Genomic DNA, 144,179 nt, shown 5'->3' with positions numbered 1-144,179 from the left:
CAACTGTCATGTGAAAATGTAGGGCCACGGTGGGAGGAGTGAGAAGAGGACCTACCCAAGTTTAATGTGTGAATGTATCTACACATGTGGTTAGATGTACACACATTTATTTCACACACACACACACACACACACCATTGAGATTTTAGAGCAGTTTCTCCATGGCAGGCAATCTGTTAAATGGCTTCGTCTGACAGAGGGAAACGGAGCATAATAACATGTCACAGAAGGAACCACAGCAAAGGGGGGGGGGGGCTGACTTCTGTGACAGACAAGAAGACCCGGGCCAATTCACATTTAATAAGTGTCCCGGAATATCCAATTATGTTTGCTTTTGAAAATTGATTCATGTGTCTTTAGCGGCAATTTTCATATTAGCCTCTTTCAAATAAACATCTATTAGGTTTATGTATCCCATTGGCGTGTGGCGACAGCATGCAGCCAGAGCTAAAATAAGTCTGTGTCAGTTAGTCAATAAATGGGAGCGCGAAGACGACGGACAGATTAGAGTGCTTATCTCTTTTCATCAACTCTGAATGCCGGTTGAATTGAAGGTCAATATCTGAGGATTCTCCAATCCGAGCAGGTGTCTGGAGAGTATGGATTGGCTAGTGCTTGCAGCCTCTGTCCGTCTTTGTAGGCAGGCCAGGGCCAATTTCAAATGTGTCACAGCCGCATTCGAGCCAACCGTTACCTGGACAAAACCACTATACATTATACTGCATTCCTCTTTAACACTCGCTCCCCTCCCCCCACCGCTCTTGTCTTCGCTCTTCTTTTCTTCCCTCGCCGTCCCTGAGTCCTCTCCGTTGGTCTAGATATGTCACTGCGTGGGGCTTTGTCTCGCCCCGGTGACACATGGTGCGAGTTATCTGTGGAGACTTGGGAAATGTCCCCTGAGAGACAAGCAAAGGTGGGTTATTATTAACGATAACACGAAAGACAATTGTGTGCCGGTATTGACTGGAAGGTTTGCAATCTTTTCTCAGGAGCAGATGCATCCAGGGGGCTCGGTGATGGACAAAACGTCTTTTTGGATTGTAAATTTGAAAACACAAATATATGGCAAAAGTACAAAAGGTGAAAGCCTGCCTCTTTTCAATAGGCCATCTGTTTACAGCCATTTTCAAGGTTGGTCATTATTGATTACATCTTTATTTCCCCTCCCGGAGATTCAGTCCCAAAAAAACCCAGTAGATAACAAACTATTTAAAACTTACTCAGGCAGTCTACAACTCTATCTTGCCTCCTCTCTCTCCCCTGGTTTGCAGTGAAAGCAGAGGTTTTCTTGTTGGGAATGGACAGTGAAAGCCCGACAGGCCGTGAACGGGGCAGATGGCGCTCTGCTCTCGCCTCCGGCTCCCAATGTTTGCGTTTGAGCTTAGCACTCTGTTCAAACTCCAAAATCACACAAAAAGCAGGAGATAAAACAACATCAGCACTCGTGTGGAGCCACACATGAGCGTATGCAGAATGTGTGTGCGTGTGTGTGTGTGTGTGTGTGTGTGTGTGTGTGGTGGAGGTTGGTTACGAGGCTGTGGAGGTAGCGCTTGTATATTGAAGGGTCTTGTCCAGTGTGTCAGAGGGCCCTTTCGGCTACTCTCTTCTCAGACAAAGCTTTGGTGAAGGGGCTCACTCCAACAGGACATGGCTGCTGGGGGGGGGGGGGGGGGGGAGCGAGCACCAGCACTCCAGACCTACTCGCCTGCAGGAGGAGGCTATCTCGGCCACCTAGTCCACTCCTCAGGCTGGCCGATACCCTCTACCGCCACCGCCAACACCCACGGGGAAGGCCATATCTGACCTTATCTCTGCGTGTGCGTAGCTGTCTAGCAACTCACACTGGTAAAACCACAGAAGAAGAAAAACCTTTCATGGAGAGTGTAGGAAAATCACAAAATTGGCAGCACTTAAATGTGTACACAGCCGAGTCTTGAAACTCGATATTATAAAGTGAGAAAACGATATTGGACAAACATTGGTCTCACAAAATTAGTGCTCAGAATTAACATGGCGAGCCAAATTGCAGATGGGATGTGAATTTATTTTTGTACTTTGAATTAAACCTCACAATAAATGTATATACTTTTCGGAGCGCTGAATCTAGAGAAAATGCCTGCTGGGTATTACAAGGAAATGAATGGCTGGCTTTATTTGTGTACGCATCTGTAATGTTATTGTGGGCCTTTTTATTCACGCAGGCAAACTTGTGGGCTCACCCTTGGCTTTTATTTACACGGTAGCCTTTCGTCTGCTCAACGGGAGAGCCTAGCGAGCTGTAGATAGGTCCTTTCAGATACTTACAAAGGCCGCTTCAGCAGCTTTTTGTTGCCGTAACTACCTCTTTCTTCCTCACATTTCAAATATCTTTGGTTCAAACCTGGTGGCCTTGATGAACAAGGTTCTATGGAATCAATCAACTGCTTCTCTTAGAAGATCTTAACATGGTTTAATATTGGCCTTGCCACATTGTCCTTTTGAGATATAAACCTCATCTAACTTACGCCTGGGATCCAAGTTTCTTTTCTGAGGGGTCTTTTAGTGTAGAGTGGATTTCAGAGCGGCCTCAGTGTATGTGTGTGTGTGTGTGTGTGTGTGTGGTGGGGGACACAACTGGAGACAAGCAAGGCTGAGTCATATTGTTCTCACCAATGAATAACGGCATACCTCAAGTTTTCTCCTTTTCTTCTTCTTTTTTGTGACTCACCGCAGTCAAAGAACCATCTCTAAATGAGTCATCTTAAATTTATCGTCAACTTTTTGCATGGCTGTTATATGAAATCCATGCATGTCATTATATATATTTTTGCTTTGACCTTAGCTCACCAATTGAATCATTTACTTCCCAATTAATGTAATTTTTTTTCAATATAAACAATAATACATCGAGATTGCTCCCAAATGCAGAAATTGTAATATCTTGCCTGCTGCATGGACTGACACATGTTTCATGAATATTATGTTCTTACTGTATTTGATCCGATAACAAATAACACCTGTATTTCTTTCTTTTTTTTTCATGTGCAGCAGTAAGCATTGTTATTGAAACAGACCGCCATTCATGGTGGACATATGTGCGAAGCACCATCAGTGTCTACAACCTCTCCCAGCTTCAGTAAAACGGCAACATCTGCCTTCAGTTTTTATAGCCCACAACATATGTCCCTTCTTTGGTGACAAAGCTGGCTAAGGCTCTCATGCTGTTCCTGTCCCCTAGTCCAAACATACATCTTTAGATACCTGTCAGCCTTTATTATTCAGTCCTCTGTTGCTGCAGATAAGAGAAGTTAAAGTTTAATGAAATGCAGCCCAGCTACAGAGGCCTGGCTTTTATAATTTGTCACAGGCTGGGTGCTGGGAGCCCACTGCTATGTAAACACGGGAGGCAGTGGTCACGGCCATTACTTCTAAATGACGGAACATGAACGAAGTGGCGGAAATGTCACTCCGCACCAGCTATTTTCCTGTTGTTGCCTTGCGCTGCGCTGCGCTTCCCCCATAAACCAAGATGGAGACATCAAATATTGGAGAGAGAAAAAACACACAAATTCTAATAAATCCAGCGGCAATGTTTTCACAGCAAATTACCCACAGAAACTGTATCCAAATGCAGTCATTTTCCGTCTGTATTTTCACATAAAATTTATAGCCAGCATGTTTCTGGGTAGTCTCAGATATGAGAACAAATGTGGTAGTTGTAGGTGTTATGATTTCCAAGTCCCTGCAGCAGTGCTCTCAGTGACTACAGCCGACATCCCACACTCAGGCCTGGGGAAGAGAAGACCTATTCCCTGTCTCGTGCTTTAGGGCCACAGCAGTACTTACACTGTGTCCACCTATATAACCCTAATGGTAAATAGAGATAGGCCCATGCCTAGAGCGATGGTGGTCAAGGAGGTCTGATGCACTTTATATCACTGGACTGAAGAGTCTTAACTGCCTTTATGTATTAAACATTTTCTGAGAATAAGCTTTAGGTTTTATACAGATAAGTCGTATAAAAATAAACAGAGGAGTAGCTGTACCTTCCATTATCTCTTATCTAAAACAGCAGTTATTAGCAGTACAGTTCATTTAGGTCACGATCAGCACAGTGTGACATAAGAGACGAGGACCATCCTTCTTCACTGGTTTGTTATGCACTAGACAGAACTCGAGGAAACAGCTTATTCCACCACTTCCATTTTGAGCTCCATTTTAGCCTGGACTGCAGTCTCTAGCTGAGAGCAGGGGTCCACACACAGAACACACACACACACACACACGGAGCACACATGCACCACTTCGGCAGCAGTTGATGTCTTAATACAGGCAGGATCTAATTTAGCTCATCCTCTGACATTTATCCTTTCGGTAAACTCTAGCCCTCCCCTCTTGGTCCCAGCAGCACCCGTGCCCACAAAACTGTGCAGGCATATTTTAGAGCACCCGCTTCACACCTCAAAGTGCCCTCAGGGACAGTCAGTGTCTCCTCTCCAGTCTCGTAGTGAAATACTCCGCGTTTGATGTTATGTCTCGGGCCCTTTGTGATCAGGAACACAGAGTTAACCAGTACACCCTCGATGAAAAGAGCAGGACTTGTTATTCATGGCTGCGGCCATTTTCAGGTGGTGCAGAAATTGATGGCCAGTGGTACACAATAACATATGTGCTCACTTATGGCAAGGCACGCCAACAGAGCTGTTGAACAGACATGCGCAAACACACTCAGAGGTGGGCTTTGTGTGTGTGTGTGTGTGTGTGTGTGCGGGGACTGGTAGGGGCTACAATCAGTAGCTCTGTGACAAGGGAGGGAGGTGGTGGCTGGCGTGAGGGAGGGACAGACGGACAGGAGTGATAACAGATTGAGCGACTCTGATAAACTCTCCTCTAATGGTTCTGCCTGTCCCTCTCCCCCTCTTTCACTGGCGGCGGATTAGAAACCTGGATAAGGAGAAGCAAACACTGGCAGCTTCTCTGAGTAAGCAACAGAAAGAGGGGAAGCGGAGGAAGATAGAGAGAATGAGGGAGAGAGACGGGAGGAGGAGAGACATGAGGAGAATGAAGGACAGAGGGAGAGAGGCAGAGTGGGACGGCAGCCGGAGAGGATATTCAAGGAGTGGCACTTACCCACGGCCATCCATCGTTTCTCCTTGCACCCCCCCTTCCCCACCCCACCCCGCCCCAATCCCCTTATAGCCTCCTGCTTTATTTCTGCTTTCTCGGCCCTTGACAATGCAGTAACTGCTTACGGAGCACTGGAACTGCTCTTTGAGCCTGAAGTCGATGATGGGTTCAAGTGGAGGGTTGCGGGAGGTGTCAAACGCGGCCTAATTCTGTGTGGTTAACGGCTAGGCGTGACACGTGCAGGACAGTGTAAACATGGATTAGGTTGATGTCTCAATCACAGCATGGCAGACTGACAGACAGGCTGCTGACAGGGGCAGCAACATGGGGAAGCTGCATCGAGTTCGTACAGGGGTGGAAATCATCCTCCTTTCACGGCTTTTCAGCAGTGCGTTTTATTTTCTACTACTTAGTCCTCTGAAAAAGCTTGAATACTGCGATTAAATATGGGAGTTAATGTTCTTAAGTCTGTTACAATCATTGTGGATTGAATTGAAGAGTGTTACAAAATGTAAAGTACTTTGCTTAACTTAGAACATTTATTTTTACTGTACAGTTGAATGACTTGGAATATTGTGGTACTTGGAGTATCGATCCTCCTTTCTCTATTAATATTAATGTGACACTTTAATAACAAACTTGTTTTAACGTACTCTTATTTGTTTGTTCATTTACCATAATTTATTGTACATTTTCTATTTTTAAATGGTGTCTTATACGAGTGCACTGTATTTATTGTTATGCACCAAGCCAAATTCCTTGTAAATGTAACGTACATGGAATTTGGCAATACTCCGTTTCTGATTATGCGTTGCCACCTGAGCACGGTGGCAGCTGAAACAGCACTGATTTCACATAAATACTGGATTCACAAGATTGCACATAAATGCACCTTAGTAGCAGGCCTTTCAATTACTCTGCATTACACTGCATCTCTACACCAACCTTTGAATGAAATAAATACTTAAATATAGATTTAAGTATACAGATTTTTTTTTTTATTGATGGGGCAATTCAGCAGTGACATTTAGATTTACAGCAGTGACCACAATGTGACCCTACTGAGCATCAGTAAAGAGCCAGATATGTAGTAACTGTGAGGCGGTGTTTTATTGAATATGGATGGGGAGAAGCCCACGCCCGGCTACAATTCAGACAAAGTAAAGAGGGATAATGTAACCATGCAAAATGAAAAGCAAATAATTATATCCAGCATTAAAGCCTCTATTAGTGCATTTCTGTACAAAAAGATGGAAAATTGCACACTTAGTAATTTGATTATGTGTGATTAAAATACTGTAATTATATCTACTGTATTGCATTCATGCTCTGAACAAGACATTAAAATATCAGACAACGGTAGCGACAGCTTGATTGACTGGACACAATACCATATACTGCAGTAAATTAATAGACTATTCCATTTGCTAAATTGATCCATGAAAACTATTTACCCCGAGGAACTGGAAGTTAAACTGCACATAGCTTTCACAGTGCAATAGGGGTTAAACTATTATAGAGACAACTATTGACTTCTGCCACAATGTTCCTTTTCAGATGGTGGGAATACGAAGCATTAAAGCACCACTCCAGAGCAGTAAAAAAAGGAAAGAAAAGACTATCCTTCATGAAACTCTTCCTACCATATCAAAGAAGGAATAACAGAAATTGCCTTACACTAATGGCTAATATGTTGAACAGCAGCTTTGTCGACACGGTCGTCTTTCTCTGCACACAAGACAACGTCACGCTTCTGAGGACCAGTGAACTTGACACTAGAACACGAGGCTTCGCTCACGTTCTCGTGTCAAGTGCTGCAAACAATATACACTCTCGGCAAGCACTGCTCGACTCAGGAGACGACAAGCTCCAATGATTGTGCCTTTGCAACAACTATTTGCGAGTGACGAAGGCCCCGTGTAACTCACCATTGACTTTACCTCACAATCTGGTATCTCCGTATATCTCACCGTGAGAGCAAACAAACGGGCAGTAAATAACTCGCTCACTTGGTCCCCGCGGGCCGTCAATCAAGTGGACAAGTGTACACTGCGCTGAGCTCGGAGCTGAACTAATCCAGTAAATTCGACAAAAACCCAGACCTGGGGAAAATCCTGTCTGAAGATCCAGTCTCAAACCACAGGAGGAAAGCTGGGAACACAGGAAATCTAATGACTCCAAAGCAGGCATGAAGTGTGAAATCCTAGTCTTTCCTAGGAACAGCTGAGACAGCATGTGGGACGAAGCTAGTAACATTTGCAGTGGTAGATCATCATATGTATGGATTCACTAAGTGGAGTCATTAGCTAGTTAACAAGTCGCTTACCAGAAATATTAGCCATTATTGTTGAAAGCCATCAGTAAAGGAATGTCACTTTAAATTCCTAATAGCCAAATGAATGCATCTATTGTTGGATTTTTAAGTCTTTCAATGGCTGCTTTGCCATCATCACACTCATCATACCAATGCATTAGGCTGAACAAAAGAGCTAAAGACCAATTATTGAAAGATCCACACAAACTAGCGAGCTAGCTGAATATTGTCAACTCCAGCCAAATTCCCAATCTTCCTCTATTAATTAAGCCATTTAATCATACACCACACTAATTGCATAATTAAATCACTGCCTCCTGGGTGCTACTGATGTGCAGTGGGTAATCTGGTGCAAAAAATACCACTCATCAACAATGTGGGTTGGTTGATAATGGTAATGGGTGGCTAGGACCACAGCAAGGACAACTTCATAAATACACAAACAGTTCTGGTCAGTTTTTACACCATTATGATATTAGAGAAAATGTTGGGGAAGAGGTTTTATTTATTTATTGTTGTGTATGATATTGTAATGCTGACGCATTCTTGCATTTGTGCTACTACTTGTGTAAAAGAAGCTATTCAGATTGATATTCAATTACATCTGTGAATCAAGCAAAATATTGTATTCATTTAATATATAACATGTTTGACCACCAATGCCTTTATTTTCTGTATATCATCTCCACACTTTTAAGTGTTGTAGTAAACTGTACTTAAACTTAACGTGCTTTGTAAAAACTTTTATAGCATTTACACATATTCTCATGAGCACTATTGGAGGAACACTGAAATATAAAAAAAGAGGTTTAATTGCCTCTCTGTAATAAGTGCTTCTCTGTAATTGTTGTGCATTAAGAAGTAAATACCTTGACCTTGAAATAATATATCCATTATATTTAAATTAACCTTAAGCCTGAATGAACATCTCAAAAGTATATAAAGCATTGTTTACATGATAGCACAATGTGTATCATTGTTTTTGACTGTTTTTAAATAAATCATATCATCATCATCTTTTTGTTTTCAAAGAGTCTAAAAAACACAGATTCAAAACTACAAATAATCATTTGTATAATAAAAATTCAAATAAATTACTAAAAATACATTCCACTGGACAACAGATGCAGCCCCTCATCCAAATGCAACAACATGGAGGAGCCCTCCAATTGAGCACAATTGTGGTCAGTCGACATGAGTGTGACCAGCACAAACACCTTGTGTGTTGGCATTGTTGGGTCTGCTCATCTCAGCACAAGACTCAGTGGCTCCAGCCAAGTGTTTAAATTCCTGAAGAGCCTCCAGAAGAAATTAGTATGTAATGGCCACACTCTGCAAGAAGAAAGACCCATTATGGCTTTCCACTGACTGTACTTGGCTCTCATTTGTGAGCTAAATGGATGCGCGTGAAGGTGAGAGTTCACTAGCCATTCAAGTATTTGGCTTTAACTGGCTCCAGCACTCTTGCTTTAATTCAAGCAGAAGGACAAGTATGAATAATCACTCTGGATAAGACTCATCACAACCAGCGGAGCCCCACTGTCACCAGCCCCCCACCCCTCCTGCCCCCAAAATGGCTGCTGAAGCTTAATGACAAAATACCATTTACATCATGCCTTTTAATTTGCAATTTGCCAGCTTTTGTTGCTGCTATCTGATTTTGGTCTTTTAGCCGCACACTGTATTATTTTGATGCAAATTTCCTCCCAGCTCATCTCAACTGGTTCTAATTTTACATTTGTTTATCAGAGCCAGAGAAAATAGCTAGGGAGAAATGGGTAACTCTAATCAATGTAAAATAGAAGACAAAATATCCAATGATTACGAATCCGGGAAAGGCTGGCAGACTGTGCAGAGAAATGAAGCAATAGCCCATGTGGTATTATAGACACAAAGAGACCACACCCAGCTGACACGGTGGGGATGAGTTATAAAAAAAAAGAAATTGAGGTTTTGAAGGGAAATGCCTGTCATCGGGCCCGGACGAAGGAGTGACTGGTTTATTTAAATACACAGGAGTGTACGGCCAAAACTGCTAATTCGAAGCCCCAAGGGGGTTCATCTCATGTAATATATGCACAGGCTAATTTATTACACCAGGCCTAATTTCCATTGCTTGTGCTTGGAGTTGCCTAGCTAATTATGGAATGTTTTTTTCTTTAAACCATTTTTTTTTCTCCCTGATTCATAATTGCACATCCACATTCAGGGCCAGCATCTTTGCAAATGAGATGAGGCCTTGCCATTTGGCATTCACTGCCCCCCACACCCAGGTGAGCCCACAGCCCACACAGGGCACAAGCAGCGCTTCGTTTCCTTCCAACCCCCCCCCCCCCCCCGAATCACAGAGGCTTGGATCTTTGATGGGCTCTGCCCCCAGAACTGCTATGGCCATCTCAGAAATATCAGATAGGCTGGTGTGTAATTAGACTTGGGACTTTAATTAGGAAAAGTTAACTGTTAGATGAAAGCTGTCACATCTGTGATACGTACTGCTGGTTCAGTGGATGGATCCCAGGGGGTCTGCATCAAAAGGCCCTTCCCTGCTGAGCAGGCCCACTCTCATGCGCCAAATCAGGCCCTCTGAGTGGCAGCGGATGTGAGGGGATGGAAAAACAGAGGCACATACACAAGTTTACTGCGAAGGAGAGACGAAGAGGAGGAGGAGGAGGAGGAGGAGGAAGGAAAAAGGGGAACGGAGGAAAAAGAGAGGAGGGAGGGAGAAGAAAGGGAAAATATTGCAGAGCCGCTTGGCTGCTTTTTGTGTGTGTGTGTGTGTGTCTCTCGTTAAATAGAGAACACGGCACAGACACAAAGGGATCTGAGGGAAAACAATGTCGCTTAACAAGACATCACTGGCTCATCATTAGCAATTTGTTGAGGGCATAATTTTCCCCGGCCCCTTGCATAATAGGTGCCCTGGGATATTGCCGACGCTTTTGTGCGCACTCATTTGGCTATTTATTTACTTGGCTGGTGTCACAAAAGAGATCTGGCCACCTCGAACGAGAGCCAAGATAACGCCGTTATGGCTCCACATCACAGCCCTATTAAGATGGAGCTCCTTTAATTGACTCCCCTAGCTCATTGCCTGACCTGTAGTCTCACTGATCCCACCCATCGAATAAGAGGCCTCGTCTCACAGGGCCAAACTGAGAGCGATGCGGTCTTTTTTGTTGTTTTGGCTGGTGTTGTGTCAAGCGGTCTTGTTATCGGGTGCGCTTGGTTGTGTTTATGCATCCTGCTCTGATGTAAGGTGCTAAAAGAACAGCCAGGAGTCATTCAGTATTTTAATTGAGCGGCTCACCGTCTACTTTCTGTGCTCTCGCTCGCTCTCTCAAGCCGTACTGGGGCTAAAATACAACAGCTGCAAACTGCTGTAGCGGTGTTAAATATGGTGAAGCGGCTTGACCTATATCACTGCCATTAATCACAGAAGCGAGGGGAGAGAAAACCTTATAATTTCATTGTGTACGTTTCCTGTTTACCCATCTCCACAGATGGTACTGCCAGCGCTCTACACTGGAGCTCTCGCACTGTTGTTCCATCGCCCCCGCTTTCTGTGGCCCTTTTGTGACAGTATAGACACAGAGCTGTCATTTACATTCAATAGCCACATACACTGTGGATGGATGACCCGAGCCATGGCAACAACGCAGCTATTTGGAAAGACAAAAAAGCAGTTTTTCTGGAAACGGAAAGAAATTGATGATGCTAGCTCGGTGCAACGCTGACAGATTGCAACGAGTATAATCATGTGCATACACTATCTAAGGGCCCCCTGACTTCCTGTGGCTTGCCCTTTTTTCCACCCATCGCTCTTTTTGGATGACATCATTCACTTCAGTGTGACTGTAATACCATTGTCTGTGTGCTTGAGGAAGTGAAAATAAAGCATTTGACCTTTGTACTGTAGGAACAACTGGCTTAAAAGGCATCCGTATTTATAGAAAAGATATATTAAATAATTACTTTAAGTTTCTGTGGGCACCACCCTTCAAAAAGGAAAGATTATATATTATTAACTGATAAATTAATAACTCCGACCAAAGATTAATATCAACATCAATAGCCAGGAGGGTTTTAAAGTTCTGAATAGTAGAGGTTGGCAGCATTCATTCTTGCACAACATTAAATAGACCGGCATTAAAAATTGATTAACCCTTTTATTTAAAAGATAACAATTTAACTCAACTCAGCGGCGTACCCGATACCCCGAGTAAAGAACAAATACCACAATAGTCCCATGTCCTATTACGCTACGCTAATACTCAGGTGACGGTAGCAGCCCATGAAGGAACAGGTTACTTAGCGGTTGGCTTTGTTCGCTGTGTGTCGGCTGTGGATGAGCCGAGCTGGGAAGAGTGGGATTCCCAAGTCGCTTCGTTAAGAGTTAGGCGAGCAGACAGGGCACAGTGGTCAGAGAGCCGTCGGGTGTAGAGGTTCTTTCTTTGACCCGTTGTTGTCATGAGTCATAGACACTCGGGTGTGAAAACGTGAGGGATTCTGGGGGAACTTTGCTCAACGGCTCAGCTGCCATTTTGAGTGTCGGTGTCCTACAAATGGCTTAGTTAGTTAGTTAGCCGGTGGTGCAGTAGCATCCCTTCACGCCACCACGCTCTCTCTATTTCTTTCCTAATTGTTAAGCCTTCATATCAAGACTAAACAGCTTTAATGTATTCTGTCCATAGCATATTGAGGAATTTGCATGAAGTTATCAGGCTTAAAGCGGTCCCCAGCCCTTCATGGTGTGAAGTGTGCTAAATGTACGCGCACGCACACAGCAGCCCCCGTGTCTGCTGCTTTGACGTAGGGCCGTGCTTTGGCAGGGCCAAATGAGAAGATAGTGAAATCGATTTCCACATTGTATTTCACACCCTTTCATCAGGGCCGGCCCTCGTGCCTGCAACGCTTGGGATTTCAAAAGCACTTAACATACGCCAGCTCCTTTGTTCAAGAAGCAAACTACTTCTGAGGAGACATCAATGCAAATAAAACCAACAAGCAGAGCGAAGGGAAACTCAAGCTGAAGAACAACCAAATTACCCGTAGTTAATACGTCTTCATTACAATTTCTCTCTCTCTCTCTCTCTCTCTCTCTCTCTCACTAATGATTTTCTGGGTATTAAAGAGGCACCCACTGCTGTCACTCTGGATATGAAACAAGAAAACAGATTATTGTCGAGATCACCCACTGTGAACACCCAAATGATACTTAAAAAATAATGATGTTCTTAACCATACTCATTAACAGCACAGTGCAGTGAAAGAACAATACTCTCCTCCAGGAAAGCCAAACAGATTTCAAATTAGAGCATAAAGCAGAGAGGCAATCAGTTTGGGAAGAAAAAAACCCACTGATGATGGTAACAACGCAGACGGTGTGCTGATATTGTGTTCCCATGCACGAGGATATGTGTACACTAGCAATGGTGTAAAGTGGCTGAACATTTGGCCATGGCTGTTGGTAAACTCTGCATCTTTTGTGTTTCCTAATCACCGCTAACACATGAAAGGTATCCATTGAAAATGTAATCCGGTATCGTAACTTGCTGCGGCAAATTTCAACGGCCTACTATCTGCATGACGTTATATACAACATATTATATATTGTTCCCCCACTTTTCTTAACTTCAAACATGCTCTTTATACTATATATTAATATACATCTGTTTAGTTTTTCCTACTGAAATAATTGACACCACACAGTAAGAACGGAAAAGAGTGGACGGGACACACCAAATTTCTTTTATTTGTCTACTTTAAAACTATTTACGTTTTGAGAGGAAGTCCGTTTCAACAAGTTGCCAATGAATGAACTGAATTCATAGCGATTCAAATGTTGGCCTATAAACAGACAGTAAAGGAAGTCCAATGTTCCATAACTCAACCCTTGTAATGGCGTACTTTCCTGAATAGGACAACTAGGGACACAGTGGGATTGTTCAGTTCTCGCCAAGCCAAAACGATTCTTTGTCAGCCAGGCATAAATAACATAGTGTTGATTGTTCTGTCAAAGTTAATCTGACAGCTCGGGGAAGCAGTCATTTATCTAATGACAGAGTTTCTATGACGACAATCGATCCTACCGCTGTGTGTGTGTGTGTGTGTGTGTGTGTGTGTGTGTGTGTGCTTGTGTGGGGCACGAAACGTTTGCCATTGGCTGTCGTTTAAAACACATTTAGGAACAGCGGACAGATATGCGTTGTCCTAATAGTCCTAAAAGGTATTCTGTTATTACATTCTTGAGCTGCCACAGTGTTTCAGTGTGCGGCAAGGTTTTTTATTTTTTATTTCTTATTCATATTTCATCACAATACCACAGCATGTCTAGTGTCCACCAGTGAATTGTACCTGAAATCCTGTGATATCCTGTATTGTCAAGCACTGAGGGAAATGAACACTTATTACTGTCATTCAAGTGAAGAAAATCTGACATTCGTGTTGGTTTAACATACAACATCTACATTCGCACTTTTATTTCTAAAGCAGGTTGATCTTTTAATGCTTCTCTGCAACAGCCATCAAGATTATAACATACTATATTTTTAGATTTAGATTTTGTCGTGCAAACCATTCAATGTCTAAAGACTTGCAATTTTGAACACCACCAATGTAAAATAGTTTTATCTTTTCAAAACTGTGTCAGATCTTTTCCCTTTTTGAGTCCTCCTCACGGCTCGGGTCACTGTACAAATCTTAGTGAGGAAAAAAAGAAAGCAATTTATTGGCGACATTTATTTTTTGCAGTTTGGGGAGGTTGGGAGTCATGTGCAGCTGGAGAGAGAATGTGCATGAATATTTACACAGCTCATATTATGCTTTAGTACTCACCTGTGAGCGGAGTCAGAGAGATCGCCACTCTTGGACTCTCCAAAACACTTAGCTAAATTCTCGCTGTCACGTTCTTGTTGCACGACACAGGTAGGTCACTGCGATGGCGGCCACGTGACCTTGGTGCTTCATAGCAACGGCTACGCGCTTTCAGGTGGTGGGCAACTAGCAGAGAATAGATTGGAGTATTCTTGGAAAAGTGTCCTGGGATGCCGCCGTTATCAGAGAATAACATTTGATGTACGTTGGTCTTATTGCTCGTCCCCCAGAGAAAATGAACGACAGCTAGAGGAAGCACACATGCCTTTATGATGATATACATCCCCCATAATGAAATGCATTAGTATTGCGAGAATGCTGAATGTGGTCAAATGCATTTCGGATTATAATGAGTTGAAGGACATTGTGGAGCACTGAATGACCTGGCATCATTGGGTAATAGCTAGCAGCGGAGAAATTAAAGTATATCTTCTTGGCAAAAAGTCTGGATGCATCTGCTTAGCTCTGTCAGTACTTTTAACATTCTATTACTCCGAGGAACATTCAGCGTATTTAAATTTAAAAAAAATGCACTGCTGTTCCGACGTGTTTCGTTTCTCCACAAAGGAAATTAAGAAAGACTTGTTATCTGCGTCTGCTTTACCTAATGTCCAAGTGTCCTGATACCTCGACAGAAGGTGTCAAATTGGGGGGGGGGGGGGGGGGGGGGGGGAGGTTGGAGGAAATCTAAGACAGAACCTTGACAAATATCATCCATAACATTAAAATGGCCTCTATTGTCATTACGGACAGTGAGATTAAATTCATCTCATCAGACGTAAGTATGACTGGTGCCTCAATAGGCTGATGCCAAGCGGCAAGCCAAGAAGATTAGCAGGGCACTGATATCATTATTTCCGCCTATCAGGGATTTAGCAGCGAGGCAATTGTAATTTCTAGGCTTATTAGTTCATACTCGGAGGATAGAAAGCCCGGCGATAGAGCCGACTGTGACAGCCGGGCATTCCGGCTGCAAGTGCTGTCACTGTGACACTGACCAAATGCCAGTGTGCCTGTGTCCCTGTAATCCCACCTAATGGAGGTTAACACACAATACAAAGAGGTCCTCATCAACGATCACAACAATCCACACATTTGCATTTTTGAGTTTTAAAGAGCGGTCACAGAGAACATAAAAATTAGGGAGGCGGTAACTTGTGGAAATGAAGAGGAGCGGGGTGGTGGGCGTGGGGGGCGGCGGGGTAAAGGAGGGAGGGAATTTATTGGACGCACACACACAGCGATGCAAGCGCACACACCCGTGCACATCGAGTGTATTTTTAAAGTTGTGTGGAGAAGTGGAGCGGCAATCTTGAGGGTGGCAGGCAGGCAGATCCTCTTGGCAAGTCGAGACATCTGCCTCTCCTGCCTGGGCCCGCCTGTGCCAACGCCGGCCCCTGGAGAGGGCCCCGCTTCCAGCCCACTAAAGCCCCAAAGTGTTTGTCTAGCCTAATAAATATTGCACAGCGCTTCCTCTTAATCTCATTAATGTTTGTGCATGTCTGTTGGTGGCTGTAGATATAAACAAGGGATGAACATTAAGCCCTTTAAAAAAGAAAGAAAGGAAGAAGAAGAAGAAAAAGGACGGCCGCCATCGACGCCACCGGCCCCCTCCCCTAGATGTACAACTTTGTTCGGCTTCCCTTAAGCCAGCGAGACACCGAGCGGCTGAAAGACTTAAAGCACACAGCCATCACTATCTGCTCCCCAACACCTGAGTTCATCCCCAGTTTGATTTGTCCCAGTAAATCCTGGCATGGGACCTGGATGCTGTCATATTTGGGCCAGATGAAGATATCTGCGCCTCTGTTTGGCAACATATCTCCTTAATTATGCCTAATTTGTGGACCTAACAGCCGCTTATCACTCCCACTGTCTGTGACAGCTTAATAATCTCTAACCTCCGTGTGTGGGTGTGTGTGTAAGAGAGAGCCGGGGAGCGTGACCGGGACCTTAATATGATTTGTGTGTTTTGGTGTCATGGTTTAACAGTTTTATAAGCCAGCCCTGGTGATAAGTATCATGTTATTAGGGAGTTACATATTTGACTTTATTTTTCTCAAAGGAAGCCACATTGTGACCAATTGTATTACAATGATGGCATTAATCAGGGTCTCCCGGGAGGAGGGGAAAGGTGATTTGCATTGCGGCAGCTGACAGCTCTCTGTTAATATCTTTGTATGCATAGTGGACTCCCAGTGTACGCTCCACAAAAGCTTATTGGGGGAAGAATAGAAGCAACCTAAAGGATTTTGAACACCGTCCTCCGACTTTAAGATGGCATTGTGGTTACAAATAATGACAAATAATCAAAGGGGGCTGGTGATTGCTTTAAAAATCATCGACGTTTTTTTTCTTTCTCCTCTCTCGATACATTCCTTCTTTCTCCACCGTTTCTAGTGTGATTGTGTGTGTGTGTGTGTCTCTGCGTGTATGTGTGTGTAACATAAGGAGGGGGTATGGGAATGGAAGTAGAGGTGGGCGAGAGGGCCCTGATGGCCCTGCAATGAAATCTGCCTGAGCTTGCCTCTACTAGCTGCAATTATCATTAAGCCTCCAATGGAACTGGTCCACTCCAGAGACACCTAAAAGCCGCCATAGACCCACACATAATATTGTATTTAATGGGACCAAAAAAATCAATACACAATGCAAATGAAAAGCAGGGGAGTAGGATCCACTCAGTATGCATATTTCCTGTCAAGTACACTTTCTGACCCCGGAACTCAGTACTTTTGAAAATTACTGATGATCTCTTGTTATGAGCCCCTATCTGCGTGCCTGGCAATATTCGGGATACGCTTGTCTGGCCGCGTGTGCTGAAAACCTGCTTGCTTCCCAGCTGAATTAAAAGAGTTTGCCCACGAACTGAGGAGAATGTGCAGCTTATGTCCTTTTTGTACACAGTAAATGGAAATGTTGATAAATACCTCCTCCCATGAAGCACTTGTTTTGTGGCGGCTGTGTGCGGCGCACAACGGCACAAGAGAGCTAATTATGAGAAGGATGAGCCGGGGTGAGGAGCAGGGTGGGCAGCTACTTATTTCCCCTGCCTTTCTTTCCATTGTATGGAGATATTATTTCTGGGATGTAAACATTGTCTGTGTGTGCGTGTGCGTGTGTGTGTGTGTGTGTGTGTGTGTGTGTGCATACAGTACATGGAGGAAATACTCTAACCAGGGAGGAAGGAAGCGTCTGAATGCCTGTGCTCCGTTAGTGCAAACAGATAAGTGCTTATCATATACCTGTAGCCAGGAGGTCATATCCAATATAGCCAAGCAATTCCTCCAAGCTCACTTCCCCTGGTTGAATTTGCAATCTTAACTGGTAGGGTGGCCCCTTCTATTGTGAACAGGGCACACACACTGGGTTGTCAAGGTATTCTCTCAGAGGCCCACATTCACTCCGTCACACAGAGGAGATTCATTCTCTCTCTCTCTCTCTCTCTCTCTCTCTCTCTCTCTCTCTCTCTCTCTCTCGCTCTCTGTCTCTCTCTCTGTCTCTCTCGCTCTCTCTCTCTCTCTCTGTCCTACTCACTCGCACACATATTATTTTAGACACATTTTATTTGATTTACCGGAGTCATTTTCAGATATTACAATTTGATATGATACAGCGTGTGTGTGTGTGTGTGTCTGTGTGTACCCGAGGAAGCAATAGTATAGTATATGGATCTGTATTAAATAGCTCCATATTCCAGCTGAATGGTTAAAGGGATTTGTTTTTATGAGAATCAAAGTTGAACCATTGTCATTGTTTCTTGTTGGGGGATAAAAGCTTTTACCAAAATGAGTAAAATCACAATTAAGTGATTAAAATGTTCAAACTAGAACTCTTTTTTTTATTATTATGTAAATTGATAGTTTTGTATTTGTTCTTATTGCTGGCCTATATAACATAATAATTAAAATTAAGAAACAATTAATGAGGTGAAACTGAAACAACAACGTGGTTGTATGGTTCACATTTTGTAGTACCTTCTCGTTTGCAAGTGCCTTCATCATTTCAAGTATTAGTTATAAAAATAAATGTTATTACTTTTTGTTTCCTATTAAAGACAACCTGTCCAAAAACTTTAATATTCATTCCACCTTAATTGTCACCAGCTTTTTGTTGTCGTCCCAAGACATTAAACGCATCTTAAATGCATATTTTCTTTTAGTTAATGTCACAACCTCAGACACCCAGTAACCATATATATAAATATCATAGGTAAGTAGCAGCATTTTTTAACCAATCAGTGTCATCATCTCGGAGCGGAGATGAGCTCCCAGCTAACACGCTTGTAAAATGGGACTTTGCACAAGGACAATGTTCGTCACACTCAACACTGATGTGCTCTTTCGTTTTCTCTTCACCCCTCTTGCTTTCTTTCTCACACTCTCCTTTATTTAATTTTTTTATTCAACTGCACCTCAGCACTGGAGAAGATTTGTGAATTTCTTTTAGGTCAATGGTTATGATGTGAACTCATTATAGGAAAGGTCACACCCATACATAAATGTATACAGGGCTGCCGCAAGCGCGGCCCGTCTCAGAGAAGGATCTCAGGATGCTTAAAGGACCTCGCCATGGGAAGAGAGAAGGGCAGACCTCACAGGAGGTTCACAGGAGCTGACTTGTCTGTCTCCACCGGTCGGCCAATCCCGTGTCTCACTTCGCTGATTATGCACACTTCCCAGACCGCACTGGAGATACTCCACAGGGAGAGGCTCGAAGAAGCGGGATTTTACACGTTTGCCGTGTCTAAATAATGATGTTGGAGCCATGAACAGGGGTGCCCGCTATTCCCCTTGGAGTTTTTGGTTCATGGCCTGCCGCCTCTCTGGTTAAGGCTCCTGTCTCTAATGACCTGTGTCAAAGACTACCCCGCACTGCCGAAATGACATATCATACCGCATCACTTAGACCCCACAATGACAATTATAATCATATATATGGCTTTCGCCGCCAGATCAGGCCACTAGTATGACAAATTGATATAGTGATGAGAGATTCGGCGTGGAGCAGAGAAGGGGGGCAAGAGCAGGGGAATATGTCCGAGCACCGGGCGCAGCGATGAGGGATGGCTGAAGACACCTAGTGAGGGATTGTGGCATCAGTGTTGCTTACACAGGGGCTCATTCTTCACGCAAGTTATTGTTCATTCACACCCTTGCCCCTTAAAGAGTCATATCCTGCCCTGTTTGGCTAAAGAACACTTTCTCTATGTATGGGCCTTGTCACTCCCCTCTTGTTTCTTACAATGGGGGGTTTTAAGCTGCCACACTAGATGTGTAAAGCCCTTCCCTTTCTGATGGGGCGAGGGCAAGGACCACCAGCATACTTGGCCCCTCTGCTCCACGAAGCACCCAAAACAAAAGTGCATTGAGAGTCTCCCCGGTTTTTGTTCCTCGACCTCGAGGTACCAACACCCACAAGGCACTGGGCTCACTTCCTGTGCTGCACTATGCTGTACATTTATTACCCTGGTCTGCCAATAACATGTCCTTCAAGCTCCAAGATGGATGTTTGCTGAATGAGTTAACCTTGTGTATATTTGACAGTGCCTATTGGTGGTCCGCCTCTTTGAGGCTGTCTTGGCACAAAGGGCTTTTTGTTCCCCCAATTGTCTGTGTCTCTTCCTTGTGTTTCTTCTTGTTATCCTTTGTTCCCTGCCTCTCCATCTCTTTTCCTAAAATAAAAAGGAGTAACCTTAAGGGCAGGCTTTTCAATTCAGCATCTTTTTATTCCCTTTGCTACATTATTTTTATATTGCCACATCGCCCACCAGTCCCCGCCCCCCTGGTTTCTATCTGCAGCCCAGCCTCCATGCCCCAGCCCTGCCTGTCCTGCAGCAGCTTTAGCTTTTGTTGGCTAGTGTTAATAGGATTAAAATGGGTTACTAGCTCAATCACAGAGAGCTTCAAACCATCCCTAAATGTAAGTGTCTCATGGGGGTCGGGGGACATTGTGGTTCTGTCTCTCCCCCCTCTGGCAGCCCTCCTGATCGGAGGAGAGACCCCAGGCCTGATGGGGGTGGCAAAGGTTTGGCCTCCAGGAAAATCCGCAGGATTATGTCAGCACTCATTACAATGTACACAAAGACCACAGGATCAGTAGGAGCACAAACGGAGCAGTTAAGTCAAATAGGGTGGGCCAGGGGATTCTCCGCTTCCACCCTGACATTGATTAGCCTTTGTGCTCCGGGTCTCCCCACATTCAGGCTGCAGCCACTGGGTTAGCGGTAGGCAATGTCTAAAGTTGGCGCTACACTTGCTTTTATTCTGCCTAGAATCTCAATTTCGGGGCTTACATTTCTGTTTGGAATTTCTAGATAAAGTTGATTGGTTACCACGAGCTTCAGTATTTAGCCCCATGCACAGATTTTTTTCTTTTACTGAGCCAGCCATGATAAAAATCAAACCTTGGCGAAGTGGATATTGTGGGTATAGTGCACTGTGCCCAGCACCCATACATAATTAGACAGTGGGTGAGAATAGTAGGGGATCTATTGTGATGATGTGAGGTCACATCGCTCTTGAACATCCATGATAATGACCGTATCCGATGAAGTTGTATCCATTAGGCACGCTGAAGTGTCCAGTACCCCATTCACACAGTCCCGAGACTCACACACACACACGCACACACACATGCTTGCGTGTAACTCATTTGCATATCGCTTAAACAAAAGTGAAAAAAAAAAAAAACATAATTAAAAAAATAAAACACAATAAACCGCAGGACAGGATTAATGTTGTGCTTCTCATTAAAACACCACAGAAGCATCCTGGGTGGAGCGTGTGCGTGACTACTACAGTGTCACCCTCCAAGGCTGGAAAACGCAAAGGGGGTCGGCCAGCGATTTGATGTTTGTGTTTATTTGAATAGGCACTCAGGGGCGGTGTTCCACCCTACGTTCAGCATTTTCATAGGTGACGATAGCACACTCACAGACCCATACGCACTTGAAGACAGATACATAAGTGTTGTGTTAATGCACACACACACACCCACACGCCATCTTCTACCACGCACAAATGCTTTTGTCGATCAGTGTGCACACTTGTGTTAAGCTATGCAAAACGACAACATTCACAAGTGCTTGTGCATGCTAAAAAGGGCTGATGTGCCAGCAGCGTGTGTGTGTGTGTGTGTGTGTCTGTTTGTCCGACGTGGAGGAATCACTGCGGCGATGGAACAAAATATGCACCGAAACAGAATCTACTGGGAACATGGATTCATTTTTACTATAACACAATCTCCATGTAGCCCCACGCTCAGGCCATTGCACAGATGTTGCATTGCCAATATGCCCTGTCTAAACAACAGGAAGCGATTGAAGGGATTTAGTTTCCATTTCTGCTGCATCAGGTTAGGAAACAATGCACTTGGTCCACACGCAAAGCACACTGTGATTCTTGTTAAAGTAGCTTCTCAGTAAAGATTGCTGAGGTCCTTTAAGAATATTACAGCCATATGGGTTTTCCCTCCACACATATCTGTTTATTTATTTACCTAGATTAGATCATAAAATCATGAAATTACCCTAAAATTGCTTTTTCGAGAATGCACACAGTATATATATATATATATATAGCTATATATACTTTGCCCCTATCCCCTCCTGTCAGCGTATTCATAAATGTTGCTGGAAAATTTCTTATTCTAGCAATCCTCCAGATAGCCAGAGCCCATTTCCATAGCTTTAAATAATGTCAATCTGGGCAAACCCTGGATTGAAGCCCCTGAGCCGGAAGGCACAATTTCTCCTTTGCCTACAGTCTGATAATTTTCGGAGCTATTGGCAACTTGGGAATTTTGCAGCCTTATCACTTGGGCTCAGCGAAGTTCACTGCCACTAATCGGTCCAGGGATCACTCATTCAAGGATTGCATGATCATGTTTTTTTCTTCCAGGCCAGTGACAGCTGTCTGCACCGGGGTGCATTAGCAATGCAGATGAACCAGCCTAATAGGTTAATGCGTAACACACGAAAATTAGGTTTAATCCCCAGGCGAAATAATCTAACATTTCCAAATTCTTTGATGTGGGAATAGAGACATTGCCTGTGACTCAATTAGGTGCAATGCGGATCAAAGCAAATTTACCTAGAGCATGTGCCCTAGATCCCCAGCTCGTAGGCATGTGTGCAAGCGTGTATTTGTGTGCGCATATGACAGTGAGGGATATGGCAGTGTGCCTGTCCTCATAATACTGCAGGCAAACCCTGGGCGGCAATAACATCATCATGACAGGACCTCTGCCTGCTTATTTATTCCCTTTACTTACCTCACCGCTCAAATAATGTCAATGCACACATGCACACGGACATACACACCCTGAGACACACACATTTGAAAATGAATAGCCTTAGCCGTGGAACCTGCAGAGAGGTGATAACTGAGACGGTGTGAGCAGCCTCCGTCACAGCAGCAGTGTTTTCAGCCTAATTGGAACTAAGTACCAGACACATGTGGGAGCAAATATATGTGGCGATTCATATGCATGTGGTCAGGTTGGGATATATTTCTTATTCAAATCTGAATTGAATGGGGGTTGGCTGAATCCATTCCAAATGTAGTGCTAATGTTAGATTCTATCCCGCATCATGCACCATGATTACTATTAATAAGCTCCCGCCATGTGTACATCGGGAGACCGTATACCGTGCCCTGTAATGGAAATTGTGCATCGCAGGGTTGTGTGTGTGTGTGCGCGCGTGTGCACACACACACACACACACATGTGCGTGCATGTGTGTGTGTCATTATCAGGGTGCAGCTGGCCATTACGGGGTCCTCGGGGTGGGTGTTGTTTTGCTCTTCTCCTCACTGTATTCCTGTCAGTTATTCTCTAATGTTTTACTCTGACCACCGGCACTTTGTTAGGGTACAAAAACATTTCCGCTCACACAAGTGCGTGTGAGTGAGGTCGAGACTGATTTCTCAAAGCAGGTAGCGAGTAATGAAAGACACACTCCAAGCCTTTCGCGAATTGGCAAGCGAGAGAGGAGAGAAGACTTCAGGAATAAGAACTGTTTGGGGGTGGGAAGCGTCAAAACGCACCAATTACTATCCCCAGACAGTTACCCCTCCAGAAAAAAAGACCGCACACTGAAATCAATGAGGACACAAACTGAACAATCAGCTGCAACTAGCTATCAACAATGGAGTGGAATATGCAAAAATGCCAATTAAATGTGTTAGCATACGCACAGGTTTTTTTCCTCTCTTTTTTTTATGATATCCCAACATCTGTGGCATTAGCCATGGCTCTCTTTATGTAAAATAGAGACAGGGAAATGAATACCCAATCTACCACTGTGTTTTCATCATTAGTGCGCTCCAACTCGCGGCTCTGCTGCCTCCCAAGCCGCCTGAGTGGGGAGCGAGAGGAACATTTGTGTGCCCTCGCTTGCCAAATTAATTCTTGTCTTGACATCTTAATTCTCAGTTCTTGTGTGTGGTCAAATCAGCCTACTATAGAAAAGCAATCAAGCAATTATTCCCAAATTATATTTGCCCAACACACACTGATTGGTTATTCTTTTCTTATTGAGTAAGCTCATTAATTCTGAGCAGCTTGCTTGTTATGCCTCTGCCATTACTCCTTTCCCCTCTCATCCCCTCTCTCTCTCTTTCTCTACTCTGTCCCCCCCCCCCCCCTCCTCTGCTCTTCATCATGCACACTCACTCCCACTCTCCCCCTTGCACACACTCCTCTCACCAACAGATGCACCCTATCTTCCAGCCCCAGCCTGCTGATGTTGTGGAGATGACATACACTACAAAAGCCCCATGATCTGTGGCATTGTCTAGTCGGCCAATTACTATTCCCATCTCTGATTAACTTTGATGTGGAACCTAATGAGATAAGGCAGCTTATCAAGGCAGCAGCTGATAGCGGTTTCATTTATTCCCGGGCCTGGCACAAGTGACAAAAACTAATGAGGAGGAGTTTGTCTGCACATTCAGGTCTAAGGGACGAACAGAAATTGTCCATCCGCAGGTTCATCAGCTCCCGCCCGAAATGGCCCCGGCGTCGACAGCGCGGCGGCGCCGAGACCCTCCACATAACAGCACCATGGCTCGCCGTGGAACGAGAGCCACGGGTTCCTCCTCCTCTCTCCACCGTCTCTCTCTTATCAGCTCCTTTCCCCCTTCTCCAGGCTCTAATGGTGCAGCTAATTGCTCAGGTTGTTTAGCTGGGAGGAACGGAGGAGTGTGAGCACAAAGCAGCTCCCTTTGCCTGATATCCAAGGGGTGAAACCTTAATTTTCCACTTCTGCCATCTGTGTCTGTTTTTATTTCCTTCATTAATCCAATCAACAGCAACATAGGCTCTGCTGTTTGATTGGATTCCTCTATAATATATTTCAGTTCTGTTAAGGAGTCAGTCATGATGCACGTTTGTTTTTAAAATTTAAAGGAAAAATCAGACCGTGTCACACATTGAATTATGGCTTTAAAAAAAAGTGTTTCAATTGCAGTCAAGGTAAAGAATAGTTTCTGTTTCTTATTCAAATTAAAATGTGGTAGCTCCTCTAGTTTCTGTGCCACCGTAAGGCAGTGTAATAATTACTGTCCTTTAAAAGGGTTGTTAATATTTTCTTATCAACAATACCACTATATTGTAATGAAACAGTCCTTTAAAATAATCCTTGTGTTGTGAAGCAGCAGCAGCACATGCTTGTAATGCAGTTGACGAAGGAGAGAGAAAAAAAAAAGAAGAAAACCCCGAAGTGAATTGAACTGTGTATTCTCCTGCACGGACTGTGTGTAGAGAGGCAGGAAGTGTGTGCCTTTTGATTTGGAGTATAAAAGTAAATAATATTTGTACATCTAACACATACTCGAAGTGAATGAGCAGCCCCTGAATGTGTTTCTATGAGCGAGTGGAGAGCTCTACAGACTTTAAAGCCGGAGCCCAATTAAGCCTCGCCTCATCGCGAGAGGGAGAGGAGCTGAAAGCTGAATACATAAGATAATGCAGCCGCACTAAAGCAGCCAGCTCGCTCAGTGTAAAATTAGAGAGGGAAGAAAAAAATCTTGATAAAGGGAGAAGAAAAAGCAGGGACAGACAGTCGGGGGAAGAAGAGGGAAAGAAGTTCCTTTGGGCCAATTTCCTTTGAAACTGGTTAACCAAATACAGCTATTCATATTCAGCACAATTAATAGTATCTCTTTCTTGTTCAGACGGCACATCATAACGGGCAGAGGGGAAGAGAGAGAAGAGGATTTCTTTCTCCCTCCAAATTGTAGCCAATTTAAGGACAAAGCGGTACCCTCTAGTTCCCCAGAATAGGAGTCGCACGCATAAAAGAAGACTGACATCCAAATCTCATTCACGGACGCAATTTCCAAATGCTAATCATAATCTGCAGATGTTGGCCACTGATACATCCGTTTATTTATTTATTTTGGAAGCATGTCTGTGCCCACTTGGACGGCCTGTGAAATTTGAAACAAAGAGGGGAAAATCCCTTCTTTTTGAGGCATGTTGAACAGTGTGCTAGAGCGGCCACAGCATGGACATCTGCACCATCCTCAGATGGTGTGTGTTTGCGAGCACACACAACAAAGAATGCGCACACACGCAGAGATGCACATTCAGGCACATGCACCGAAGGAAACACACTTGCATACGCACCCATTTCTTTTCTCTTTTCTGTTTTTTCTTCTTTTTTCCCCCCACTTCTCTCACTCTCCCTTTCTCTACCGGGTCGTTTTAGAGTACCTCAGATGTGTCATCAAGACATTGGTTTCCATCTGAACCTGAGGGGGGAAAAAAGAAATACTTGACAGAAAGGTATATAAAAAGAGGACACTCTGAAATGTTGACATTTTTTGCACAGCTGCTTCAAAATCAGTAGGATGGAGAGGCGCAGAAAAGCAACTCCAAGATGCGTTTTTCGTTTGTTTATTTGCTGCCTTTTCTCCTGATCCTCTTTCAGGGAGATGGAGGCTAGCACAAGGCCACAACTCACTCATCCTTCTATACAGGGACCGTGAAAGAGAAATAGATTTGGCTAAATTAATTCTGGGATCGTTTCCATTCAGCCAAATAATAACCCATAACCCTTTTTTCCCATTTAGATACCAAATGCAAGGTGAAACTCCACCTCTCAGTTGGGTGACATTAAATATTCTGCTTCTTTTGATGGGTAAATAGATACAATAGCAACTGTAGCTGCTAACTAGTAATTTGATTTATTCAAATCATGGCTAGTGTTGAATCTGTTGTTGTGTGCTTGTCCCAGCTCACCATTCTTAACCCACTGGTTTTATTTTTTTTTCTTCTTGTTTTTCTTTCCACCTTTTTTTCTTTTTATGATTAAATACACAGATAAATGTCCTTGGTGAATAATGCATAAGAAAACATCCATTTGTATTGCTACGTTTTCTATCATTCAACCATTTTCTATTGGACGTTCTAATCTAAATACGGATACAGACAGAACACGGCGACCCTCTATCATCTTTGATTGGCTCCCTCTGCTTATGTAATAATTAATATTTATACTTTGCTACATGTGACCCGTCCTATGATGGCTGCTTATGTTATGGAGCCCATTGTGGCTCGGTGGGGTTTATACCTGACTACAAAAGCTATTGGTTGAGGTGGCACTAGAGAGATGAGTATTGTGCTGCTATTTGTTATATTTCGCAGTGGCTTAGAGATGCTGTGTAGATGCTTGTTTTCCTTTGAGGACAGTCTCTGGTCGTTTCCAGAGCCACCGTTGGCTCCTGGCTCGACTTTGTTGACTTTGTCCTGCCTCCCCCAATAAACAATCCTCCCAGCTGATAGCATGCCAGGTTCTGTTCGAAACAATCAGTACTCATGCCCCTCTCGAGCATGCCAGGCCAATCAAAAGGCAGGGGAAGACAAACGCAGCCATGCAGCTGTCCTCCGAACAAAAAAAATGTAGCACTTCCGGGGCCAGCAAGGAGGACCGGGGCGCTGGGTGCACCCTAAATGGACCATTGTACTCTCCCAAAAAAGAAACCTTCGGGATCACACAGCACCCAATTGTGGGCCAAGTGACACTCCTCCCACACCCACACCTAAAAATCATGCATTTACCTTCTCTCCCCCCCCCCCCCCCCCCCCCCTTCATCTTTCTCCCCCTTTATCCATTCATTTCCTTCCTCCCCTGGTCGGTGAGACTTGGTTGTATTCTTCAGGGAGGAAGAAAGGCTCGGGTATCTCCACCACCCTCTCCCCCAGTGAGCAGAGAGAGACGGACTCTGCATTTCCAGCCTCCGAAACACTCAACATGCCGCAGCAGTCTTGACTGGGCGCTGAAAGGGGGTCTGCATTTTAATATTCATATTCAGTGCACCAATTCATTAACATTCTATTGGAGCCCACAATAGAGACTGGAGAGGCTCTGACCCTGCAGTTCCTCGATCAAGGTCAGTAACTAAGAAAATAAAATCTGAATTGCATCCCGGCACACAATTGGATCCTCCAGACCTGCTTCATCAGCGCTTAAGAAAATAAAATTGCCCTTCCTCCCTGCTCCATCCCAATATGATGAACACATTTACTGTGTTCTCAATAAGGGCACTTTGGAATGAAAAGACTGCGCTTCAAAAGTAAAAAAATATTATTAAAAATTAAATTATTTTGATAATATGAATTCATCTTCAGGACAAGCATCTGTAGAGCACTCCTGTCATCGCAGTGCCCCTGATGATGGATTTGTTAAAGTTTTCTATGAGGCCCCATGCTCGTGCACACACACACGCACGCAGGGGTCTGTAAAGGCACTCACAAAAGCTTCCGTTTTTGTTTTTAGCTCAACCCGGCAGCTTTACAAGCCATGCCAGCTATGCAGTGCATGGTGTCTGTATAAGCTCACTCCTACTGTTTACGTCCCTGCCTGCACATATGGACACACACACACACGCGCACACACACACACACAGTAGTAGAGTCAAGAGAATAAATCTAGCCGACCAGTCGATTGTGTGATTGGGGGGCTGTGACAAAGGGTGAGCATGTTGCTAACACGTTCTCTGTCAGTAGAAGGGCTATATGTGGGCAGACACAAAGCCTCATTAAAATACATACAGGGCCGGTGCTGCTCTGGTGGGTGGGAAAGATGCTCCATCAAGATGTCGTTACAACAAGGCTATCTCCACCCACTGGCATGTATCTCCCTCGCACTGTCCTCCCCCATGCCTGGACAGCACAATGGCAGGCTCCTTTATAGCTAGTGTGGGCCATTCCCTCCATTCCCCGCGAGGTCAGGGCCTAATCCTCGGGGAGTTCTCACATTGTGTTTTAGCGGACCGGGGTCAAACTGTTTGAAATGAGGGGGTTTAGTTAAACATCTATTAGGCAGGCCCAGTGTGTTGGGGTGCGCTTGATTTATGTGCAAAGCTGTTGTGCTCAGCTGCCCGTATACTCTCCAGCACATTGGGCAGTATGTTCCACAAGTCCCGTGTCAGTTTGAAACAAAAAAAATAAATCCTACGGCGTACGTCGCCTTAAATAATACGCACTGACCCGACGTTCACCTCGACACATGTTCACCTACACATGCGATCTGTCTTCCACGAGGACAGCGGAATAGTTCACGCGTCTGTCATCTTCTTCTGCCATTGAGAGGCGCTGTGCCGGGCAACAACAAAAAAAAAAGGAGGAGGAAAATAAAATTAAAGAATAAAAGTTGAAAGTAGCTGTGCCATCTAGGCCAACTGCCCTGTTAGTGAGGCTGACATTCAAAGAGAGTTGGGATGCCGACAACAATCCCACAACCTCCTGCTGCGAGAAGACATTTCGCTGGGTGGCCGACTGCTTTGATACGCTCTTGTGATCCTCGCTGGCGTGGCTTTGAGAAAGCAAACACACACAGCACACAGCCCGGGCCACCACCATTACATACCATTTGAACATGGCTTTTTATATATTCCAGAATTTTCCATTATTATTGTCATGAAACCACCCTCTTTCAGCTGGGCACTAAGCGGGTGTTTTCATGGAAATGTTGCTGGTTTGGCGCCTTTTGTTGCCATCTTCAGACCAATTTGAGGTTTTATCTCGTGTCCATTTCTGAAATAATTTTCTTTTTAAGTATTCCACGGTAACTATACAGGTACATGAAATTTATTCCCACAGAAAAGACCACTTCATTGAAAGTGTCCTCTTGTCATAACCAAATAGAGAATAATTAAAACACCACACAGTCCTCATGTTGCCCATTAATAGCAAGGCTGCCTCTATAATAGCGAAATGTCTCTGCAAGCAAAAGCAGTAATGCAGGTTAGTGAATATGCAACCCACTTTCAAAACTAAAGGCAAACAGGCTCCTCTAATTATCAAGGCACTATGCAGTCATTTTTATGAGCAAGGGTTACTGAATGGTTGCCCATTACTTCACTCTCCCTGCACCAAATGCTTAAGATAATGACCAGTTACTAATTGGTGCTTACACCTTGTATCAGTTTGTGCCGAATATAATTGCAGCTATTATGGTGCTAAATAATCATTGGAATTAGCATCTTTTTGCAAAAAAAAAACGTACTAAATAGAAGTATAGAGCATTTTCCACCAGGAGGTCTTAGTGTCGATGCACCACCGGTTGATTCATCATTAACTAGAGGGTTCAGGGCAGAAGGGATGCCTTTCCAATCATATTGTGGTGTCAGTGCATCTTCTGGACCAGCTAATAGAGGCACTGATGTAGCACATTCACATCTGTGTGTGTGGGTGTGTGTGTGTGTGTGTGTGTGTGTGTGTGTGTGTGTTGGCCTTCTCCAGTAGCATATCGGGCATGTTTATGTGCATAATGTGAGTGTGTGGGTTCATAGCCGCTTGCGTGTGCTCACCACGAAGTGCACAAGTGAACGGAGGGAGGTCTATAGTCTATGCAGATCACGCTCCCGGTGCTTCAGCAGCTCCTCCTTTGTGTTGGCCCTTCCGTCAGCTGTTGACTTCCTAAGTGTCTCAGACAGCCGTGTTTCTGTCTGCGCCTCTGTCCACTGCCTTGTCCCGCTCACATTTCTGAAGTCCGCTGACTGCTAATGGCCGTGTCCAGACAAAGAGCCCACTCTGTGGCCACTCTGCGGGGCCAGGCCGGGGGGCTGGGTAGTGGGGCTGTTGGGGTCCAGGGAGGGCTGGGTTTGGGGAAAGGGAGGGCTGAAGCTGGGAAGAGCACCCGGCACTGCCTGCCTCTCTACACTCATGTCACGCTTGTGTGACAACCACTCCTCTGTGCTTGTTTGAACTGTCCTTCCCAATTAGCACTAATAAGTCACTCTGTAAGGATGAGCAAGCATAGTGTGCCCAATCACCCCCAGTTCACTTACGCATAAACAGACTTGTACACAAAATGCAAACACACACATCCCCCCCCCCCCCCCCCCCCCCCCCCCCCCCCCCCCCCCCCCCCCCCCCCCCCAAGCTTAGCAGCCTATGAAAATCCCAGGAGCACCACCCCGCTAATAGACAGAGGAAGCCCAAAAAGCATCTCGTTCCCAGCAAACAAGTGCCAGTAAAGAGGCAAATTAATGACAAGTCGTTTGAAGGGTTTGCCTAAGAATAATTTTACTCTGGCGTCTCACTACCACTGAAGAATTGATTAGATCCCTGCTCAATCAAAGTGCCTGAATCAATAAAGAGCGGAGCAGGCATGCTCCAGGCCAATTTATTCACAGCATCACGCTCACATAAGAGTCACAGTGAGAGAGAGAGAGAAAGAGAGAGCATCTCTTGACAGGTGATAATGTGAGGGCCCCGCTGAAACTAAAAGTGCACTGTTCATGACACTAACTCAAAAGCCTTGCAGCTTCCATTCGGGGATCCACAGCACAAATTTGAATCATCTGAGATTGTTAGGCTAATAAACATTAGATTGAAAGAATATAAAACCTTGCGGAAATAATTGCTGTTATTTAGTTTTCAAGAACAGACACACTGCACACGGAAGAAAGCGACAGAACTCTGGAATAATGACTTCACTTGTGTTTTCCCAAAGTACAGACTGAAGGACTTAGTCAAGCTCGGCTGTCCCTGACTGTTTATTGTTGCCTCCCTGTTTATTGTCATGCAGAAAGCAGAGGAGGTATTAAACGCAGATTCTGCCCTTATTTTAAAATGTGCTGCCGAAGATTAGAGCGCTTGCCAAACACTGTGGAAACACTTAATTGATTTCCTTTGCACTGTTTACCTCTACTGTAGCCCTCCTAGAGCCCAGCACTGGCTTGCAAGCATTCACACACACACACACACACACACACACACACACACACACACACACACACACATACACACACACACACCCGTAGAGTACAACCCTGGCCCCATTGACGCCAACGCAGGCCTGCCAAGAGCCTCATTAGTATTCACAGCAGTGGCATTTGCCAGCCTGAGCGTTGCCGTGGTGATGCTGCCCACACAAGTGATGATAAATGGTGCTTTCAGCTTCTCTGCCTTCCATAGAGCAGAGCAGGGAGCTGAGGAGTTGCTGGCTAGGACCCAGCCACGACTAGCAAGGCCTCATCCCCGACGCCGGGCAACTGCCGCATGACTACACAAGCCCGGGGATGCTTGAAGGCTTTGGGTGCAGGGGAGTGGTGGGTAAGAGGGGTTTGGTGCCGGATGGGTTGTGTGCGCGGATATAGAGAATGGAGATTTAGGTTGCGCTCTGTCTGTCTGTCTGTCTGTCTGTCTGTGTGTGTGTGTGTGTGTGTGTGTGTGTGTGTGTGTGTGTGTGTCTGTCTGTCTGTCTGTCTGTCTGTCTGGGAGAGAGAGAGAGGAGGGAGGAGAGGGAATGTTGGGAAGAAGTGTGTGCTTGAACTTGTTATTGTTGGCTGAAAAAAGTGATGTCAGCTTCAGTGTTACTCGAGTGTGTTTTGTTCCCTGTATTTTTCCATTATGTGAAAATCTGACAAATTGTACCTTGGTATTGTTGACTTCTATATATGTATATTGCACCCAAAAAAACGGTCAAGTAATTATTACAGACAAAGCTATTTCAATTGTTTTTGTAATAAAGATGTGTTCCATTTATACACAACACAAACAAATATTACCATCAGTGATCCCTAAAATGTACTTAGAAACACGTCACAATAAAACCCTATATTGATATATTTACAATTGGAAATACAGTTGTTGTTTTTTAAACTGAATACACATAAATAAAAGGACCCTACACAAAAACAATATTTTTAACTATATGTATGTATTTAGATAGGGATGCTCTATCATAAAAAAAAAATACATATTATGTGAAATAAATCCTACAGAAAGTCAAATCTCAACTGGGATGAAAGAATACATACTTTTTTGTATTAGATACAATACAGTTAAACCGTGCCTGCAGGAAAGCCTGTTTAACACTCGTGCACAAAATCCAAAATAACTGATTACAGTGTGAATAATTGTTTTTATAAATGAACTTATTGGATAACTCTCGGAGCCACTGCGGGCTGATTCAGTCCGTCTCCTGTTTCCTTTGCAGCAGGTGTCACAGTGAGAGTTGTTTGAGCCTTAAATCAGCGTAGACAAACAGAGGGTTACGCTATCCAGCCTCACTTCCCCTCCCCAGAGCCCACACATACAGATGTGTAAGCATTGAGGACGAGGAGGCGGCACCGAAATCCTCCTGATCCTAGTCAAATAGAGAAAGACGGTGTTATTCCCACATTATGGTGCACAGATACGTAGCGCATTAAGAGCCTGCCGGATTAGAAATCATAATAACTTATTAGAAATACAGTGTCTTTATTTGATGCTCATATGTAGTTTTAGTGTTGATGATGGTTATGTAAACTGTATTAGGTTTATTGCGTGTGTGTGTGTTTTCTCACTGTAAAAACTCACCATTATAATTTTTAAAAGATTTATAGAAAATATAAATATATTGTTTTCATTTCTTTAAAAAATTAAGATATTCATCTTGGGGGGCAGGGGACTCAAAAAGAGAAATATTTAACGTGCCATGAAAAACAAATCGTCCCAATAATCCTGATTTTCCTTTTCTTTTTTTTATCTTAAGGCTTCTCAGTTGTCAATAACTGAACTCCTCTTCCAGCATCAAAGTTGAATACAAGCAAACACAACATTTCCGCCTAACAATTATCGCACAGCTGGCCATTTGCATCACACAATCCTCTTACACAACCTTCTTCTCTATTCGTGGCACGATGCCCCCTTCATCTACTTTTTTCCGAGTCTGTTAAATTCTAAACTGGGCAGTGAATGTCTCCGATGAAATTACAGTCATTATTACTCAGAGCATGAGCGTAGCCCTCCTTGGTCGAACTTGGGGATGACCGCCCCTTCAAAAGATGGCCTGACCCTTCCAAAATCAAGCCTGATTACCCATCTCTAGGACACTAAGAAGAACCCAACTTCAAAAGGAGCAGAGACAATCATGGGTGGGTGGTGGTGGTGGGGGGGTGCTCAGAAACCTCAGCCCTGTGCTGTGGCGGTTCGGGCCAGACTGAACGGTCTCAGCCAGGGGGCCGGGGCTATTAAAAGATAAATGTATTTCTCTGTTCCATTATTCATGATGTGAGGAGGTGGGGAGGGAGCAGCGAGCCAGAGGCTTAGCACAGCAGTGGATCCCTTCTCGGCCCCGTCAGGGCCAAGGCCCCCGCCTCACCCACACCCCTGATGCAGGAGAGAGAGGGCGAGTGGGGTGGGGTGGGGGAGTGCGGGCGACAGCTGTGGGGTGAGAGAGGGAGATAGAGAGATAATGCATCAGTGTGTATGCTCACACAAACCTAGTAAATGCCATAATGTCATGTAATTGTAAATGCATTTATAATATAAATTAGTAGCAACTACATCTCGACACATTATGACTCAAATAGATTCCTTTATCAATATCCCAAACCAATGTGTTATTTTCCTTACACCAGGTTCTGCTGTGGAATTGCTCATAAGTGTTTTTAACTCATTTATGCACACACACACACACTCACACACACACACTTATCAGAGACTTGGAAGGAGCATCACACCGTGGCTCTGAATAACCTCTCAGCCGCTGATTAAGTAAAGGGTTTGGGCAAATACTTTGGACACATATTGGACTTCTCCACTGAAGTGAATGGAAAAGTGAGCCTTTGTCCAACTCGTCTCTGATCGGCAAGGAAAGCAGATTAGGATGACCCCCGTGTCACTCATTTGGAGATGAGTCACTGTCGAGAAAAAAGCTAAACACACTGGAGAGAATGTCAAACAGCAGCAACAGCTAAGCTTCCTTTATTTGCTGCTGCATGCAATTATTCCATTTTTCACCCTCTTATATAACCAAAGACAAGCGTGTTAAAACCACATATTTTTATTTTTGATGCAGATTGTTTTGACTTTTTTGCCTTATCAAAGCCAAACAAAATATAGGAATATATGATATGTCTGAATGATATGTGTATTTCAAACACGATGCTATTGCTTTCCAGTATAGCATTAAATCTATTTTTCAGAGATCAAGGAGTAAAACAATAGTTACATTTGTGTTGAACAAAAACATTTATCTCACATGCCTCGCGATGGGAGAAACTACCTGTTCACGCTTTAATCAAACGCTTTTCAAATGGTTTCATAATTACCTATAATCGAGCCCACGCTGTGCAATTTGGCGGTTTCCTGCCAGTATCGGCTGTCTGCGGTTGCTCAAATCGCCCCGGCGTTATCTTTGTCTCGACGACGGCACTCACTTATTTTCGTGCAAGATCACAAATGAGAAGTGTATTCACGATAAATGTATTTCATAAAATATTATGCTAAATAAATATATATATATATATATATATATATATATATATATATATATATATATATATATATATATATATAACTGTCACTGACCACAAACTAGTCAATTAAAATTCCATCCATTCAACAGAAGCCTTCTTGCAAGATAGACCAATGTAGTTCCCTTGTCCATTAAAAAGTGCTTTTCCCTCGGCACAAGTGGTCCCCATTGCTTATATTAACAAATTTGAGATGCATTATACCGGCATAAAATGCACACCAGAAAAGACACGCTCTATGACAGAGTGGAGGGTGGTCTGAACACATCAGTACTCATGACTCCATGCTGGGATCATTTGTTTCCAAGCAAGAGGGCACAAGGGTGGGAAAAAAAAGAATATAAGACAGCCGGGAGATGTGGGAAGGGTGGGAGCTGGTGATGAAATGTGTATATGTGTGTGTGTGTGTGTGTGCGCACTTGGACAGATGAGGGTGTTTTATCTGTCTGTGTGTACCGTGTTAATGTGGATCACTTTTGCGCATACTGGCTTGAATTAGACACAAGAGACAAAAGGCTTCATATTTGTGCTTGCATGTCAAGGATTACTTGTTCCATTGACTGCCCCCCCCCCCCATTATCTGCTTATCACTTTCTGTGCTCTTTAATCTCTTTCTTGTCTCTACTCAATGGCTTCCTCTCACTGTCTCCCCATCACAAATGTAGCCTTTCTCCCCTTCTATTTTTTAACACTTACAAAACTGAAAGGCCTGGCCTGGTCTGGGCCACCTGGAAGCACCAGTGAAGCTTTCTCCCAGGCCTGGCTCCCTGCCACTAGCCAGCTGTAGCATTGTGAGTGGCCCATCTCAATTAATTCCGTGCATTGCAATTGTTGCCGGGCACTGTTTACAGCCACCTCCTACTCCGCCTGGGTAGCCTCTCCGATTGTCCCGGGGCCTCCCTTGTTTAATACTGTTTTGCAAGTTATTAAGCCCTGGAAGTCCATTAATCACAGTTCACGGGCTGTGTAAGCCCACACAAGGCAGGCAGGGGTGGGGGATGGGGAGGCACACTCGCTGTCCTCAATGGGCTTAGACGGTGGTCCATTCAGATCCCTAACGAGATCATTACCACTAACTAAATACAAACCTGACCCCACGACCCGCTGGGAAATTACGTAGGAGCTCCCTGGTGCAAGGCCTTAATACACACCCCTACCCCCCCACACGCACACACCCCACACCCTCCATCTCCACCCCTCCCGTTTTCCTGCAACAGTGTGTAAACGCCCACCCCCAAAGTCTCCCAGTGCAACCCAACCCCGCTCCCCTGCCCCTCCCTCTTGTCCATTCTCACTTTCTTGCCAATGGACAGAAAACTAAACCTGTCATCAAAAGGGGCCTAATCACTGCTGTGGTTGTGGTAAACCAAGCCTGACAGACATTTCACTGAGGCCTCAATGGCCACATCAGTGCCACCTCCCTAGCCAGCCCCCCCCCCCCTCACACACACACACACACCCTTCTTTCTCTCGCTTTCTCTCAGTCCCTCGCTCTCTCTTTTTACCAGGCCTCTGGCCAATGAGCAACAAACACCCGGGGGCTTTTCAGATTACTTGACACACTGTGTCCACTTTTGGGAGGGAGACCACCTGGTAAGCTCATTTTAATACAAAACCAGTTCAGTCTCCTCTCCCTTTTTTCCCTACTCTGCTAATTCCGCCTCTCAAGCCAAGCTACCACCATGAATTCTGTCTAATCCAGTGACCCCCACAGAACATTCCTGGTTTTACACTCCTCGGAAGAGGCTGGATTTGGGCGGATTACATGCTTCCAGTTCTGTTTGGAGGCACCTGTGGCTGGAAGCTGAAGGCAGGACCGACGATGACAGTGAAACATAGAAAGAGTGGAGACGGAGAAGGATTCCCCTTCTCTATCCTCTCAACCTTTCACCTTTCATTTCCACTTCACGAATCAGGACAGATTCATTTTCGCTGTCCACCTGTAACTTTGCCGCCGTTGAAGGCGGTTTGGCTGTCCAAGCAGCCGCAGCATGGTAACGGTGGTGGGGGGTTAAGAGGGATGACAGAGCAGGGGGGAAGGATGTGGGTGTAAACCGAGGTTGGTTGGGGGTTTCACACTGACTTTCACTTTAGCCCCTCAGCTTATGTTAAGATGTTGTCACTTTCACCATCTCAAGTGTTGCCACTTCAGATGCCGCAGCTTAGCGTTCGAAACGGGAGGGAGGGAGAGCAACACGGAGGAAGTCTGGGAACATTTCCATTTTAAACAAGCACAACTTTGTCACACTGTCACCTCACTACCATGGCACCCACCATGGTTTCCCAACTTCCTGTCTCCTCTTCAGCTGCCTCCCTTCATCTTTCTCAAGAACTCTTAAAGGCAGTGTTTCCGCCCTGAATTCCTCTGCCAATTTGATGAATTGTATCTCACAGCCCTTTGAGTTTTGCGCGCAGTGCACTTAATTGTTTTGCTCTTCTTCTCCCCCCACAATATCATGGCAGATGCGTGCAGTTGTAGATGTGCATATTTTAAATTAGGTGTAATATCCCCCCACTTTATTCCATGATAAGATCTCAATTGTTCCATGATGTGAAATGGAGATGCAGCGACAACCAGGGCTGAATTAAATCGAAATCTTAATTCACCTGGATATTATCCTCCAGTGAAATATAATCACCCACTGAATAACTGGGCACAGCAGCACATTCTTAATTGACTCTTAATGAGTGGCATGGAACATATTCTTCGGTGGAGATGCAGAGATTAGGGAAAGGCAGCTCGGTACGCTTTGAAAAAAATGAAGAAGAGAAATGAAAAGCAAGAGCCACAACAAGAGCATGACCACATGCGAACATAGGCACTCATATTTTTAAATCATCCACTCTGGAATACACAAGCATGAATACAAAATGACACACAAAGTCTCACCTCATAGGCTGGTTGTGGAGTGTCGACCTGGCGCCGCATTGATTGTTCCTCAACACTGACCAATTGTAAGCTCATAATGATGATCTCTGGCATGACAAGTGATTTTAACCTGCGTGTGGGCCGCCCCCGCGCAGAGTCACAGATCAGCTGCCCCACGTAAACAAAAACATTAGGAGAGCGTTCCACATTTAAGAGCATGCTAATTACAGTCATTCCCATCTGAAGTACTTTTGCTGCAATTTGCTCAGATCACCAAACCTCCAATCCCTCTCATGTAAACAAATAAACTCTCACGCAACAAAGAGATAAAGCAAATAATAAAATAGACCCTGGCGCTATCGGAACTCGCTGGGGGCACTGTGTTTGAAGTAGGCTTCAAATAGTATCATACTACTCTGCAGCGTGCAGTCCTAGTGTTGTGCACATCCCCAGCGAGGAATAATTACAAGGGTGGTTGTTGACGCGCTCAGGAAAACAAATAATTTGCTTTGTAAAGGGAGAGCGGAGATGAATGCAGTCCCAATGCAAGGAAGTCAAGAAATTCATTTTTGGGCCAAAGAAAAAAATTTTAAATCAAAAGCTAAATGGGATTTGGATTTTGTACATGTTGACTTAAGTCATAATCCAATTTATGAAATCAAGAAAATGGAGTTCAGATAATTGATGTAAAGCCAACAGGTGTCAACCAAGTTAGTTCTCCCTTCAGTTGCCTCTTGATAACAATAACTCCATGACCACTTCCTGCTGGGCATCCCTCCAGTCTTATTTGCTCTCAGCCTCTCACCTCCGCCCGTATAGGCACCGGGGCAGATTCATAGCAACAGATATGGGAATGAATGTCACCGCAGCCCTCTCCAGCCCTCCAGGTGAGTGTGCTTCTCCAGCGGGTGGAAGGAAATGAAGCAAAAATGATCGAGTGTTTGTTTTCTGACATTTTGTCTCTCTGCGGCCTCATCAGGGCTGAGCCTCGCAGACGTCAAGTGTTAATTTAGGGTTCCTGCCGAGCGTGAGCCTGTCAGCGGCGAGGCTTGGAGGAGGGAGGTGAGCTCTTGCAGAAAATGACCCTTCTGGTCTGATTGTCTTCTGGCCTGCAGACTGGCACTGAGAGGAAAAACAAAGACACGGGGAGAGAGAGCGAGAGAAAGAGAGGTGGCTGAGTGCTAATGCACCTAGCAGCAATTAGAGAGGCTTACCTGACTGTGTGAGACACACAGTCAGCACGGACACACACATACACACACACACACACAGTACACTCTGTAAAGTACATTCCCACCCCTCTCTCTCTGTCTCTCTCTCTCTCACATACTGCACACTCAGGTAAATACATACACACCAGCTGATCCTTTTGATAGAAACTTACTCGCTCAGCCGAGCACGCGCACACACAAGCGGGCACACACTTTCGCCGCGGCCCGTTCCCAGCGGATGGCTTGCCGCCACCATTTAGCAGGGTGATTAACAGGCCTGAGCTCACGACAGTGCAAGCCTTTATTCTGTGAAACTTAAACAAAAAGGACAGGCCTCTCTAATGATTACAGCAGCACATTAACCACAGAGTGAACCATGAAATTGCTTTTTCCCCTCCCGCAGTGTTGTGACTCTATAGTGGTCACTGCCAGTCACGGGGAAGGTGCACGGGCACCAGTGTTACATCACTTGTGGACAACACAACATGGCAGCCGGGTGACTACAATAGACACAGGTATGGCGGCGAGATAATAGGCAGTGCTGTTTTTATCCGTCAAAAGAGTGCAGTACATCAAATTCACAGTGATAAAGAGGGTTTAGAGGGCTGTCACGTTGGAAGGAAAGGTTAATTCCGTAATTATTTCAGTTTGAAAAATAAATAATGTACCCTTCGCCGTTTTCCATCATTTCCTAATTCGCTTGGAAATTCATTTTCTTTTCTTTTTTTTCTTTTTTTCACTCCACCTAGCCCAATTCAATCACTTGAGTTCATCTGTCTGTGTTATGCAAATCTGAGCGGCTGAGATTGAACCCATTTGAATACCTGGTTCAACTCGCGGGCGGCGGGGCTGATAGAAAAAGATGAATTCTTCCGTTTCAATGTGTCTCCTTTTTTCACCCAGTCGCGCGGTATCAAGGCTACCTTTTTACATAGTGCTCTCCTTTATTTTAGCCCATTGCACAATGCTGCTCTGGCAGCTAAATATATGAATACAGAGAGGGAGTCGTCATCTCTCTCTCTCTCTCTCTCTCTCATGCTCGACAGAGAGGCGAGGTCTGTATCTAAGATCATGGCCACTAGCAGAGGAGACCAGAAAGATACTTTGGGAAAAACATGAGAGGGGGTTCATTGGGAGCTGAAGATTGCCAAAATATCCTCCATATCGGTCACTGGGATTTTTTTTGTTTAAAAAAAAAAGATGGGCAATCTGTTTTTCACTCTTGATATGCTGGGCTTGACTGATATTTTGGCGACATGACGTGCTGTCTAACTGGACCGGGTCTTTGATTGACAGCCAGCCCTGGGCCAGAAGAAGGCGAAGGCCGGTGTCTTGGAGGCATGCAGACAACACACTATTATTCCAACTTATCTCGAGGAGTAAGTCCAGGCAGCCAGGGCCACAGCGGGAGGCTAATAGACTCGCCCCGAGGAGCCCCCCTGAAGCGCCATGCATTGTGTCAAGGCCTTGTCTACTTCACGCACATTAAGGATCACATGCCACAATTTCACAGTACAGCAGGGGGACTGGCCCCCGCCCCTAGCCCCTGATTGGCCTGTGATGGATGGTGTTGACAATTACAAGCCGAGTACCAAGTGGAGCAACACAAAGGTCAAGGTTGAAGCTGCCAGTGTGGTCTGTTTAACAATGGAAGGTCTCCATAGTAGGAAAATGCTGTTTCTCCTAAACACTAACTATGCAGTGTGTTATATGGGCACAAAGGGCTTTAGTCTTTTGAAGCCATGGCATTTGTCAAACACCCAGGATGTGCTAGCCACAGTATTTAGCATTCAGGGGCTCAAAATGCCCAAGTGAAAACATAAGGATTGTTAAAGAGTCCCATTTTAAAGACTTGTAAAGACAAACCGCTCCGAAAGGGGCATTTGCATGAGGAAACCACCTCGTTCCAGAGAGCAGTGGCCGCGTCGCTCTGAGAAGAGGGGAATAAAACAGTTGCTCCCACTGCAGTGTCCTGCAGGAGTGAACCTTTTTCAATATAGCACTTCAGGTTGAAGACATTTCTCCTGTCATTTTCCTCCAGTACTTCAGTGTAATTCTTTTTTCTTTTTCTTTTTTTTTTTTACGCTCTCCCCTCCATTTTGTCCCCGGCGACTGCAGTATGTGGCAGTCTGAATTGTGTGTTATTACCCAGCAGGAGACAATATCATTACCACATATTTGCTGTCAAGGGTCTGCAAAGAATGGTGCTGTCTTGGGCCTCAGTGATCTAACAACCTCACACAGGGCTCCAGAATTACCCACTCCTGGCTGGGGGAAGTCAAACACTACCAGTTAGAGAGGGGAGTGAACAAAAGAGAGGTACCCGCTCTCGTGAAGATGGAAGGGGACACACCTCCTCTGCGCCAAAACGGAGGATGCTATTCTCCCGCGCCTTGGTAGAAATATATGTTTGGCTCAAGTGCTGAATGATATGAGAACGCGAGGTAGATGTGGACGGGCTGTATGTGTGACAATGTGCCATTTTCCATAAAGACACAAATTGTAATCTCTGTGATGTATTATTGGTGTTGGATGAGTAAGCTCATAATTACCAGCACTTTGATCAAGTTTTTGCTTGATGCCACCTCTGAATCCCACACACTATATGGAGACATGAGAGGACAGCTTGTGTGTCCTCGGAGGTGTATGCAAAAAAAAAAAAGAAATCAAGTTACTTTTCTGCTTTCCACTTAACATATCACATTGTGACAGGGGATTCGGCATTTGAAAGGGTCCACGGAGATATGGCGTCTGACGAAAATAACTTGAGAATGGACAAACAATCTCTTTCATTAAAACTGCAGTTCCGACTTTGTAACAATGTCTCTCCTGATAAGACAAATAGAATTGCTATCATTTCTGTTGACAGCGTACAACAAACAGACCAACATTTTATGCATACTGAGTGACAAAGCCATCTATTTTCTTTCCGCAGAAATAGGCAATACACACTCTGGCAATTGAACCGCAAATGAGGAGTGAAAAATTCAAACTTCCTCTCCCATCCACCATCATTTATACAAGCCATAGAAATATTTGATTGCTCTTGCATATCTCCTCACGCTTAAGGAGGCAGCAAGCCAATACGCGGCCACATAAATAAAGTCTGGGAGTCTATATGAGCCTATCATTTAAGAATCCAAGCGAATCAAGCTTGCAAACAATCAGGAGCGAGAAGGAGAGAAACTCTGGGAGAGCTTCTTCTTCCAGTGCTTTGAAGGTGTAAACAGAGACCCTTATTTAAGGTAAGATGCGGCTGTGCATCCTTGATACACCTCCGCGCCGAAACAAGACAAGAGTCCTTGTTGTTTTCCTTCACAACAATAGGGGCCAGCTCTTGAGGAAGACACATTTATATTCATGAATTCAGGATCTATAGTGGTAAATTGTGAGCATGCAGCTCCATGTGGAACGTTAGAAACTTACAAAGCACAGAGTATTCATATGAAGGATATAATGTTATGTTGTACATGTCTACTATAGTAGGCAAGGTCAAATTTGTCATTAATTACATTTGATTCAACACTGGGTCCATATAGAAAGGCGTGGAATCGAGAAATGTGAATACCGGGAAAGATAGGTCAAGCGAAGAGTTAAATGCTAAACAAAATTTTTTCAGAGCGGATTGAAGGATTTCCAGCCGCTGCACCGCTGCATTCTCTTTATTCAAAGGTGGACCACTATCAATTGAGAATTTAATTAATGTGGGGTGCCTGCATTCACCATTCAGCAAGTGATATCCAAGATCATGCCTGAGTCACACGCGCTATCTGACATGATGGTCAATTTGAACAGTTACACCTTACAAACAGAGAGCACTCAAAGACATCAGCTGATCTGACGATATGATAACGTTTTGAAATGGTTGGCACTAAATTAACCTGGTTCTAATAGGATTTGAGGTAGATAACATGGAAAATTACTGTTTTCTTTTCAAGGCAATATACAAAATGGAAGCGCTACAAATTGATTTTTCTATTTCCTCCCTAGACAAACCCCATCCCTCCCACCCTCCCCCATCCGTGCGTTTTCATAATTTGAGATGAGCCGATATGGCATTAATATTCCCTATCTTATCTTGTCACATAATGAAATTGTTGGAGAGGATATGATTAGCCGAACAATAGCATGAGAAATGCACTTTATGAAGGCTATCCAGGTTTTTATGTCAAAGAGAGTGGAGAGGTGGAGAATGGGCCAGGAAGCAGACACGATGGCAGTCAAATGCCCCTGTTCCTGGATCTTGATTTGTCACAGCGGGCATTCATAAGAGCCCGGGGCTTGACGAGACATGCAAGCCCACCGGTGTTGGCCATTCACACCTGATTAGCATTTTATTATTGTTTATAGGCCATTTAGGAAGCAGGAAGACAGCCCAGAGCCAACGTTGCAAGGAGGGCTCCAAAGCACAGTGTTTTGGACTGGTTAAATGCACCATTAAGCCTTTTAAAATGAGCTCCACCCGCCAGAGACTAAAAACAAACGTGGCTTTCTGGCTATCAATGGGCACCACTTAGAGGAAACAATGCCCTGTTGAGGCCCACCAGTTTCCTCATCAATGAACATCAAAGATGAATGAGCCCTGGCTGACAGCTTTGTTTTGACTCTGATACCCACAAAGCTCTGCTCAATATCATCCTGGTCCTGCTCTCCTCTGGGCTGCCCTAACAGGTGCGACCCCTCTTCTCAATGCACCGTTTGACAAGACGGCGGATGGGCCGGGGTGGTGGGGGGCTTGGGTCCACATCCGCCTTAATCCATCCCACTATAAAAACACTTTGAAAAACAAACGTTTGTTTGGCCAAAGTCAAAGCTCTGGAGCCCAGGGCTCATCCGTCTGTCTGCCCAGGCTTTCTCTCCTTTATTCCTGCCCGTTTTTGTCAGGGCTTTGCCTCCCCACCCCCCACCCCCGCTCATTTGGACAGGACATTAAACAAGGCCGCAGAGTATCTGATTCCCAGCCATTTCCCACAAGAGGAATACATACAGTTACAATAGCCAATTGTTTGGATTATGATAACAGTGCCTGAAGAAGAAGAAAGAGTGGGATAGAAGGAGGAGGGGGTGGGGGGTCTCACAGAGCAAAACATTCTGCAAAAGAAAAAAGAAAACAACCACCAGCATCAAAAGACGCAGAGCGCGGATCAAACCCGATTATCATTCAAGTTAGTCTTTAGATGGGGAGCATTTTAAGCCGGTTAATTTCTGAGCTCCCCCTCTTCCTGCAGTGGGAACTGCACGTTTTTTTTCCTGCCAGTGATAGGCTCCCACTACTTCATGGGGAGATTAGAGCTTCTCCACTCAGGGATATAGAAAGGCCTTCAGCCTGGCAGAGAGAGGGGGTAGAGGGAGAGCCAGTGTTGAGCATTTTAATCTAGAGTCGCAAAGATAAGATGCAATGGCAGATCAATATGTGCTCTATGGTGGCAGCTCCCCGAGAACTTGTCTCTCCGTGAAGCCTTTGCCCTCTGTGTCCCATGGCTTCATTTCTCGGCAGACCGGCTATCTGTAGGGACTGTCTCGCAGTGACATCTCACACCGGCGCATGTTTAACCCCCAGACGCTGCGCATAAGAGACGGTGAATATCTAAATAGGATCACCCGTGAAATTTGCCTCGATAAATCACTCCAGGAATCACCCAGTTTGAATATTCGATATCACATCTGTCCTTGGCTACCTCAGGGGGGACGAGGCAGGTCTGATAAGGGATATTCAGAGGAGTGATTAGATAAAAGAAAGCTAAATTCTTATTTGATTGCGGGAGATGCATAGCAATGGTATTTGCACTCTGCCATGTCTGTGTGACTGAAGTAAAGTGTATCGGTAGCATTCAGGGTGTCATTTGTACTTAATTTCCTCTCCTTGGCATCAGTGCGGCATTCCATCATCCCTGGATCATCAGATCTACTGTCAGCATTGAGGCATCGTAAAAAAAATATATATATATATATAAAATGAAAATTCTCCTCTGCTTTTCAGAATCTTTGCTCTGAAAAGTGAGACACCTTGAACTCCTTTTAATTTTCAGCCAGATAAACTGCTCATGTTATTCTGTTTTTTAAGTAGACACAAAACTCAGCACTCGTACAGACGTCGTTGGCACACACAGGTGGGTTACGACTTCTCCCTTTCATGTGTGTCTCCAGCAGCCCACATCTTTCCGTGTTTACCACCGTTCTTCACATTGCAGCATCCTTCCTCCGATGATGCTTTTGACATGACTGTGTCCTAAACAGAAAGAGATCATTAAAGCTGGGGGACGCGAGGTATTTTCATGTTTGTTAATTTTCATCCCGGGCAGCAGTTCAGATACAGCAAAGGCTCGGAGCCAAGCTCCAAAGTGCTGAAGCAAATCTGCATTTGTGAGCACAATACATGTGCTGCAAGAGACAACTGCAGTGCTTTGGGCAAAGGGTGGATGCTCCGAGGTTGTTTGTTTGTGTGTGTGTGTGTGTGTGTGTGTGTGTGTGTATGGCGCGCACTCACGGATGCACGCGCACGTGTGGGTGTTTGTGCGTCTGTGTGTTGTGTGACAGCAGACCTCGCTGAGGAGGACTAGCAATCACTCCATTCAGCATCTGCTGCCACACAGCTCATATTGTCATTCCCCAGTTTAAAGGAACCTTGAGCGGCTTCAAAGATCTTTTCAAAGCCTTAATCCTAATAGGTTGCGGTTTGTTCTGTCACATCAAAAGGGGGAGAGAGGATGTAGGGGGAATAATGCATCGGGGCTGGCAGAGATTCTTAAGGGCGGAAGATTGGCAGAGGATTTGCAGTGCGGGGAGGACTGAAATCTGAAATATCGGACACAGAATGCCTGCTGTAATAGATATGAAATAGGTCTTCTCAAAAGCATGAAAGGCTGACATTTCCAGAAAGTTTGTCATGAGAAGGCCCTTTTATTCCCCTTCGTCTATCTGCGTTTGTACTGTCCACAGTGGAAATTCGCAAGTGTCACTCCAACAGGTTATAGAATAGGTTTGGACATTTTAGATATTTTTCATTTTTTTCGCCTACCTCTTCCCTTTCTTTATTGAATGTTTAGAATTTCCAGTGAGAGAACCAATTGAGTCCGGGGCTATGCAGGAAAACGGCACTCAACTAGCTATTTTCATTCCAAACCCAGCACTTGTTTCCTGACCCTCTGCTACAGCCAACTTTTACAAAAAAAACGCCATCGAAGGTGTTCGGGAGATGAGAAAGCTTCCTTGATGAACATATAGTGGCCTCGGTGTGGAACGCTTCGGGTGCATGGACGATAAAGTTCAAATCCAGTCTTGCCAAAGCATATAGTGGGTGGGAGACGTGCTAGACCATAAGTGTCACTTACGTGTTTACTCCTCACCTCTTTGACACTTTATCAGCTCTGAAGGTGTCTCTCATGCATTTCACACCGATCGACTCGGCAGACAAAGAGATTCGGCCCGTGATTCAACAGTGCACAAGTGTGCAGCTAATTAGGTGCTCATGGGAAACCGGGCATTGATTTTCTGTCAGCGCGTCTGCCCCCCAAAAAGAAACTGGGCTGTTTGTCTTTTTCTAATGATGCACCGTGTGCCGCTGATAACAGCGATAAAACAGGCCACAGGTGTAGCATTAGCAAACTTGGACACACTATACCCGTGGGAACCCATATATAATGTTGCCCTTTAATTGTATGGCTCTTCTGTTTTTGTTGTTGTTGAGGAAATAGATAGGCAGTGACTAGTGGGAAGCAAACAAAGTTTGTCGGGGATGGAAATGGACTGAGCTGTCTGACAAAAACATACCTTTTCAGCTCTGTAAAGGCGTGAAATCCCTCTTGTGCTTGTTATTTCACACTCCCGTGGCTCCGACTTGGGCCAGCCGTGGCGTGGAAAACAAACAAACGCATGTGAATTCACGCAAACCGCGCACACACACAGACACACACACAGAAGAGAGAGGGGATTTTGGACTAATAAGTTACTAATGACCTCCCATTTTCAGGATCCTCACTCGCACAGAATATGAATCCTAGAATCGCAGGCAACATTCTTTGCAAGTTATTCCAAAACGGTGCATCTCTGGCACCATCTATTTTTTATTTTCTCCTCTGGAATTATGAAATAACCAAGGCGGTTAATTCCCAAGGCGGGGGAACATGGCTTTGCTGAGCGCACAGGGAACTGTTATGTATAAATAATGGTTTCAGTATCACGCTGGACGGTGTGCCAGCCACCTGCTGATCCAACCACACACAGGTAGAGCCAGCCGGGGTGACACAGGGCCGTAGACATGGGCATTCAATCTGCCAGCAAACTAATCAGTGAAAGGGATGAACTCCAAGCTTATCAGAGGGAGTCATGGATGTAGGTGGAGGAGGCAGAGATGCTTTACGCAGCCACAGCAGGGTGACACGGTCCCAGAATGGGAGAATTCACAAATCTCAATGCAGGAGGTTGGAAGAGCGCAACCCTCGAGGAGGTGAGGGACGCTTTGCTGGCTACCACCCACACGTTAGCTGAGCATGTCAGATGCTAACACCTTCAGCTCAGCGATGATATCATGAATGCCTGGTTCACTTGCCTTGCGATGGATATCTCGCAGCCACTGTGTGATTCTGTTGGTCTAAATACTGTATCATGACAAAGAGCCGCCGCGTACATCAAATGTCGGTAGTTGATAGAGGAATCTCGACGGCCATGTCTGCTACAACGGGAGCTTTCTTAAGTGTTGCATTGTCTCTCAAGCACTACCCAGTATCTCGCTAGATGAATGTCCGTCTTTGAAATGCAAGGCTCCAGGTTGAACAGTTTGTCTCCAAATTCGAGAATGTTCTTTTGCTTCCGCACAGTGACGCGCCGCTGAATGGAGGCATTATTTCAGCTCCTTGACTGATCACCGCTGGAAACCGTTCTGTATCTGCGTTTAACGCTACAACACTGTATTTCAGGAGGTAATTTCACATCTTAACAGAATCCAATTAAAAGCATGGCCATTTCAATTAAACGTCCCCCTGGCTGGTCGCTACGGTGTCACACTGTAAGTGAAATTGGAATCAGATTACGGTGAGAACCTGAAGAAGTATTTTTCTGCACAATAAGGATCACACATTCCAGATAGAGACCCCTGTCATGCATACTGCAGAAAAAGGGGGGAAAAACGAGCTTTTCTTTGCCAACATTAGCCATTTAATTCTCCCTCCTCATTAATTTCACAGCAGATTACCTGAGAAGATACAGAATGCTGTCAGCAAAGAGTTTTAATTAAGTATGGGTTATGCCGCCATGAGTGCCTTATGTGAAACTGCTGCCTTATAATGCTCTTGTTTTAATTACTTCAGAGTGCCCCCTCATTAACCTATATGTAGATGTGCTACAATGTGCATTACAAACACTAGATTTGGAAATTGCTTATATCCATGTGCAGAGCTTCACATTTGTAGTGTTTGAAAAAGACGACGTGGTAAATTCAATGCGGGGACAAAAGATGTTTCCTCATTTGGTTGTTTAGAAAACCATCCTCATTTCCATCATTTCTAAATAAAAGGAAGAGGCTCTGCCATTCTGAATCTTGTGCTTTGAACTTGTTAATTGTGAGATAACCTTGGCGGTTAAGGGCACCATGACGACCCCTGGTGGGAGCCGTAATCTCACATTTCTTGTTTGTGCCCTATTTGTCGAACCGGCTGTTAACAAATGGCATCACGGATTCGAATACAAATATTTCTATACTTTAACATAACGGCGGGCCTAAAATATATTTTAGGAATACAATTTTGTTCATATTATTTGATCCATATATATTTAAATATAGATATTTTAGATTTTTTTGCATGAGGGCTCATGCAAAAAAATACTAATAATAATTTCGAAAGCGGTTCATGAGAGACACTATACGCCTGTGAGCCTGCAGTTGACTCAAACACAGGTTGGTTTTGTTTCATCATTCCATTGCTCCGCAGCTCATCTATGTCAAGCAGCTGTGGGTGGTCTCACAGGCGGAACAAAATCACCAGCCCCGTGGGCATTTCCCTTTTCATCCTTTTCATCCTGAAGTTTCTGAATGGCCCAATATAGATTTAAAAAAATGCTCAGAGAGTGGGCTCCTATTCACAATATGCGGATGGATAACAGTGCCACTGTCCACCCCGACACCTTAATATGGTTTAACAGGATATATTAGCTTTTAATGGCACTTAATTGTACAAAAAGGAAATCCATAACCACATAAGGAGAAAAGTCAAGTATTTCCAAGCTCTTTATAAGAACAATTTAGAGCAGACAAGTGCTTTTCAAACCTTGGATTGGAATCAGTCCGACAGCCTGGCCATGAGAAGCCGGGGCTACATTTGTAAGGCTACAGTGCCACCATTTGGTCACGATGAGGCTTTCATTTCTCTGCACGGCCCTGGCAATTGGCAATTCTAGGCCTGTATGAAAAAGAATAAATTATGCTGGTTTATACTCTGGAAATCCCATTTTGAAATAAAATGATCGCATTCGAAAATAATGTCACAGTTGGCCCCGTAATTGTCTAATTCTGTCTTTTTTTCTTCTCGAGAAAGCAGTGGCGGGCCTCTACAGCCGACTATGAAGTTGAATTGTCTCAGTCTATATAGTATGTCATTTCAGAAATGAGCTGGATCCGAGAAAAAAAAACATCCAGGTGCAGGATGAGAGACGGAAGAAAACATCCAGTCCCATTGTTACTGTTGATAGATTACCGTATAGGTCCATGCTATCTTAGATAATGAGCAATAACCTGCACTTCAAGAACAGGGGAGGTTTGCCAAGAAGGAATGGTGATTACAATCAATTAAGACACCAACAATAACCCTAATTGTATGTGTGTGTGTGTGTGTGTGTGTGTGCTTGTGCTTTTCTTCACGCATCCTACCAAACTACCCTGTTTTGTGTAATCAACATCTGTTGTGACAGACAACCTCCTCCTTCCTCAGAATGGGCCACTTCAGATAATGAGTGTCATACCAAACTGCAGGGCAAAGGCTGATTTTACTCCTCTTTTATTTTTTTACTCCTCCTCTTTGGCCTCCGCTCTCACTACCCTCTGTTCCCTCTCCGATCATTCAAGACATCCATTGTGCAGAACCTTGAAAAAGAGAGACAAACACTCTCTCCACATTGTCAGGGCTCAATATGCGTGGGTGGTGGATGAAATAAAATACAGTCTTGTCTTCTTTCTGGAGAGTGTGTGATCCCTCACAGTCGACTACTCAAGGCTGACATTCCCGTCAATGCTTTTATTTTGCTTTCCGTGTTTAGTTATTCTAACAAAACTGACTCCTTTTATGAGACTTGTCTCACGTTTTCTTTGATGACAGTTCCTCCCTTTTCTTGCAATATAAATTATTTTACACCTTTTTTATTTGTATTTTTTTACAACTGTATTTACAGGATACACATGTGCACTTTTTATTCATGGGAATAAACAAACTCAATGCGTTGCTTTGTTTGCCTCCAATCGCCAATGGTTTAGGCGCCATCTCCTGGTAAATTTGATCCACCAAAATCTCCCTTGACTCACTTGAGCTTCTTGTGAGTTCAATAAATAGAAAATAAATATTATTTTTATAATAGTAGACTATATCTTATAATACTACGTCTGAAAAAACAAAAACAGTGTTGCATTATGTGATATGTGATAGGGGGAACAATGGCACAGTTATAGTTATATGTCTATCTATTTATTTTATAAGTAGACTTTAAGTCTGAAAAGATTTCTCAGTCACAAAGTTGAACTCTACAGTCTAAGCTCTATCTTCAATGAGATGTGTCTAAAATGTGTGAATAAAATAATTCTCCCAGCTTAGCCTCAAAATTAATTGCCTCCAAAATAAGAGCGATAGGTTCAGACAAGCGAAAGTGTGAGATTGCATGGAATGTCAGTTTGTTGGGGTTGATTAACGGATGCATCCAATTTCTTCAAACTTAAGATTCATCTCAGAATGTAAACACTTGTTTTTTTTTTTTTCATTTCCAAGATGGAATTTGCCGTCTGCACAACCATGTAGAACAAATTATTTTTGAAAATCCATTAGAGTCGTGAGGTTATTATAACCCTTAGTTTACTTTAACTGCAGGAGAGCTCTTTTTGATCAAGTGTCAAGTGGCAGCGGCTTGAGTGAGCAGTGAAGCTGTTATACCTTTTTTCTCTGTCTAAGTGTCACTGTAGAGGAGTGTGAATATAAAAAAATACAAGTGTCTTTGATCTGGAAGTTAGGTTATTTGGTTCATTCATAACTGCATTGCAACAAATGGTGCATTCATTATGGATATTAGTAGGGAGACCTGCAGTATTTTTAATACAGGCTTTGACTATAACGTGACCAGGGTTCTGAGCTGGAGTTTATACAGCATGAAAAATTACATGAACAAACTGACCATTTTACACAGAATATTGTTGATCTTGATAATATAAATTATTGATATAACCTACATTCAATGGACCTTTCTTTACTTTTTCTTTACAGCAGACATACACGTTTACCCTAGTTACACTTATCGTAGCAGGAAACTCACAGGTGCACCAATGGCATCAATGGTGATTATTTTCTATAGATCCAGCATCCACACTACCAAAGCCCTGAGAACTAAAACACCGGAATGTAGCCAATGTCAATGTTGTTAATTACGTCTGTGCTTATCACACATGGCAATGTCTGCAGTGAAAACCGTCTTGTCTACAAACAAAAGTGCAGACATTGAATTTGTAATGATCACATATTAATGACACACATTGCATTGTGGTCATCCAGGTGCCTCTCAATCTCAGACAAGCAATGTGAAATATAGCCTATAAAACACAAGTGTGTTGTAACATGCATTATAATTTGGTTTTAATTTACTTTTTCTTGAGGTTCTGGAAAAGCTGAAAAAGACTAGTCTCGAGTATGATTAGTAGATTAATCAATTAGTGAAATGACAGAAAACTAAGTAAGTACTACTAATTAAACACCTTTGATAATAATGAATTACTGTAATATCAAACTGAAGATGTTGGGGGTTTTAAATATTGGGCGTACAAAAACAAGCAAAATGTTTTTACATTTTATATATCAAAATATTATCGAGAAAATAATATGTAGAGAAATTAATAATGGAAATATGTGTTGGTAGTAGAGTGATCCCAAACATGCAGGCCCATGCCCTCAAATATGTTGGCTATTAAGTCCCTCTGTCCTCTTCAGTCAGTGAACTGTGTTTCACTACTTTCAACACCAGAGGGCGCTTCGGAGCTATTACACCACCAGACCCCGATCTCCTATTACCAGACGTCTATTGTGTGAATTAAAGTGGAATCGGTTGTTTTAGACGGTAGATGAGTGACCGTCTTGAACCACAGTTCACTACCAGCCTTTCCCATTCTCTAAGACGTTACTATGACCTTCATAGTAACGTTACTACGTTAACGGCGCGGGACTTGAACGGCGAAGGAACCGTGTAACGACTCGGCGTTAAACTACAAATACGTCAAGTATATTGAAAGGTTAAAACGCGTGAAAAGCAGACATCGTTGGAAGTGCGCGGTGAAACGGTTATAAACAAGGAGGCGTATTCTTCCTATAATCTTGACCACTCCTCTCTGTCAGGCTGCGCTTCCGTGTTTACACACCCACCAAAAAAAAGAAAAAAAGAAAACAGGACTCCAGCGGCAGTTGGCCGAATGTTTACCGAGCAGGCAGCAGAGTGGTGGTGGTGAGGAAAGTGACAGTCGCACTGGAGGCTTGGTGCATGGTGGGAAACAGGTGATTTCAGCTTCCACGGTTGCATTTCACAGCGGTATGTTCACTCGAAGGGGGCATGGAGACGTCAAGAAATCTACACAGAAAGTTCTGGACCCAAAGAAGGACGTGCTGACCCGGCTCAAACACCTGCGGTCACTGTTAGGTGAGTGAAATGTCACCGGGCTTCTTTTTTTATGATGCTGCATCGCCGACGGTTAGCTAGCTCCAGCTAGCTGCCGACGGCTAACGTCAAACAAGGCGTCAGGTTAGCCGGCTGGCTGTCACCGCGGAGACTAATGCAAGCTAGCTGGCAGGTAATATATATTCGCGCGGAGAAAAAAACACCTTCGAAAGCGGAAGTGGTTGCCACTCACAACAAGTTCTCATTGATTTTTTTAATGTACTAATATCGGGCAAGACGCACTGAGGTGAGGCATGGATGCTAGCGACTGGGAGCTAGCTCCCCTTGTGGCTAACTAGCTAGCCAATGCTAAGTGATGCTGCCTGGTCAGGGCATCAGTCGTTTCGGAAGCAGATGCCCACCACAAGCCTTTGTTGTCATGTTGTCCTGTGTCAGCCTGGCTAGTGTTTGCAACACTGGCTCGACCCCCTGACAGACAGAGGTCACCGTGTGTCTACTTAACGTGAGAATCCAGCTTTTTCTCTGGATTTCTAGCTTGCAGAGCTGCCATCAAGTTACTCTGTTTTATATACAAAAAATATATAAACGTGAAATAATTGTTTCTTTTTTTATTGGACAAGAAAATGCAGTATGTGTGACAGTCATAACGCTGTTGTTACAACCCTGTCCTGGTCTGTGATATTCCAAAGAGACATTTACTTGTGCTGCACGTCTGAGTTTTATATTACACATAATGGAGCCTATTTCCAATCCACTTTCATGGTTTCATTCATTGATCCATCTAAAAGAGTTGTTTAGTGGATTTCTTTGAATGTCAAATCCACTTTGCAAAATGTAAGGAGATGACATGCAAGTTAAATAGATTATGTGCATTCTGTTTCGCTGAAACTGAATCCACATGACTCAAGATCAACTTCATACTATAACTTCAGTTGCACAAGATGACCTTCATAGTACCGGGGACTGTAGCATATGTTCATTTCGGTTATTCATAGTATCAAGGATAAAACAGGGTCACTAGGTACTTTGGGAGAGTGAAAAGGGAAAAAGTGATGAATGGAGGAAAACTGTGATGGATTCGTTATGAGTGCAACATACTGTACAATGTACTTTCTCTGCAGAATTGCAAAGTAGGTCAGTTATGCTCAAGTATTGCTCTGTATCCAAAGAGTTTATCTAGGGATTGTAATGCAGTTTAATATATAGTCTAATGAACTCATCATATTTATTCTAGAGGTTGACCAATATGGGTTTTTCCACTGGCTAATGCTGATATTTGGAGAGCAGGCTGATGTATTGTATTTTATTTGTTATAGTTTGTTTTAATATGTAGTGATATTTACCAAAATGTTCAAAATACAATAAATAAAGACATGAGGACTGTGGACCACAGTTGTTGGAAATAAGTCTGGATCAAGGTATCTTTTAGATGTTTAGGGTTTGAACTATTTGTTAACTGATGCGTGCTCGGGTCAGACACGCGTGCATCAATCATAGTGGCGTGTTTCCCGTTTTTATAGATTTTTATCCACGGTGGCAAAGCTGTGGCAGCTGGCATCAGTGTCACCATTTTTAGTGTGCTCGAACAAAACTTAACACGGCCAGCCTAGTTCTTTCGGCTATTATAGCACATTTTCAATGTCAAGACTAGTACAACCAAAGTTGAAGTCAATACCGAGCTCTCCATGCTCTCTGTTTTTATTTCACCCATGTGCAGTTAAAGATAAGACTGGTGTGTTTGTCCAGCAGCTGATAGAAGGGCCTACACGTTGATGTCCCCCTAACCTCTCTGATTTCACCGTGCTTTCAGCTGAGTAAGGACTTCCTCCTCCGACTGCTGCTTCTTCCTGTGTGGACAGGAAACAGTGCTGAGAGACAGGGTGCTGTGGAGGTTGGCACAGGGACTTGAGGGAATATAGCTGGCCTCATTTAATTGCTGACAGTTTTTTTTTTGGTAAATCCTGCTAGTCATTAGAATTACAAGAATAACATTTGCCTGAGATAAAAACAAAGTGAGGCTGTTGGACTTCATTCCCTCATATGATGTTTGTTAAATGTAAAGCTTTACTGTATTTCAGTTAACTTTAAACAAGCCTATCACCTGTAATGGCAGATCATTTAAATGTCAAGTGTCCAACCAATATTTGTACAAAAGTTGAGTTAATGGCAGCTTGTTAATGTTGTCGTAGACGCCCTCAAAAGTCATTGTAAAAGGTCTGTTAAACCCGCTCGTTGAAACTTGTCCTAGTATCAGTGGTATTGGTGTTGAAAGTACAATCTGTGTTCTGGGCTATTTTCAGAGTGGCCCCGTATTGGTTTTCTGCTCACTGACTGAGCAGATCTGTGGGATAGAGTGTGAAAGCCGCTGCATGTTAATGTGCTGGTCATGCCTGGCTAGATTTGGCTGAGGTTGTTAATTACAGGAGCTCAGCAAACCACCTGATTGCTCACTGCTTCTCTCAATGGAGCCACAAATGACTCATTCCTGCTCAAAGTCTTTCTCGAGCACGGTCCTTCTGCGTTTGTTGTTGCATACAACTGCCCCCATTCATCCAAAAAAAGGCAATAATGTAGAACAACTTTCACTAATTGGATTGTTTATTCCTGGAGGAGATTTTTCACTTGCTCTCCCTCCATGGACAGGTCAAAGACCAGTCAGTGCTGCTGGATGATACTTTTAAAATAGATAATCATCAGTAATGTAAATATATTGACTAAGTGGGTGAATGCCAAAATTATAGAACAGTTGGAACAGTCTGAAAAAACTCAGCAATATATATCCTTGCCCTATTTGAGCATGGACCCTATGGTTGAAGGACAAATAACTACATTACCTAATCGACTGAATAGCACTACATCTCAAAAAGCTTTTGTTTCTTTTTTGTTCTCTTCAACTGCTGTAAACAAGTTCAGCTTGGACCTCTTGGTGAACTGCATGGGAACAACAGTGAATGTGTGCAGGTGTTGTTAGTGACAACAGTCAGAGGTGTTTGTTTGTGAGTTTGTGGCCTAAACTAATGCTTTTTAAAATGTTGTTTAAAGAAAAATCTGCACTTGTCTTTAGAAGAAATTAAATATCGTGTTGTTCCACCTTACTTTTGTCCGTCTGCGTGCTCCAAGTGTTGCTGAGGCCAAGGTCAACTGAAAGCACGGCCGGTATAAGAGGAAATTGCAAGGTGAAGCACTGGAGGAAACAATGTGCACAACACTGGAAGGGCTTTCAACAAGGTCCTCTGTGGGGCTGAAGTAAAGGCTGAGATCACTCGACTTCTGATTCTACCCTTTTGTAAAACACTCATGTTAGACGTGTGAATAACATCAGCCTCTTATCATCTTTTATTCCACACTATGTCGGCATGGTGTCGACTCTTGAGGGGTTTTGCCAAGTGTTAAAACAGAGTAAGCTATCGCGAATGGGTTTTAGTAACTTTTTTCTTACTTCCTTACAGGCTATCACACACTGAAGTTGAAGCTGCTGACGACACTGATAAGCACACATAGACTGTTATTTCAACTTGAAAATTAAATCTGTTCAAAATTATTTAAATCCCGCCATTGGCCAAATTATCAGACAACCCTAATTATAAGATAAAAATACAGTGTTTGAAGCAGTATGACACTTTTTCCCAAGTAGAGGGAAAAAACATAATCATTTAGGCATTTGTTAGTGACACTGTTAATAGCTGTGAAGGCCAGAGTGCAGGCAATTATCAGGTCGGCTGTAGTTCATGGGGATAAGTGGTCGTCCCGTAACCACAAGGTACCCGGTTCGACAGAATCATCTGTTTTTAACTATTTAAATAATGTTGTCATGTAAAGTTTCATGGTTTTAGCTTGGATTGTAGGTAGCAAGATAGAACTTTTGAAATAACTAAATCCAAATGACGTTATTGGGCTAAATGTTGCATTGAAATGTCCCTGACCAAATTCACCATTGTAAACTGGTAATCCTATATCAGTCAAGCTCTACATGAGATGGAGAATCAGGGTTTGCCCACATCTCAAAATCAGAGACAAGCCGCCTAATTGTGTTATTTAAATATTTTCACGGCCTAAAATTTGTGGAAAATAATACCAAACCCAACACATTACCTTCGAACAGGTGATCCAGTCTTACAGAAGACATTGGATAGTAAAATATGAGGACCGTGTCATCATTTTCATGAATCACTGTTTATTTCTCCAGCATTCACAACTACAGCTTATGGTACGCTGTAAAAATGTGTATTATGTTTTAGATATTCATTATTTAGCTTGCTTGAGAAGAAAAATTCCGATAGTAATTCTCCATGAAATAACCTTCAATGCAAATATTCGTGCTATTGGTTTAGAAAATGTTGTTTAAAACGTTGCCGTCCCAGGAACAGCTGATTTTCCGTATGGCAAGTTGAAGAGTAGTATTTGTCTCATATCTGACCCGTTTTCAGATAATTTCTCCTCTCAAAAGTTACCTGTTAATATATAACGGGACGCTGTCAGTTCTTAACCGTCTATAAGCTTTGACCTGCTCCAAACTATTGTTATATCAGCCTTTAAAAATCCAAAGTTGGTTGGCCTCTAAATAAAGTCATATGCTGCAATCCCAGATGTATTAGAATAAAAATATATCTATGATAAAACAGAGCTGTTGCACATTATATTACTGGTACTGGCTCACCAAACCTCATGGTGTCTGCTGGGATCCATTTTTATAGAACTGCTTTTAAGTCATGTCGTCCTTTTATGCAGTTCTTTGTTTCCCCTATTTTAATTTGTCTGTTCTGCTTTATTTTGTATTTGTATTTTTCTATTCCATTATTGTGTTCATTGCCTATGTGGCATGGTTTCCTTTGCCTCCTGTATTTCTGAAATGTTTACTTGTATTGATATGTTTTTACCTTGCTTCTATGTAGAGCACTTTGTAAACTGTTTTTAAAGGTGCTCTATAAATAAAGTTATTATTATTATTCTCATCTTAATGGTGAGGTGGATGCTGCTGTGTGTTCATAACACAATAATGTTTATTAAATCAGTAATGGGTCTTGTTAGTTAACACATTCTGCACTAATGTCATTATGGCACCCGAGGTCCGGTTGAGTAATTTCTTATCAGTCTCCATCAAAAAGCATAAATACTTTAATCTATTTCAATATCTTGTGTTCTTCCTCTTTTGTACTTAACAAAAGCATTAACTATTTTTAGACTTTTAATATGAAATACTTAAACTCTTTTTACCGAGTATTTCATTTCTTATTGGGGACTTTTTGTTTTCATTACTGTTAAGTGTTGCAGGGCTTGCTTATAACCAAGCTTTTCAGGGTGGTAAATGAAAAGGCCTTTTTCCCTTTTTTCTTTTCTCTGCCGGCCCGCTTAGGAGCTAGAGATAAAAAAAACACCAGTGTCCTGCAGTAGAAGATGTACGCAAGATTTGACACTGCACACGAAAAACCCGTTTGTCTAGTTCCACTGTGTACCTGTCATGCTTTTATAATAGCCAAACCGAGCCCAAGACCTGCAGTGTACTGGGACACCATTTGAGTTCAAAGTGGATTTATGTTTCATGTCGCCTTTCTGAAAGTCCAAGCTCCTGCTAATCTGGTATGGATTTCCAGGTTTAAAGCCAAAGGAAAATAAACACTTAGCTTTGGCTTACAGTACAAGCAGATTGCTACAGAGACTTGTTAGAGTTATTTTAGCTCGGCAAAAGATATGAGAAAATATCTACATATTGTTTCCCAGTTCTCTGTCTCTTCCCTTCTGTGATTAAATGCATCACGTCAAAAAAAAGTGAGGGATCAGTTAAAGTTGAATGGCAATCCTTACCTATTGCTATTACATTAGTTAGAGCAGATGTTTTGTCTTCTGTCGCCGATAAATCAAATTCTTCCGGCCTCTCTTACTTTCCCCTGGTTATTGTTTTCATTTTAGCGTTGTTAATGAACGGACATTAAGCGCAAGATTCATCTTTAGCATACATTTGTTAAACTTTATAATTAAACATAATAATAATTTGTAATAGGAATTGGGGCATTTTATACCATTTGCTGGAAGGAAGGGAAGATATTATTATACAACTGTGTACGGTGAAACACAAATAGTTGGATGTTCACCTTGAATTTCAGACTTCTCTTGCTGTCCAAAAGGTCTGATTTTACAGAGAGACAAATGAAATCCCTGTGTTGGTAAAGATGAGGAGATTAGTGCCACCTGATGATGGAGAATGAAAGTTGCCAGTTTAGCAGCTCCTCAGTGCTAAGCTGCCGAAATAAGCCCCTCTCTAATGTGTGAACTCAGACTGGGATAAGGTCAGGCTTTGCCAGTTCTACCATGACTCTCACACTGTGCTCTGTGTCGTCCCACTGTCCCCAATCTGTTACACAGCTTGACAAGCCGCAAGTTGAGTGGCATTCATCAAGCGCTTGGCACAGTGGCGTCATAATGAAATTATCTTATGCACATAAGTGTTGTAATTGCAGGAATGGCCCTTTTTGTAATTATGCAGTTAGTGCTGAACCCTGAATCATAACCAATATAATGGCACTCTGTAGCATTTATCCTTATCTTTCCATTTCTTCTTTAGAGCCATTACAAGCCAGTTGACATTTAGAATAAAGTTGAGTAATTACAGACTGGCATCATACTGTAGGCTATATGCAATGTTGCCCATTACTCAGAGAGGATGATGCACTGCATGGCTGAGCTAGTTTATTTACTTGCTATATAAACGCGTGCGAGCCCACTACAGGCGTACATGGTTGTTAGATTACTATTGTGCAATGCTGCAAACTTAAAGGTTAATAAGTTAAACCAATTCCTAAAAGATGAGTCTCTTGTCAAACCTGATAGAGAAAGCTAAGTGAATTGGCTCCAATCGACCCCCTCCTGATAAAGAACATTGATTTGGCCCAGCGAGTGTTGAATTATGATTGACGTCTCCCGGCTGGCACAGCTTGGAGCACACTCACCAGTATCAGAATCAGCTGTGTGCTATCAAGGCCTTACATGAGGCTCATGCAACCTGCTACACATTGTTACTGTACCTGTAAATTGCATCATGTGACAGACTTGCCCTCCTCAGCTGCTTTCAACAGATTTATGATTATACTCTGTTTACTTTGGTCAAATATCAACTTCTTCACTCATTGGTCAAAGTATCTGATCTGCTTCTTTTTTTTGTCTTCACCGTGGCTGAAGAAAACACGATAACCGAATGCACATATAATACAATATGGCATCATTTAAATGTCACTAATATATGTAATTATTGTAAGTTAACTTTTTTTTTAGTTACGGTATAACATTGAAAGAGACAATTTTAAACTATGTGGGAGGGTGGAAGAAATGTGAGGTTTATGGTGAAAGAAAATTGTGGACAATGTATTTAGTGTTTAATAATGCATAGAAGCTAAATGTGGGATTTCTTTCATTACAAAAAGGTGAGATTTAAGATGTAGAAGCTGGAATTGATAAGTATAATTTTGGAACTGGTAAAAGTATTATATCTGTCAGTTTGCCTTTTTGGGGTCTCTCTTATGCATAACCCAAGTTTTGCCATAAAAGGAAATCCCAAAAGAACACCTTGAAATGATCAATCTCATGCAACATGTTAAGTTGTTTTTTCTTTGTTTGTAGAAAACCATTTAAGAAGGGAAGCACCATTTCTGGTGCACCCCTTAGCTTCCACATTAGCTACCAACCCCGCATCTCTTCTACTATGTGCTGGCAGCCTCCAGGCATCCCTTTGCCGGAGCTCTTAAAGAGTCCTCTGTGTTTGATGTGAGCACACTGCCAAAGAAACCTATCTGTCTTCTCTCGCTCTGTGTGTCTCTCTCTCTCTCTCTCTCTCTCTTTCTACCCCCCTCCCATCTCCTTTCTGGCAAGAATAAAGTGCACCTGGAGTGTTAGCTAGCCCACAGCTAATACAAATGAGTGTGTGTCTGATCAAAGGCCTAATTAGATTGCTTCTTGAGTATGACGTGGCATATTAATGATCTTGCGTCAGGTGGTTTAAATGGTATGCATTGTGGGTTGTCCAGAGGGTTAAATATGGCTTAACACAGCCCCTGGACATTAAATGGGAGCACTTATTATTGCATATGTTGTGTGCTGATTAAGTTTGAACAGGGAGCATTTGGCAGAGCGGCCAGTTTGGCTTTGATTGTGTAAATATACCAAAGGCTGACTAGATGACCTTCACCAGTTTGGCTAACAAGCCCTATGTGCACACACCGCTGTGTGCGCTCTCCTAGTGTTCGCTGGGCAAACCCAGTTTAACGTCAGTTCATTAGAATAGCAAGCAACTGAGAGAGACAGTAATTATTCAGCTGAAGCTTTAAATTGATGCTGCTTGGCCCACCAGATGGACGTGTCCTATGGTTACCTTACGCAAAGTTGTTATACACCAAATACATGCCATAGATTTATGTAATACTGTGTAGCACTCAGCTGTTCAGTCCACCCTTTCACCCTTGGCCCCAGAAGTCACAGTGAGGCGCAGGGAGACCCTTCGTGACGTGATCCAGCCAGGGGTTGGAAAATAGTGGCATAATCTTTGCACTGATGGGAAAACTTTTTTTCCCGTGGAAATGAAAGTGCGTTTACAATGTTTGCATTAACAGAACACTTTGAGAAGATGCTGTGTCTTTCTGCCCTTCATAATATTACAGTTTGGCCCTCAGCTTTGGCTGTTTGCACTCACACATTATTTTCCAGATGGTCCTCTCATATGGGGTTGGAACATCTGCCTTTCCCTGACATTTAACAGGAAACGTATCACAATGGAGAAAGTGTCCCCCAACCCAAACCTGCCATGGCTGCTCTGTTTGGCATGTGTTTATTGATTCCACTAGAGAAGATTGCAGGTCTCTGCATCATTAAGTTATCAGTCAGCAGTATCTAGTCCATTGTTCACTTCTTTTTTTTTTTTTGTCGGTTAACAATCAGGCTGACTTAATATCCCCTTGCAGAATAGTCAGTGTATTGCAATTTAGGCAGCTGAAGTGGGGCAATAGCTGAGTATTTAGCCTCAGTCAATAAGTAGTAGAATTACTAAGATAGCATTTAGGGCAACAATTAACCCGTGGCTTGTTTTGTTCCTGAACTTGGCTGGGTTTTCTTATACACCCTTATATCCACTCTCTTCTCCTTTTATCTGCTCATCAGTACTCTCCCCTCTATAAGAAGTGCTATTATGTGCGAACCCCGTCACTGAGTGTTGGCATTAACGTTGCTTCCTTGAACAGGGGGGGTTCTGAAAACGAGGGAGCCAAGCTATCGGTTCATTTAGCTGCAGTCGCCAGTGTTAAGACACGTGGTTCCCTCCCACGTGACAGCCCTGTGTGATCACAGCCCTCTGTACGGCTGCCGTTCATCCAGCACTCTTTTCCTGCTAGTTATCTTGTTGGGCTCAGTGGATAGGGTGTCATCCCCTGAATTCACAGGGCCCGGAGAACAGGTTCGGTCTCTCTCTGTCCGCATGCTGTTACCTGAGAAGTCAGTGGACCCCATTGAGTGACGGATCTCGCTGGATATTGCAATTCACAATGCTCACCTCCATTGTACGACTTCCTCTTTTCAGCCAAGTATTTCTTTTACAAGAGCAAGGGGGGAAAAGTCCACCCAGGGGACTTTATACAACCTTTTAACCTTTTACTTGTACTCTCCTCAGCTGAATCAGAGGTAGTAACCAAAAAGTATAATTATCATATTCTGTTTGTCCAATATTTTAGCATACACAAGACAAACAAGGATTCTGAAATACATTGGAATTTAATGCATTTTGTTCAATAATTTAAAGACGCTGTTAATGTTCTCTTGTTTGGCCCATATTGTCTAAACATTTAGTGAACAGATGGCTTTACTCCTGCATGAGGAATAATGCTCACCTTTGACCCTTGACATACATACTTTATGCAGCCTGGACAGGACCCTGTTTGTACAGATACATCTTGAATTTTAGATTTGGACTGTCTTTGTCTGAATTGCACCGCCAGGGTCTGGTCAGCCTTTTCCAAGAGGGTTAGCATCCACCTCAGATTATTGCTTGCTGTCATTAGGCTTGTAGTCTTTTCTGGAAATCCATCCATCATGCTTCAGTGGTCGGTTTGGGGTATCTGAGCAGATGGAGAGCAGTGAGTCTGAAGGATGGAGAGCACAAGATGACGGCCCTGTGACATGCAGCATGACATACGGAATTGACCCAACCCCCCATCAACTCGTCACGCATGCAACAATATTCAAATTGGCTGCATAATTATCACACAGACTTCCTCTCTGTTCTTTCTCTATCTCTCTCGTGCACACAGGTACACTGTTTCCCCTGATAAGACCTGTTTGATATTAAAATTTTTGTGTATTTAGACAGGTTCAAATTAATTTTGGCATGGAAGTTTGCTGAATGTAGAGCAAGGCAGCTGTAAGTTGGCTCAGACGTTTTTATCTGAACAGCAGCCCACCTGGTGACATGCATGACACTATAACTCAACAACAACACACCTACACTGACCCTTGCGCCCCTCCAAATTTGGTTTCCTTTCCCCTCTGACACTGTTTTCCAGAGCTTGCAGGTTAACCAGAATCAGGAAACCCTTCCAACAAAATAGAGCTTTAGAAAACTGAACCAAGTGATGGGCTAAGACTGGAGCGCTGTCATACCCCAACCCTCGGGTATTGGCCTGGGTCACATTTCTGGTCCACCATAACTAGAATAGCTTCATTTCAGAGACTTAACGTGTGAATTAATGTGCAGAAAAATTTGCAATTGTCTTACCTACATATACCAATGAAATATTATTAGTATGTTTGTCTTTGAGAGGTGTTTGAGTCGTTATAACCTCAAGTCCTTTCTCTACAGTTAATTGCACATGCCCAGCATCATAACCCATGGGGTATTCAGACAGGAGCGTTTATTGTTGGTCCATAAGACTGGCTAGCGATACTGAACACAAGTTAGTTGCAAGCTAATCCTGCCAGCTTGGAACACAAAGAAACCAATGCTATCAGTGGGAAACCAGTTATATTCAGTGTTTTTCTTACAAAATATAAATGGTGTAATATATGCATTGCATATTTGTCATAAGTACAAGCCAGATAACATCTTAGCCACAGCCGTGGTGCTGCTTCGCAAATGACAAGCAGACTTTGCCTAGAGGGAAGAATTGCCCTGTGCACTTCTTACTGTCTGTAAGACGTAAGTCGCAGCATGAGCAATCATTACTCGCACCATTAAAGTGTTTCTCAAGGTTTCCAGTCAGTGGGTGTTAGGATGTGAACGTTGCGCTTGAATGTGAATTAAGCAGATGTTTAATTCCAGGAGCAAGGGGCATTTAATATAGCGTTGCAACTGTGGGAGAGTTTGAGCATTGGATGTGTTCTTTAGTGTGCAAGACACCGAGTGGGGAAAACTTTCAATGTAGAATTGGTCTCTGGCTACCCGTGATTGTTCAAACAATTTTAAGATCATCAAAATACACTGAGGGTGAATACAAGTATTCATCTATACCACTACATGTGTGACAGACAGTATGAATAAAGGGGTTTTCAAACATTTTAAAGAATATAAGCAAGAATGAGCGTGATATGTCTCCTTTTAACTTTCAAAGAGCCAATCGCCCACTTGGCAACAGCCATGCGTTTGACTTAAATGCAGAGAAGAATTTCCCCACTGGGATCAATACAAGTGTACATTATTATTATTATTATTATTATTATTATCTTTGCTTTAATCTCAGGGCAAAGATAGTTCATCGTACTCTTTACAGAATTCCAGCACTCCCGTGTGCTGGACTGCTTTTGGGAGTCTTCCAGTTTGCCATGTGGTAGAGGGAGAATTGCAACAGAAGGTGAACCTTAATTGCTGTTAGTGTGCCAGTACTGCTCCTGGCCTACATTTGATTATTTAGAGCAGGCCTATCTCATTACCACGGTTGTCTAAGTTTGACAAATGATAGGGATTCATTATATGGAGAATTTGGGATTTTTTGCGACGGTACACATGTACCTCAGCCTGGCCTTGATCCAGACCGCCCCTCTCAATCTCCATAGGACCCACAACCACATGAAGGAATCACCAAACTCATCTAAACTGACACCCCAAATGGTGGATTGAGAGTTGAGCATAAGTTCTGTAGCAAATTTATGCTATTTTCCGTTAAAGTAATTCATTGTCTTTGTATGTGAAGTCTCACATTATGCTTCTCTTTCCACCTCAAACGAGGAATCTATTATACTGTATCAGACTGTCAAAAGAAAGGGGAGATTTTTATAAACCGTTGTTTCTCAACACCTCCAAAGAGTCTGTCATCATTTCACTGACGTTAACAGGTGAGGGGGAGGGAAGTTACGCAGAATAAGGAAGTAAAGCGGTTTGCCTTGATGTAAAACCGATGCTGTCTGCAAAATGGGAAACAAGTGGAAAGCTGTCAGTGCAACAGTGATGTTCAACAGTGTCACTTTTGAGTTAGAGATGGTCACGTAGCTGCTTGAAAAGAAGGAGGTACACTCACTGGACTGCTCAGAAGCATTCAATTGTCTCAAAATAAGTGTTTGCAAGATTTGTAGGATTCAACTTTCTGTGCACTCCAATGAACACTGACACGTGGACACACACAACTAACTACAAGAAATACGGACAAAATTAGCCTTTAAATCAATTTAATGATGGATTACTGTTGGATGGGAAGATGTACAGAAATTCCGAGAAAGCAAATCATCACCGAAACTGATGTTATGGTCAAACAAGCAGCACCATTTATTGTTTATTTAAATGAGTTTGGATTATTGTATTGTATCATTAACTGTAATTCTGCCTTTAAGAACAGGACAATACAAATATAAGCTATAGCCAGAATAATGTGTTTTCATTTTTACGATATTTAGTTATACAAAGTTATTGACCATATCCAGATTTAGGGTGATAAAAGCTACAATGTTCTATATTTATATAACCAAAACGTTTTAGATGTTATGTTTAGATGTTAGATGTCATGACACTTTTTCCCTTTTCTTTCACAGATATCATTGACAAGAGTGAATTGAAGCCGTTCTTCGAAACCAACTGTTCTCAGATTTATTTTATCTTCTATGAAAATTTCATTACACTGGAAAGCAACTTAAAACTAAAAGGTGAGTTCAAAGGTTCACTCACTAGTTGAGCCCACCACCCTCAATGCTGGTTCAATAATTGACCCTCTCCCTGCTCTCTCGTGTTACAACAAGGGTTGATTCCTCTCTGCCCCACATTTACAGCACAGTGAGCATAAAGCAGCAATTTCTATTGGGCGTAAGGGATTAAATCCCACTGGGAGTATGCTCTCATGGTAACACAAATTCCTTTGAATAATTGTTCACGAAATGGCCTCTATTATTGTTGCATTATTGATGAGGCTAATGCAGTCTACCTCCCAGTTGTGTGTTTAAAAACCTTAAGTACTTCTTGTGTTTCAGGGAACAAATCTCAAAGGGAGGAGCTGGACTCTATCCTCTTTATTTTTGAAGTAAGTCATCTGTCTTTTTCTCTGCTACTGTCTCCATCTCTGATTTCCACTGATAGCTGCTACTGCCTCAACCTGTTTACTGCTGATCTCTGGGGCGGAACCGTAGTTTCCATGGTGCCATACTGCATTTAACGCTGGCTACTTCCTGAATTTGCCTCAAATAGCCTGGAAATCATTCTGAGAAAGAAAAAAAAAAAGCCGAGCTCAATCATTTTCCAGCCTTTGACGCTGTCAGTTCATTCCTTGTCTCTAAAACCTAGGTGTGCATGCAAATCAGAGTGGGTGTGTCTTGTGTCAGTCGGTTGGCCCCTCCCTCTGTTCTTCTGAACACTCTTATGTTCCACATGCGGGTTAAAGTCCCCCACCTTGTTTTCCCACCTGACTCCAAAGGCAGCTCCAGTTTCCAATACAAACAGCCTGCTCTCCAGTTACATTTGCTCAGGGCGGGGCTGTAAGGGTGACAGCAGATTGAAAAAATAAAAATAAAAATTGGGAGGGCAGTCTGTTTGTCCCTCTTTGTACAATATGTCTTGTCCTAGTTTTTATGATCACCTGGGCGGACTTTGTGGGAGTGTAATGTCTAACATAGAGTAAATCATTCCGGCTTAGAAAGCACAGAAAGAGAGGATCTTTAACATCAGGCCAGACATTGCTGTTATCTGTCTTTAGCTATGAATTCATAATTTGCTAGTCAGGCATATCTAGTATAGCTTGGACTCTGTAATTCATGGACGTCTTAGCTTGCTGTTTGGTAGATATTTCGATAATTGATTAAATTAAAATCCTCGTTGAGATTAGTCCTCAACTTACTGGACATCCCTGAAGTTTTCTCCTCTGCTCTCCAAGAAGGCTTGTCCGCATACATCCAGTCATCTAACCTGTAAATAAAGCCTGAATTTATACCGCCGACATATTTATTATATTTAAAAAATAAAAATAAAAAAACTAATATTGAAAGCAGCTTAACCCTCATTTGTCCCCTGTTAGCCCCGGCCTGTGCCAACGTGTGCTTTTACCCGTGAGCTGAGGAGATAAGCTTGCTTTGAGTGGTGTGTACAGGACAGATACAGAGTTGCTTTGATCCAGAGCTCTGCTGCACTCTGCAGACTTTCTCTGTACGCAACATTAGATTAGGCATATTGGATCATATGTGGTCGTGAATATGTATATCAATGGATATATTTGTGCTCACAATGTGCATCATGTATAGTACAGGGACATGACAAATGTGGTGAAAAATGTACTAATATTGTATTTTTGAGGCAAGTTGATTGTGCATTCTAATTTATTTTCTCCAACAAGCACAGTCATGTGTAGCCTATGTTGAATTTTCAGTTGTTTTAGTCAGAGGTCAACCAACCAAAGCATAAACCCCAGCAGCCTTTGTCCAAAAAGCCTCAGAGCGGTGGCTATGAGACAAAGGCCATTTTGCGGCTCTGTCCTTTGCAACACACTTGTGTGACAGGTTCATGGGAACAACACCACTGTCCCTCTTTTCTTCTGTGTAAGAATTCCCCTGTAAAGCCACAGTTGTGTCTCCATGCATATGGGAATCATAGTCGCCCGCCCTCTCCGTCACCTGGGTCGTTTCTCGCATTCGAATCTTGTTGACCGATACAGCGCATGTCTCCAGCATGTGCGTTTGCTTTGAGCTGGCGCTGTGGGGATTACGCTGCTGTCATGATGAGGTACGTGACCCCTTTTTCCTGGGTTGCTGTGGGGGAGTACGATATCCCCCGTGCTGAGCCTGTTTGAGTAATAGATATCTAGAGAGGGTAATCTTTTTGTCCCTCCTCCTGAAACTCTGCTAAACACCCCACCCCCACCAGCAGCCATTCCCTTCCAGGATCCCTTTGTGTCGGCTGCCACGAAGGCATCCACCATGGCAGCTTGTGATGCTGCACCAGAGCTGACAAGAGATGAGGGACCTGATCTCTGTGAGAACGCAACAAGATATTGGACAGAATAGATAAATATATCTATGTGTAAAATACTGCATTGCCCCGCCCCCCCTCCCTTTACAATAATGCAACTGAATCACCACTGGTGCTGCTAATTGTTTGTAAAAGTTACATAACAAGTTCAGCGGACACTTTTGTGTAATCAAGGTGTGACATGTAATTCTATGTTCAAAGCACTGAAGACAAGGGAACTTTGAGGTCAGTCAAGGTAACTGTCTGCCAGTGAGGGATGGGCAGCAGGATAGGAGGCCGCCAAGGCTTCTGAAGGGAGAGTCAAGTGAGAAAAGCTTTGAACAAATTATTTGTGTTCTGAAAAGGCAACGCTGCTGTTCGCAAGTTTAACTTGTTGTCAGAGCTTGTCACTCAAGCTCGATGAGCACCTGTTTACAAAGATGTATAGCGTCAACACTCGGCAGGTGTGTGTGCGACAACGTCCTCGTTAGTGGGATTATGTCCATTTCCCTTTGGCAACCATTTGTATCGGAGATAGATGTATGCTTTCTGATCACCTTGTGTGTCGCCCCTTACATATAGTGCAAGCAATTGTAAATGCGCAGTGAGAAAGCTACCAAAAAGCTACCCTAGACGGATACTAATGATACTGTGCAACCAAATAAAGCCACTTTCAGTATTTGGAAAATAGTTTTTTTTTGCTGTCAGAAGGACGAGATTGAGCTTCTTGGGGCTCGAGGGACTCTGGTTTGTTTACACTCCTGTATGACTGTAAATGACCTCACTGTCTGAAAGCCGCTCGATGCTGGTGCCACGGAGGTTGTGGGACAGGTTAAGGGACAGCTGTGGGACCAACAAAACTCGGAGGGAAGTCTGTTCAAATCCACTCTCTCCAGGATATGACCTCACCGTGACCTGTCATCCGTCAACCGGACCTGACTCAGCATTCTGAATTCCCCTCGTAATGGCATGTAAAAGCCCCTCATCTAGATTTGAGAATTGACATGTTGAGTTGCCTTGTATGGCTGATTTTAATATATCTAGTGAACCTTTTTTGATGGGTGAATGTGAATTCAAGCTGTTGTCTTTTGACTGATTTAAACTTTATCCCACTGAGAGTTTCACTTCAGATGGTCATCTAAGTGTCAAAATGACAACACAGCCATCTGCAGAAAACAACCAGAAAACCCAAAACGGAACTGGCATACACAGTGTGTGTGAAGGAATTCAGAAAGGGGAGAAGAGACAGCCTAAAAGCAATATATTGCTGTTTCCAAAAAAACCTTGCGTTCCAAACAATTGCATTTTCCCAGTTAAGAAACTTAGCATTCACAAATGAAGCCCAATTAAGGAGGAATGAGACATATTGTTGTCCACCTGCCATAGATCATGGCAAACAGACTGTTTATTATGACTCCCTTTCATTTACATTCCACACCGAAATGCACCGTTTAAGCTCCGTGTCTGCAAATGGTTGGTAATTAGTAAGTCGGTAATTAAAAGCACAGCGTCACTCTGTGTCATGGACACCCGTCAACTGTCTTTTTCTGCCTGGTTCAATGGCAGAAAATTCCTCTCGATGCACATCTTGGGTTGATTCACTGAAACTCTCCTCTACATGTTGACTTGCATGTTGCTGAAAAATGAACCCACGGCCATTTAGCAAAGTGATTTCTTTATGCAGTCCTAGTTATGACTGGCAGCTCCCCAGCAGGGAGTCATTGGTAAATGCATGAATGCAAATTTACTAAGTGTAGCTCGGGTGTGCACTCGGAGCCGACTGAGTAAATCTATCTTAATGAGGATATGCTTCAACCTTGGCCCGTGTTTACCCTTTTAAATGGGAGCAGATTTAAAGTTCTGCAGCACAATTGTACTGTTTTTGTCACATGCAAGAGCGCCACTCAAGTCAGTCATTTATATATAACACATTTAAAAAATCTGGTGACCCAAAGTGCTTTTCAGTAGAGGCAGGTGGGTCAGGATCTGCCTCAATCCAGGTATACATTAATAATAAAGGCAATTATACATAATACAGCAATCAAAGAAAGGTAAACATGAAATAAAAAACTAAATAAAACCAATTGCGGATTTAAAACCAGTAAAAAGAGATTAGAAATTAGTTAAGGTCTTCTTTGTGGATGCATCTTTGTTTTGTTGACATTTAGCTTTCTTCTGTGGTCTGGTGCCGTTCTAATCATGAAACTCATTTGTGGTCCCAGAGGAAGCCTGCTGCAATGTGGCTTTCACATGGAGCAAAGAGGAAGAACTGATGGCTGTTGTGACGGCTGTTGGCCACTGGAGGAGTTTGTTTGCACGCCGCTGCTGCCACCTACTGGCTACAGAGGAGAAGGAAAACGCCTCAAGTCGTTTTGCTCACACGTATTTTGGTATATGATTCTGAAGTCAAACTCAAGAAAGTAAAAATTAAACTTCATTACCTTTTTTGAGGGGCATATGAGATATGCACTGTTGGCTTAAATGTACTTTCCAACAAATATGTAAAAGAGCAGTCGGGCCTGGTCGACAGTGTGGACTCGTCCTGTAAAGCACTTTTAAACAAAGCCGGTGTGTAACTGACGTCTTTTCGCACACCGTCCATTATGAAGGGATTTTTAGTGCCATGGTCTGATTTCCGTTGTAGAGCAAAATATGTTGTACTGCAAAGATACTTGTGAAAGGATTTCACTTTATTCCCAACACTATATCTACTGTGTTTTACAATCTTTTGTGTATGCGTTCGACACACTGTTCATCTTCTGATTGCTGCGTGCACATCTTGCATTAGTGGCTTTGCCGTATGTTAGTGGGTTATGGCTTTGTGTCTGTCAGGAGATTCCCTTGTCTCTAGATGGTATAATCATCTCTGAGTTATATCAAAGACCTACACAATATGTAAATTACTACATTTCTCCCGAGAGCGCTGCATGTCTGTCCCTGCCATCGAAAAGCCCTTGTGGACCACCTCTTGGAGAAGTGTATTCTGTGTCATGTTCAGGCCTTGCGACTGGGAACCTAAGTGCGGATCATGTAAATGCATTAAGGCTGTAGTTGTACCACAGTAATGCTCCCATCTTTATGCCGGAGTACGGCTGCAGATTAGAGTAACTCCACCAACCTTCAGTCCGGCAGACTCTCCATTCGCCTGATATCAGCCAGTAAATTCCTCATTGTTGCTGCCGCCATTCCGGCTCCACAGGGAGTCTTTCTGAGCTAGCTTCTCCATCTCATTCCCACTCTCCCATCCTGGTGCTCTTTGAGGGGAGAGAGAAAGTGTTATTGTGTCTGCTTACACACGCACACTCACACACTCACAGGGAAAGGCTTAAGCAGGCTACCCTGCTGTGTTACCGCCGAGCATAATGTGTCTGCTGCCCCAAGGAGACAGAGTGAAGGAGGCCAGTTCGAAGCCTGGACGCCAATGTGGTAATCCCATGCAGGATCAATAGCAAGGTGCAGCCGTGCGCCTGTACACGCATACCATCACGCCTGTGGATCAGAGAGAGAAATTGGAACAGCGCAGATGGTCATCCAGAGCCCCCTTAAAGTGATGTGTGTCTTTCAGTGTCTCCACTGTCACTGGTAATGCCGGGGATTTAGTCTCAGAGGACAATAAGGGAAAGTTAAAGATGGAGGATGACTAGGGAAGAAGGAAGTTGTTGACAAACTGAGATACCCAAAACATGATGACTTCTGGACCACGACAACTCTCAGCATATTGTAGAGTAGCACAGGGCAAGAAAGAAAAATCTGTAAGAGCAATTATATTGTGATAATAAGATTTAACTACAAAACAAATACACAATAGAAACAAGCAAACTAATACTCCCATTTTACTGTGTAAAAATGGCATGTAAAAATTGGTCCACAGTATCTTTTATAAACTGCTAAAAATTAGTATTCACTCAAAATCAGCTTCAATTTCACTAATTAAATACTTATTTTCTATTGTGGTGGCACGTTGCGTGTGTGACCATGCCCTTTTCTTTTTGTCATGCTGTGTATCCCTCTCCTGCCTGTTTCTCACTCTCGAGGGCAGATAAGCCTTTTTAATATGCCGGCCAGAGCTGGTTGTCTGGTTGAGTGGGTCGGCGCTGCATACGTAAAGCAGTCTAGGACAGACTTGACCTCTACATTGCAATCATGAAGTCTTATTGGGTCAGTGATTAGGATTTGATAAGAAGTGAGCCTTTGGGGGGCATTAGTTGCTCACAGTGCATCGACTATTAACTAGTCTGCGCTTGCATGCGCGCACACATCTGACTCTTTTTTTATTCCCCCCCCCCTCTGTCCAGAGGGACCCAGTTAACCTGTCGCTGCATTCAAGAATAATGATAGGCTGCTGAAAGGTTAGGGCGCTCTAATTGAGTTGTAAAGCGGTTATTGGCGAGGTGATGACATTTCTCAGTGCCGTCCTGTGTCGCAGAGATCTGCAGACATGCAAGGCCAAGTGGAGGGAAAGGGCAAGGACACTGCATTCCTTAAGTGTAAACTACTTACCAAACCAAAGAGGTGTTTCCTCCCTTATTTAGGATCAAATAAAGAAAACACCGCTGCAAACAACAATTGTTTCTATTGTTGCGTAATTATTTCCTTGCTTTATCAATTCTTTGTGTGGTCCATAAAATGACAGCATACAAATTCTCGAAGACCAAGGTGAGGTCCTCAAACCTAAAGCTTTGTTTGATCAATAGTCCAAAACCCAAAGTCAATTTTCAATCGCATAAGAAAACCAGAATAAATATTTACATATATTATTGCCTGGAACCAGTGGATGTTTGCCATTTTTTGCATTAACTGAATTGATTATCTGTTGTTCGACTCATCGAATAATCAATTAATCGTTTCAGCTCTAAAAGAAAATGTGTTCTTCAGAATAAAGCCTGGAGCTGGTCAGTCAATACTGTAACCTAATGCAGAAAGGTGCCAGACTATAATTATAACTTTTTCAATTTTTGTTTTCATCAGAAAATTCTTCAACATCTGCCTGAGAAAATCTACAACCGATGGCAGTTCCACAGTATAGGTATGTATTTAATTATTCATCATATTAAAGATTTTGAATGCTAAGCTGTCTCACTGTTACTTACACCTGACGGGCACGTCATTATGCATTTGCATGTGTATGTGCATGTGTATGTGCATGTGCATGTGCATGTGTATGTAGTATGCATGCGTCTTTCTCCTTATGCCTCTGTAACCTCTAAGATGGACAAGAAAATGTCGGCCATGCCTTTCATAATGAAGAGAAAAGAATTAGTCTTCGAAGGGGATGAAAATGCAAATGAGCCCTCAATTTAAAAATGCAAATAAGTAATTGAATTATGCTGCCGTGATTTCAGTCCCACACAAAAAAAACACAAGAAAACCTCTTGCTAGAAGCCATAACCCCAATTATAACTGTTGTATGTCGGCCGTTGGCAGTTAACAGTCTAGGTCTAGATCACTGTTGGAGATTGGCCTTCCCCTCAGGCTTGCAATTGCAAATATCAAGACTCATCTGGGGTTGGATGCTCCAGACAAATCCACCACTTTGTCAGTCATTGGACAACAAATCATAACGGGCTCTAGGCTGCCTCTTGGCTTTTGCTTGAACTCGCACTGACTGTTCTTTAGCGCTCATCAGTTCACGTGTCACTGGTCAAGATGCGGTTCTTTCTCTGTGTACTTCTGTTTTGGAGAATGTGCAGTGGTGGTCTGGATAGCTCCTTGCCATATATTTTAGTTTGAATTGAATTGAATTGAACCATTTAGTTAACGTCATTTTTTTAACCACATTCTATAGGCCATTTGCATTGCTGAAAGCATGTTAGTGCCCTGGGACAAATTCCTTGTGGTGGGTCAGGAAGCTCAGGAATGACATTAATGACTTGTAGTGGGTTTGTCCTGTTTAGCTGAGGATTACATGGTCACAGGCATTTGACAGAGACCACTACAAGCTGAGGGAAATCCTCACACCTTTTATCTTTTATCTGCTAACTTCTAATTCCTTCTCTCCTGAGCCCAAGACCTTTTTCAAAGGATCTCTTTATGTTTCTAACATAGAACATGATATTGATTGAACCTGATGAGCAACGAAAGCACAAGACAAACGCACTCAATATGCAAACATATCAGCTTTTCTGTACTTCTGAAATAACTTGGCCACTTCTTCGTGGCTACCACTTAATTGGGTCAAATCATTCAGTTGAGCAAGACCTCTTGTGGTTGTTGTTGTTGTTGTTGTTGTTGTTGTCGTCCTCCTCCTCACCTCCGGAGTAGCACATTTTGCCCTAACATAAAAATACCTATTCAAATCTAGCCAAAATGTCTTCACGGCCTACAGGGAATTCATAAGGACAGGTGCTGTCTGCAGGCTGTCAAGAGCATGTCCTAACTCACACACACGCACAGACCTCTTCCGCTCAATGTATTTAGTAATCAGAGCAACGTCTCTTTTGATTAAGGTGGAACCCAATTGCCTTCACGAATGCATGTCACTGCCAACTGATGTTAATTCCCATCAGGAAAAAGTGAAGCCTTGCTGTTCTCCCTACTAGTTTGTGAGAACCAGCCATTAAGGTCAATGTGTGGGTTCCTCCCACTTGTTGTGCATCAGACTTCTGTTGAATATATATATATATATATATATATATATATATATATATATATATATATATATATATATATATATATTTATATTTATTTATATTATTTCTTCCTTCCAGGTTCCATACTGAAAAAACTTCTACACACTGGAAATTCATTCAAGGTAGGTGCTGTTTTCATTGTGATCATTGCCACAAATCACCATATTTCAACCCTAAAGAGACTACAACACAACTCTTTTGCGTTTCCATGAATGTGTCCTGATCTCCTCCCGTCTAGATCCGATGCGATGGGATCCGGCTCTTTCTGCTGTGGCTGCAGGCCCTTCGGGACAACTGTGCTGAGGAGCAGTTCCTTATCTTTGCCTGTCTGGTGCCAGGATTCCCCGCCGTGCCCTCCTCCAGAGGGCCCTGCACCCTCGACACCATCATTTACAACCCCTTCTCCAACCCCCCTGATGGTGAATATGAATGTTTCTACATGTGTGATGAATGATGTGATGGCTCAGAGACTTTTATAGAGCTTGTGCTTGTGATGGGTGTGGTCACCGAGGTCATCTGTCACATACTGAACTGATATTGAATTGTGTAAGTTCCTTTTTTTTCTCCTTAACTTAACTCAGCTCTTTTGTACCCGTTGATCTGAGCAGCCAAGGTGGTGCCTGAAGAGATTACCCCGCTGGTTCCGGCTGTAGTCGGAGAAAAGGTTGCAGATGACCAAACCTGTTACGTCCTCGAAACCCTGCTCAAGTACATGGTCATCCAGGTAATAACGGATTATGCTAGGAAGAGACTACACAATGTTTTTGCCAGTGTGGTGGTACTTAGATCTCAAGTTTGATCTGAATCCTGTGTTATAGTGTGGGGTGACATGCAGTGGCACAGGTGATCTTGTTGTGAAGGTTTGCATGTAAGACAAATGTTTGTAGGTCGTGATTGTCAGTGATCATTGCGTAGATTGTCTGGTATTGTCACGGTGCATATTGGGTCGACATGACCCTGATTTATACTTTATTGGTAGTTGGCACCATTCCATCCATCATCTGTTTTTTTTGTTGTTGTTTTTTTTTAACCTTTATTTAGCCAGGCGAAACAGATTAAGAACAAATTCTTATTTTGGCCTGACAAGAGGCGAAAACTTCTGTAACTGGGTTTATTAGCGGTTGCGGATCCCAGCTGACAAAACGTACCCAGCGAGACAAGAAAAACAATCTGGACAACTAATAGAAATCATGGAAAAAAGTGTGTGTGCGTTTGTGTTGAAAAACTAAATACAATGTCAGTAGTTAGGTGAGTTGTGACCCTAACCCCCCATTTTCCCTTGTGTGCACTGTACAGAGATAGAATAATTTATTTTTTGACAGTGCGCTGTCTGTCAGAGGAACCTTCAAAGTTTTGTGTTGCAAACAATATACTGTCGCTTTCTGAGTGATGCTTGAACCATCTCTCCCTGAAGCCTGACCTTGTCTGCCTTTGTGCTCTGTTTGCCAGGCATCCAGTTTAGAATGGCGCAACAAAGAGAACCAGGACACAGGCTTTAGGTTTCTCTTCAGCCTGTTCAAGAAGTACTACCTTCCACACCTATTCCCCTCCTTCACCAAGCTTACAAATCTCTACAAGCCTTTATTAGGTAAGCTGACAATACACTGTTTATAGTATATACTTATTTGCACTGTTATGAAAACACAAGTTTTACCCCTCGGCTCCTTGAATTCAAGGGCGGCGCGGAGGCTTTTCAATTAGTAATTAAATTGTGGGTGTTAAAAAATGCTTTAACAATTTAATTAAACAACACAAACAAGTCATTTTTTTGTTTACAACAGAGAATTATGTGTGATGTGTGCCGTTGTGACTCCAAAACATGATTTTATAAAACTGAAAAACAGAAGGGTATAACAAATGAGCAGTATCGATAAATAGCATGCAGCTTGTTCCAGAGGTATATGAATATTATTATATTAATATAATAAATACTGCTTGTTTTGTGCCAGAGACTTTATGGTTGAGTTAGCACATTTTGATGCATCTCGAAACTGGAAAAACCTTCACAGCCTGGTGTTGACGTTTAGTATTTTTTTCTTCTCATATTGTCCTTTTTGTCTTTTCTTTTTTACCCTCCCTCTGTCACCATCGTTCACTCTTCATCTCGCTATATTGCTCAATTAGACCTCCCCCACCACAGACCAAAACCCTTGTATGTGCCAGTGACGCGAAACAATGAGAGCACCTTCTGCACCAGGGACCAGTACCTAGCACCCCGTGTGGCCTTCATCTCCTGGCTGGTCACCTTCTTCCTGGAGAAGAAGTATGTCAGCAGTGCTGCTGCGGCGCAGAGCACCAAGAACGGCACCGAGGTCATTCCCAAACTCATCCAGGTGAGAATGAGAGTACCACTCTGTTGATTTCGCATGCTGTCACTGAGTGGTGGAGGAGGGTTGGCTGTTATGAAGGGGGTGTTCCAGCAGAACCACTGAGCTGTATCTGTATGAAGACTCCCGTCACAGTAATCATGGGGAATTAAATGCAAAATTAGCATTATTATGCTAGCATGGAAGTGAGAATTATTTTACAGTAATGGCCAGTACAGTGGCTCATTCCCCATACAAAGGATCATAAATTACGAGTTAGGAATGTCTAGTCAATGAGACTCTAGGGGCCAATTAATTAACTGTGCGAGGCAGCCCTGCAGCATATTTCACTGTGTCTCTGTGGTGCCCAGACTGTCACTGCAGGCAGTAGCAGCCAGGAGAAGGAGAAGGATAAGACATCAGATGGGGATACGAACGGGCCAGCGGGTGAGCCGGAGAAGAGCCACTCCAACAGCAGCACGCTGTCAGATCGACGGCACAGCGATTCCAGTTTGTGTAGCATTGAGGAGGAGCACCGCTATGTCTATGACATGGTGCATGCCATCCTGTTGTCCACCAGAGACAATGTGAATTTTGTCAACGAGGTCTTCCACCAGGTACAGTGGGGTCACCACGTGATGTGTCTTTGTTTGATGCCGTAAAAATGAATTGCATTGCAGATATTGTATAGTTTTCGTTTTGGGTCATGTTGAGAAAGTGACTGTGATATCGTGTACTATGTTGCCCTCTGCTGGCCATTTGTTATCATAACTTGAAGATGCCTTTTTTTAAAACCATTCACATGCCCATGTTCCCCCTCCCTAGGCCTTCCTGCTGCCGTCTTGCGAGGCATCAGCAACCAGGAAGGTGATCAAAGTGTACAGGAAGTGGATCCTGCAGGACAAGCCCGGCTTTATGACAGAGCCTGAGAAAACCACCCAGGAAGATGAGGTTGATGACCCCTCTGAACAGATACTCAGCACAGAGATTAACAACATGCCCGTAGAGGTAAAACCACACATACAGACAGCAAATTAAAATCCATGTTAGTATAGCATACATAGATACAACTCTTGTAATTATATAGTAAAAGGTTATGGTTATGTGCGCACCTATGCAGAAGTATAGTTTGGATGTAAAGAAATATTGTGCATACAATATGTAATGGGAAATCTTTAAGCCATGGGATTGGTTAACTGATAAGCAATCATTATTACAGATGACAAAATAACCCATTTTAGGTGCTTCAATTTATACCAAACAGCGAATTTGCTAACCTTTTTAGCAGTTAGGAATATATTCTATATTTTTCTGTATTTCAATTGGTTGTGATTCTCACTTTAATTTGACTGACATGACATACTCACCTTTACACAGTGGGTAGAGTACTGGACAGCTTTACTCAAGATAAAGTACAATTATTCTCTTTAAGTAAAAATTAACATTTTGACAAATAATAATAATTTGTGTTTTAATATTGTTTACTGTGTGCAGGACAGAGATCTTCACATGTTTTTTTTTGTATGCAAGTCAAGTCTTTGGTCATAAAGAGTTTGGTCAAGTATCAAGTGTTTGGAATAATAATTGTGACATCCGCTGTTCATCATATTTTGAAATAGCCATTTTGCAATATGGTTAATTCTAGAATTATCTCTAATTTAGCCATTTCTGTTTAATACAATAATTTTACTTTTATATCCCCAAGTATGTATCAATAAAATACCTTACTTTATAATATTGTACTTCTTAGCTGCCTAGCCTACTGTTGTTGCCTGTATCTGTTGTTATCTTGATGGGCATCTAGCTAATTAAACTACTGGCTTTGATATGAAGGATGCTGCATATGATTTGCCCTGTTCAATAGCACATGCGTTTCAGCGGCAACATTCTATTTAATAAATTCACCAACGGGCGTTGCTATAAAACAAATATCAACCAGTGCAAATAAAGGGATGAAAGAGGCTAATTTCCATCCAGGAAAAGCCAAGAGGATTCTGCTAATACAGCTATTTGGCCACTAGACGCAGTGTGCAGTTACAGCAGTGAAACAATAACACTTTTGAAAAGGTATTTGCCTGATTTTCTTAATTTTGTGCATTGCCCAATTTCATCATATCTGGCACAAGCGCCTGTCTCTTTTTGCTGCAAGGACCAGTTAAAGCTCTCCTCGTAACCGCAAGCACGCAGTCTGGATGACAGCTGTAACAGTGTCGCAAAATGCATCGCATATAACAGACTCGTTGTAACGGCGGTATGAACGGCAAATGTAGCGAAGAAAACTAGTAAAAAGGAAAAGTTACCACTCCTCATTTGTGTTCCTTCTATGAGTTACTATCCACCCGCGTCTAAACATGATGTCATAAGCTGCATCGACCACACTATCAAGGTCTCAAAACAGTTATAACCATAGCATGTTTACAGACATGCAAGCTCTATAGTGTCTTTATTAATATCTTGAATGGTCTGCTTTTCTTCTCCAGGACAGTAGAGAGTCACGGCCACAGACGTTCGTCCAGCTGGGGGAGGACTTACTCGTTCAGCAGCGCCATTAGTCGGGCTTTCTCACCGAGGGGCAGAAACAGGGATGTCAAGGCTGGTATCCAGCCCACAACTACAGGTCAGTCTTTATAGGTTCAGTGTGTTTTTAGCCTGAGATCACAGCCTTTCATGATTAGACTCTTACGTACTTTGTCTCGCCCTTTGCTCAACCCCACTGTGTCTTCATGCACCCGTCGGTGTAGGTGTTCCTGACCAACTCATCCAACGTTTTCCTGCTGGAGCCATGCCAAGATGTAGCTAAACTCCTGATAACCAGGTTGAGGTGTGCAAGGGTGGTTCTCAGCATCTACCGTCACATGATCATGGAGCACACGATGAATACACAGACATGGTCAGTGAGATATTCAGATGCACATTGAACAGCTATTCCTTCGTGATCCTTGCCTACCTGGGCTCGACACCGTTCGAACTTACTCTGTTGTGTTCTGCAGGGAGCAGATGCTGCAGGTACTGCTGAGGATCACAGAGGCAGTGATGAAGAGGCCACAGGAAAACCAAAGAAAAGACAATTTCGCTGAAAGCTTAGCATCTATACTTTTTAGGGTACGTCTACGGGTGCTCAGTTTTACATTAACTTGTATACAGGATTTTATATTCATATCTTTAAAAATAAGGGAGTGAGTGTTGAAATGTCATCATACCTGCTCTCAGTAGTATGTCACTGTACACTGTAATTACAGAACATTAAATTGACGTAATTCTCTGCATTTTTCTGAACAAATAGCCACCACGATTTGTTGCTCGGGAACCTGTATGTTCTGGGTGTGTGTCTCTTGGATGGATTGGTTGTTGACAAAAAAGCCAAAGAGACAAATTAGATGTCCGTCAATGCTAATTCATCTTTCCCCCCGTCTCATCTCGCATTCAGACCATCATTGTGGCCGTGGGTGCGAGCCAACCTGTGCGTATTTATCTCCCGGAGGAGCTATGGGACGAGCTGCTGGCAGTGCTGTCCTCTCTTACCTGCTGGGAGGAGCTGGTGATAGAGTGGGCCAGCATCATGGACTCGCTGACGGCTTGTGCTGGCACGCTCCGTTTACGGCCTGGACATGGCCAACCTGCCTCTGGACAAACTCAGCGAACAGAAGGAGAAGAAGCAAAGAGGACGTGTGTGAGGGGAGCAATGGGGAAAAAAGAGTTTTGAAATTGAACTTTTGAGAAGATCATTTCTTTTTTGGGCAGTTGACTATATGATGATTGGGTTGTGTATATGTCTTTCATTTTGATATGAAAAAGTAATTTCTGTTGGTCAGGGACTTGCCAACATGAACATTGGCAAGCTTTTTAAGTCAACATAAATTGCATTTATCCTCACTTGTATTAGAGATTTTCTGAATTGATGTACAACAAATGCTTCGTACATCCTAATCTTGTGCTCATTGTTGATAGAGTAGTCAGTCACCAGAATTGTAACAATTTATAAGAGATGAATTGGTTAAAAAAAAATCCCTTTTTTTTGTGTCATTGTACTGTACCTTACCTTACCAATACCTTTTATGTAAAACTGCCATCCATCAGTGTACAGTGCTCTCTGCAAGAGTGTCTTTTCGGATACAACCACAAAGTGGTCGCCATAATGTTCAAATACTACATATCGGAGCGTTAAGTGTGTATTTGATAATGAGCTCATTTCTAGTTCAGATAATACCTACGCTATATGCAAGTTTAAGGAAATGGGCAGACAGACGTTGATGTTGACTACAGCAGTGTGTTGGGTTATGGTCTAATGTACCATAACCACAACTGTCCTTGTTGAGGCACTCTTGTTTTGCTGAAAGCCACAGTTGACTGTCTTGCATGCCAGTAGAGTTATGAAGTTGATTATTAGAAGATAAAAAATGTACAATGACACCTCAGTATTAGTACTAATACGTGTTGTTCTCTGCATGGCAGGTGTGATCCAGGACTCTCAGAAGGCAGCGGCAGTGGCGCGCTCCTTTTCACTGAGTTGGAGGAACCAAGGGGAGCAGGGCGGACAAGGAGTTCAGGAGCCCATGAGGATACGCTCCGCCACGACGTCAGGAGCTCCTGGTGTAGAGAAAGCCCGTAACAACGTCCGACAGAAGGCCTCCGGTAAGTACTTTTAATGTTAGGGATGGCCTTATTGTTGTATTAGATCTTTATTACTGTACCAGCAACGCTTTTAGAAAACCTCCTCCGTATGTATGCATGTATGATTCTTTATCCATACTGTATACATCCTCTGGCTTCATGTGGGCCAACAGCACAGCACTGATAAGCCTCCAGACCACAGGGTTTATCAGCAGACGTATTGACTGCGTGTGAAAGCCTACAGACAGGTCCACGTGTACGCTAGCCCAGGTGTCGTTGAAAGGCCCAACAACGAAGACAAAGAAGGCAAGCAGGTGGCCCTCATTGTTCCCCCTCACATGTCACTGGCCAATGTCAACATGTTTCTATGTCAGATGGATTGCAGGCATACAGCACAACCCCCCACCCCCCTCCCAAGCACCGACAGCATGTCAAAGGCCAGCTTTGGACACTCATTGTCATTGTCCTCATTTCAGACACCACAAACACCCCTTATCTGATGGGAGTGTGGCAGGCTAATTAGAAGTTGAGCTGGAAGGCAGTTGAACAGTAACTAGCAGCAGTGCCTGTCTTGCTTGTCTTCATTTTGTCTAGACAGAATCTTAATGCGGAGGATAAAAGACAGACGATGCCTTTTACTTCCCTGGCCTTCCCCCTCCCCAATTACCGCCAACGTCCTAAAATGACGAGCTTGTTGAGCTATAAGCAGATGTATTTGTGCCTCAGTGTTAGAAGGTGTGTGTGTGTGTGTCTTTGTTTGTGTTTACTGACACATCGGTTATGCATCTCATGTGCATGTTTATGCACCTATTTAGTTAGTCTGTTTATTTGTATCTACGAGCAAGCAGAGATGGACATTAAACGCTACCGCTTCAAATTCCCTTCCCTTTCTTTGGCCTAATTGGATTTCTCCCACATTGATCTTCAAAGGCCCGACAGCCCTCCTCCCCACTCCTCAAGAGAGGGCCCACACATCAATTGCACAGCAGTTTTTGATAGTTTCATTAAGAGTGTATTAATATGCATAAATGGGAAACATTCGCGGGCTGTAGACGATGTATCTCTCTTACTGAAAGGCGTAATTAAAGTGTGCTGAAAAGAGAATAGAACCATCCTCTACCATTGCTCTCTTTTAGATTAGGCCAGAAGTGCTATCCAGACACACTGCCAATGCCTCAGCATTGACAACTGTCCAAACCTGACTGTACTTCTGCATGCAAATAAGAACTAATGACGTTCAGAGATATTGGTCTCGAAAATGGGGAACAAGGTTTGATTTTTTTTATTATGGTTCTCATTAAAAAGGACAGTTGACTGCAAAATCCGTTATTCACAGTTTGTCCTCTTCCCTGAAGTGCTTTGTATTAACCTAGATTGTTCTGGTGTGAGTTGAAGGTATCAACGGTAGATGTCGGCCGTCTCTCCAATACAATAGAACCAGATGGCACTCGTCTTGTGGAGCTCAAAGCGTCCAAAAGATTTAAACTCAATCGCAATGTCTCTTTCAAGACTTAGTTACTGAAGATAATCCACTGACTTCTTTGTGAGCAGTCTCGTAGAGGAACAATTTTCCTTCTACCAAAAACCACACCCGCCAACCGCGTCACAGCGCAGACGGAAGCGTGCATCTTTACTCAATACTGCTCTCTGAACTAGTTGGTTTAATGTTTGAGATAAAACACAAAATAACAGCAACATAACTGACGACAATATTCATTTATCTAATGTGTGTTTGTATAGGGACTAGTATGTATCTTAAACCAATACCACACACACCACAACAACCTAAGCTAATCTGCAATGCCAGTCCTAGTCTCGGAAAACGAAGTACCAAAGCATGTGTATCTTATCACCAATGTGATACTTTTAAGTTATGTCAGATTTGGCAGAGCAGTTTGCTTGGTGTCAAGAAGGAGTTCAAATTCAAATATTATACTATGTTTCGACTGAAATACCCATTGTCATTAACAATCTAAAGGTAGCTAGCAGCATCCAGAAGTCACTAAATCTTAAGAATGTCGGCAACACTGTTCAGGCCCCTCTCCAAAGTCACTCCCCCAAAAGTATGAACATTAACAACGAACGTGGCTGTTGTCATTTCTCGCAGCTGTCAGCTTGTGGGTAATTTCTCTTTTTAATTTAATTTTTTCTTTTTTTTTCAGAGCATTTGATTAATTGATTGCTGCCAGAATGTAATGATCATTTTGACAAATAAAACAAAACAACAATGTTTTTGAAGCAGGTTACCAACCTATCTTTAATTGTGTTGTTTTTTTGTTTTGTTTCTTTTCTTATTTTGGGTATTTTAGTCTAAATCTTATTTCCAATTAATTATCAGAGCCACAGTTGTCATTCTTTCAGAAAATGTTCTCTGTTAAATGCATTTCAGCACTTAACTTACCAAACTCTGTGTTATTTACTCTGCTTTCCCGATCAGAGATGTTTTATTATTCTCTACTTGTTATGCTGTAATTGAATTCTGTCTCCTTCCCTTTACCTCTTTTCTGTTTCCACTGTCTTTCTTCTTCTTCCTCTTTCTTTTTCCATCATGAAAGCGAAGCGAAGCCAGTCCATCAGCAACTGTGTTCATCTATACGAGGCTTTGCCCAATGCTAAAAGCGTTCCTATGCTGCTCCACACTGTGAGCTCTTTCTTGCCTGGTATCTCTTCTGGTAACTCTGCTTGCTCTCACAGACTCTCAGGTAAAGTGTGTTCTGGGAGCTGCATGCGTTAGTGTGTTTGAGACCTCCGCCCTGCCTTCCCATCCATCTGTCACTATCTGTTACATGCTGTCAGTGTTGTGACGGTATCTTTATGTTTTTACAGGACCATAAGACTGTCTTGTGCTTACTTATTGAAAACAAATCTCAAAAGCAGCACTGCAATGTGTATTAATACGGCCTATAACAAGAGTACGTCTGCATCACTTCTGTAGGTGTGCATGTCCTTGCGTCTCTTCAATGTTCTGATGCCTGTGTCAACTCCCTAAAGACCACAAATGAGATATCTCTGTGTGTTAACATTTGAAGGTGTGTGTGTTCTTGTTTCCGTTTTGGTTTCTTGTGGCTCGGCCTCACTATTTTGCGTCGTCTTCTCTCTCGTCTGTCAGATGTGGAGGAGTGTCAGCTGTCAGAATGTGGGGGGGAGGAGGAGCTGGCAGGCGGGGAAAGCCCTCTGCCACGTAGCAGCAGCACCTCAGACATCACCCAGCAACTGTCTGACACTCTACCAGGTACATGCAAACACAGACCTGATTCTGATTCACCCCTGATCACAAAAAAATGACACTTGTGGCCTCACATTAAAATTAGATTTAGTTGAGCTACATGTAAAACTCTATCAAGAGAAAAGTAATTTACCCGTTGAGTGGAAATGTTTTTAATTATACAGAATTTACAATATAGTCCAATTTAATAACATAAACAAATGCTTGTTAAGCCTTTTGGTCATTTGGTCAGATATCAGGGAGGTGTTGGCCGTAGTTTGTGGTGACGGGTTAGTATTCGACTGCGGTATTCCCAAGAATAAAATATTTTTATGCGAATTAACAGTAAAATCCTCTTTCTCATTAGTGCTAGCTTCACAGCTGAGCTTTCAGGAGCAGTCAACACCATATCAATCCAAACAGTCTGTCTAGTTGCGTAGCTTTGCAATATGTCTCGACAAAAGTGTAAACACGACATGTATACATGACCCAAAGGTAATTAAAATAACTGTTTCCTGCCATACTGTCACTAGTCTTGCACCCCCCACTTTTAACTTAACGAGAGAGAGAGAGAGAGAGAGAGAGAGAGAGAGAGAGAGAGAGAGAGAGAGAGAGAGAGAGAGAGAGAGAGAGAGAGAGAGAGAGAGAGAGAGAGAGAGAGAGAGAGAGAGAGAGAGAGAGAGAGAGAGAGAGAGAGAGAGAGAGAGAGAGAGAGAGAGAGAGAGAGAGAGAGAGAGAGAGAGAGAGAGAGAGAGAGAGAGAGAGAGAGAGACCAGGCATTTAGAGTGTATTCTCGTCTGGAAACTGATACATTTTTATTTATTCATGTTGTATTACTTTATTTGACAGGGACAATGCTCATTGATCAACTGGAGAAAAATAATTGTGAATGAGCCAGCTAATTCTCTGCTTTTAAAAAAAAAAATATTCTGTTGCACTTCAGCCCAGAAGAGAGAGTACTCCCCTACTTCCTGTGGCTCTGATAGCAGGACATCTGAGGAAAGGAGAGAGAGCAGCGAGCCACCAGTGGTGAGAAGAATCATCTTGCACTATTGGATTATGTCAAAGTAATGAAACTCGATTTTTCCCTTCAAGCGTCTCCTATTTAATATTTGTCTCTGTATTCCTAGATCCACATCCAGCGAAGCAGCAGTCCAACTGAAACCGAGTGCAATGCTGAGGGACACACAAACTACCCAAGACCCAAGCTCAGAGAAAAAAGTAAGAGATTAGTCCACAGTTTTTTTTTCTTTGACATGATAAGCGCTGTAATTTCTGTGTAGCGCTGTTTTAATTCACATGTTCGGCATGAAGAATTACAGTTTTTGAATTAAAAAAAAAAAGTAATCAGTTAGCTCAAACATAGAAGTATCAAACTCTTTGCATGGATTAATAGTTTAGTCCTTACACAGCCAGTACCTTTAATCTCAAATTTCTCGCCTAGGTGAGAGTATAAGCAGCGAGACATCCAACGGCTACCTCAATGAAGCTGAGGTTACCTGGCAGGCCTATGATGAGGAAGCTGACACTCAGTCCACGCAGTCAGCCCACATGGACGTGACTACCGACCCCCAAAGCCAGGGGAGTCTGCTGCTCACCCACAACGAGGCTCTAGCAGGTACTGGAACAGATATAAACTCACATGGAGCACCTAAAACAGATCTCACCCCTCTATTTATTTCAGATATGAATGGATTTTACAATCTGTACTACTAACAAGACGGGCACCTTTCACGGTTACATAGGCTGGCCCCGAGTAGAAATAGGACTACTGTGCTGTGATCAGGAGCAGAACGTTGTGTAGCAAAAATAAGGTGAAAGAGTTCAGCTGTTCCTCTGTTTCATCTGAGGTGTGACCCATCTAGCCGGGGTTTTGATGCCTCCACTTACTCCTCATGGATTAGTCATAGCCAGGTAGAGTGACCCGGTATGGCAACTAGAGCAGCTTTTCTCATCCACTGGGTTGATGCAAAAAGGTTGAGAACCCCTGTGCTACGGTATCTCTCCGGCCATTTCATCTTTTAACGCTGACGACATTATGTGGAATTGTGCAAAGGGAAAGTGACCTGTGGTCTACATTGTTAGTCCTTTTTTTTTTCATGGGAAAATAAACATGATCCTTTTGCTTCAACACTTCTGCTTTTAGTTTAAACCCCCTCCTTGATTGTCCCTCTGGCCCTCCCACCCTTTCACGTGAACTTCTGTCCGTGTTTTCCCACATTGTGATCATCATGAAGTTGTCACTCTTCCTTTGTCCTTGTGCACCCATCCTCAAACCCTCCCCCTTTGTCGTTTTTAGGTCCCGAGTGTGCCCTCCCTCCCCACTCTGCACCCCCGTCCTACCACCACCACAACCACTACCACTACCCCCAGAACCCGCCCGCCTCACCAGCCCTGCTGGTGCACACAGATTGCCCGCGGGACTGCCCCCTGGACGACACCATGCATCAGTCTGTCTTACACATGCCACACCACTTGGGTACTGCTCTCTAGCTGTTACTCATCATATAAACCAAAGAGTCCTCAATTACCACCGACTCTCCATGCTCTATATTCTTTCCGCCTTACCTTGATTTATTTTGTTCCATTACACTATCCATGTTTTTTTGTATTTTTGTTCCCGTTCAATTATTTAATTAAATGCATTAAAGTCTCTCCTCTTTTTTTGGTCCTCCTTGCATTTTGCTCAACGAGCGTAACAATCTTTCATTTAATAATCACCTCAGATCTTTTCCTGGCCTTTGCTCCCTATCGTTCTTCTGATGCCCGCTAGGTGGCACTGTCCTCCCAAAGTTCAGCCTGTTCATTTGGATGGTGCATGTCACTTGTGCGGGTTTCCCAAAAGTGTTTTAGTGCTTTGATCAGTTTCCGTTGGCAAAGAACTGAGTGCTTGGATGCATTTGGGAAAATGCCCAGACATATTTGATAAACAACTGCTCAAACAGTGACAGAATTGGTTAAGTTGTCTTTCAAGGCTCTACATTTAAAATGCTTTTATAAAAGGTGTTCTGCATTTGTTGACTGATTCCCATACCCTTGATAAAAATAAAATGTGATTAATTCTGTATTAGGTACCGGCAGCTACATTAAAAGGCAAATACTTAATTCTCTAACCCAAACCACCCCAATTTCTCTCTCTCTGACCATGCAGACAGTAGTGAGTGTCTAGCTGATGATGTCAGCATAATTGCGGGCGGGACCTTGACTGGTTGGCATGCTGATTCGGCCTTCGTCCTGTGGAGGAGGATTTTGGGTATCTTAGGAGATGTCAACAGCATCCGCTGTCCAAAAATCCATGCCAAGGTCTTCTACTGTCTTTATGAGCTCTGGCACAAGCTGGCCAAGGTAAGGTAGAGAGGCAGATAACATTATCTCAGATGCAAAAACATATATACCTACTCTTGATAGTTGATAGTTGGCATGAAGTGAAAGTGCTCAATGACTATAAAATGACTGATTGCTTTAAAGGACTTCGGGGGTTATTTGAGGATTTAATTATGTTAATGTAAATTTAAGCAAATGGATATGGCTTTTTATATATTCATATAAACCTTTTTTTGTACTTTCTCATACATTGATTATTCATGATGGTTACGTTTACTGACCAAAAGTGAATGTGTGCTTACAGATCCGGGACAATCTCGGGATCAGTGTGGACAACCTGTCTTCTCCCCCTCAGCCCGCCTTCATCCCTCCTCTTCGAATGCTGGCCTCCTGGCTCTTTAGGGTATGAACAACACATAGGCACAGCAGACAACATCCAGAAAACAAAAGTCACAATAATGAAGTACTTTATGGCTTAAAATAACAAGTTGGCACAAAACAACTGAGTGTTGTATTTATAGTTTAGTAGTGGGAATACAGCATGCAGAATCAATAATGCAAACTACAGAAGGTGTTCATCTAGCCAGATCCAGACTGTCAGGTCACAATGTCGGAAGCATTTTCATTTCACTTGTTGCAAGTTCAACAATATGTGTACATAAGCTGTTGTAAACAATAGCTGGTAGTCAATTCCCTGGGGAAATCCCCTAATGGACAAGAAGCAATCTGCAGCAGTAGCAACAAGTAATATAAATGGACTGAATGTTTAACCTTTGCAGCGACAGACACAGTTACACAACGCGCACACAAACATGTGCCGTATTTAATCGTACTGTCTCAGCAAAAGTATAAAACAAGACTGTTGCATACTAAAGTCAAAGTGATTCCAGGTGACAGGTGTAATAGATGTTGAACATGTCCAAGTCCTCACCTCCTCATAATGATAGTGACCTCAGCATCTCCCCCTCTGCAGGCCACCATGCTGCCGCCTGAGTACAAGGCTGGCAAGCTGCAGGCCTACAAGCTGATCTGTGAGATGATGACTAGGCACCAGGACGTGCTTCCCAACAGTGATTTCCTGGTGCACCTCTACCACATAATGCACAAGGGCATCACCAGCAACGACCAGGTACAGCCAGCAGTTGAATGTATGGCTGTCTGTTGTGCTTCTATTCACCATTAGATGGCGCACCAGTCAAACTCATGTGATGTACATGCATTGGCCCTGTTTCAGGGATGAGAAATATGGTTCATAGATGCCAATTTGCCATCTACTTTTTCTTGCGTGATGTGACTTCCTGTTAGTTCTTGATTTTTAATGTGTCCAGTGCCAGTTATTTTACTTAGGATCAACTGTAACTGAGAGAGGACAGGGGTCAATGTAGGTGCACTGCAATTTAAGATTGTTCAAGCTTCGTTTCAGCCAGTGATTTTGAAAACAGCGTGCCAACCAGTGGTGATGAAGGCTAGCTCTGTGTTTTGGCATCCTCCGCCTCCTTTAGCCACACCCTTCCTTTGCCCTAGCTGTTCCTTCCAGCCGAAGCTGAGTTGAGATGAATGGAGTCCCCAAAAACAAAGGACGGGGATAAAAGTGTCTGTGGGTGGTGTTTTTGATGCAAGTGTGTGTGTGTCGGTGTCGGTGTGTGCATAAATGCCCTCCTGGCTGGGTTTCTATTGCGCCTTGGCAGTGCGACAAGCTTATTAGAATGTTTTCCATGTCGTTAAATAATGTTTCGAGCCCCTGCCGCGTATACGTGATTAATTAAGGATTGACGTCTGTCGCGCTCTGTTAGACTGACATGTCGGCCAGGAGCCCAGAGTAGGCTGGCCTGCCTGCCTGCCTGTGTCAGTGTGTGTGTGTGAGAAGGAGTGGGAGGGGAGCCTGGGGAACGTTGTGTAGAGTAGAGCAATGAGGGGGGCACATTGAGGGAAGAGGCAACATTCTCCAGCTTTTGTTGTGGCGCTGTATAATGCGTCGGGGGGGGGGCCTGAGCCAGGCTGGCCACTGAAGCATGCTCAAATTGGCCGGAGAAAAGAGTCCTCACGCCACACAATAGAGGACAGCCGCACGCCTGCTTAACATAAGAAAGTGGCTCTTACTCTCCCCCTCCTTCCTCTCTGCCTGCACCCACAACCCCCACCCATAAAAAAGAAAAGACATGTACTTTTCCAAATCTGTCATACATGTATATTTTCATGCACACATTTTTCAATTCGCTTACATGATTAAAGTAGCCATCACTACTTGCTGGTATGCAAATAATATAATATGATGATGTGCATCTAGTAAATTAAACAAATCGTATGTGTTTTTTATTTTTAATTTGTACATACTGTACATGTATGTACTGTACATGTGTATCTTAAAATAGTCCAGCATACAGCTTGGGACTTTTCATGAGACAACCTTTTAATCAAGTCATAAAAGGTACCTTAACAGGCGGTTTCCTAGTGTAAATCCTCAGCTTTAAATTAAACTAAGCTGAGAGAAAAATGACAGTTCCCTTGTAGGGATTCTCCTTCCGCCAGTGCCAAGGTCAGGGCTTTTGTCCCGGTTGTCATCCTCTAGTCACTGGTCACACAAAGGCATGACCGTAGCACAATAGCAGTAATCCAGCTAATAGATCCACTGTCTGGACTGCAATACTCTACAGGATATTTTGTGTATAGTGGTGCACACAAATACAGCTTTGCACCTAATGATTTTGGTGAAAAACAGGTGAAAGAAAACATATCAACAGCAGTTAATCTTGCGGACTAAAATGTAACATGCTCGGTCAAGTGGACAGACTGTTTTCATTGCCAAGCTCCTCCTAAACAAACAAAAAAGTTTTTGTATAATTAACATAAAGCCTGATTTTAAAGTGGCGGTTGACCCCCTAAGCCACAAACCTGGCTGTTGATTAAACCCCTCACCTCGTAGTTATGCAGGTGGGTTATAACCCTTTTTAACAGCTCATGAGGGGAAACCCCCAGATATTCATAGTAATGATAGTGGTGTGGAAAATGAAACAAGAAAGCTGTGCCATTCTAAACTGGATATGTCCATGTTTAGTAAATAAGAGGACAAACTTCCTGATGAGTGATGTTGAACTGGGCTGAACCCTCTCACCCCGGGAGCCAGCAGGTGGAAAGGACATGATTTCCTCAAGATGGAAGGCCAAATGAAAAGGCCTGAGGTGGCTCTATTCAGTGACATTAATGCACCTTTTGTTGATGCTGGGGCCATTCCTCCTGCCAACACAGAGCCACATGTGGGACTCAATTCTCATTTTTGTACACGCACCTCAAAATGGGTTCCCTTACACATACAATGGAAAACACTTTGCATTCTACATTTGTGGCTTGCTCTAAAATGCTCTTTTCAGGCAATCAAGCAACAGTTTGTTGCATGCTAATTACCTCTGTCTGCACTGCACATTATGTTTCAGAGGTCAATTACTAACAAAGTGGGGGTAAAATGGGCCCTCAATCTGAAAGCTCTTCCCACCAATTTTCCACATGCACTGCATCATGTTGGATTGCCTCTGCCTGTTTATTCTATTCCTCTTTTGTTAACCTACATTCCCTGTTTACCGAAGCCTCAGGTGATTATTGTCCCAAAGTGTGTGTGTGTGTGTGTGACAGAAATTGTGTGCCTGCGTGTTTGTGACAGAAATTGTGTGCCTGTGTGTTTGTGACAGAAATTGTGTGCCTGTGTGTTTGTGACAGAAATTGTGTGCCTGTGTGTTTGCTAAGGTGCCCTTCGGTTCAGCGAGGAACAGGCTGATGTTTGAACTGTCCGATTTACACAAGTTTATGGCCAAGACGGCAGGTGCTTCTAGCCTGGACCTTGCCTTTGTACACAAATATGCACGCGCATGTCTCAGATAAGAAAGAGAACAATCTTTATTGCTTTACTGATACAATGCATTCTCATACCAATGTGTTTATTTCTTTATTTTAATAAGAGTATTTCGTTTGTCAATGACGAGTAAAATGGAACCATTCCCTTTTCTATTGATAACCCGTGAGGAGCTTTCTATGCTGGTATCACGCTGCACATACTTGAGCACTTTTTGCAGTACAGCCTATGTCAATGTTGAAAGAGCACCCATCTGCCACTGAGCCGCCCGAACCTCAGCAAAACAATAGCATGTCTCTTGCTGTAATTACAGGTTTGCCTCTGTGTACGTACATGGGACTCACGAAAGTTGAGGTCTTTTGTTCCTCATCTCCTCTGTGAACAATCCATCTGCTGTTTCTCTCTCTCCCTCTCTGTCTCTGTGTCTCTCTCTCTCTTTCTGTCTCTCTCTCGCTATCTCTGTGTCTCTCTCTTTCTGTCTCTCTTTCTCCCCTCCTGTCTTTCTTTGCCACTTATCTGTCCTTTAGTGGCATGTACTGTTAAGCATCCTACTTTCCTTAACCCACTTAAAATGCCTACCCTACCTGATGGTGTCAAATGTACTAAATATTGCTGCTTCCCTCCACCCACGCTAAGGGTGAATTTACACAGTTCAGGTCCATTCGTCTGGTTAGTACGGTTCATTGTGTCTATGTACATAACCTTTCTCTGCAAATCCCGGCAGCACGTCAGCTCGGGTATTTTCCGTCATTAACACGTCAAACTCTGTTAAGACTAATGTGCTTGTATCGGACTCCATGTTCTTTGCCTATTCATTAAGTCCATTAAAAACAGTGCGACAGTCTGTATAACCTTTGTGTTTAACGCTCTTGGTTCTCAATGTTTTCATATTTTACTCTTGGTCCAGACAAAATGAACCAAACTACAGTTGTGAAAGCCCCCTGACAAGACCGTGTGCTCATACCAAATGCAAAAAACCCATCTAACTAAGATACTATATCTTTATCTGTAAATACTCCGTTTTGGTTCTGGTGGGTGATGATTCAAGTCAGCTGGTGGTGGCAAATAACATAAATATCAAAATGAAGGTTTGACTCCTATCAACCTTTTGTGTGTGTTCATGCTTGTCATCAGGATGTTTTGAACACCATCATCCGTTCCTGCTCTCCTCGGTTCTTCTTCCTTGGCCTGCCGGGCTTCACCATGCTCGTTGGAGATTTCATCACTGCTGCTGCCTGCGTTCTCACCTCTGTCGCCTCAGAGGTACGCGCACACTTTTCACACTTTTCAGATTTATCATGCCAATCAAACTGGAATCTGAAAAGTGTTTACTAGAAAAGGAATGTCATTGAAAACGTTTCAGATACTATACTGTCTTATTTATTCACTCACTCAGAACTGCTTTTTGACTTTCGAAAAGTACCTATTCTTTTTGTCAAATCCAGAGAATCTGAGGGTACAAAATGACACAAATGTTTGAAACTTCTTTCACTTATGAGGCTTTGTTGTACTCTGAGTCCGGATTGTGCAACTATTTCCGAAGTGAATACCACAAATTATTTTTGCACCAATATTGCCATGGAATCATTGATTTTAAAGTATTCCTCCATCTTATGGAAGTAAAGTAAACCTTATTTCCCAATTGACATAAAGCGCAAAATGAAACTGGCATTACTTCCATTTTATATTGTGCTGTACCTATTGCCATTGTGGCCTTTTAAACAGTCGGCATTGCCATAAAAAAAAAATGCAAACAGGTGATTGTTTAAAGCTCGATACATAGTCTCTATGTAGACGTTTGTAATTGTGTTCTGATGTACGTTTGCATGAATACTTTTCAATTAGTAGAGATTATGTTGACCGACCAATGAGATAACCGGGTTGCCAGCATGCACAGATTCAAACGAGGGCAAGTTAGTATTGCTGGTTTCTTTCTTCTCTGAACTATATGTTTTGGTTGCTGGATTCCCCCAATCCTTTGTCCCACGATAGCGACCTGTCCGACTCCTGGAAGAAGGTTGTTTTCACATAGCTTTAGGGAATGAATAATAGCATTTTTTCTTTCTTATCTGTTGCAGGCTCCAAGGATGGAGGCTCAGACCATGCTGGGCTCTCTTGTGTGTTTCCCCAACCTTTATCTACAGATTCCTGTACTGCAGCGTGTGCCGGGCTCTGATGACATCACCATAAGCGATGAGAATATCAAGGTACATGGTCAGCGTGTGCATGTTGGATATATGTGACATCTGAATACAAAAAACGCTCCCTGTATGTTGTAAGTGGATTCATCACATGCAGTATGAAGAAAAGTCAAGAAAGAGTTTTACACTTTTCCCCTAAAATGTGAATATTAGAATCTTGAGGAATTTGACATCTTATGTTACATTTAATGGTGTCAGATCTGTACATGTATCAAATGAAATGAATGGCCTCAGCTGTCGCGTGAGAACATGTAGTCAACATGTTTGTTTTATTTGCGGTTCAGGATTATCTGGTCAACATCTTGCTAGAGACTGCAACAAAGGAACACTGTGAAGGGTCCAGGTATGATCGGCAATATTGATGATGCTTATTTATTTTTAGATTACACTTTACTATTTATTTGTATTGGTTTTAAATGAATGTGCTTTTACATACATGCAGAATTACAATTAAAAAGCTAATTGATACAGAGCATTTTCCAATGTCTGCACAAGGCTAGCCGTCGGATCCCAGAGGAGGCAGTCCCACAATCTTAGATATCCATTGAATTTGCAATTTAGCACCTTCTAGTTTAATTGTAGTTCAGTTTTCTAAGTATGTTTTGTACAATTCAAATTAGTCTCAGATTTACAGGTCAGTCGTCACTCTGCTTCTGTCATTCAGGTGCATTGCTGTGTGCAGTCTGGGTTTGTGGGTGTGTGAGGAGCTGATGCAGAACAACATCCACCACCAGGTCAAAGATGCCATCAATGTTCTGGGAGTAACTCTAAAGGTCAGTGACCCACTGAGGCGAGGAGGCTCTGCAAGTGGCTCTCTGCCCACTCGCCACTTTCAAAACTCATCTATATAAATCTGCGTTTAACCTGTGATGCGAGTTATGTATGTTTTTGTTTTGTTTCTTACCGTTATAATGTCATCTCTCTGCCTTGTTTATATTGTAATTGCGTTCATTGTTTTTACCATGTAAAGTGGCTTTAAATACCTATTTAAAGCGCTATACAAAATAAATTTATTATTTGTAATAAATTTATTATTTGCAGTTGTGTTCTATAATCATATTGCACTTATGAGTGCAATATGATTATAGAACACATGATTTATATAACACAACTGCACTTCTATTATCAACAGTTGCATCATGGGCGGTGTTGATGATTGTAACTGTGGCAAAGATTCTGAATAGAAATGATCACTGTTAGCAGTGTAACAGTGTCTTTAAATATATTGGTGTAGGGAGCATGGATTTATTTATTTTTTTACCACACAAGCCCAATAGTGTTTAACTCTAACAGAAATGATAGTTGATTACAGAAAAGGACTGCAGGACAATTTCAACATAGTGAGTGTACAAAAAGTGTGAGAATAAAACATGTCCAATGATGTGACGCATGGGCATATTTTGGAAGAGCCCTCTTTTCTCCCCGAGTGAAGAGATGCAGAGAGAGCTGTTTTTTGTTTTTGTGCATTTTTTTTCCATGGAAAAGGGTTTGGGGTGGTGGCGTAATTTCCAGGCTGCTCACTCTCGATAGATGTGGGCCAATTTAAGCAGCTACATCTCCCAGCTTCCTGGTCGAGCAACCCCCCTTCTCTAATGGAGCAGTAATCACTCCCCTGTACAACTTGACACACAGACTCAGCCAGCCCCAAAATAGAGGGTATAGGCTGGGTGGGGGATCTAGGGGGAAGAGTGGCACTGAGAGTCTCTTTTCTAAAAGCAGGTGCTGAACTCTCAGGGCCCCTTTTTGTGTTTGGCCATTTCTGCACTCTCCACATTGTCTACCCTTGTTACATGTTGAGAGGCATTCAGCTGGAAGAAATGAGAAATTCTATTTCTCCACAAAGAATTTCAAATCACGACAGAAATCCACATTCGGAGAAAATTGTCAACCGCTGTCAATGAGTCTGGAGAAAATGAATGATGGTTTGAAGAGAAAATTAAATTATGCTGATTATATGCGTAAGTGAAAAACTAAATTTAAGGGGAAAAATACTCCAAATTTTGTCACCCAATAAATACCTCAAACCCCCCCCCCATCTACCACCGGCAATATGTGTCACAATTATTTATAGAGTTACAGGGGGGAGTCAGCATTACAGGCATAGCCTAGTGTGCGTCCATTCCTAATCAATGAACTCACAGCCACCATCGAGCTATTGGAGCAGTTTAAAGTGGCTGTTTCTGTTTGGTTCATGTGTAATCTCTATAAACAGATAGCTGAATATGAATGCAAAACCTGAAGGCAATCAGAAAAGATTTTCACCTTCTTGTTTCTGTTTGTACTCAGAGTAGTCCAATCACGTTTGAGCGGGCATTGGTTGCATGCAGGTGAACCGTCTGTGTGGAGAGCAAAAGAAGTGGAACGCAATGTGGAGCCCGTTGAATATCGCCTAACAACGATTTGGCTTTTTTTGTCTTGCTTTAGAAAAAAATAAAATGTATCTGCACTTTTTTATGCATATATCTGTTTTATAGCAAAGTGTCACCATAACAATGTCAAGGCTGTCGCAATAAAGAGCATTCTTCTGCCCCCAAAAATGTCCATGTATGACAGAAAAATACTGGTTCATCAACAAAAATATTGTCTGTGCGAACGCGGCTTATTATGAGAGGAGCCAAATGCTTTGCATCGTTGACCCGTTGTTATCCTGTCCTCTTTTTTGCTTGTTGGTCCAGTTTGGGAACAAAGCGGTGGCTCAAGTGGCCTGTGACGTGTTTCAGCTGCTCATCTCCCACTGGGAACATCTCCAGAGGTTGGAGTCCACTTTGCCTAAGAAAATCATTGAGGTAACACACACACACACACACACACACACACACACACACGTGCAAACACACAGTTAAATTGCCAGCAGCCATTAGGGGCCTGTGAAAACATATAAGTAAGAAATTGAGTGCGAAATTACTATCAAGTCACTTAAGCTTTTAAATGCAAGTCTTACATGAGTCATTACGCATGCATATGCACACTCAACATCCCATGGCATCACATCCATTTTAGCACACAGCCCTGACTCGACTGATGAATGGGAGTGTGTCATCCAATTATCTTTCTCCTTGATTTGTCCCAACACAGATCTTTGTGGCCACAATAGCCTTTTTGTTGCCGAGCGCAGAGCACTCAACAGTGGAAGCAGACAAAAAGGTACATGGGGGGACATGGCTGAGATCTAAAGGCCGTTGATCTACCACGTTGGAATTGTGCATTTGCAGAGGAATGTTTCAGCTGAAGTGATTTGTTCTTTTTACCTCTCTATCTTGTTATTTTCCGTCTTCGCAGTTCTCATCAATTTACCTGTTGTTTTCTCTCCTTTGCAGTTCTAACTTGCGTGTACATGTCTATTTGATGACCGAGTTTCTTCCTCACTTCCGCAGTTGATGGTGTCCCTGCTACTCTGCCTGTTGGACTGGTGCATGGCCGTTCCCCTGAGTCTGCTGCTGGAACCCATCACCATGCCATCGCTGGAGGACCGCACGTCCCACAAGGCCCCGCTGCTGGACTACATCTATAGGGTGGGTAGCCTCACTGGCAGCTGGGAGGTTGGAAAAGCTAAAAGTGTACAACAAACAAACCTGGCCATGTTTTACTGCCGTCTGCTTGACAACATCTTTTGAAACATACGTAGTATTTGCTTGCAATAACTTAAGCTTTGACACCTCCACCCCCACCCCACCCAATGGGCTTGCCACTTTAATTAGACTCACCTCCACCGTGACCTCATGACTATGCCTCATTTAACATTATCGTGGCACAACAGCAAAGAAGCACCCGCTGTAGCCGACGCATGCGGTTGGCATTTATCATAAGCAGGAAACCTGCACAACTTGCTTTGTAGTAACAATCACTGCATTTGCTTAAAACAGGCAAACTATGCAGTATTCATTCTAGTTCTCCGTATTTGTCCCTCTAAACCTTTATTTTATGGCCTGACCCAGAGGATGAGGGCCAAGCTTCAGGCACAAATGAATGAGGTATTATTCATTCCCTCCTGTCTGGGCAGATGCGGTCAACGGCAGATCTTTGTAAGGATGTCACCCCTGATAAGAAATGGTCCAATTATTCAAACAGGACCCTTTGTCCAGTTGATAAGCTCAGGCTATAAACGCTTGTCCTGGAGATTTGAATGGAATATGTCTTAATATGAGAGCGACTGCAGCTGCTATGAAAGCAAAGACAATTAGGCATGATTGGTTGTCTATCAGCACACAAAAGGCATAGCCCCTCTTGGTTTCATTGGAAATAATATATTAAGCAAGGCATCACTCAGTGTGACAATATTAATGCAATATCAAGACTGGAATCTATACATTTCCGAAGATGCCTTGGCTGCTAATTATTCTCCATAGCAAGAAGACAGTAGCTTCCCTAATAGAAAATAAATCTCCCTTTTATGCCATCCTTGGCCACAGCCACTGACAATGTAGCAGGGACTGTCCATTTATTTTTCATGCTTCACCTTCCTTTAATTACAGTTTTATGTTTAACATATGACAAGCCACCAAATACCAGCACAATACATACCCAGCTAACAAAAAGTTTTTCATGCGATTTATTCTGAGATGATGAGAAAAGTAAAAAAAAAAAGTTTTTGATGACTAACAGCATGCAGATCGATGTAAAATGCAACATTGCATTAGACCTCATTGGTTCACTGGAGTTCTGCTCAAGCTTCTCCATCTGCTCTTTCAGCTTGCCTCGGCAGCCAGCTGCGTGTGTGTGTACGTGTACGTGTGTGTGTGTGTGTGTGTGTGTGTGTGTGTGTATGCATTTGTGCGTGTGCACACCATTGTCTCTGTTTGCGTTTTTATTATGTGATTTATGTGTGTACACAGGTGAATTCACGTGTCCATGCAATATGTGGCCCTTTAACTACAGTATGCACTGTGTTACCTTCCAGGAACTGTTGCTATGCGAAGTGCAGTCACTTAGTTGTCAAGCACAGCTGTGGGTTCCCCCCCCCCCCCCCCCCTCCCTTTCTGTCTCTCCACCTCTCCACGGAGGAAGCTCTTTGGGGCTTTGGTGTAGCAGCTGTTTGGTTCAGGTCTTTTCAGCTTCAAGCCTTCAATCCCTCCCCCATGCACCCAGAGGTCTGCTCGGTAGAATCATCCACATACTGTCTACATTGCCCCACACAATACTGTTTCAGATGTCAGGGCCAGCCTGCCTCTCAGAGCGTCTCTCTGCCAAGTTTGAGTGCATGTGTGTACTGAATGGGATTAGCCTTTGCATGGCTTTACCCAAGTTGGTCTACTCTGAATGAGAGGCCCCCTCATTTACATACATTAGGCATATGTTTTAGCCACTCATATGCAGCACCTTCCCTCCACTCAGATTATACAGTATACAGGTGTGTTTGTCTGTGTGGCTGAGCGTGCATGGTTGTGGTGGCACAGGGATAAAGTCCTAATTAAATCAAACAGTGTAAACCTGTCCAATGCCGTAATCAACTGCCCCAGTGCGTCTTATCTCCCCCTGCCAACGGATGCTCTGCCATCTGTTATGCAGATCGATACACTCGCACATCACAGGAGAAATGGATTAGTGGCAGTAAAGACCCTCTTTTCCCTCCTTCTCTCCCTCCCTTCCTCCATCGCCTAATGATGTAAATGGACCATATATTCCCCTTTCATATGCTCCTGGTTAATGTTGATCTGTAGCAGGACTGCATGCGTGTCACTGCGCCAGACACCACCATATCTGTCTTTTACACATCGAAGTTCAAGTTCAGTCCTCAAAGTTCTGTAGAACTGTAGAACAGCTACCCAGGCACACTTCATGGGAATCACAAAGTCTTACCCTTCCTCTGTGATTCCTCAGGCGCTGCACTGCTGTGTGTCTGGCTCCAACCTGCACACCCAACAGAGCCACTACCTCCTCAGCCTGTCAGACTTGTCCACTGACTATGACCTCATGTTGGGTCAAGTTAAAAGCTTCGAGCCGCCGCCCTCCCAGGCCACCACCGCCGACTTCAGCGACCTGCTCACTGTAGCCGAGGGTAAGGACATGGAGCCTTCTGGGTTTATTTTTGTTGTCGTTGTTTTACTGCCTGCAAAATTGCACTGGACTGGCAGATAATATTTTTTTTACACACTATTTTATTTCAGCTCCTGCTGTTCCCATATACCCCCACCCCCACCACCACCACCACCACCACCACCACTCCACACACACACGCACGCACGTACACACAGACACAGACACTAACGCAGCAAAAAAGGATTACGGGGAAAAGCAAACTCTGATTAGCTCATCCATTTGGAGCTTCTCCATTAAATGTCAGTATTTTGTTAAAATTATAAAAAGGAAATCAACCATCACAGGGTTGATGTTCGCATTAGTACTCTTAGCCCTAGAGAGAAGACCCATTATGGGGTTTATATAAATATGTGATTTTTTTCCTTCTTTTTTGTGACCTTGTGATTCCATTAGGCAATGTATTCCTCTCTCTCCCTCGTGTCCTCAACTTCTGAAAAGTCCTTAGAGAGACCAAATACAACGTGCAGTCTACTGAAACAATGTAAGAAAATTTAAACCGGAGCTTTCGCCCTGAAAATTTCACCACACCTCCGCTCTCTGATGCACAGCTGCGAGATTCTTAGTAGAAATAACAAAACACTATCAAACGGTCAAACCAAAGAGTGCCGGCCTAGTTATATTCATGTCCCCACCTCATATTGATCAAGTCACATCAAAGGGCTTGTGCATCTCTAATGCAGCTTGGCCTGATTTCTAAAGAGCTTTCTCCACTTTGATGGGGGATGATGGTATTGATAGCACTGTCACAATGCAGGAGTGCATCTTCTTGTTTTTCTCACATCACTGCAGAATAAAGCACGGCATGCCTTTCACTTGGGAGTATAAAATAAATGCAATTCACTAAGTACAGTCCTATTAAGCAGCATGTAAAGATGGTGGTTCTCATTAGCACCAGTTTCAAAGCTTGTCAATTGTAAGATGACTCAATGGGCTTTTGAAAGTTGTCTCTCATAATTAGATGCTACCTACTCGGAGGTGTGCTGGCCAAGCTATTGTGAGAAATGAATAAAGTACCCCTATTAGTAATCATGAATGAGATTTGGCTTTGTATGAAAAAGAGCTATCAGATGATAACATCTCTACACACAAATGTGGGGCTTTGAAATATGGTTGGCAAAATGTGCGTACAGCGTATTCCACAAGAAAGCCCCATGTGTAGCTTTATTCCTATCCCATCAGTAACTTTAGCCATTGACTAGGTTTTTACACTTTCTCACGTGTATTTTCCTTCAAGCGTATTTTTATCTCCCCACCTTTTTATTCTTTCACCAGAAAAGCGACGTCGGAACATGGAGTTGATTCCCCTGACAGCGCGGATGGTCATGACACACCTGGTGAACCATCTCGGCCATCATCCACTGAGCGGTGGCCCCGCCCTGCTCCATAGCCTCGTGAGCGAGAACCACGACAACCCTTACGTGGAGTCGTCCGAGCTGTCCTCCGAGGTCTTCAAAAGCCCCAACCTGCAGCTGTTTGTTTTCAACGACAGCACACTGGTGTCCTACCTGCAGATCCCTGCCGAGGCCCCCACTGTCGGACAGCCCCCCCAACCCTCCTCCCAAGTGCGCGTCATCGTTCGGGACATCTCAGGCAAATACTCGTGGGATGGCGCAATCCTCTACTGCACCACCCAGGAGGACTCTGTTGATGAAGGTGTTTTTAATGCAGTAGATCTTTCTACTACCACTGCTGTCTCGCACAGCAGAAACCAGCCCAACTCTCCAACAAAGGGGCCGTACAAAAATCATTGCTCCATCTCTGACTCACTCTCTGACTGCTGTGAGGAAGAGGAGGTAGATATTCTGGATATGCTTTTGGAGAACCTCGGCCACAGCAGCCCAGAATGCCTGACCCAGCCACAGCTCAGGCTCAACCAGCCAGCCTCCTCACCCCATGGCATGAACATAGAGCAAGAGAGTGCAATCCTCGAGGCCGTTCTGCGCCAGACGCAGCAGGAGGAAGAGCAAGTGAGGAGGTGGGATGCTGATGTCAGCTTTCGGGCTGCCTGCCAGAGGGAACCCTCCCACCAGGAACCAAAAGCTCCTTTCTACTTCTGCCGGCTGCTGCTTAATGACCTTGGCATGAACTCTTGGGACCGCAGGTACACTACCAAATTAAGTTGGCTCCAATAATTGGTGTGCACTGTACTCGAAGAAGGAAGAGGCAAATGTGGTTGTGGAAAGTCATGCTGTTTATTTTTCTTTCAATTTATTTATTTATCATTCAGTCTGCAAATCGCATCATAAATGTGAGCAACATGACAGAAACAATAATATACAACATTGTGTTGAAAACTCTGCAGTCCAAAAACTATTAACGATCCAGAGTTACATCATTCCTCCTCAAAGTAACTCAGCTGTCGGCTCCTTACTCAAAGAGAGAAAGAGCAAAGCTAAAAGCACTGGTGAGTCTAGAGTGTCTTAATCTCCTCTCCACAGGGTTAAAGTGCCCAGCTGTTTTCACTGAGGTCTACCTTGCAGAGCCACATCTTTGCCACGCTTTCCCGTAAATGAAAAGCTTACACCTCTTAATGGTGATGGTGCAACGTGCACACAGCTAGTAGGAGATTGCTGTTTGCACCTGTGACCTTTTTTTTGCCTTTTGTTAACTATGTTTGAAAAACAAAACTTTGGTTGAAAACATTTTCAAGACAATTTGCTCATAGATCATGCCACTTTAATTATATCACAAATGGCTGCTCATGCAGAATTGGAAATATCCCATTTAATCAAGACCATTTTTGTCTAACAGGAAAAGTTTCCATTTGTTGAAGAAGAACTCCAAACTCTTAAGGGAACTGAAGAACTTGGATTCCAGACAGTGGTAACTATATCTAATAATCATCAAATTGGCACTGCAGCCCTATGGTGAACCTATTTCTACATTAAATTAGCACAGCTTATAAACACACAGTTGGTCCAAGCTGATGATATTGCCCTCTCCCTCCTCAATGATCTTTCTAATTTTGACCATGTCCTGTTGATCACACCCCTGGAAGTCTCCCACTATCACTCTTGCTGTCCTTCTCTTACTGTGTCTCTCTTAGTCCAATCAATAAGTACACCACACATTGCTGATGACAGGAGCTTATTAAGAATGTTCCCTTAGGACTAGACTTCATTCTCCCAAATGGCCAGACTTGTTTGGCTAAAATACAACCTGTGCGCAAGCATGCAAAGTGCCCTAAATCTACCCTAGTGTGATTTACTGCCATGGCAACAGGGAAAGTAGATGGGATTTGCTACCATCCTTTTTAAAATAATGTTAGAGCTGGAGGGATGCTGATAGAATGTGCAGACAAACTGTTTTTGTACCTGATGATTTATACCAACTCAATTACACTTAGACACACAATTGACCTCAATAAGCAAGGTGGATTTCACAGCAAGTGGCAAGAGTAGTGCCTTTTCAAGTTATATTGTGATTATAAAAGAGGCTGCTGTGTTTTTGTTTTTAATAAAGTGTTTTGTTCTGTAGCCGAGAGACGCACAAGATTGCTGTGTTCTACATTGGAGAGGGCCAAGAGGACAAGTGCTCCATCTTATCAAACAGCGCAGGCAGCCAGGCCTATGAGGACTTTGTGTCTGGGCTGGGATGGGAGGTGCCGACAACCACACCCTCAAATCATTCAACACATCCTCTGCCTTCCACAGATACAGCCTAAATATGAACACACTCTCACTCAGAACGCATTAAATTGTGCATGTATCCCTCAGGTGGACCTGGCCACACACTGTGGCTTTATGGGTGGCCTCCAGAGGAATGGCAGCACGGGTCTAACGGCTCCTTACTATGCTACCTCCACCGTGGAAACCATCTTCCACGTCTCCACTCGCATGCCATCAGATTCTAATGACTCCCTCACCAAAAAGGTAACAAGAGTCCTGTTTATGTCTTTGCTCTGTTTTCAACCCTTGTTATGCTAACTTTCCCACTTGTCCATGACATTTGGATCATCATAATGTGTCATGTGTTAATTGTACACCTCAAATCCAGAGTGTGTCAGAAATACGAACAATACTGCTCTGCCTGTTTGATGGGGTGAAATGGCTACACAGTCCTGCCTGCCCATAGCAGTATGTTGTTGTAGCCTTCAACTCTGTGTTAAGCTGTGATCAGGAGGTGTGACTTCAGAGTGCGGGCATTGATTAGTGACCCTGGCCATTCAGACCTGAGGAGTAGAGAGTCGTAGGCGCGTGAGTGAAGAGAGGGCATGTGCCGCTGCGGTAATGACTATGATTCTGCTAGCCCATGCCCCCCTCCCTGTGTGCTGTGACCAGGGCCTGGATTCAGCCATTAGCTCTCCCTGCTAGGGCAGGCGCCGGCCGGATGCCGGCAGGATCCTTTTATCCAATTCCTGCTGCCGCCACAGGAGCGATCGATTGGGTTCTGCAGTGGGATTTTGAGCTGTAGTGAACCAGTAGCAGTTAGCACGAAGAAATGAGCTGCAAGGCCTCTGCCCGTGCTGCCAATCTTCTCATACAGTACCCTGCTGAGAAGGGAAATTCATCAGACTCTCCTCATATCCAACCCCCTCCAGTCCTCCACAGACTTTTCCCCTCTCCGTCTCACAAATAACCCCATACTCATTCCAAACCTATCCTGAACATGTGCTTAGTGACCGCAGAAAATTAGTTAGCCGAGTAAAGATTCTGGTTTGGATTGGCCAGAGTGAGGCGCTGGAGGGATGGCCATGCCTATAGAGTAGAGCAGTGGTCGCCAACCTCGACTGGTCGATCTCGGAAAAGTTCCCTGTCGCTCTCCAAAATAAAATGAAAATGAATTCAGAAACACATTGTTCCTCATTCTCTAACATTTTCTGAAGTGTCTTCTGAAATGTTTTCTTACGGACTTCAGAAGATCAGCGTCAGAAAAGATCTCCTTCTGATTCACGAACGCCTGATAATGTGTTCTTCCACAGCCGAAGTGTTCTCAGCTGTGCTCCCCCGATGAGGGGAACGTAGTCCACCGTGGGGCTACAGGTGGGGCTCAGGGGGACATGCAGAAAGACCTTTATTGAGAACTTCACATATTACAAAATTACAAAGCACATGGACATAAAACTAAGTCATTAATAAATACATGTTGAAATGCCTGTACCTTCATGTAAATGTTTCCGTTACGCAGGTTAACAGGTTACGCCTGCGCATGTGTGACGGCCAAGATTCTTGGCGACTCGCCAGGTCCTACCTCCCGTAAGATCGGCTTTTCTGCTGTTGCCCTTCAAAGCAAAAGCTCAACATTAAGCATGAATTGAGAGTGGCAGTATCAAGCATCCAACCCCGGTTTAAAAAGAGTTGTAGTGGAAAGCAGCTCATTGCAGCCACTAATGCTGATAAAACATGATGGCTCACAGATATCTGTACTCATTTTGTTTTGCACAGGTTGCACGATATTGTTGTTTTTAGATTCAGTGTAAAACTCAGTAAAAATCTTTATTGCCAAATATTTGAACTTGTTTTGTTTAGTTTTTCACAGGTTGCGCTTTATTGTTATTATCTTGAAAGTATATTCAGTGCGAAACAGGTTAATTGCAGCCACAATAAGCTATTTGTTGCCAAATATTAGTTTGCATTGTTCTAACAAAGTGATTGCAAATTCTTTTTTTTTCTTGTCTGATGGAGCAATCTGGTTTACTTGAAAGTGATTGCAATTTTATTTATTGTATTATTTGAAAAAGCACAGATGCAGGAGTCACAAATAGTGATTTCAATAAAAAATATTTTTGTTGGGGCATGAACATTTTTCTTCCTCCGAAGTGGGGCGTGACAGAAAAAGTTTGAGAACCACTGTTATAAAGGCTCAGACTGTCTGTCTGTGCTGATGAGCCCAACTACAAGCTCACAGTCACAGACATCACACTGACTTGAGTCACATGACTTCTGATGGCATTGTGATTGGACATTGTGTGCGGTTAACAAGCAATTTACTTTTTATGTTGCACTGAAATGAAGTAATTTAGTGTGTCCTTGGTCACATCAATTTGAAAGCTGGACCAAAGTGTTTGGTTTGATTTAATTCAATCACAATGAGGCCAAATAAAAAGCCTCAAGTTGTAAGTCCGGTCTGGACAGTTGTTTTCTCTTAACGCCTCAATAGGTAGATCTTGCCTGTCACCAAGGCAGAGGTCAGGGATCTTGGGCTTAAAAAGGTTGGTGACCACTGGAGTAGAGTGTGCTGCCACTCCTCTTCCATCCATTTCACTTCTGGGAACTTCTGTAATTGCCCAAGCTCACCTCGCACAGATCTCTCACAGCTGCACAGAAATTGGCACGCTTGCTGCATGCATGGATGCTTCAGAAAAAGATGGCAGGGTAGAGAGAAGAGAAAGTGTGATGAAGAAATTGATTGAGAAACAGACTGTGTCCAAGTAGGATGTTTCCCTGTCAATTTAAAAATAACACTTTTAGTCCAGCAGTCACCGACTTTACTGCCTGTAGATGCATACACAGTGTGGTGGTAGTGATGGACGGTTGAGCTCTCGCTGGGCAGATTGCCTGTTTGAAGACAATGGAGGGTAAAAAAAAAAAGAGGAAAACCAGCTAAACCAAAAAGAAAAGAGGGAAAACCATGAATTCTTCAATCCAATTGTGGGTTTTAGGGCAGTGCAGGCTGCAGCAGTAGCAGCTGGCTTCAGTAATGCGGTTATAGAAACGACCTGCAGGGTTGGGGTCAGGCCATGTAGAGTGCGTGTGTGTGTGTGTGTCTGTGAAAGAGAGGGAAATAGACGGGTGCCTGAGCTATCACATTCACCCCCAGGCACCACAGCTTAACTGGGCTGCTGCAGGTTGTTTTTACAAGGAGCCTCTTGTGTTCTGCGCTCCTCTGGTCTGCTGTCTCCATATGTGTGAAGCCCATTGGCTGGGTGGGAGGTCAAAGAGAGCTAATTGGACAAGAGCCTTTGACTTGAATCCCATTTTATAAAAGAAGTCTCAAACATTTGGATGTGTTTACAAAGGATTAAATAGATGGGTTAAATAGATGGGTGCAGAAGATGATTGACTAGAGCATAAGCATCCTCATTAAACTTGTTATTAAGCTCATCCAAATGCTAATATCTTAACCCAAATTAACATCCCAGAGTTTATTGTCTGCCGCAAATGCATATTCAACATTTTCTCTGAAATTGTCCCAGTGACTGACCTGGTTGCTACCTGCTGATCCTTGGACAGAACTGGCGAGCTCCAGTAATCAGCATGCCGTGGATTTGTTTAAGATTACCGTATTACCATAATTAAGGGTTTATAATAGAATGTGCTAATTGCATTTTTGGTGGCGAGGGCATGTTTCTTAATGGCTCATTAGGCCCACAGTACATTGGCAGATGTTTTCTTCTGCGCAGAGTCTCACTTTTCACTGTCCATGATACCCCAGAAAACATTACTGGGCTACCATCTACTATCCGCAGTGGGAAACGAAAAAGAGAAAAGGACATGGTGTCGAGTTGAGCACAACCATGCAGTAAAATGAGGCAAAAGTGATCTACAGAAATATATAATGTGACTGTGTCCCTCCATTTTACCTTGGGAAAGGGGTCGCTGTTTACCTATTTCAAGCTAGCATCCATCAATTTCCTGTTATTTAAACGTTCTTGTCCTGCCCAGTCTAATTTGGGTGTGTGAATCGTGTGGAAATGGGATGCAATTTAATCTATGATGGGGAAAGTCAATTGGATTTGAATTATTTCGTTTTGAAATGCTCAATTTTGCTCATTTTATGTTTGCAATTTGAATTTGTAAGGAAAAGGCTATAAAAAGAGTCCAGAGCCCTATTTAAACCATTGTTTTCAAACAAATTTGTGTTTTAGACTTGCTCACCTTGCTCACACCTGCTGCAATAATGTTTTATCTATAGGATACATACAGTAATTACGGTTTTATTATCCCCTTCCGCACACCTCTTATACCTTAGTTCATCGTAAAAAGTGTGAGCTGCAGGTACTGGCTGGATCTCACTAAATATGTGTTCTTGTCATCATCACCATAGGATGATGACAAGAACACATATCACCAGAAACTTGGAACTTGTTTGGCGACTGTGGGTCAGTGGTTAGCAGGGCCGTCTTGCAAACAGAGGGCGGTTCGAACCCCGGCTCTGTTAGTCCTAGTCGATTTGTCCTTGAGCAAGACACTTAACCCCGAATTTCTCCCCGTAGCTGTGCCTTGTATGATTGTAAGTCGCTTTGGATAAAGCTAAATTTAATGTAATGTTTGTTTGCAGCTGCGTCACCTGGGAAACGACGAGGTGCACATAGTGTGGTCAGAGCACACAAGGGACTACCGACGTGGCATCATCCCAACTGATTTTGGAGACGTGCTGATTATCATCTACCCAATGAAGAACCACATGCATTTTATCCAGATCATGAAAAAACCACAGGTAAACCACTGCACTGTCAGTGTTTTTTCAGACTATTATCAACTATACACATACAAAATGGATCAACTAATTCAAAGTGGGAAGTTCCTTTTTTTGCATGTGGTCAAACAATTTTTAAATTAACCTCTTTTCCTCTTTTACAATTGTTTATTAGATTAGAACGATTTATATTGATAAAATAAAGATTATATAACAAATAAGAAGAAAACAAAACAAGTTTAACCAATAAATTGAGCAGCACATTCTAAATAAACCAAATAAATAAATAATGTGTTGGAAAACACTTATACGGTCCCACTCCTTTTGTATGACTCAAATAACTTACTATAAATAATACATAATTAAATGAAAGAGTGACTTCACACATGTTTTTAAGCTTTAAACTATCTTACATGACATCCGTTTGGGACTAATCTACGTCACGAAAACCTCTACTCAGACCCCCGTCATTGCCTCTTCATACAGCGTCTATTTTTTTTAACCTCTGTGTAACATTACAATCACAGCACAGAATAAGCCTGTTCTCTCCTTTCTGTGGACTGGTAATTAAGTCACTTTTGCGGCTGGCTAGTTAGCTAGCTAACATTAGCTTGCTAATTCCACCAAGTTTCTTCATTTAGCAGCTGGCTAGTTAGCTAGCTAACATTAGTTTCCCATTTCAAGGTGCATCAAGGCTTTTCATCCAACTGTGGTTGGACTTAGGCTCGGACCTGAGGGTGAAGTTATACTTTGATGTTTAACATGACAAAGTTTCTTAGTTTCCAGGCCCACTGAGCAAGAAAACCACTCCGCTATTCTCAGCACTGCACTGATTTCCGGTCTTTGTTCCCGAGCCCCTTCACCTGGCTTCCTATTCAGACTTTGCCATTAGTTCGATAGGTCCTTTCTCCTGTTTGGGTTTCTGTCTGAAGGCTCTCAGTTTCCCCTACTCCAGCTGTACATTATTACCATCCTTTCCTGACAAGCTTTCATCTTGGCTACTCTGAAGTACTGCACTCGATGTGAAATGTCTTTGCCTGAGAGTGTCTGCCTTCAAATGTTCAGATATATTCACCATGTTTTCTATATGAACATTATTCCGATGAAAAACAAATAATGTCATTTGTTTTGTGTTCTTCACAGAGGGCATTGATCATCAAGTCATTTTTGATCATCAAGTTATTTTTAAAAGATGACTGAAATACATTATATAATAAAATAAACAATAGACTCTCAGCTTAGTTTTATTAGGACTATACAAAGTATAACAGCCCCAGAGAACTTAATATTCTACGAAGAAATGGACTCTCTCTGCTGCAATTTCCCCTTTTAAACTTAACAGTGACCTTTACCTTTTATTCACAATAACACAAAGACAAGTGTGCATCACGTATAAATACTTTAATGGTTGCAGATGGTTCACATATTAGAGAACATATTATAGCCTCAGAGGGTCTCTACAGCCAAAGCCCCCAAACCCATGCAAGCCAGTGAATTATTTTCCAAAATTGGATATCTTACACTTGCTCTACCTCCAAGAACTTGTAAAGCTATCTAGTCAGATTTCTGATGTTAATTTAGACAGTGTCACCCCAGTTTTCTAGCATTCGATTAGGTTAATTGGTCCGTATCATTTCTGGTTAAAATCCATTTATTGTATAATTTGACTGGTTATTACACGAGCTGAACTACCAAGTTGAAGACAGCAGGACCTTTTGAAGACTTTGACATTCATGTCAACTTCCAGGTCAACGACCATTGAGCTTCAGTGATTAAGGGCCCCCTTCCAGTATGCAGGAACAGACGCGTGTATCCACACACAAACACACGCTGCTGCTAAAATGCATATTGGCCCTTTGTGTTTGTTCAGTAGCTCAATATGAGGGCTTTGTTTCGTATTGATTGTCATTTTAATTTCATTTGCCTAACATTGATTCACATTAGATATGTGTGGTTGTCATGCAAAGTTAGGTAAAAATCCAATTTTATCTTGAACCTTTGCCCTAAACAGATGGTTAAAACGTTTGGGATTTTTTAAAGAGAGAAAGAAAGAAAGAAAAACAACAACGTTTTTAATCAATCCTTTCTCATTTTTTGGACTCTTACATATACAATGACCGGACACTGACTAAATTAGCTTTGGATCATTGTGGAAGATCTTTTAATTTTTTTCCAGGTTCCTTTCTTCGGGCCGCTGTTTAACGGCGCCATCGTCACTGGGACGCTGCTGCCAAGCTTGGTGCGGGCCACCTGTATCAATGCCAGCAGAGCTGTCAAGTCCCGGCTGACTCTCTACCAGAGCTTGTATCCTTTACTCCTCATGCCTTCTGCTTAATTTACTGTTCAGAGGAATGCAGCGAGTCTTTTTCAAAATCAACCATTAACTGCACATACAGGTGAGACCATTATGAGCATACGTTTAGCTATGTTGTTATGACAATTGCATTAGATGTATCACACCACTGAGCTGAAATGTTCAGCACCACCAGTGGCCCATTTGTGTAAATTCATTGAGACGTGTGGCGTGCCTGTCACGTGAGCCAACGCACACAGCTGAGTGCTGACAGTGATCTTTATGGGTTGGATGATTTACATACAGCTATTAGGCTGGGGCTGTTTCACAGCCTGGAGCAGCATGGGAGGTTGTGTGAGGCTGTTTTGGGCAGGAGCACAGATAATGTGTCATCATCTATCACTACCGTTTTATGGAGCACACAGAGGCAAAATAAGAGCACTAAACAAATACATACAAGTGCATACAGACAGAAGCGCACATACACACACAAACACATACTCGCTCTAATCCCTCCACCCATCCATCCAACAGTGTGCCGTTAAGAGCCTGACTCCAGCTGTAGTTGTCAGTTGGTTTAAAGGGAGTGTAATCACCAATGGAGATGAATTAGCATGTGAATGCCAGCAGCACAGAGTTGAGTTGGGGGATGAGATGGGGGGCAGAGCTGGGATGGCCCCTGGAGGGGGAAACCTGATCTCCCTCAACGCCCCGCTCCTCCTCGGACAGCATGTACGGCACCGCCTCACCAGAACCACGCTGCCCCTCTGGCGGTTGCTATAGAAACCTCCCCCGAGGAGGTTTCATTTGGGTGGAAGGCTAGCTTCCATTGTTTTTGAAACATTGACATATTTGAAAAAGTTGTTTCTGAATTATTATGAGGCCCTTGTATGTTTGTCATTTACAAAAAAAGGCTTTTGGTCTTTAATGAGCCTATAACACACCTTGCGTATGTTGTTTACAGTTGTGTGTGTGTAAGTATGTGTCTGCCCATATGCGTTTCACAGTGCATCACATCCCCTGCCCACCCACCCCCACCCCCACGCCTACATCAGGCCTTGTCTGTGTGTCCCCAAGGGAATCCTGAGTGACAGATGTCTGTTACCCGACGCCAAGTGAATTAGCCCAGTGTGACTCTGTGCCAGAGGGGGGCCAGCCACAGGCCTGCCTGCCTCTGCGAGCCTCAGGGGGTAGGGGCGTGTGGTGGGGGGGACAGTACCGGGACTGTGCTGGGCTACAAAAGCCTTACCTGGCATTCCTTAGCAAAGGAGCAGACAGCACAAAGGCATGATCTATGAGAGGAGATAAGCGCTGCCTCTAGAGCTCTGGCACTGATAGGCTGCCAGGCCTCGCACACTCCAAGAGTGGAGATGAATGAATGTGCCAGGCAAAGCATACAGCCAGCATGAGTATCTGCATGTCTGTTTTTTTCTGCCTAGCTTGAGAGCTTGTGAGGACAGAAGCACTGTATTAACTAATGAATAGCTAAAATGGTCCATGCGGTGCATGCCATGTGATAAGCACTGTTGTAGGTTTTAAGAGAATGTCCTGACGTCACAATGTTCAAAACTGGCATAAACCATAAGCAAAAGTCTTGATTAGCATGTGGAGTTCCTCTTTTATATTTTCATTGGATTCTCTGTTGTATTATTACCAGCCTTTTTGCACTTTTCCTCTCCAGGCGTCATTCTTCCATCTTCTCAGGTCATGCAGCTCTTTATCTCTCACAGGTTGGAACAATGAACTAACCTATTTTTTCTTCTCTCTCTTCTGGGATGTGTTTTTTATTTGTGCGAGATGGAAAATCCTAATCCTTACTTTACTCCTTCACAATGCCTTAACAATCCACACTGTCCTCTCTGCCTGTGAGGCCACTCCCTAAGGTAATTAGTTGAATATTTCTTCAAAGAAAAGCTATATGACCCCTGTGTGTCCAGATAAAAGGCCAGTATGGCACTGTGGCCGCCTCTCTTGCTCAGTCACAAGGCTCGAGAGTACTCCAGCAGTCTGCCACAACGCTCACAGGATCTCTCAGGCTAATAGGATTTGATATTGAAAAATGACCTCCAGCAACAGAGTGTTTTTCAGATAGATACCCCCCTTGCTGTCTTTCTTTCTGCTCATCATATCCTCTGTGTCCCCCTCTCTCCTTTTCCTCAATCTCTGAACTGTGAGGGTTTGTGAAATCTGTGTACTTGTTTTTTCTCGTTCAGGGTCCAGCTCTCATTGTCAGTTAGAATTTGTGTCAATTTCTTCTGTCAAGACACAACCACGGCCTTGCATCATATCACAAGCCCCTCACAGACAACTCGTAATGTATCATCTATTATTTACGTGCCTGATGGAAAATGCAGCTGGTCTGGCTTTGTGTGTCCTAAGTGTATTGTCTGCAACTAGTCCACCCTTCACAGCGGCATTTTGAATAATTGAGACCACAAAATGTTCAATCTAAAACAACCTAATGGGGAGAATGGCCACCTTTTTTATGTGGATGTCCATTCAGTGTTGATGGTAAAGGTTGTATGTAAGCAATAGATTTCTCAGTTTCTGCTGTATTGACCGTGAAAGCAGAGTTTGCCGATGCAAAATCCTTTGAAGTGAAAGTGACGTTGTAGGATGTGAGGAACATTTAAAGGCTGCGATTTAAGCTTGACTTGTATAGTCTCTGCCTCTGGATAGCCGGGGCCACCATCAGCACTGATTGGACATCCACTGGTTGGCAGCGGATTTCCCCTTTTTTAAGTGTGTCTAAAAACACCATCAGCAACAGAGTACAATAGATAAATGAAATTGTGTTCCTCTGTTTATGTTACCTAATGCATGCACACAGTGTTTGATAAATTGGCTTGGAAGACACAGGGAGTTTGTCTGTCACCTGAACCCAGCCTGTCACTGGATGGCTGTGCTGTCTGCTGCCATTTACTGTACCATGAAGATCCTTCATACTGTCACTGTAGAATAATGTTTTCACCCAGAAGCTGGGATTCATTTCTCTCTTCAACAAGCACTTGAGTATGCCGTGCGTCGCTGTTTGTGACGGGGTGTGTTGGGGAAACGGCAAGTTTCTAATAGGTGAGACAGTGTAGAACTGACCTTGATTCAGAGACATAGCCTCCCTACTGGACAGAATCAATAGTTTTTGCACACTGTCCTTAGTCCCAATCGTCTGCTCGGACACACACGCAAACACACACACACACACAGACACAGATCCATCTCCAGGCAGCGATCAATAACCATAATCTGTTTCTGCCCATCGCCAGTCATGCAAGCCAGGCGTGTGCATGTGCGCGTGTGTGTGTGTGCATGTGCGCGCATGTGCGTGTGTGTAAGCAGAAAGAAGAGAGGGATGCCTGATCCTTTCAGTGCTGAAGTCTGTCATGTTCCCTCACAGGCTCGTGTGAGCATATCTACAGTCCCCTGAATGCCAAAACAAAATGTACATAATTTCAATGGATGTATACTGAAAACATAATGGATATGATATCCTGTGTGCACTCCTTTGTTTGCTGTTGCTGCACCCCACCCCAACCCGGCGCCATCATAATTATTACAGCATTGGTAATGACACATTCTCACACCCCTTCTGAGCAAGTTATTGTCCCACTCTCACTGTGTCTTTGTCCATCGGCAGTGCGTTCTTTTGTGTACTGTAAGATTCCTCACCTAACGGAGATGAAAGTGCGCCTGTATGCATGATAGGATGTCGTGAATAGGATCTGCCATGTTAGTGTTGTCTCACATGAATTATTTAGCATCGCTGATAGGTCTAATTTGCCAGCTGTTGTGCCATAACTGTCGGCAGTCTCATAGATAATACTCAGCATATATCACTGTGGAACACAGTGCTTGACTGGGCACAGTGAGACGCCAAGCTAGTCATTATATGCTGGTTTCATGCAATGGTCTGGGCTGATAGGAGTATAACTAGCCAACTTCCTGTTTATGGAAACAGGTGTGACCAACTAAAAGGTTGCCAACAGAGTAAAATTCTTCAAGGGAGGCCTAATAAATCTCCATGACACGTTGTGCAACTTCTATTAACTATCAAGTTGTGTATTCGTATTTACAGGATACAAACCTTTTAGTTGGAGGCATGTTGGCTGTTGTGGAGTTAATAGGTAGTTGGGGTTAGGGGGCCATTTCTGAGTTGAAGTGTCCCTGCTTGGAGTTTGCCAGGGTGGTTTGGGCAGAGGCTGGCATTGGCTTTGATAGAGCGGTTGAGAGTTTACGCAGTATTTGGGGGGCTGCGCAGAGAGGAGGGGTCTCTCCCCCACTGAATGTTTTAACCTAATCCCATTATCAGTGTAGCGCACTGCCTCCCATCTCTTCCCACTCCTTAAACCCTACCCCCCTCCTGCCCAGCTCTCCAGCTGACCAGCTGTTCCTGCCGGGACTCACGACAATGTCCGATGTGTTCAGATGACTGAGTACACCCCCTGCCCTCCCTCCCTCCAACACGCACACACAAATACACAGAGCGCAGTCCATGCACAACCAAAGCAATTGCCTAGCCCATTGCTGGAGCCTACGAGGACCTTGAGGGAGGAGGGTGTTAGTTAGGAAAGAAGGGGGTAGCGCTGGGGATGAGGAGGGGGCAAGCACAGGCCTGTCAAACCAAGAACCCTGACTCAGGAGGCAGCCCAGCTCGGATGGCATATGGCGTCTAGCTTCATACAACATGCAAAAGTATTCTCTCCTTTGCTGCCTCTCCCCCCATCCCCCCACCCCCCTCTCTCTGTCTCCCTCCCCTGCTGCTAATGCAGAATGACTCATAGCATTACTCCCCCCCCACCCCACCCCACCCCCTCAACCCCCGACATTAGTTCCTCCTCCTCTTGCCACCCAGCCTGTAACAAAAGGCGTCCGCTGCATGGCACCCACACCATGAAAACCCTGGGGGCCCGGTCTGAGCATGGGGGCCGCCCCTTTTAAACACAGGTAGAGCAGGCATGGAACCAGACGGCCAACAGCAGGGACCCAGAGCCCCGCCTGGGGTAGCGTACACACACTGCTGGTGTCAAACGTCTGTGCCTGTTAGCGTGTTTGTGTTTGTATGTATACGGTAGCTGCTCTATTTTGTGGTGCCTCTGGTGTAACTGAAACGCGGGTGTGTCTATAAGTCTTTGAGCACAGTGTGTTCTGTTTGTGTGTAACTGCAACCTTTCTGAGAAATAAGGATCGTCTTTTATTTACCATAATAATAGAAGTGCTACTTTTAAGTGTAATTTAACTCCAGGGTTAATTAGGTTTTTGGATTGTTATTTTCCTACTTTGATTAGATACTATTAATTAATAATTTTATGGTGGGCGGGAGCTTTCAGCTGCCAGAATAAGCCAGCTTTTCTACACTACATAGAATAATAACAATAAAATATATGTTCAACTAGCACTAGTAGAAACAGCATATCATGGTGTAACCCCAAAAATGTCATGCTCTGTGTATTTTTAAACTTGAACCCCCACCCTCACGCCCCTCCCCTTCTCTTGCCGTCTGTTCTGCATTCATGTCTGACATCTGTGTGTTTGTGAGCGGCAAAGTGAAAGCCAGCAAGCCAGTTTTGTGTGGGGCCGTCCAACCTGTCCCATCCCCGACTCAAGTATGAGTATCGGGTAGAATAGCGTAAACAAGACTCTCACAATCATGTCATGATGTTATGTATTTTTGACAACTGCTTGGATTCTGTCCATTTTAGAGCATATTAGTATATTCTATATGGGAATATATTATAATTAACTTACTACTAATTACTTGCTCAGGCAGAGTCTTGAAGAATGTCCACTATTATCAACTTGATCTCACATTACAGATCGTTTTTGTTTTATTGTTTACAAAAGTATACATTGTTTACAAAAGTATACATTACCAACGGGCATAGAACATACAAGTGTATGTGGTTTTGTGCTTGTTTTTTAAATGTTGGGCATTAAACTAATAAATAAAAAAATATGTCAGCAGTGAAAAAAATTACAAGTGATTGAGTGTCTTTTTCTACAGACACAGTCCAGAAAGCATAGCAATACAGGTTGCTGTTTCTTTTAATGCTATGTTTTCATACTGCTGCTGAAGAAAAATCTCCTAGTTCTACTTGGAGAATTCCCACCAACAGACAAAGAGCAAAGCGCGATTTTTATTGCTTTTATTACGTTTTGTGTACACTTTTTGTGAACATGTTGGCCCAACTGACTAAAATTTGCGACTAATATGTAAAGGAATGGCTGCCTGCGTTGATGTGGATGGCAACACTCATCAAGACCCTACTCTTGTCCTTACTAATGTCCTTGCTAAATATCAACAAAAAATGTAATTTGCTATAAAGACACTCTTGCTAATAGGTCAGTGGTCTCTGTGTCCATCAGCCAGAATAACCTGAACCCAGTGTCACCACTGGACTAGTACCCACTGCATTTCCGTTAAGAAGACAAGTTCATTGTGATTGATGTGTGGTGGTGCTGCTTCTAGCGCGGGTGTAAAAACCTGTCTGTCTGCTTTAAGTGATAAGCATCCAGCTAGCCATTCCATCTGTTCCCCCTAGCCCTGTTTAATTAATGAACTTTCTTTCTCCGCCCCGTTGCCAGCCAGCGCAACACTAAAGCAGAAGCTGTTAGCCCTCTCAAGTTATCCAAATGGATGCATGTTCTTGTCCCCCCCTCCTCTTTCTCAATGGGTGCGTTCTCATTGATTAGTTATGTTTTGTTTTCCCCTCTTTTGTCTCAGGGTTCTTGAAGGGAGGGTTAATGAGCTTTCCTGGCAAAGCCGAAGCGCTTGGAATCCGGGGATAAATGGGAATAATTTAGTTGTTGTTGTTTTTTTGTTTTTTTTTGGCAGAGATGTAAAGCCTCGTGCCACTGTGTGTGTTTGTGTGTACTTTAATGATATTGTTTGTTTGTTTGGATGTGTATGAATGGCTTTGAGGCAAGGTATATTGCATTTCGTCCCCGCTGGTCCATTATTCCTCTTCAGAAGCAGCGAAGCTGGAACACTCTTTAACAGTTGGGTCTGTCACTATTCATCTTTCAGCCGTCTCAGCACAACTCTTGTCCTGTCCTCCTTTTTCACCAAGTGCTCTCTCCCTTCCTTTATGTCCCCTCTTCCTTCCGTGTCTCTTATTACAAGGCAGTGGACAGCCCTTTGTCGAGCTAAAGCTGCCCTCTTTTGTTTGTGCGGCCTTTTTTATCCTTGTGCTAATCGCCATGGTCGTGTGCCTGAGTCAGACCCCATATTTCACGCTCGGCTCTCCTTTGTTTGACACACCGCCCCTGATAAGAATCCCAATTCTAGGGCCTCTCTGATATTGAAATCCAACAGCGGCGTAGAAAGGGCCTTCAATCATCCATTATCTGTGCCCCAGTGATTACCATTCAATCTCCCAGGATCCAGGCTCCTCATCACCGGCCCCAGAGCTGCGGCGTCCCCTGAAGGAACCCGCATCCCTTAACGCCTGCGTCACATGCAAGCACATCCATAGACATTTCTGATGCCGTCTTCAGACAGCCCTGCATTGAATGCTGCTGGGAAATGTCAGGGAAATGTCACTCACCGTTCTACGCTGGAATCTCTTGGTCTCTGATTTGGGACTCCTGTGAAGACACCTTGTGACATTATTGGGTTTCTTTGTCCCTAAATGGCCATTACATTTTCTATTCTTCTTATTTTTTTGTTCGAAGACTGCTCTTTTTGGTTTGCACGGGTTGTGTTGCTTTTAATGTCACAGACTTAATTGGCTGTTTTTAAGAAGGAATTAGTTGATTATTTATAAGTTGCACATTAATGCCTCTTTAAATGGTTCAAAGGCACTGTCTGCTCCTCTGCTAGCCTGTGGCCATTGTTCTCTTTTCGAGGATGTCCTTGTGCCTCGCAGCATTTGCATTTTTGCACTAAATGGTATTTTCTGCATTGACAGACAAGGCAACGGCAAACAAAGCAATAACAGAAACAAAACATTTAAGTATGCATCGCTGTGCATTGTCTGCCTCTTCTTACAGAAAGCAGCCTTTGATGTGTTAATACTGATAGTCTGTGTTTCATTGTCAAGTGGTGGATGTGGCTGAGAGAGAAGCACTGAGAAATATTGGCCAAATCTTCCTCACTGCAACAGGCTGTAATAATATTGAGTCGAAGTCGAACAAAGAGAAAGTATTGTTGGTTGCAGACACAGGCACAACACATTCTAATTCGTATCTTCACAACTAAATGCATCTTTGTCATACAGTAGTAGCACATTAAAATAAAGATTGATACTACGTATGATTCTAATGTTAATAAAATGTTAGAAAAGCTTTGTGATGCAGATATCCACTTATCTGACACTCTGTTTAGATGCACAACAGCTCTCAGCACCTTTTTGTTTAATGTAGTGTACACATCTTCATTAGTTATGTATAGCCTCTAATTACTATTGATGAGACTCTAGCTGATTTGGGTACAAATCTATAGCTTTTGTTATTCTAATGAGTGTTATTTACCCTCAGATCTCTGAGCCAGGGGGCTTCGGAATGGGGCTTTGTGCATGCAGATATAGCCGGGGAAGCTCTAGCTACACCCACTTGTTTTTGTATCTGCCGACTTTGACGAAATCCAGTCTCTCTCCCCCCCCCCCCCCCCCCCCCCCCCCCCACACACACACACACACACACACACACACACACACACACACACACATCATCACCCGTCTGCATGGACCTATAGCACTTCCCGCTCCTCCATCTGTTTTTGTCCACCCATGAAAAGGTCCATTATAATCTGCAGGATGCACAGTTGATGTGCCGCTTGAGCCAATCAAGGCAGTGCGCTGAACTTAGGCCTCGAATCCAAGAGGCTCCAACCCCTCCTCCAGGTTCATTTTGATTATCTGGGCTCTCTGAGATCTTCAGTTGAACAAGTTTTTATAACAACATTGTCTCCATCATCCCTTTCCCCCCCCTATAAAAGCTCCCCGTCTGAATTGGGCTCTATGCGTGCCCAGTGGATGATGGCAGGCTCCTGATTAACCCTGGAGTGACTAGCTAATGTCATTGAAGGAGGGCCACCTGGCTGTGAGACTGTACAGTCAGCTGCCACTGAAGGGCCAGAATAGGAGACGACCAGGTGTTGGGCTCCAGCCCCCCTAATTGTTGCCATGTAATAGCCTGCTTGACTGCACAATATAGCCCAGGGGCGAGGATTAGGAAAAAGCTGTTGCCAACACAAAAGTCCATTTTGTTTTTTGCCCAAGGTTTTATGTGTGGGTTTCTCTCTATGTGCATGCTTATGTGTGTATACATATATACATCCCCTTTGCGGTCGTCCTCATCCATTACAATACCAGCAGGTAGAATACTGGGAACCTTTTCCTGGCTGTTACCCAGTCCGTCATAGTCCCAGCACATTCATTTTAGACGTACTCAACGACTAGATGGGAAAGGATCTTAGAAACCAAATATATGTACCGATTATTGACGGTAACTATTGCAGACTTATTTTCAATGCTCAATGTACAGAAAGTCACAACACATAATTTCTTGAATCATATATCACATCCTCAACAACAACATGGTATGAGCAACCTTGCCTGGCTGGTGTCTTCATATGCTGTTTTAAGGTAATCACAACAGAATTGATTGAAATATGTCCAAAATGCCAATGTGAGGCTAAATGAAATCACTCTTGTCCCCAGTAACTAACCTTCCCTGCCCTGTGCATTCAGCATGGCTGGGATCATATGTAACCCAGCGCTAATCATTATCATTCCCGCTAAATGCCTGGCATTTTGCATAAGGCCAAGCAGCCTAATTGGCCCGATGAACCTTTCACAGGGGGGGCAATGGAGGAACAAGAGATTTCACATGCAGCACACCTTGGCGGGGAAGCAGACAGAGGTGCTTGGCGTTATGGCATCACAGTTATTCTGACGCACATGCCAAAAGCATCATTAAAATTGCATAAGCCTCTGTTCATTTTGTTTTAATATTTCAGCAGTGCTTGTCTGAACAGTGTTACCATGGGGTTAAAATCAGAGCCATTTGGCATGACCCGGAGTTGGCCCACTCCATATCAAGTGTCAGAGTGTTTTTCTAGATGTGTCAAATAGATTATAGAACATCAGGGAATTTGATTGCTGCCGTGCTTCGATGTGGGCACAGGTGGGTTTGTGTTTGAGTCTGTTGCCTGCTGATGATTATCCCTCTTTAAATTTACAGAAAGTTGAAGAAAGAAGAGGTGAAATGCCTCATAAGTAATCTGATGGTTTTCAAGCGAAGTCTCGGTCGAGTGTGCCCTTCCCGGTTTCATCTTTGACTTTTTTTATTAAAAGTTCAAATTGAGATCAGATAGATGCTGTTGTCCCCTGTCTTGATTCTGAACAATTCAAATATCAGGAACTGGAGGAAGAAAATAGGACGCATATTCACCTCAGATAACTCATAAGATGCACACCTTTGTCCTGACCTAATAATGTTTCCAGAAGGCTGAGGCATTCATGTCACTGTCCATCGTCACTGACAAAGGAGACCTTCAGAGAGAACTCTCACCCAGCCAGTTACAGAACTGTATCTGTTAATCTTCATCCCTATGAGCCTTTGCTCATCTTATTATGACTTTCTGTTAATGCACGGTGGGGGCCTGTGTGACTGTCTGGCTGTAATGGGCCTGTGTTTGATTAATCATGTCGATCCATTGTGTTTCACATCTAAGGCTGCTGTGTTACGACTCATCAATGGAGACCAGAGTCCTTTGAAAAGGAGATTGGTTACAGACTCAGCTCATCTGAATACACAAGCCCAGTAGGCTTTGATGGCAGTCATGTTGTGTTGAACAAATCACGCTACAACAAATTATGATGTCACCAGGTATCTTGTGACCATCGTGTTTCTCCGTGGTGTGAGGATGACTTGTTGCTTTATCATTTATGTTCTGTGAACCCCCAACAATCTGTCCTAACATAGTTTAGGGGTCAACATTGACTTTGGTGTAGGTGCTGTTCTTATGATTTGTTGGAAAGCAGAAATCGATTTTTAGTGTCCCCCAGAGGAATGGTGGGCTTCCAGAGACTTGAGAAAAAGGGTGACTACTTCCTCCAGTCAGCTCATAAATAACCTGGTCATGCCAGCTAGCAGACATCAGATTGTGTCTGCCGCAGTGGCAAACCTGTGTGAAATCACTGATGGGCAGTGATGATGTCACAGGTTAGGAGTGATGTCATGGCCATAAATCCCTGTCCCACTGTCTGAATGTGACATGGGTGGTAGAGAGGTGTGGAGGTTAGAGCTTAGAAAGCTCTTGCTGTGGAGAAACTCACCCCTCAGGAGGTGTCATTAACCTGGGCTTACTGTTTGACCCGACTCTGTTGGGGCTCTGAGCTCCAGTTTCCTAGACCCGCTCCTAATTAGGCCACTCTTCTAATACCTGCTATTTCTCTAGAGCATCTGATCTCCTGTATGTCTATGCACACTCAGAAAATGGACACACAAACACCTCCACTCATCATAATGCATCTGTGACACTTTCAGACATGTTCTGTCCTGCTGCTGTGTCTACAGAAAAAAAGCTGTTTAATGAGACACCAAGGTTTGAGTAGCTGCCATATAAAATGGGATTGGGACACACATGCACAATATAAAATCACCCTACTGGCTAGTTTCTGTCATACACGCCCTCACTTTATCCATCTCAATCTGTTGTTCCTTCCCACTATGCCATTATTCCTGCAGCCAGCTTTATTGCCACATTCACTCTCTCTGTCCCTATCTTTCTTTCTCTCCGTCTAAATGTCTCTGTCTTCCTCCCCGTCTCCCCATAATCACCTCACACCTCTGAGGGCCTCTGCTGAGACGAGCTTCACACCTCAGCCCTCGCTGTGACAACAGGTACCGCTGGCACTCACCGCCTGGCCTCTCTCCAATCAACACCTGCTCGGCTTCATCCCTCTTTCTTCCCTTCCTCTTTTCCATCTTCCCCACTCACTGCTCTCTGTCTCCGCCGTCTTTCGCCATAGTTCCATCCCATGTTTTAGTGTCTCTGCCAATTCTTTTCCCTGTGTATCCGCTCTTTACATTTCCCAGCCGCTCTGCCATTTTTCTGCTTCTTATCCCGCTTTCCATAATGAGCAACGGATCATCCATATGCAGTCTGATCCAGTTCTCCATAACAATGCCGCATGGAGATGGCACTGTGATCCCCTGTTGATTTAAACATTTCCGTGTGACACTTGTCTGCTTTCATTACCTCATATGGTTGCAGTGTAATGACTGGCAACAAAAGACTGTATGCAAGTCATTTAAAGGTGTGTCTAGCCTGACTTCTGCCACCAATCATTTTTCAAATCTGACACTTTTTCCTTTCTAGTTCACCACCTAAGCACGAGACTTAACACCTTAATATATTTTATTAATGGACAGTATGTGTACTATGATGTACTGCTATGAGAGTGCATTTGACGACGTGAGGCACTGTGCCTTTCAACAAAATATAATGACCACATCGGCTTTTTTACCCTGCTGCACTGGCACTGCTCCCACCCCCTTTCCTCTCAACAGGCCAATTATGTGACTGCTGGGGAGTCAATGGCAATGTGAGCTACTCCTGAGCTCTTCTCCTCACCAAGGTCAAGCTGATTGGCCCAGGTTAATGGGCAGATGTGGGGCTAAGAGAGGAGGGGGTCAAGCACCTAGAGGCACCCTCCACCTCATCTCTAAACTGTCCCTCTTCACTACAAGAGGCCTTTTTACCGCTAGCGCTTCTACAAACGGGATCAACCTTGGCTGCTGCCGTGGAGGCCCGAGAAGCGTAGGAGTGTTTCCTCCCCATGCATGGCAAACTTTTTGCTTTTATTATAGGGATTGAATCTTTTTAAAGGTTTTTCCCAGATGTCTAAGGTTTGGTGGTCGGTCACGTGTCCTCTTTGAGGATAATGTAAACATACCTCATATCCTTATCGTTTCTATGTTGGGTAGGTGTTTTTTTTTTTTTTTAACTTGATAAAAGCCTTTGTTCGTCTTTTAATCAGCCTTCTCGCACAGACAGCGTAGACAGGGTAGCCTGCACAGTTTCTAACAAGGATAAGGCATAATTCACAGAGAGGGACTTCTGAACAGCTCTGCCGTTCTCTTGATTGCTGAATATTGTTAGTGTGTCATTAACGACTGGCACTGCCCCAACTAGCTTTCAGACTGCTTAAAAAAATACACTCCTTGATTCAGAGTTCCTGAATAAATATTGCCCACTCTCCAGCCTTCCATTCCCTTCAAAAGTGCTAGAAAGAGCAACCTTTGGCGCACATATTTAACAGTCATCTTTTTGTAACCATTTCAATCTTCTTTCAGGGCCTACCACTTCACCAAAACTGCACTTACCGAAGTGGTGAATGATCTTTTGCTTACTATGGACTCAGATTCCACCTTTGCACATCTATTACTGGATCTCAGGGAAACTTTTGACATCATTGATATTTGTATACTCTTTGACTGACTGGAAAATACATTTGGTGTCTCTGGCCTTGGCACAACACAGTGCGGGTTCCTACATCAAAATGTTCTATTAATAATAAATAAATATGGAGTACCGCAGGGCTCTGTCCTCTGGTTTGCTGTCACCTGTTGAGGCATTTATATCCACTTCAGTTAGTTGCTTATTCTTTGATTAGGTTAGGCCTTGTACCTGTTATTATGTTACCATTTTCCCTCCAGCGGCAGTGTACGCCAACTTATAGTCCATGTTTGTCCTGCTGTGTATCGATCTATTACATCTTTGTCTGCTGTCGCTCTTACGCAGAGGTTTTCCATTTTTCTCTAGGTTTTTTTTAAGGAGGAATTTTTCCTACTCAAATTGGGTTCTATGGATAGAGGGTGGAAAAATGTGTGCTTTGTGATCGGGGCTATATGAATACAATTGACTTGACCTGACTATAAAACCTTCGTCATCAAGCAAAGAGATTTTAGCCTAGTCACTCAACATGATAAGGGCATCTTTGACAAAAGGGGTCAGGCACCCTGCTGCACCCGTCATCTGACTTAGAAGTGGATAGTAATGGAGCTTAAGAAGTGAAAAGTCAGTATGGTGCATCTTAAGACCCCTTCTAATGCTCTATTGCCTAATCTTCACCCTCTGCTGCCCTAATCAACAGACTAACGATGTGAGTCTCTATTGGTCTGCCTTGTTTATTCTGTTCAGTAGTGTATTTACTGGAAAACTAAATCAAAAATATTTTAAAAATAAAAACACTCTTCACAATCTTTTGTTGTTTTGTACAAACAAAGCACACAACAAGTGTTCCAGTCTGGGATTTTGGCAGACACTTGGGCTGAACCCATTTTAGTCTTCACCAGTCTCAAGTCCCTGCTGCTGACAGCCATCCCTACAGCATGATGGTGCAACCATTGCAATTCACTATGGGGATGGTATTCCCTATATTGCTTTCATCAGATATAGCACTGGTGTTCACTTGGCATTCAGATCAAATCCTTTTTTGTCACATCATGCTCTCAGAATCTCTGAACTTCCATTTGGCAAACTCCAGATGGGCTGTTGCCCGGTGGTCACCCGGTGGTCATTGGGTTCATTGTTTCCTGACCAAGACCTCTGTGACTTTTCCTGAGATTGGCCACATGGTGAGCTTTAGAAAGAATCGTGATGGTTCAAAACACATTACATTTCACAAAGATAGTCCATACTTGGCTCTTGGGGTGCCTTCAGTTTTCAAACTAATGCACTTGTAGTAGTTACTTTAACATAATCTGTGTTTTAAGGCAATTCTGTCTCATAGGTCTATGGAGCTCTTTGGATTTTATGGCTTGGTGTTTACTTTTTTACTTACAGGTGTGTGCCAGTCATTTTAACTGAACATAGGGCGAATCATGATGTAGACTAATAGCAAACATAGGTAAATTATGAGCATGAGCACACGTGGGATGGTTGATTGACAGTGGGCAGTTATGCATTAAGACGTGTTGCATCGCTCCAGCACTTAAACATGGATGTTAAAACACTTCAGTTGGTGTGTGCGTGTGCGTGTGCGTGTGCGTGTGCGTGTGCGTGTGCGTGTGCGTGCGTGCGTGCGTGCGTGCGTGCGTGCGTGTGTGTGTGTGTGCGTCAGAGGCCTGTGGTGGCGTGAGGCCTTTTGTCAGCAGGGGGACTGAGGAACACAAAGACAGAGGCTGGATGGTCAGGATGCTGCTCTCCAGAGAGACAGTTCAGAGGTCAACATCGGCCCTTTCAGGGAAGTGTGTGGGTGGTGTGTGTTGGGCCTACTTATGCACAACAGCCTATGTGTGAGCATGTGTACGTGTCCGTATGCGCTGGGAGGGGGGGACACGCGGCACAAAATTGATCCCGGTGGACAGGCATTTTCAGGACAGGTCCCTGTGGACGGAGATAGAAAAAGGGGAGCGAGATGATGATGAGGGTTGGTGGCGGTTGACGATAGGGTCCAGCAGGGATGGAGCAGCCTGCTAATGAAGAGCCATCTGAGGTCTCCATTCACCTTGAACATGGGCCACTGCAGCTGCCCTGACCTTGGCTTTGATCCACAAAGATGCTTGACCCCCACCATTCCCCCAGAGCAACCCCCCTGCCATCTGGAAGACACACATGCATATGTATACATACGTGCGTGCACACACCCACAGATACATATGCATGTACACGTCGGCTAACTCATACACACATGCGTATATGCCTTTACAAGTTCCATGTTGTTGGAATCTGTCTCTGCTGGTGTTTTTCAGAAACATAACACCATTTGTGGTCTTTTGCATGGACATTTTGTGTCCATGCAGTTAATAAACTGAATTAGTGCTTTCAACTTAATACTCCCTCCTCACCCACACCATGCCTTAACAACAACCTCCATGTCTTGAGACATCAGTCCACTAACTGAAGTTGTTTCACATTGGAAGTTTTTCGATCCCAATGTTTGCCACGCTCCATTGGCATTGGTTTCCCTCTCTTCTCCCTAATAGGAATGCACCGGCTTGGAACGACGGGGTTCCCAAAGTGGCGCAACACACTTTCCTCCCACACACTGGCTTGTCTTGCTTGCACCGGTTCAGCTGTAGATGACAGTTATGTCACGGGTGACTTGGGTTGAAGTCCATCTGTGGAAATGTAACCTGCCTGCAATTTCTTGTACTTTATCCCTAGCTTTTTGAGAATAATTTAAAGCACAAACTATAGAGGAGCTTTGAATTGAAGAAAAGGCTTTCACAACATAACATTTTCATAAAGTAGACCATTTAGTATTTTGTGATCCTCTTTCTAGAGAATGTTGTTACTTTCCCCGAGAAAAATAGGCTGGTGTCAGCGGGTTGGGTGTCCATGACATGGACATAGTCTTTGCATCTCTGTTCTGGAAGTGTCCATTGATTAAGTTACTGCATGGAGGCAGCCGCATCTGTGCAAATGCAGGGGAACAAGCTGTGCCCGTGGCTTAGTAATTAGAGACAAGCAGAAAGGAGAGGGAGTGCGAGAGAGAGAGAAGGAAAGATTATCCCTCACTGTGCATCAGGTCTGATTTCTGTGCGGCAATTTTTTACCCACAGATAGCATTGTACATTTACTTAAGTGAGCTGATTATGGCTCTCGCTTTCACTCATCTCCAAAATACCTTTTATTAGTCTCCCTCCCTCACCGCCATTCTTTCTCCCTAGCAGCCTGTCCTATATTATCTCTCAGCTCTTGATCATTCTATCTACCTTCATTTTATTCTTTGAAGTTTTTTTCTTTTTCTCTTCTCACCATAATCCATTTGTCTAACTTGGATAGAGGGCAGCGGAAGGAAGTGGTGGAGGAGAGGCGTGTGTCAGAGTCAGAGAGAGTGCCTGCTCCAGCTGGAGTCAATATTTGCTTTAGGAATCTCAATAACAGGCCTCCAGTCATCTGCATCTCTGATAATGGACTGCCATATGGCTCTGTTGACCCTTGCTGTGCGGGAGGGTTTTTCTTTCTTTCTCCTCGTCCTCCCTTGTCTTTCATTGCTCGGCTTCTTTCTAACTTTTTTTCCCCATTGCTTTACATTAAGTCCTTCCTTCTACTTTATTTTGTCTTCCACTTATCATTTATCTGGGCACATTTTGTTCTTTTACAAACATCCTTTCCCTGTATCTGTCATCCATAAAAGCCTGGATATGACCCACCACACAAAGCTGTGACTCAAGTTACCATGGCAGCAGAGACTGGGATGCCCACTCTTTGTCCAATACTGTTTCCAGCAGGTGACAGGAAACAGTGATGTTGCATGTCTCGGTATGACTGCAGGACCGCCGTAGAGCTGAAGAGGGAAGTGTGTTTACATGCTTAACGCTGCGCTGCTTCTCTTAAATAGAGATCCTGGTTTCTGTCCTGCAAACGACTAAATGTTGCGTCTTTATCCGCTAATCTAATTTAGCAGCAAAATGCGAGTATCAGTAGGCATCCCCATTCTTTTGACATAGGAGTCTTTCTGCAAATATTGTTTTCACCTCCCCTCGCAAGAATTTAACTTTTAACTTCCATGGTTGAATAATGCTGTTCATGTTTTTTGCCGTTTTAAAGACATGGACTGTAAAAAGACAATTTTACACTTATTTGTTACCCTATCCTTTGTCTCAGTCTGCCCCTCTGTCCAGCTTTGTCTGTCCCTGTGAGCAGCTTGGCCATCGTACCCTCTGGTGCCTCCCGGCTCAGGTGCCCGTCACCCCCGCTTTACCACGGTTCCCTCAAAGCCATTGGTCATGGCTGTTGGCCCCTGCTGTGGCGGCATGTGCCCACAGTAGGCCCCCTGCCCAGTCACTGTCTCGTCCTATCTATCTAACCCAGACCAGAGCCTCTCGGCCCAGTCCAGCCTATCTCAGCTCAGCCTGGTTCAGCCTTGGCTTCAGCAACAGCCCAGTGCCACTCCACCCTGGCAGTTGTAGTGTGTGTGTGTGTGGGGTGTGTGTGTGTGTGTGGGGGGGGGGGGTCACAACAGACAGTCGTGAGAATAATCAGACTCATTGTCAAACATCCACACAGTCAAATCTCAAAAGTGCCTTCAGACAGAACTTTTTCACTCCAGTAGTTTCCTGCACCATATTTCATCCAGCACTTGCTTCCATTCCACAACAGACAATAGAGCGCAATACATCTATGATAATGATATGATAATGGCCATCAGAATGTTTTCCACGCTCATCCGACAGCCATTTTGCAGGCTCACTTATTTATTAATTTGAGCTTTGCCCATTTCAAATCCGGCCATCCATCCTGCATGCTGGCTGCCCAGGCTCCAGTCACTGCTTGTCACTCTGAATTTCAAAATGGCTCCAATTTTCCCCCTGATGGCACGGAGAAGTGGCAGGCAGCAGATCGGGGAGGGTGGTCCTAGACATGCTGCCTGCAGCAGGGTTCTATTAGAGAGACGAGAGGGGGGAGAGGAGAGGTTTTTGAGCTTTACGCCAGTAGTGATGTATTCTTTCGTTCTTTTTGTATGATCATTTTGGAGACTGCTTTCTTATTTGGAGCTGTGTGGCATGGCTGATTGGTCCATCTCTGCTTCTGGCGAGGGGGCCGATGTTGGAGCCCTGCCGCTCGCTCTCACAGCTCCCTTTCACAATATATGTATATGCAGTGCAACACTGGAAACTAACTACGAACTGACATGTTGATGACATTCTGAAATTAGATTATTTTGTGAGGTTTTGGGTTTAATGACAAAGGAGGCAAAGAATAACTACCTTGCTGCCTTAATCTTCTCCAACAGGCTATTATGTTTTGTTCCTTAACGAGCGACAACCAGCTATGAGGAGCGGGCGCTCTACCTGGAGGCCATTGTTCAGAACCACAGAGAGGTCATGACCTTTGAAGACTTTGCCTCACAGGTCTTCTCTCCCTCTCCTGGCTATCCAATGAGTGGGACAGGTGAGAACGGAACCACACTGCACCTACGTCCTCCTTCATGTTCTTTCCACTCCATGTCTTTTGCTTTTCTCATTCCGTCTCTCCATCCCGACGTTGCTTCATCACCTTTGAGCATTTTCCCCTCTTGCCTTCGTTCGCCCCCTTGCCTCCTCTCCTGTATTAGCCTCTCCACCTCCTCTACAACACACCTGTTTGCCCCGGTCGCCTCCTCCACCCCCCTCATTCTCTCCACTCTTCTTCCACCCCTACGCGCACTGATGAATATCAAACGGCGGGATCGGCTCTTCACGCCGTCCGACTGACTTCAAACACTCCGCTTTCTCCACTTCCTCAAGCCCCACTCACGCTACTTTGTTCATCTCTTCTTCTTTCAAACTGCATCTTTCCGAGCAATTACTTTCCTATGAATATAAGCAGCCTTGTTAAGTGTGTGTGCGTGCGTGCGTGCGTGCGTGCGTGCGTGCGTGCGTGCGTGCGTGCGTGCGTGCGTGCGCGAACTCATTCACCAATACTTAGAGGATCCGACTGACAAACAGCAGCTCACGGATGTCAGCACAGCACCCGTATCAGTCCATGATGAATACAATGGAGAATGTGTCTTATCGTGTTCTTCCTTCTTGTACCAGCTCTGATCGATCTGCAACAGCACTGAAATCAATACGCAATTGCACTTTTCCACTCTATTGGATCACGACACACATTCTGTTTTGACAAGGGTAGCGCTCCACAATACCACACCATAGATGGCTTGTCATTTTCACATCGGCCAGTGCTTATATGCTTTAAGGGTGGTTGAATATGTGCGTGATACTTCCATCCTGTATGTTGGCATGTGAGAGTGATGTGTCTATACGTTTAAGTGTGTGTAGGACTTCTGATTCTCAGACGGCAGGTGTGCTATTCAGGCTGTTGAGGGCAGGCGAGAGGTAGTCGACTACATTACCATACGGTTTGCCCATAAAATCTCCTCAGACTGACCTCCCGTCACCTCCTTTCATACCCAGCACCAAACCAGCTTAAAGGGAGGGACTGAGAGGAAAAAATAGATACAGATGCAGAGGAATATAGTGGAGAGGGAACTGACGAAGGCCAAAGAGAGAGAGCAAGAAGTACGAACTGACTTTGTAGACGGGTTCTTTTGTAGCCGGAAAGAAATGGGTTAGAGAAAGTAGCCAGGCTTGAGAATAATGTTTCACAGCATGGGACTCTCACTGTCTAATGTGAGAGGCCGTAACATAATGAAGTCTGTACGGCAGTTGTGTGCGCTGCTCGTTCTGAACAGCAATTTGTATTTCTCCGGAATCTACGTATGTAAATGTGTGTGTGTGTGTGTGTGTGTGTGTGTCTGTCTGTGTGTGTGTGTGTGTGTTTCCATTCATATTTTATCCAGGACTCACTTACCCCATGTAACAAAAGTCACTTTCTTGTACGTTAACCATTATAACAGTGCTGTTGAGCACTTTCACAAATTGCCTTTGCTGCTGCTGTCGTCCTTTTACATACTGACAGGTTCATCTTGAGGGTCATTTGTCCAAACCCACAGTACTGTATTTATTTAAATTTGAGTGCCGTTGAATTTCCTGTGTAATTATGGAATATATCCATTTCATGTTGTGGTGCGGCCAAGGAAACGTGACGTGTTCATTATAAGGATCAGTTATCTTCACTGAAGTACTGTGACAAGCTGACACAGAATACTTTCTGTGTCAGCTTGTAGTGTAAAAGAAGAGTTTTTCTCTCATTTGTGAAACACAAATATCTAGAATGTTAGCCTAATGTATTCATAAGAAAATACACACACACACACCAGGTGTGACTACTGGTGGATATAAGGATATAAGATAACCAGCAAAGTTCACATTTGCCTAAGCTAGAACCCTTAAATTTGGTATTTTTGCTTTTTACAAATGACACTATTATTCTTTTGTCAAAATTGTTGCAGATATATTTTCTGTCAATCAATTAATTGTTTAATTGACTAACAGTTAATCCTTGCCTCCACAGTTGTGTGTGTGTGTGTGTGTGTGTGTTTTCATGTATTCTTCTTAGCTGTATCCATAAACTAAAGGCTGCTCTAGATTTTCAAAACCATAGGCATGTATTTATTGCTTCAGGCCACATGAATAATGCATTCAAGTATCCTTTATCGTTGTGGTTAATCATACTGTTCTTTTGTGTCCCATCAATATATATATAGATATATACACACACCGCCATATATATGTGTGTGTGTGTGTGTGTGTGTGTGTGTGTGTATATGTATATGTATATGTATATATATATATATTATATATATATATATATATATATATATATATATATATATATATATATATATATATATATATATATATAGCTTCAATGTATCATTAATGGCTGGCCGACACTGCTTCTCATTCTCACCCTTCTGAAATGTACTTTACTTGCGTCTGTCTGTCTGTCTGTGTGTGTGTGTGTGTGTGTGTGTGTGTGTGTGTATCCATCTGTCTGTCCCTCCTGCTCTGGCTCCCATTGCTGCCACTAACATGTCATCCATGCTCCACGACAGCGTGCAGGCGTTGGCCGGGGATGGTTTGGGACATGGAGTTCCCCTGGGCCAAACTGGACTGTAAGACTCTGCCTGCTTCCTCCACACTAGGCATGACGCCCAGCCACAGCCCACCATCATCCATCCATTCATTCATTTAGGTCACTGTGAACCCCTACGCCATCAAATAACCGGGGGCCGCGCTTGATTTAGCCCTTTTGTGAAAGAAAAGTAGGACTCAAATTCTGCATGCTAATTGCTAAATGACGCGCTCCCTCAGTGAAAGGGCATTTAACCCCGGCCCTTTCCTGTCATCTCTTTATATCTTTTGGCTTTTCAGCATCCTCCACAGTGTCGTCCACCATGTTCCTGAATGCAACCTCACTTTGACCCCGTAACTTCACTTCCTGCATGAGTCAGTCCATCTGTCATACAGACGGCGCTCTGCCCTCGTTGTGATACACCTGCACTGCTTTGCTCCGTTTTTATCCTTTTGTTTTTATGCTTTATGTGTTTTCGTCCTCTAAACCTTTTCTAAATGAAGAGAAAGCAATACTTGTTTTGACTTCAAATCTCCCATATCCCTCCGAGGTGCCCCAGCATCTTTTCCGCTCACCCGAACCCTTTCTCATTTGGATTTCAAAATTGGCCTGATTTTGAAATGTGAATTGGACAGATTAATCCGGTAACATCAGACATTCTGGCCGCAAAGGTGTCTTTTAAGAAGAAAACAAACGAATGGCACTTGATGATTACCGCATCACCCAAATCAGTTCACCTTGTCTAACTCTTCAACCCCTCCAGTGACGACTAACCTCGACGCCACACAAGCCGTCTGAAAACCCCGCTAGTCCAGTGCTTTTCAGCGGCGTTGTGTTCCGCTGCAGTGTGGTATGTGTGTGTCTGCTCTCTCACATGATGCTGTACTCTGTTTTTCCCTTGTAGATTAAAAATATCTTAACGGTCCAAATACTGTATATGGCGGAAGGTAAGCCCCGAGTCAGACCGGAAGCTTGTTTCCGGCCAGCGGCCTACCTACCCCTCGCTCGATCACTCATCCTGTTTTTTCTCCCCTCTACCCCTGCCCTTGTTTTTCATTCAGCACTAACCAAGCTTTACTTACTGAGTGCTCTCACAAAGAGAAGGGGGCACCGAAATCAGGCTGTTTATTTGGGGGGGTGTCCTACTGTTTAGGCCAGGCTGGTAATTGAAAGTGATGCACGGTGGCGACAATTAGCACCTGACTAAGTAGCAGCATGAACAATACGGCTACACTTCTGGCCGTCGCTTCTGCATGTGGCGCGCTTTTATCTCTTCCCTCAGCAAACACTTTTCTCTTTTCTTTCATTCCTTTCTCCCCCCACCCCATTTCCTCCTGTTGGAGTGTGCCTGTTTGCCTGGGGCAGACTCTGAGACTAACACCTGCCGCACTGGAAGATGTCTTTGTCATCTAAAGCCTTGTTTGAACTGCTGCGGAGGGGACCAATGGGATAGCGGGGACATTTAAAGACCCTTTTGGTTTTGCTTCTCTCTCAGTTTCTCCCTTCTTCTTTCCATTTTGAAATTAACCTCAAAAGAGCGGAAATGCTGGGTTCTTATAACGCTAATAAAGATACATTAGCTCCTCTGGATCTGGGTTATTTTTCCACTCAGTAACTTACTATGAAAATGAATTCTTACATAAGGCCATACAGTGAGGAACGACGTTTAGAAACTGATGTAACCACAGTCATTAAGTGCCTCGGTGGGAGTGATGACTGTTTAGTGCAGCATGTTTTAATGGCTGCTAAACGAAAAGGGAAGTCTGTTGAGTGGGTGGATAACTGTACCACACTATTGTCTGTGTATATTAGCTGTAATAGGTGGTTTCCTTCATCCTGTCTGTCATGTGTCTTTACAGCACACACAGACGAAGTTTAGTTTTATAAAACAAAGTGTTTACTGTAGGAATGAGTTGAAGAATACGGGAATGCAGGATTTGTTCTGTCCATCGGGCCAGCCCACATGTTTAGCCAAGCCCATACCCTTTTCTCTTCTTTTTTTTAGATTCATATGCAGATTTGAGAATTCATGTTGGGGACCCCCCCCTCACCTCCCTCCCCTCCCAGCCCTTCACAATACACACACCCAACGTTTCATCCGTAGCCCAGCCCTCCTCTCTCTCTGGATGCTGCCGGTGTCCACTGTGCTGCTGAGTGTCTGTTACTCCAGCCATCTGCTATTCCTTTTAGCCACTGCAACTTGAGATGCCTCAGAAAAATGGCAGAAAATAAAAGGATAGGAAAGAAAATAGGCAACCAGATGCCATCTCGACAAAGCAGAAAAAGTTGTTTAAACTAGGAGCGTGGGGGCTGAGACGGATGGGGGGGGGGGTCTGGGTCTGGTCGGGCACACTGAGGAAGTCAGGGCAGCGTTCACAATACTTGATTGTCCCGGCTTGGTACAGTTGGCCATCCCCTAATCATGGAAGTGAGGTTTTTGAATAAGGACACTGCTTGACAATGGGAAGGCTCCACATGTTCACAACAAGAGCATAATGTGCAATTTAGTTTTCATTCAAAGCATTCTGCTGTCACTCTGCAAACTGAATACTTTTTCTTTTCTTTTTCTTTTTGCCCGTAGATGCAAAGGTTACCTCGTTTCTTTTTAAATATCATATAAGCACCTGGCAAAACTGTATTGGGAAGAAACGCAGCTTTGCTTTTTCACAGCATGTGAAAGAGGCATGTCGTTTCTGAAATATCTTTGATTCGCTTTCTCACCTCTACATTCTAATGACATTAAGGGGTGGATCAAACATTGGAGGTTTTGTGAATGTTGGTGAAAATGAACTGGGTAATCATTTTGGTTGTGGGAGCAGCGACATGCATGACCAAGCATGCTGGGATGAACAGCAATCACACAAAGCCCACTGAACCCCACTGCCACGTCTAACCATCTCCGTCTCTCTCTCCACCGTTGTCTTTTCCTTTCGGTCTCTCTCCCAGGCTCCTTCACCGGCAGCGCGAGCACAGAAGCCGGAAGCACCACGGCAACGACGACGGACTCCGTCGACCAGGTTTCTCCCACAATGCCCCGTGCCACAAAGAACCGAGTTTCCGGAAAACTCCGCCGATCAGCCAGCGCTATAAGCAAATCCTCCAATTGAGCTCTTCAACCCCCCCATCCCACCCGAGTGCAGCCTTTAATCTTTTCACAAAGAACCTCAAAACACCCCGCCGTGACTGCAAGAGTTGTCTTTTTTCGCGAGTTCTTTGTTTTATTTTGTGTGATATAAACATGTAACTGGAGCATATTGCAATTTTTAATTTAAGTGGCAATCATTGATTTCGTTGATACATTTCCATTTGTTGTGGCGTTTAACTGCTCAATCGAGATGGACGTGTGACTAAGCTATTTATGTTCACCCTGGTGGTTTCAGCTTAAGAATCAGCAGCATAGGAAGACGTAGGAGTCTTAAAGCGACCTGTGATAACAATGTCATTTTTATTCTCATTTTCTAGTGCAGTCTCGGGGCACTGGAGAGGGAAAGTTCTTACTATAGTAAGGGAACGGAAGCCTGCTTCACTTTGTTTCTACATCTCTATCTATCTCTACACTTAATGCGATAAAGCACTGAATGATACGGCTGTAAATGGCACCATGCTGAAACTGCACAAAAGATTGGTATCCATTTATAGATGTGTCTGCCTTTTATACCTCCTTCTGCACCTGCCACAACCTTTCTGTGTCAAAGATAACCACTTCAGTTGGTGACCGTTGTCGTGCTCGTGCTCGTCGGCACCAGTTTGGACTATGTTGGTGAACCATCTCCCCTACACTGAAAAGGAGAAAACACTGAAGCACGGGGAAATAAATCCCCAGAACGATTCGTACTCACTGCACTACCACACAGGCTTCCGGGGCACGGAGTCCCTGCAGTCCGAGCAGTCAGAGGCTTTCTTAATTGTTTTGAACCCAGAGTGGACAATCAATGACGTCTTTCTAACTTTAGCTGAAAAGGAAAGAAAGAAATTTGTTTTTGTTTTTTTTATCATATTAATTTTCCTTTTTAAATGAATTCCGATGGATTGTGTCACGATTTGATTTATGCAACTCTGCTGGAATGAGAAAAGACTGCGTTTGTAATTGTTTTCTGATGTTGTTAACATAGGCTCATGTCCGGTAATTGAATAAGTTCCTCCTGTCTCTTTCCTCTGCGATCAGTTTCCCTGTCCTGTGAAGCTCAAGACATCGACATTCCAACGTTCGCGACCAACGTTTTTGCACTCGCCGTCATCGATTTAACTAGCATTGAATGTTTTTCTTTGTTATTGGATGTGAATTGCTTTAAATTGTATTTTGTCTGTTTCTGGATGTATATAGAAAGAAGTATCTGATGATTATTTTATTTGTTTGGCCTGTTCTGTTTTATTATGTATTCTTGTGCTGTTTAGAGGAAAAATACCGGCAGAGCCTCAGGTGAATATTACCTCCATGCACCTGTACACACGTGTGTGTGTGTGTGTGTGTGTGTGTGCGTGTTTTGTGTGTGTGTGAGTTTCAGAAAGAGCTTCTCACTGTGCCTGTGTAATGTCTGTCCTGTAAGATGCTGTCCAACACCACCTTTCCTCCCCATAATCAGATTTTAGTTCCTCCTCTTCGTAGTCTGAGACAGACCATGGACACCCTGCGTCACATCTCCCCGTTAGCAGCGTTAACTCAGTCTTTTTGTTTTTTTCCATCCTCTGTGTGTCTAAAGGTCACTGTCTTGTGCTTCCCTCAACAAAAACAACAGCAGATGGATTTTGAATTGCGGGGTTCTCTATTTAGTCTTTATTACAGGTGGTGCGCCGCTCCGTCGTTATCTGTGAATGGATCAAGTGGCACCAACTCCTCCCCCTCCGCTTTCCCATGATCCTCTCCCCATGTCGCCTCCTAAGGCCAAGGGAGGGGTGGCTGTTCTGGGTTTAGGTGGCATGCCAGAGCTGAACTCGAACAGCCCTCCTAGCAACGGCCAGGCCGACGCTCTCACTTCTCCAGCCTGCCCGCTCGGGGTTGTCATGGTAGCCAGGTGTCCCCCGCCCCCCCCCCCCCCCCCCCCCCCCCCCCCCCACACACACACACACACACTGTGCACTCACACCCTCTGAGGGCTCCACCCAAGCTGCAGCACTATCCCCATCTGTTGCACTACTATGCCTTACTTTCCCCCATGCTCTCCTGTCATGTTTCTGTCTTCCCTCACACGTCGCCTCCTTTTGTTTATTTATTCCCCGAGCAAAAAATGGGGAATCCAAATAGCAGAAGGATGGATGGATCCTTTTTTTTTTTTTTTTTTTTAAGCTTTTTTTTTTTTGAAGAATTTACAGATATATAGACCTGGATCACATGTATGTTTTGTTAAAATTATTTCCCCCCAAAGCCACTTGAAGGAACCGCTGATGCTGATCTTAAAGATTGTAGGTTATAGAGGATGTATGTTAAAAGGGGTCTGTGCTCCCCCTTTGGTGGCTTAGTCGCTGAGATGTTAGATTGGACCAAGATAAGGATTGTGTGTCTTAAATACGTGAAGATAATGAGCTAGTGTTAGGCCTAGTATGTTTTGTTTTTTTCAACTGGTTTCAGAAATCCTTGTACATTGTGTCAAATTTGAGGGCTTGAGCGCCTTCTGAATATAAATATATTAATGCCTGTAATATAATCTTTGTATAAGAGAAAGGAAAAAAAAGCTTGAAGATTTCATCATTACTTGTCAACATATCAAACTGTTTTTAACGACCGAAGTCCTATCTTTATTAGAAATGTGAAAATTGAAACATTTCATTAAATTAATTTGGAATTCTAAGTATCTTTGTCCTTTTTTCCTTCTCAAAAACCGTTCAGCTAATTGTGTAACCTCAGATTTTGCGTGTGCGTGTGTGCACGCTGACATGATGGTGCTGTTTCCATGGGCTTTCTGACCCTGGCTCAGCCACACTAGCAGCAGGGGTAACCTGACCCTCCTCCCATCTGTCTCCCCTGCTGCTCAGCCCTGCTTAGGGAGGCCAGGATAATGGAACATCACCAGGAGGTACAGGTGCAATGGTTGCAGCACCTACGGGTGCCCTGTCTCGCCTGGGTCACATAAAGACGCAAGAAAAGCACTTGACCGTAATTGGAGCCCCTAAAACTGTGTGAGAGAGAGGGTGAGAAAGAAGCCTATAATGTTACCTCATTTTCACCCAGCTCAGCGCCGTCTGCCTCGGTCATTGACGATGAGGTGGTTTACAACACAACAGGCAGGGTCTGAGTGTCCCAGCCCCTCTGAGGCTGACATTCTCTGTTATTACTACTCGATTGTATTATCCCATGTGTTTGTTAATATTTCACACTGCTCCCATGTAGTCCGTCTTCACACTTCAAATATCTCTCTGTCTTGATGTATTGTCACTGATGCCTTAAGGGGGAGTAACACTCATTTAAATAAATAAAAAGTGTGTTAACTTGTTTTTCAATTGGCCTTGGATAGGTTTATTGTATTAATGAGCAGGAACAACTCTGTAGTAGCAACAAAAAAAGAAGGAGAAAGAGAAACACGAGATAGACAGACGGATAGTTTTTTTTTTTTTTTTTTAATCCTTTTAACAAATTGAGCATTTTTTTTCCAGCCAGTGATAATGCTCTGAGGTGAACATTGCTGACAGCATGTCTATTAGGGCTGAAGTGACACAGTTGGAGGCTGCCTGCTAAATTACAACTGACTTAACGCTTTACAGGTGCTGGGGGTCAGATATGGAGCCAACCAAGCCCTCGTGTGTCCTAAATCAGCACAAATCGAACTACATGAGTCTTCTGAAGCAGACAGATGTTTTACAGCTCCAGAGGTGAGTGTGATCCACCACCTCTTTGTCCTCCTGTCATGTCCTGACATGGTATTAAGGAGGGAATTTATGATTAGGCCCTAAGTGCTTCTCTGTGGCAGCAGCGAAACGGCGTCTATTGAGCCACTGCAGCTGATTTACTGGCATCAGTCTGATAAATGGGATGGAAGGCAAAGGTTTGTCCAAGGGGCTCCTGAGGCTTCTTTTTCCTGTTGAGGACGAATATATGCACTTTGGAGTGTGGCCCTGATGCAGAAGAGAAACGAGAAGTGGAATTCTAACATTGTTCAAACTTTTAGGGTGTTAAATGATACTGTTATTTGTCATGCATAAGAAGGCTAATAAGAAACTAAACCACCTCCTCGGGCATAAAAGCAGGGTTGAAACTGCCCTTCACCTCCTTTGAACAATTGATAGACAGAAAATGTTTCTGCATTTTTTTTATTTATTAAGATTCTAAAGCCATACAATACTTAAAAAATAATATCATAAAAGAAGTAAAGATTTGTTTTAGTTTAAAGGTAATTTGTAATGCTCTTTTACGCAAAGCTTTACACTGGGTAATTGTCTTAATTTGGGTCCTGAGAATAAGACCACAGAAATCCGAGGCCTCAACGTCTCAAAGTAGTCCATGTCCTATTTAATCTGTTCTACATGTATTCTGTTTCATTTGATATATGATTATTATTATTATTATTATGATTATTTTTGCCATATTGGAAATAATTCCCCTTAGACTTTCCTAAAGAGAAACAATTCCAGGAGACACATAATGGACAATCAAAATAGGATCAACAAGCGTATTATTTAAACATTTAAATGATTCATGTCTTAAAACTCCCCGCAGAAAATATGGGGATTGCTGTTAAGAAATCAAGTGAATTGCCGTCGTGTCCGTTTTCACTCTGAAAAAGTTAAGCCACCCAGAGACACGTGTCCTTTTGAAAATATTTTTATTTCGATAGACAACAACGATATACACATACAATCAAAGCGCTATAAAAGCCAACATTTAAGAAAAATAACTTGTCCTTAAAAAAGATTGCATCTAAGGTAAGAGCTTTACGTTTTTTTTTTTCTTTCTTTTTTCAAGAGCTGCGGAGATTGAAGATTAAAACCCGACCCACGACACTTATCACAACTCGTGAATTTGACCCAAAAGAAAAAGAAAACAAAAAATAAACATTTTGGCTATACGACATGTAAACTGCCAGAACGATTCACGGAAGAAGTCACAACAAACACAACAATAAGTTACATTAAAAATAATTAGAATAAATAAATAAATAAACATATGATGAAAAATATTGCAACAATTCTTCAATAATAATAATAATAATATTAACATAGTAAAATATGTGCCAGCATTCAAAATGAAAACAGTCTATGTTGACTTTTCTTTTTTTTAAGGCAGTTATACAGCAGGATTTGGATGTGTATGTATGTCGGACTAGGCTTATACTAAAGGCATTCGTGGTTCTACTAAACAGGGAATGCTTCAGTCACTCTCTTTTTCCCACCAATACAAAGTTGACAAGTTCTGTCGTCCACAAATAGCGTAAAGCTACAGCGATAGAGCAATCACAGTCAGTGAATCCGAAAGGCGTTGATGGAGAAAAAGGATTTCTGAGAATTTTAAGACATTTCTTAGGTCTAGAAGCTATCATTGAACACGTGTGCTGTCCTAGAAAAATACCCTTTTAACAGTCAAACTAACGCTTTGTATTCTTTTTTTTTTTCTGAATAAACTAATTTGAGAGAAAATCTCAAAATAGGCCTATGTGTAATTCAAATATAGAGAGAAGCATTCAACAATCACTGATTGGCATGGAAAAGACACCTCATTAAACACCACTTAAACATCAAACCGCCCTGCCTTTCATTGGCCTAAAGTTATGGCAGTGAGCGTCACAAACTCTTCTTTTTTTTTTTAAACCCCAAAGCCACTTTTTTTAAATTATCATTAGTATTTTCCCCTCCATCAAAGGCACAAGTTTAGTGTTGTCTTTAGCAGGCGGGGCGCACCGGCATCTGGAGCAGGATCACCTGCCTGTTCTCCGAAGGGTGGCACTTATTTATGTGCCTGGTGAGCCCCGGCGAGCTGTAGAGAGTGGCGGGGCAGTATTTGCACGGGTAAATCTGGGAGGAGTGCATGAGGCGCAGGTGTCTCTCCTGGCCGGCCCTGCTGGTGAAACTCTCCCCGCACACCGGGCACAGCAGGCAGTCCACCGGGCTCAGATTGAGAGGGCTTTGGTTTGAGGCTTCCTCTGAGGATGATGATGATGATGATGATGATGCTGAGGAGGAGGAGGAGGAGGAGGAGGAAGAGGAGGATAAGACCGGAGTCTGCTCTGCCGGGCGGTCGCCGGTTTGAAACCCGTGCTCCTCCAACACTTTCTTTTGCAAAGCCTGGTGTGCCATGATGTGTTTTCTTAGGTATGCCTGTCGCTTAAACCTCTTCCCGCAGTACTGGCAGTCATATAAGCCATCTTCAGAGCCCGACTCGGACAGAACTGGGCTCGGGGTTTCTCTGTCACTCATGTCTTTGGCTTCGTCGGTGACTGACTTGACACCTATCGGTGGCATTTTGGCCATTTCGGGTTTGATGCCCTGTGCCGGTGGCATCGCCGGTGCGCCGGTGGTCCGGGGTTTGTGCCAGCGGCGATGAGAGGCGAGATTGGCCGGGCAGCTGAACATCTTGTCGCACTCGGGACACCGGTACTCGACCCTGACGATGCGGGAGCACTTATGCTGAGCCAGAGAGAAGGGGTCCACGTACGCCTCCTTGCACAGCTGACACACAAACTCCCCGAGAGGCTTGTTTCCTCCGGACTGCGACCTCGGCTTCATCTCCACCGGCCCCTCTTTGATTTTGAGACCAAGCACGGGAGAAGTCGTCATCTCGTCTTCAAAGTTGAGTTTCCTAATGGCTTTTGGTTTCTTGGAGGCGGGTTTAGATTTGCGCTCTGTACCGTCAGCTGCGGCTCTTTTGGTGCCCACCCGGTTGCTCGGTGCGGGGAGGCTGCTGCTGGTGGTGCCGCTGCGGCTGCTGTTGCTGGTGCCGATTTTCAGGTCGACCGGGGCGTACAGGAGGTGGTCCAGGCCGGAGAGGGAGGCAGGTGTCGGGAATGACTCGGCAGAAATCGGCGAGCCCAGATTGAAACTTCGCTCAAAATATCCCCTGTCGTGCTCCTTGCTGGTGGGCCGGGTGGGGCTGTAGAGGGCTTGGCACACCGCCTCTGGGTTGCCGAACTGTACCGGCTTCTCCAGTCTTGGCACAGGCACGTCGGCTGCTCTGAAATCCGGAGAGGCTGCGAAGCGGTCTGGACTGGACGCCACGGACAACGGCGGAGAGGGGTCCACATAACTCGGAAAGGCAGCTGGGGTGGGTTGCTCCTGGAGGTCATCTTCATCTGACCGAGTCCTGTAGGAAATATGTGTAGATTTCTTGTTTCTTTTTACCAGGAATCCTTTGGGCATCTTGGCGAGTAACAGCGGAAAGGCACTTCAGGGAGGTGGGCGAAGTCTGGAGTATCCAGGTTTGTTAAAAATATGGCAACTCTAGAAGCTTGTGGGACTTTATCTCCCCGGTATATCGATTCTTCTGTTGCTGAAATGTTTTCGTCTCCAAGGCATAGCTCCACTCTTTTTATGCCGGAATGATGCTATTGTTCTCGCCCCCCCCCTTTTGCAGAATCCCCGACCAATCAGATGAAACCTGGGTCCCAGTGGATTGGATTGTGGGAGGGCTCAGAGACGGGGTTTGGTGGATTTCGTTGGAGGATGTGCAGATAGCTTAGCAGATGTACTGGCGGTTTATTACATTAATGTGTGCGCGCAGCCCCTCCCCGACAGAGGCACACGACGGGACCCTCCTCTTTTTACGGTCTGATAGGCCCCTATACAAATGCACACGTGCCACGGCTTTGTGGCTCTCCACTGGGGGCCCCGGAGTTGCCAAAAGGAAATGTCCGTCACTGCCACAATCATCACAATTTAGAATTAAGACAGGGATGAGACAAGGTTGGTTAAATACAAACCCAAAGCTGCATTTCTTTCAATTGCAATGTTGCTCAAAGAGACAATTTAGCTAAATAGGACGAACTGTGAGACCAGATTCTCTCAGTTCAGTGTTTCACGTCAATACATATATTTATTTACCTCCACGCGTTTTAGAGTTGTTTCTTCTCTCTATCCACGCTCCTGGTTTACGCACGACCGTTGCCCACATTACGCATGCCTTACAAGAGGCCAACAAGGTTTTATAGACCTTTATTTTATTATGTCTTAAATAAACACTATAGAGGGAGTGGTTCTTTATTGTAGGGCACGTGTCTGTCTCGGTTTAACTCGACATATAAATCAGACATCTTGCTGCATACATAAGTAATAAGAAGGCCCTCTGGTCTTTGTGCACAATAGCCACGTCTGCCCGTTCTTGAATATCCTTGTCTTTTTTTTTGTCGTTTGAAAGGCAAATTGACCTCTTAACGGGACTCACGGCCAATCTGGCCCACAGAGACGCGTGCTGGGCGGAATCAGTGCTCCAGACAAAGAAGGCCGCAGCCGAGGCTTGTGTAGCAAAATGCTGCAGAGATATGCAAAGCTAAAGTGAAGCTGCTGTTCCTCTATACAGTGTGGGACGGTCGTTTGTGCTCATACGTGCTGTTTTCAGGATGATAATTGTTGTTGTTTGGTCTCAGATTGCTAAAAGAAGTGTGTAAGCTTCAATATTAAAGTTCGCATTGAATCCAAACTTAAGCAAGTGAAGATGTGTGTTCTACTTTA

At 43.6% G+C, this 144,179-nt stretch overlaps 2 protein-coding genes across 2 annotated transcripts; one reads left to right on the top strand and one right to left on the bottom strand.

Annotated features, from left to right (window-relative positions):
* Positions 1–52,424: 52,424 nt before the first annotated feature.
* On the top strand, positions 52,425–137,036 carry ralgapa2 (Ral GTPase activating protein catalytic subunit alpha 2). Its single transcript, XM_034525332.1, is given in 43 exon segments — positions 52,425–53,004; positions 65,974–66,084; positions 66,406–66,455; positions 73,337–73,394; positions 75,076–75,119; positions 75,236–75,416; positions 75,606–75,721; positions 76,447–76,585; positions 77,122–77,330; positions 77,675–77,920; positions 78,129–78,311; positions 79,785–79,934; positions 80,045–80,193; positions 80,294–80,405; positions 80,731–80,745; positions 80,747–80,782; positions 80,785–80,880; positions 80,882–80,971; positions 81,755–81,935; positions 85,024–85,146; positions 86,063–86,148; positions 86,250–86,340; positions 86,564–86,737; positions 87,419–87,598; positions 88,271–88,464; positions 88,748–88,846; positions 89,417–89,572; positions 93,422–93,550; positions 94,366–94,494; positions 94,773–94,831; positions 95,153–95,261; positions 97,164–97,274; positions 97,564–97,632; positions 97,863–98,000; positions 100,306–100,483; positions 101,797–102,625; positions 103,276–103,347; positions 104,002–104,125; positions 104,241–104,396; positions 108,745–108,903; positions 111,059–111,186; positions 129,901–130,022; positions 135,537–137,036. Coding segments are annotated over 43 exon segments (6,048 nt in total). The 5' UTR covers positions 52,425–52,898; the 3' UTR covers positions 135,698–137,036.
* A 4,362-nt stretch (positions 137,037–141,398) lies between these two features.
* insm1b (insulinoma-associated 1b) lies at positions 141,399–142,871 on the bottom strand. The gene has a single exon (XM_034525321.1). The coding sequence runs from the start codon at positions 142,869–142,871 to the stop codon at positions 141,399–141,401; it is 1,473 nt and encodes a 490-aa protein (XP_034381212.1).
* Between the last annotated feature and the right edge of the window lie 1,308 nt (positions 142,872–144,179).

This window comes from Cyclopterus lumpus, chromosome 22 (assembly GCF_009769545.1).
Source record: "Cyclopterus lumpus isolate fCycLum1 chromosome 22, fCycLum1.pri, whole genome shotgun sequence".
Lineage (NCBI taxonomy): Eukaryota > Metazoa > Chordata > Actinopteri > Perciformes > Cyclopteridae > Cyclopterus > Cyclopterus lumpus.
Note: the sequence above shows the minus strand (reverse complement) of the source record. Positions and strands in the feature narration are given on the sequence as shown.

What these genes read in the sequence shown, in the direction of transcription:
- insm1b (XM_034525321.1), bottom strand. Translation starts at nt 142,871, where the DNA reads ATGCCCAAAGGATTCCTGGTAAAAAGAAACAAGAAATCTACACATATT.